General features: G+C 43.8%; 1 protein-coding gene across 1 annotated transcript; it reads left to right on the top strand.

Annotated features, from left to right (window-relative positions):
- The first annotated feature begins 6,398 nt into the window (after positions 1–6,398).
- Positions 6,399–76,379, top strand: LOC311104475 (E3 ubiquitin-protein ligase rnf213-alpha-like). The gene is made up of 67 exons (XM_084146324.1): positions 6,399–6,499; positions 7,831–7,980; positions 8,404–8,564; positions 8,876–9,949; positions 15,545–15,756; positions 17,596–17,766; positions 17,955–18,157; positions 18,391–18,680; positions 19,105–19,364; positions 19,639–19,848; positions 23,725–23,917; positions 28,266–28,321; positions 28,417–28,594; positions 30,806–30,973; positions 31,097–31,195; positions 31,285–31,407; positions 33,245–33,428; positions 33,755–33,928; positions 34,199–34,351; positions 34,499–35,121; positions 37,465–37,624; positions 37,854–38,071; positions 38,190–38,327; positions 38,569–38,733; positions 38,931–40,215; positions 40,340–40,521; positions 40,661–40,816; positions 40,918–44,526; positions 44,685–44,809; positions 44,912–45,025; positions 45,113–45,237; positions 45,375–45,497; positions 45,613–45,677; positions 47,653–47,806; positions 48,155–48,296; positions 52,845–53,036; positions 53,335–53,465; positions 54,110–54,267; positions 54,472–54,684; positions 55,521–55,708; positions 56,014–56,134; positions 57,586–57,686; positions 60,009–60,191; positions 60,522–60,691; positions 60,821–60,923; positions 61,034–61,148; positions 62,417–62,627; positions 63,162–63,358; positions 63,656–63,778; positions 64,349–64,459; positions 64,835–65,077; positions 65,665–65,740; positions 65,823–65,857; positions 65,982–66,082; positions 66,355–66,511; positions 67,212–67,386; positions 67,591–67,685; positions 68,017–68,268; positions 70,134–70,266; positions 70,567–70,650; positions 70,828–71,008; positions 71,900–72,101; positions 72,643–72,720; positions 72,907–73,104; positions 74,058–74,147; positions 74,489–74,667; positions 74,917–76,379. The coding sequence occupies exons 2-67, from the start codon at positions 7,878–7,880 to the stop codon at positions 75,068–75,070; spliced, it is 16,146 nt and encodes a 5,381-aa protein (XP_084002450.1). The 5' UTR covers positions 6,399–6,499; positions 7,831–7,877; the 3' UTR covers positions 75,071–76,379.
- Positions 76,380–108,284: the final 31,905 nt, after the last annotated feature.

The following is a 108,284-nucleotide window of genomic DNA, read 5'->3' as shown; positions in this document are numbered from 1 at the left end:
ATTATGGCGTCTGTGACAGCATGGGCAGCGCAAATTGAGGCTATTTTCTTCTTCAGGTTGGCTGATCCCTACTGATGACCCGGTTGGACCTGACTCCAACAGGGTTACCAGGAGGGATCAGCCAATAAGTGTAGGAAGTCCCACCCAGTTGATTACATTAAAATGGTGGAAGCCCTCAATGACACTGCCCATGCTAATACGGCCTTTATCATTCTCTATGGTAAAGCACCGTTTTGAAAATTCTTCATTGGCTTTGATACTCTGATTGGTTAGAGATTATCCAATCGCTGATGACCTCATTTTGACGTCACCACAAACGACTTAAATGGTGGCAGTCTGACTGAAATATGTAGCAAACATAGAACGGCAGAAGATTGCAGTTACTTTGAGTCGTCAGGCAAGTTGAGATGGTGAACCTCACACAATGGACCCTAAGGATCTATTGGACTCCACTAGAGGTCAGAACAGAGCATCTGCATGATGCATGAATTCGCAGCTGTGTACAGAGGAAGAGATTATGATATCGGCAATACACCTGAGACAATGCAAATTGCCACCTTGGATATCTGCAGTCCACTCATTTAAATATTCCATAAGAATAAAGACCCCAATATTTTGAGACATTGTTGCTTTTTGTGTGACTTTTTCCAATGTATTTCACCTAGTCATGCAGATGGCAATGCATTTTACTTAATTTAATATTAAAACCCTTTCCTGCAGTCAAATGACCAAAAGCAACCTCTAGTGGCCTCAAGGGTGGAATGTTAATATTTTTCAAAATTAATAAATATAACTTTTTTTTTTAAACTGTAAATCCTGGGTTTCTATTTAAAAACATTTTTTTTCTATATGTCAGTCTTCTGTGATGTATATAAAGTGTAATATTGAGATGCAAACTCAAAATGGAATACATTTCAAAATGTTCAACTCTATATCTGACATGGTACAGGTGTCTTCTTTTATTAAGCCCATAACCATGTGTGTGAGGTGTATACTTTTGTTTCAAAGTAGATGTATTTAAGACTACCAAGAAACACTGTGTGACCCTGATTTAGCCCACTGCAGTAAAAAGTTAAAGTACTTAAATTTCATTGTATGTACTTTATAGCTATCCTTAACCACTATACTTTACTGTCTTCAGTAAACATGTAAATAAAAACATGAAGTGTATCAGTCTAATTATTATTATTTAATTGTTTACGCAAATTCATAGTCCATCACCTCTCCATGTGCACTCCCTCTGTGACCTACAATGGATGACATAGAAGCCCCCCTCTGAAACCCTCTTTAATGACAGATTTTCTTATAGAAATAGATCTAGATCCATCACAGAACATAGACTTGAATGGGAATGTTCATTCTGGTAATTATATTTCTAGGACTACTCTCCATTTTCTGAGCTGAAGCATCACCATGGCATAGCCCCTTGACCCATGACCCCATCATCTGAAGGTCATCCTGATCTCCGGCTCCCTGAGCCAGACGGCCGGGTGCGATGGATCGGACGACACCTTCTCAAACCTGTGGAAGAGCTTCACCCTGGCTCCGGACACAGAGAAAGAGGACAGGCGACCCCGGTCACAGTCCACGTACAGCCCTATCTTACCAGGGTGCTTCTGAGAGAGGCAGGGAGGCATCTTCCCATCGTGGCAGAATCCCGAGTTCACTTTCTTCAGCCTCTCAGTAGTGTTCTCCTGAGTGTCTGGGTTTTTCACACTCTCCTCCCCCTTTTCTTGTTCTACCGCCCCCTTTACTTTTGAAACCGCTTTTCTTTCTCTACGTCTCTCTTTTCTGGACCTACTCCTGTCTTTTCCACCTCTCTCTTTTCTGGAAATACCTTGATCTCTTCCTTCTTGGGTCCAGAGAGCCCATTACCCACTTCCTGCTGTTCCATCTCTTCCTTCTGAGGGCCTGAATTTACCTCTTACAGTCCACCTATTTGCTCTTGGCGAACTCTGCTGCAAAAGCCTTTCCAATCCCTGCTCTTGCACTATCTTTTACCCTTCCCTCCTCCTCTTCTTCCCCACCGGTCCCTCATTCCACCGGACGCATCGCAGTGTTGAGCTGGTAGTCCTTCCAGGCCTGCACACTCGTTTTACAGCACATTTCCTGCAATTCCACCAATTCGACACAGGTGGAGAGAAATGTTAGCAGTTTTTAGAGTGAGACTGACTAACAAATCAATGGGGGCCCCCCAGCAGGTAATTTGACCATGATAACAAGTTTAGATAGCTAGCCGCTAAACTAACTTAGCAATCTAAAAAGTGTTAGCTGACATGGGCTAATCGACTGACTATCAGTGACTGACATAACAAGAGTAAAACTGCTGATGCACAACCACATTTCAAAATTGAGCCTTGTGTAGTCTACTATTCTAACTCGCAGAAAGTTGTCAGTCTCACATTCTGAAAAAAATATAAAATGCAAAGGTTCATGACATCATGCTGAAGCAAGGACAGAGGATATTTTCAACTGGGTACAAGACACTACTGTCTGTCACATTCTGAATGTCGTGCCTTGTTGGTTGTGCCCCTGTTTTCCCTTGCATACATGAGTAATGGAGGTGGTTTGGTGAACTACGCTCTCGTGATGACCTCGCTTAAGAACAGGACCTGTATTCATAAAGTGTCTCAGAGGAGTGCTGATCTAGAATCAGGTCCCTCCCTGTCCATACAGTCTTACTCATTATGATCCAAGACCAGCACTAACACTCTGACGTGCTTTATAAATACAGGCCCTGAAGACGAATGCCTAGGATTTAGTTCGAACCCCAGTCAATAACTCATGCTTACCTGTGTCCTCGTGACACTGCAGGATGGCGTCTAGCTGGACCACCAAGCCTCCATTCAAGACGAGCAGTCCAGCTGAATGTCAGGGCAAAGAACCTGGTCCACCTCATGTTTCGATAACTCATCAAGTGGTTATGACGGGAACATAAAGCTAGGTTAGTTCTCCCTTGTCGCCGTCCCCTCCCCCTCCCTGTCATTCTGGTACCAGAATGATGGTAAAAGAATGACATCACAAACAGCACAAACCATCATTATGTTTCCAAACTTTGCATCTCCACTGTTCTTAAAGGGAATGTGTTTTTGTAAAATGTTCAGTGGGAATTGTTAAAAGTAGTCCTTGTGCATAGAGTTGTATGGTTTGTTTAACTTTTCAATCATTGGTTTCTGTTCGACAAACATTTTAAAGTGAATAATCTGAGTGTCAGCATCACTCTGTTACTGTGGAATTGCCCACAATTAAGATGCAATGTGGGTTTGTTTCCCAAGGGGGGCCAGTATGAAAAATTTATGCACTCACTAACTGTAAATCGCTCTGGATAAGAGCGTCTGCTAAATGACTAAAATGTAAATGTAAAACAATGTCTATTTGTTGCAAATATTCCTCTTCACTTCCCATCATTGCCAACCCTCAGTCGATGAGCAGCCAAGCTGTATTCTAGACTTCCTGTAATATGATGCCAGTATTGTGCAACTTTCTCACTTTAGAGCCTGCTCTTGCCACTTGGCAGGAGGTACAGCAGTAGTAGTAGCCTACTAGGGTGGTGTACAGACAGCTGAGTCACAGTGATTGTAGAGAAAACGTCTTGGGGAGCTGTACACATTGTACACCCCATCCACTCTGGGTGTATGGGGAAATCCCTGGGCTAGAAACCTGAGCTGTGAGGCCTTGAGCTGTGAGGCCAGGAAACATCCGCACTGAGCTAAAGGGTAGAGCTGCCGCTTTCAAGGAACGGGACTCTAACCCGGACGCTTATAAGAAATCCCGCTATGACCTCCGACAAACCATCAAACAGGCAAAGAGTCAATACAGGTCTAAGATTGAATCATACTACACTGGCTCTGACGCTCGTCGGATGTGGCAGGGCTTGAAAACTATTACAGACTACAAAGGGAAGCACAGCCGCGAGCTGCCCAGTGACACAAGCCTACCAGACGAGCTAAACCACTTCTATGCTCGCTTCGAGGCAAGCAACACTGAAGCATGCATGAGAGCACCAGCTGTTCCGGACGACTATGTGATCACGCTCTCCGTAGCCGATGTGAGTAAGACTTTTAAGCAGGTCAACATTCACAAGGCCGCAGGGCCAGACGGATTACCAGGACGTGTACTCCGAGCATGTGCTGACCAACTGGCAAGTGTCTTCACTGACATTTTCAACATGTCCCTGACTGAGTCTGTAATACCAACATGTTTCAAGCAGACCACCATAGTCCCCGTGCCCAAGAACTCTAAGATAACCTGCCTAAATGACTACCGACCCGTGGCACTGACGTCTGTAGCCATGAAGTGCTTTGAAAGACTGGTCATGGCTCACATCAACAGCATAATCCCAGAAACCCTAGACCCACTCCAATTTGCATACCGCCCCAACAGATCCACAGATGATGCAATCTCTATCGCACTCCACACTGCCCTTTCCCACCTGGACAAGAGGAACACCTACGTGAGAATGCTATTCATTGACTACAGCTCAGCATTCAACACCATAGTGCCCTCAAAGCTCATCACTAAGCTAAGGATCCTGGGACTAAACACCTCCCTCTGCAACTGGATCCTGGACTTCCTGACGGGCCGCCCCCAGGTGGTAAGGGTAGGTAACAACACATCTGCCACACTGATCCTCAACACGGGGGCCCCTCAGGGGTGCGTGCTCAGTCCCCTCCTGTACTCTCTGTTCACCCATGACTGCATGGCCAGGCACGACTCCAACACCATCATTAAGTTTGCCGACGACACAACAGTGGTAGGCCTGATCACCGACAACGATGAGACAGCCTATAGGGAGGAGGTCAGAGATCTGGCCGTGTGGTGCCAGGACAACAACCTCTCCCTCAACGTGACCAAGACAAAGGAGATGATTGTGGACTACAGGAAAAAAAAGAGGACTGAGCACGCCCCCATTCTCATCGACGGGGCTGTAGTGGAACAGGTTGAGAGCTTCAAGTTCCTTGGTGTCCACATCACCAACGAACTATCATGGTCCAAACACACCAAGACAGTCGTGAAGAGGGCACGACAAAGCCTATTCCCCCTCAGGAGACTAAAAAGATTTGGCATGGGTCCTCAGATCCTCAAAAAATTCTACAGCTGCACCATCGAGAGCATCCTGACTGGTTGCATCACCGCCTGGTATGGCAACTGCTTGGCCTCTGACCGCAAGGCACTACAGAGGGTAGTGCGTACGGCCCAGTACATCACAGGGGCAAAGCTCCCTGCCATCCAGGACCTCTATACCAGGCGGTGTCAGAGGAAGGCCCTCAAAATTGTCAAAGACTCCAGTCACCCTAGTCATAGACTGTTCTCTCTGCTACCGCACGGCAAGCGGTACCGGAGTGCCAAGTCTAGGTCCAAAAGACTTCTCAACAGCTTCTACCCCCAAGCCATAAGACTCCTGAACAGCTAATCATGGCTACCCGGACTATTTGCACTGCCCCCCCACCCCATACTTTTTACGCTGCTGCTACTCTGTTAAGTATTTATGCATAGTCACTTTAACTCTACCCACATGTACATATTACCTCAACTACCTCAACTAGCCGGTGCCCCCGCACATTGACTATGCAACGGTACCCCCCTGTATATATAGCCTCCCTACTGTCACTTTATTCTATTGTATATATAGCCTCCCTACTGTCACTTTATTTTTACTTCTGCTCTTTTTTTCTCAACACTTTTTTTGTTGTTGTTTTATTCTTACTTTTTTTGTTTAAAATAAATGCACTGTTGGTTAAGGGCTGTAAGTAAGCATTTCACTGTAATGTCTGCACCTGTTGTATTCGGCGCATGTGACCAATAAAATTTGATTTGATTTGTGGAGGAGATCTGCAGGCATAAATGGACGGTGCTCAGTGCTCACCATTTCAGTAGAGGAGGGCTTGTGCCTCAAAAATATTGAAAACATTGTTATTATAATGTTCATGCAATTAAGTCAGATCTCATATTACCTTGAATCTCATTCATGTTGACTCAATTGAACATTAGGGGGAAATGGTGTTGCTTCAGTCCAAACATTTGCAATGGTTCAATTAACACTGCCAAATTCTATCATTAAATAATAATTTTTAAAGGTGGTCAAAGCATTGCACATTTAACTTGGCATGCAAGTTCATGCCAAATAATCAGAAAAGTTTGCTGTAATGGGCATTGGGGCCCAAATAAACAGCAGCTGTTATCAGTTCTTGATTAATCAATGAACCTTTATTAATTCACTTGGGGAAAACACAATGGTAAAAAAATGTTTTGACCTTCACAGTTGGACAGTTTAAGGGCAAGAACCTACCATGTCATTCGGAAATCCCCCACCATGTAGCTGCCTTCGCTTGCAATGCATGTGATACATTGGGAACTCACTGAAAGAAATAGTTGGATAGCTAAGGCATGCGGACACTGATGAGCTTGTTGACAACCATTTCTCACAAAACGAAAGTGTAATTCGACATCGTGGTCATCATTTTATTCCTGATCACAGACAATCGTGCGATTAACACAGGTAAATGTACACAGTAGCAAAGCTATTTTCAATTAGCTTCCTTTGGCACTGGGGTAGCCTATTCGCTCTGGGAGACCTGTACACATTCCCGGAGCGAAGAGGCTAGCACTGAGGTGAAGAGGTCTGATGGTGTGGGAGGCTAACGGCAACTCAAAGTGGCCATTTAGCTAGCTCACGTAGTAGTTAGCAATTGTGTAGGCTATTTACCAAGCTGGTTAGATGGCAACTGCTTGAATTATAGTCATGTAACTATTGGTTTTTGGTGTCACAGATGAATTACCTAGCTAGCTAACTTAGTGAAGTTGTGCACGAAGTTAGCGTGCTAGCGAGGCAGTGCAATGTTGTTGCGCAGGGGTTGGTGTCATAATTAGTTAGCTAGCTACATTACATGTCAGCTAGCAATACAGAGGAGACAACTTTTTTACGTTGGCATGCCGGTGACGGGGTTTTGACATTAATTTGCAACAGTTTATATGGGAGTTAACTAGCTATATGTTAACTTTAATCTGTGGTTGGGCTTTTTTTAGTTAGTAGCTATCCACTGGTCTGGGAACCAGTCGTTTTAGCTAACATTACACTCCTTGTCGAGTGGAATGTAGCTATACTAGCTGAACCGAGACGCGCTAGCTAACGACCACCAGGCAGTAACACATCTACTAGCTAGAACGCTTACTATTGATAATATCAGTGCATTTCTTTGTCATTTCCGATGAGTTTTTGCATTCGTCAATTGTAATATAGCTAGCTAGTTAATTATCCAGGCACTAGGCTGTTGTGTAGTTCTCTAGAAACGAAAGCGGAAGTGGCTATCATGAGTGTTGCAGAGGATTCGTTTGCCATTGGATAATTTCTCAATCGCTGGGTGGACGTGGTCAGATTTTGCGCCTCGGGGAACAACCACACATCAGGATCTAGCTAGCTACTGTTAGGTAGTTGATTTAAAAAAAAAACTTGTCTACTTGGTCTGTAATAAGTTATATATTAGGATGACTTTGATACAAATATTTAGGAAGGAAAAGCTATTTCTAGTTCAATCATGCAGATGGCATTAGCTAACTAGCTACATTACAAAAATATGTTTGGTTGTAGAGCCATAACGTTAACAGTAGCTATAGCCTGGACTGAAGATACTGTATGTATGTATGTATTTGGTTTGGGGTAGATATTATACAGTCTGCCACTAAACGGATCCTAGAATATATTTGACTGGTTTTAGATTAGCGAAGTGGCTATAACGTTAGCTGGCTAGTTGTTTCTCACATTTCATTGAAATGGAAGCACCTTTAAGTGAAATGAAAGTGAAAGAGATTTGCTCCCGGGCTCTGTCATAGATACTCAACTGTTCCGTCTGAAATACAGTCGCCATTGAAACTTCAAGATGAAGTGCACCGGTTGTGGCCGTGTTGGGTTTGAGAAAACTGCAAGATACTGCAGCCAGTGTGGCCATCGGCTATCTACACAATCGCTCACCAATGAGACGGGTCAGTATTGCCCTCTAATGTTATATTATATAAATACATGCTTTTTTACTTGAAGAAACTTGATTTGTTTTTGTAAAATGTTCAGTGGAAATTGTTAAAAGTAGGCCTTGTGCATAGAGTTGTATGGTTTGTTTTACTTTGCAATCATTCTTTTTTGTTTGACATACATTTTAAATTGAAATATTGTGTTATTGTGGAATTGCCCCTATATAAAGTACTTTTCAGAAGGGGTGCTGTCAGCACACTGCAAAAAGATCTGACTCAAACCCTCCATCAAAAGAGTATTGATTTTACAACAGTAATGGTGACTGAAGGAAGAGGGGGATATAGCCTACACCAGACAATTGAGGGAATTATGATCAGCTTGACAATGTAATTCACAACCACTAATGCAACTGATGATGATTTGTTTTTCAAATGCAGACAACACTTCTGGAAGTTCACCTAAACTGTTACAGCCATCATTGGAGAGTATGACAGAGAAGACAGAAACGCAGAGCGATGGGTCATCCCTGAACAACCGGGAAAAGAATACTTCTCCAAAACGGCCCAATGAAGAGCCTAACAGCAACCCTAAGAAAAAGGTGGATATTAAAACCAACATGTTTTTCAGAACTTCCTCATTCTAATTTCACAGATTTTATTATGTTGTGTTTGAAAAGGTTTTTATGTCAAAAGTTTTTTTTTTATCGGTCACTAAACTGTATCAATAATACTGTTCAGGTATAAAAAACGGATTATAATTGTTCACCTAGCTTGTAGCCCCCAGGAATAGTAGGTGCTGCTGCAACAGCGAATAGGGATCCTAATAAAATACCAAATTAAGTCATGTTGGTTGAGGGAAGAGTGGATATGCTAAGGTTTGTTCTCTTGTTTCAACCTTTGGCTCAATCAGAGAAAAAAGAGGAAGAGGACCAAGAAGAAGAAAGACGGCCCTGCGTCATTGGACTCTGACCAGGTGACCTCTGACCTGTCCGACATCTCTCTTATGGACAGCCAGGGGAAGAACAGGAAACAGGAAGTTGCAGAGTCCTCCGACAGCGACAGCGATGCCAGCGCCATGGACGAGACACCCAACTCACTTCATGACACGTCTGCCTCAGTGGAGAAACCAGCCAGTGCATCAGCAACATCAGCAGCTCCCAGTACAATCAGTCCAACTGGGAACACGTCTGACAATCAAGGTCCTCCAAGCACTGCCTCGTCACAGCCTGAGGCCGGCGCAGAGAGCCAGCCTGCCGCAGGGAAAGATAAACAGAGCAGTGAAGAGAATGACGTATCTCAGTCACCTTCAAAACAGACCTCAGAGTCGGCTCCGAATGACACTCCTGCGTCCCTCACCACCACCATCCCCCCTCTTCAGTCAGCCTCAGCGGTAGCGGTGAAGACCGCTGACCAGAAAGCTCCAAAGGCTGCTGACGCAAAGACCACTGACCAGAAAGCTCCAAAGGCTGCTGACGCAAAGACCGCTGACCAGAAAGCTCCAAAGGCTGCTGACGCAAAGACCGCTGACCAGAAAGCTCCAAAGGCTGCTGACGCAAAGACCGCTGACCAGAAAGCTCCAAAGGCTGCTGATGCAAAGACCGCTGACCAGAAAGCTCCAAAGGCTGCTGACGCAAAGACCGCTGACCAGAAAGCTCCAAAGGCTGCTGACGCAAAGACCGCTGACCAGAAAGCTCCAAAGGCTGCTGACGCAAAGACCGCTGACCAGAAAGCTCCAAAGGCTGCTGACGCAAAGACCGCTGACCAGAAAGCTCCAAAGGCTGCTGAAGCGAAGAGCACCAAGAACAAGAAAGACATGGCCAACTCAAAGCAGACGAACCTGGACCAGAATGCAAACCAGAATGCTAAGCAGAACCAGACCAGGCAAGACAAACAGGAAGGGAAAGACGGTCAGCAGAACCACGACTCGAAGCCACCCACCACTGTTAATAAGGACATGGTGTTTGGCTCTCAGAAGAAATCAGAGGTAATGTAGCTGCTTGACATTACAAAATACACTGAGGGTACAAAACATGCTCTTTCTATGACATAGACTGACTAGGTGAATCCAGGTGAAAGCTATTTGTATTTATTATGGATCCCCATTAGCTGCTGCAAAGGCAGCAGCTACGCTTCCTTGGGTCCAGCAAAATTAAGGCAGTTTGTACAATTTTAAAAACATTACAATACATTCACAGATTTCACAACACACTGTGTGCCCTCAGGCTCCTACTCCACCACTACCACATATCTACAGTACAAAATCCATGTGTACGTGTGTGTATAATGCATATGTTATCGTGTGTGTATGCATGTGTCTGTACCTTTGTGTGTGTCTCTTCACAGTCCCCATTGTTCCATAAGGTGTATTTTTACCAGTTTTTTTAAAAATCTGATTCTACTGCTTGCATCAGTTACCTGATGTGTAATAGAGTTCCATGGAGTCATGGCTCTATGTAGTACTGTGCGCCTCCCATAGTCTGTTCTGGACTTGGGGACTGTGAAGAGACCTCTGGTGGCATGTCTTGTGGGGTATGCATGGGTGTCCGAGCTGTGTGCAAGTATTTTAAACAGACAGCTCGGTACATTCAGCTTGTCAACACCTCTTAAAAAAAACAAGCAGTGATGAAGTCAATCTCTCTACCACTTTGAGCCATGAGAGATTGGCATGCATGTTATTTTTGTTAGCTCTCCATGTACTTTTAAGGGCCAGCCGTGCTGCCCTGTTCTAAGCCAACTACAATTGTCCCAAGTCCCTCTTTGTGGCACCTGACCACACTACTGATCAGTAGTCTAGGTGCGACAAAACTAGGGCCTGTAGGACCTGCCTTGTTGATAGTGTTGTTAAGAATGCAGAACAACGCTTTATTATGGACATACTTCTCCCCATGTTTCGACCATGATAGTTTACAATCCAGGGTTACTCCAAGCAGTTTAGTCACCTCAACTTGCTAAATTTCCACATTATTGATTACGAGATGTAGTTGAGGTTTAGGGTTTAGTGAATGATTTGTCCCAAATACAATGCTTTTAGTTTAGGAAATATTTAGGAGTAACTTATTCCTTGCTACCCATTCCGAAAAACTAACTGCAGCTCTTTAAGTGTTGCAGTTATTTCAGTTGTTGTAGTAGCTGACATGTATAGTGTTGTGTCATCCGCATAAATAGACACTGGCTTTACTCAAAGCCAGTGGCATGTCGTTAGTAAAGATGGAAAAAAAGGAAGGGGCCTAAACAGCTACCCTGGGGAATTCCTTATTCTACCTGGATTATGTTTGAGAGGCTTCCATTAAAGAATACCCTCTGTGTTCTGTTAGACAAGTAACTCTTTATCCATCTTTATCCACTGTAAAGCCATAACTCAAGTTTTTCCAGCAGCAGACTATGATCGATAATGTCAAAAGCTGCACTGAAGTCTAACAAGACAGCTTCCACAATCATTTTATCATCAATTTCTCTCAGCCAATCATCAGTCATTTGTGTAAGTGCTGTGCTTGTTGAGTGTCCTACCCTATAAGCGTGCTGAAAGTCTGTTGTCAGTTTGTTTACTGTGACATAGCATTGTATTTGGTCAAACACCATTTTTTCCAGAAGTTTACTAAGTGTTGGTAACAGGCTGATTGGTCTGCTATTTGAGCCAGTAAAGAGGGCTTTACTTTTCTTGGTTAGCGGAATGACTTTAGCTTCCCCCCAGACCTGAGGGCACACACTTTCTAGTAGGCTTAAATTTAAGATGTGGCACTATCGTCCGCTATTATCCTCAGTAATTTTCCATCCAGATTGTCAGACCCCGGTGGCTTGTCATTGTTGATAGACAACAATAATGTTTTCACCTTTTCCAAACTGACTTTACGGAATTAAAAAGTACAATTCTTGTCTTTCATAATTTGGTCAGATATACTTGGATGTGTAGTGTCAGCATTTGTTGCTGGCATGTCATACCTAAGTTTGCTTATCTTGCCAATGAAGAAGTCATTAAAGTAGTTGGCAATATCAGTGGGTTTTGTGACGAATGAGCCATCTGATTCAATGAATGATGGAGCCGAGTTTGCCTTTTTTCCCAAAATGTAATTTAAGGTGCTCCAAAGCTTTTTACTATCATTCTTTATATCATTTATTTTTGTTTCATAGTATAGTTTCTTTTTATTTAGTTTAGTCACATGATTTCTTAATTTGCAGTACATTTGCCAATCACTTGGGCTGCCAGACTTATTTGCCATACCTTTTGCCTCATCCCTCTCAACCATACCATTTTTCAATTCCTCATCAATCGAAGGGGATTTAACAGTTTTACAGTCATTTTCTTAATGGGTGGGTGCTTATTAGTAACTGGAATAAGCAATTTCATAAATGTGTCAAGTGCAGCATCTGGTTGCTCCTCATTACCCACCACAGACCAGCAAATATTATTTACATCAACATAGGAATCATTACAAAACTTATTGTATGACCTCTTATACACTATATTAGGCCCAGCCTTTGAAACTTTGGTTTTCCTATTGTGATCATTACATCCTATGGATTTGGATACTGCTTTAAATTAGTAAAGATGTGATCAATACATGTTGATGATTTCTTTCCTGTCCTGTTTGTAAATACCCTGGTAGGTTGACTGACTACCTGAACCAGGTTGCAGGCACTAGTTACAGTTAGAATTTCTTTCTTGATGAGAGCCAGAAAATATTTAAATCACCCAGAAAATATACTTCTCTGTTGATATCACATACAGTTGAAGTCGGAAGTTTACGTACACCTTAGCCAAATACATTTAAACTCAGTTTTTCACAATTCCTGACATTTAATCCTAGTAAAAATTCCCTGTCTTAGGTAAGTTAGGATCACCACTTTATTTTAAGAATGTGAAATGGCAGAATAATAGTAGAGTGAATGATTTATTTCAGCTTTTATTTATTTCATCACATTCCCAGTGGGTCAGAAATTTACATACATTCAATTAGTATTTGGTAGCATTGTCTTTAAATTGTTTAACTTGGGTCAAACGTTTCGGGTAGCCTTCCACAAGCTTCCCACAATAAGTTGGGTGAATTTTGGCCCATTCCTCCTGACAGAGCTGGTGTAACTGAGTCAGGTTTGTCGGCCACCCATTTTCTATAGGATTGAGGTCAGGGCTTTGTGATGGCCACTCCAATACCTTGACTTTGTTGTCCTTAAGCCATTTTGCCACAACTTTGGAAGTATGCTTGGGGTCATTGTCCATTTGAAAGACCCATTTGCGACCAAGCTTTAACTTCCTGACTGATGTCTTGAGATGCTGCTTCAATATATCGACATAATTTTCCTTCCTCATGATGCCATCTATTTTGTGAAGTGCACCAGTCCCTCCTGCAGCAAAGCACCCCCACAGAATGATGCTGCCACCCCGTGCTTCACGGTGGGATGGTGTTCTTCGGCTTGCAAGCATCCCCCTTTTTCCTCCAAACATAACGATGGTTATTATGGTCAAACAGTTCTATTTTTGTTTAATCAGACCAGAGGACATTTCTCCAAAAAGTACGATCTTTGTCCCCATGTGCAGTTGCAAACTGTGGTCTGGCTTTTTTATGGCGTTTTTGGAGCAGTGGCTTCTTTCTTGCTGAGCGGCCTTTCAGGTTATGTCGATATAGATACGTTTGTACCTGTTTCCTCCAGCATCTTCACAAGGTCCTTTACTGTTGTTCTGGGATTGATTTGCACTTTTCACACCAAAGTACGTTCATCTCTAGGAGACAGAACGCGTCTCCTTCCTGAGCTGTATGATGGCTGCGTGGTCCCATGGTGTTTATACTTGCGTACTATTGTTTGTACAGATGAATGTGGTACCTTCAGGTGTTTGGAAATTGCTCCCAAGGATGAACCAGACTTGTGGAGGTCTACATTTTTTTTTTGAGGTCTTGGCTGATTTCTTTTGATTTTCCCATGATGTCAAGCAAAGAGACACTTAGTTTGAAGGTAGGCCTTGAAATACATCCACAGGTACACCTCCAATTGACTCAAATGATGTCAATTAGCCTATCAGAAGCTTCTAAAGCCATGACATCATTTTCTGGAATTTTCCAAGCTGTTTAAAGGCACAGTCAACTTAGTGTATGTAAACTTCTGACCCACTGGAATTGTGATACAGTGAATTATAAGTTAAATAATCTGTCTGTAAACAATTGTTGGAAAAATTCCTTATCATGCACAAAGTAGATGTCCTAACCGACTTGCCAAAACTATAGTTTGTTAACAAGAAATTTGTGGAGTGGTTGAAAAACACGTTTTTTAATGACTCCAACCTAAGTGTATGTAAACTTCCGACTTCAACTGTACATTATCAAACATTTCACACATATTATCCAGATACTGACTGTTTGCACTTGGTGGTCTATAGCAGCTTCCCACAAGAATGGGCTTTTGGTGAGGAAGGTAAACTTGTAGCCATATTACTTCAACAGTATTTAACATGATATCGTCTCTAAGCTTTACATGAATGATCCCTTATTAATTCACTTGTTAAATCCACTTCAATTAGTTTAGGGTATTTTTAAGCCTTGAGACAATTGAGACATGGATTGTGTGTGTGCCATTCAGAGGGTGAATGGGCAAGACAAAAGATTGAAGTGCCTTTGAACGGGGTATGGTAGTAGGTGCCAGGCGCATCGGTTTTGAGTGTGTCAAGAACTGCAACGCGACTGGACACCCAGCCAACTTGACACAACTGTGGGAAGCATTGAAGTCAACATTGAAGTGGAACGCTTTTAACACCTTGTAGAGTCCATGCCCCAACGAATTGAGGCTGTTCTAAGGGCAGAAGGGGGTGCACAATATAAGGAAGGTATTCCTAATGTTTTGTACACTCAGTTTATATCTCTTCATATCTGAATAGTATTGATCTAACACCATGGGGTTCTCTTTTATCAATCCAATGTATTTGTATGTTGCTATGATACGGGCTAGTATTTATTTCCATAAGGTAACCCTAACTTAATATAGCCCGTATTCTAAACCTGAATTAGGGCAACATTTGCCACCATGTGCGCTAATTAACTAGATTAGTCAAAAAAATGCTTAGACTAGGTTATTATGGGTGATGTAGTTTGTTTTGTCTAAGGGTGCGGGGGGAGCTTGTTACCTTCCCTGACTTGGTGTGTGTTTGAGATCAACTACATTGTAGTCGGACTGCGCAGAACCACTGATCTACAAATCACCTTTAATTATAGTCTTGAGTGATTCTATTCTGCGCTTCGCCCTGCTGAAACTCATCCCTTCAAACACACTATTTACATTTTAACATTTGACTTACAATCAGCGCATTCAATTAAGGTTGGTAAAACAAGCACATATCCGAGTCATTTCAAGTGAAACCTTCCTCATAAAAGCAGCTATCAGCGAAATCCATGCTAGTAAGAAAATATAAGTTCCGGTATTCGCACAAGAAAGATGAGTAGAACAGTAAGGTGTTCTGTTTTTTCTTCCTAGGTGTAGTGCGCTAGGGAGGTCAACCAAGCTGCTATTTGAAGAGATGTTCTCACTGTATCTGTTTGTCCTCTGGCCAGGCGGAGAGCAGACTGATCCTCAAACTCTCTGTTTGTCCTCTGGCAAGGTGGAGAGCAGAGGCTCCAGTGTGGACCCACAGGTGAAGGTGGAGAACATGGAGGTCCAGCAGCAGCCTGCCCATGGGGGAGGAGACGCCTCCACGACCACCTCCTCCTCCTCCCCTACACCACAGAGCCCAGGTGTAAATAAAGAGAAACGGAAAGACAACAAAAGCGACGACTCTGAAACCAAGGGTCAGGATGTTCCACCGCCAAAAAGGTATTTACAAATCGTCTGTTGTTCATAACAGAAGTCACACAATGATAGCATGAAGAACCTGAAAGGCATATTTTTGTGCACAAAAGCACTTTCAAAAACACCCACAGACCCTCAATGATATGCTTATTTCAAAACATGTTTTTGAGAGTGGAAATCCACTTTAACCATAGCTACAGAAGCAAAGAAAGTATTCATACTCCTTTACTTATTACACATTTTGTTGTCTTACAGCCTGAATTCAAAATTGATTAAATATATTTATTTTCTCAACCATCTACACACAATACCCCATAATGACAGTGAAAACATGTTTTTTAATTTATTGAAAATGAAATGCAGAAATATTATTATAAGTATTCACACTCCTGAGTTCACAACTCCAGTGTATATTTGGCCTTGTGTTTTAGGTTATTGTCTTGCTGAAAGGTGAATTTGTCTCTGAAAGGTTTTCCTCTTGGATTTTGCCTGCTCTTATTCCGTTTATTTTTATCCCCAAAAACTCCTTTGCTGATGACAAGCATACCCATAACATGATGCAGCCACCACCGTGCTTGAAAATATGAAGTGGTACTCAGTGATGTTGTGTTGGATTTGCCCCCAACATAACACTTTGTATTCAGGATACAAAGTTCAGTTCTTTGCCACATTTCTTTGCAGTATTACTTAAGTGTCTTGTTGCAAACAGGATGCATGTTTTGGAATATTTGTGTTCTGTACAGGCTTCCTTCTTTTCACTCTGTCATTTAGGTTAGTATTGTGGAGTAACTATAATGTTGTTGATCCATCATCAGTTTTCCCATATCACAACCATTAAACAACCTCTAACAGTTTTAAAATCACCCTTGGCCTCATGGTTGAAGTCCCTGAGCAGTTTCTTTCCTCTCCATCAACTGAGTTCGAAAGGACGCCTGTATCTTTGTAGTTACTGGGTGTATTGATACACCATCCAAAGTGTAATTAATAACTTCACCATGCTCAAAGAGATATTCAGCGTCTGCTTATTTATTTTTCACACTTCTACCAATCTGTGCCTTTTTTTGCAAGGCATTGAAAAACCTCCCTAGTCTTTGTTGTTGAATCTGTTTGAAATTCACTACTCGATTGAGGGACCTTACAAATAATTGTATGTGTGGGGTACAAAAATCATGTTCACCACTATTATTGAACACGGAATGAGTCCAAGCAACTTATTATGCGATTTGTTAAGCACATTTTTACTCCTGAATTTATTTAGGCTTGCCATAACAAAAGGGTTGAATACTTACTGACTCAAGACATTTCTGCTTAACATTTTTGTATTAATTTTCTACAATTTCCTTTGACATAATAATAATAATAATAATATGCCATTTAGCAGACGCTTTTATCCAAAGCGACTTACAGTCATGCGTGCATACATTTTTGTGTATGGGTGGTCCCGGGGATCGAACCCACTACCTTGGCTATACAAGCGCCGTGCTCTACCAGCTGAGCTACAGAGGACCACTATGGGGTAGTGTGTGTGTGTGTGTTCTACTCATTCAAGGGTTTTTCTGTGTGTGTGTGTGGATCAGTGAGACAGTCTCAATTTAATCCATTCTAAATTCGGGCTATAACAACCAAATGTGGAAAAAGTAAAGGTGTATGAATACTTTCTGAAGGCACTGTAGGAGGAAGGGTGGAGATGGGGATTGAACCCCAGTCTCCGGTGGGGGATGTGCTTGTGCCAGGAGTGTTACACATTCGACCTCGGCTCTGCACATTTCAAATCACTTTTATCAGTATATCAGTATCAATCATGCACACCTCCACTTAGCTAATACAATACTCATCGAATTCATTTGTTTGGTCCAATTTCAGGATACCTCCAGGGAATAAACAGGTCTCTGCAAATGAGAGACTCACAATCTATTTCCACGCTGTCCTCTCGAAGGACTTCAAGCTAAACCCAGACGAGGACCGCATCTTCATCAGGGCTGGGGGGAACATTGGGACCTGGAAAACCAATTCAGTTGAGCTCACTGTGTCTAGGTAGGTTTTTATATACATGTATCAGCCATCAAGACAGTTTTGCCAAATATGTTGAATATGTATTCAATAGGAAGCTGCTTATAATGTTCAACATTGTTCCCATCTATCTCACATAGAAAACAACAGACTCGTTGTGTTGGTTATTGTATGTGATGTGCAGCAGATGATAAACCAATGCATCTCTACAGGGATCTTGGAGATCATGGGTTCCTAGTCCAAGGGAGCTTGATCACAAGCAAATCTAATGCAACCGTGTCCATACCATACAAGTACCTCGTCTACAAGCATAAAAAGCAAAAGTACGAGTATGAGTACATATACAAACTGGATTCTACCCACCCCACCACCAACAGATGTCTTTTTGTCAAATCCCATCTGCTTAATGAAGAAGGTGGGTGCAGTTGCTATAACAATTTCTATAGCAGGTCTTGATTGTAAGTCACTGATTTTAAAATGTTCTGTTTACTTCATATAAACATGAAGTTCAAAACCTTATTGGTGATTTCTATTATACATCTATTTGGTTCTGCTAGTCTATTTTGTTCAAACACTTTCTTACATGTGAGGAAATTGTCTAAAATGTATGCAGATATCATATTAAACAATTATGTTGGTTGGTTTCAGGGGACTGGCATCAGTATGATGACATCATCTGTGTGGAGCCATCCAAGAACGTGCTCAAGCGACTAAAAGACGCTTTTTGGCCCGACCAAAGAAAAAGTGTCATCGAAGGCCGAGAAATCGCAGGGAAGGTTATGCTAGAGAGTATCTTTGACCTCCTCAGGAGCTGGACTGACATTAACTTCAAGAGTTTCCTCAATCAGCTGAATCAGTTTTACCAGATCTACGGGAACCCGTTTGTCTATGAGGAGACACACAAGAAATGGTTCTCCTTAGACTACGACGAAAAAGATGTAAGTGAAGTTCTAAATGTCACACAGGCTCAGGAACTCCCTCCTTCCACCTATCTGAAACTCAGAATCCATCTCCATCTTCCAGTCCCTTCTAAAGACCCACCTCTTCACCCTGGCCTAGCCGTTTCCCCCCCTGTTTGGCTTTTGCTTGTTTTGCCTTCTCCTGCCCTGCCTCCCCTTTTCTAATGTATTGCTGTTAGAAGTTAAATGAGAGCAAGCATTTCACTGCGTCTATTTGCTTGACTTGTAGAAAAGATGACACCCAATAAATGTGCAGACTCTGCACAATGCTGTAAATGTAGAGGTAATATTGTGTGTGGGAGTTATCATTTCTGTAATGATTGCTGTTTAGTTTTTTTCCACATGTATTTTCTGTCCCCAAAACAAATCTGTTAACATTCACTGTTTGTTCTGCCTCCCCAAGGTCAGGAAGCTGCTGAAGCAGTTCATGCTGGACAACGTTGTTCCTCAGCTGCAGAAGGAGGGTGAGGGGAAGAGTTGCTTCATCCAGGACCCCATGAGGGCAGCCGTGGTCATGCTGTACGTGTGGAAGCAGTTCAGCCTCAAGCTGGACCACGGAGAGTCCACCCGGCTCTGCACTGCCCTGTGCCTGCCCAAGCTGCCCAAAGACTCCTTCCTGCAGTACTGGACCGACTTCTCCCAAGCCGTCTCAGGTCTCAAAAAGTGGGTTTTGGCGTCGGGATTTCTGCTTATTTTTTGCCTATTGCAGACACTGATTATTGTTTGTTTTTATACAAGATGTAATCATTTGTATTAGTCTGAAACAACTGAGTAAAATTTTATACACATTTTCTCAAAACAGTTTCTAACAGAAAGTGTTTGACAGCAGTACATGTTAGTGGATGAGTTCTCATTAATTGTTTGTGGACAAAGAAATGCTGATTGATGTCTTTCTTTTTGTGTGAAAAACAACCTGCTGTATTTTTCTCCTGACCAGCTTGCCAGACATGTTGGTGGCTCTGATCAACAGTGTTAAGACTGAAGGGCCCCGGTGGATTTTGGTGCTCCCCCTGCTCCACCTCCTCAAGGGATCCTCCAAACCGTTCGCACCCATATCTACCACTGTCACCCCCAAGTACGAGCTGTCCTGGGCGGGCCTCCAAGGCCTCAAAGCGGGCAACATGACACTCAACAGCCAGGACAGGAGGTACAGGACTTCCATTCTCCTCGTCGTAATAGAAAATCATTCTTATTGTCTCACTAGATTACGCTAAAGGTTTGGCCTTTCACAATTATGTTCTGTTCCTTTTTTGGTAAACGAACAAAGAAACAAAATTCCCTCTAGAAATGAATATTTTAAACCAAAAAATTATATATATTATAGATAGCGTATTTTCCGCACTATAAGGCGCACCGGAGTATAAGCCGCAGCAGCTAAATTGAATGATATTGAATGATGCGTACATATATAAGCCGCACTGGACTATAAGCCGCAGGTGTTTTAATGTTTAATTACCATATGTAAGGGTTCGTGCACAGAGGGGATTGTCGGGAAAGAGATGGCTGCTTGAGGAAGCTCCCATTTATTAACTTTTCAACAAACAAGTTGCATATTTGCATAACGTATTCAAGTGTTACCATTTAGTGCAATAGTAGCTACAGAACATATACTGTGCTGTGTAAACTGTACTGTATCACATAGCGTTTCAGACACACAAACTTTTCAACTTTCAAACTTAAACGGTGCGCTCCCAGCGCACATACCGGCAGTGATCTACAGCAGTGGTTTTCAACCAGTGGTCCTTGAGGGAGTGCTAGGGGTTCCCCAGCAAAATGTGTTAATAGCGTCACAATCATTTAACCACTTAACTTTGGTTATTTTTGAAAAACCTAGAAAAAGTGTGCACATCTTTGAATATTTATCTACATTATAGCCTACAGTAGTACCATAACAAAAAACAAAGCTTACAGCGCTTGACGAGGCAATATCAATGGCTAAATTAAATGTGTTTTTTTTTAAAGTGCAAAATAAAGTGCCTGTAACACGACAGTAAGCCTAAAGTTGCAGCAACACGGCTGCTTAAAATACACGGTAATCAGTCTACCAGAAAAGTCATTAATCCTCGTCTTCATCTTTTAGGCTAAGGTGCAGTACACGGCTGTAACCAGAAAAGTCAAGTCATTAATCCTCATCTCCGTCTTCTTCCTGCGTACTAAAACCACCAAAGTCCTCATCTTCAGTGTCGGAAACGAACAGGCTCAGGGTGGCTTCGTCAGCCACTATCCTCTCTCCTTCGTTGTCGCTCTCAAAACCAACGAACTCCTCTTCGTCACTGTCGGAATCGAACAGCCTCTGAAGGGCCTCAGCTGTGGCGGCGTCCTCCTCTTCATCACGCAGCAGTCCAGCCTTTCGGAACCCGTTAATGATCGTGGATGTTTTGACACTCCTCCACGCTATCAGGATCCACTCGCAAACTTGAGCGAAAGTTGCTTTTCGCATGCGACCAGTTTTGGTGAATGATTTATCGCCGCTAGTCATCCACGCCTCCCACTGAACGCGTAGTGCCACTTTGAACGCACGATTGACACTGATGTCGAGTGGCTGCAGATGCTTCATTGTGCCCCCAGGAATCACAGCTGGAATCGAGTTTGTGCTCTTGATGGCTGCTTTCACATAATCCGTTATATGGGCCCTCATGCTGTCCAAAACGAGCAAAGCTTTTTTTTGGCGAAAGAATCCTCCAGGGCGCTTGACGTACCACTCATTCAGCCACTCATTCATTACGCTTTCCATCATCCGCCCTTTCTTGTTGACTTTAAAGGAGATGCCGTTCAGGATCTTTTCTTTTGGCATTGTAATCCGCTTAAAAGTCACCATTGGCGGAAGCTTTAATCCAGATGCTGTGCAGCCAAGAACACAAGTGAAATTCGTTCTCTCGTGGCCAGTGGTTCTCAACGTGATGGACGATTCACCTTTCTTGTTAACAGTCCTAGTGAGAGGCAGGTCAAACGTCAAAGGCACTTCATCCATATTTATGATCTGGTCCGATGGAATATTCCTCTATCTTTCTTTGTGTGAATTCGCCGAAGTTTGTTATTTTTTCCTGGTAGTCGGGAGGGAGTTGCTGACACACAGTCGTCCGCGCCCTGATGGACAGTCCCTTTCGTCTCATAAATCTGAAACACCAGGATGGTCCACCTCTAAAATTTTCAATTTTCATTTCGGTGGCGACTGTTTCAGCTTTCAGTCGGATCTGCACGGTGGAAACACCTCGGCCGTCTGCTCTCTGTGTGTTCACCCAATCTTCAAGAAAGTCTTCAAGTTCGGGCCATCTGCTTTTATTACCTCTGAAAGCTTTTTTTGACTTTTTGCATTTAGACAGTTCTTCCCGCTGGCGTCTCCAACGTCTCACCATTGACTCATTGATGCCAAGGCTACGTGCAGCAGCTCTATTTCCTTCTTTTACAGCCAGATTGACTGCCTTTAACTTAAAAGCTGCATCATATGCATTTCTACGTTTGTTTTCCATAATGAGGGTTTGTGCATGAAAACTTCCTTTGCACAAACTGTCTTGCTCTCGTTCTGTCTCTCGTTCTGTCTCTCGTTCCACTTTTACTTTTGCGCGCTACCTGTCTCACTCTTTTCCGGCCTCCAGCTTTTCCTGCTGGAGCCCGCCGCTTAAAGGTGGGGGGCGCGGACCGGTCATAGAGCCCATAGAGTTAAAGTTGGTGGACTGTAACCTGTAAAATCCATAGATTTAGGAGGTCTTCGAGTGGCCGTTAGCTGTAAAAATCCATAGATTAGCCGCTGTTACGAACCCCGTGGCTTTAAACGTCTAGGGTGGATGGACATCAGACCCGTAACATAATTCATGCGAATTAGAAGCGTGACATGGAACAGTGAGAACAAAAACTACATGACAACCATAAACTACCGTCAAACATAAAAGGTTTATTTTTGAACACACGGTAAAGGTTTGGGAAAAAGGGCTGAGCAGGACCCAAGAAATGAAACAATAGTGTAAAAAAAAACCTAAACTGATCTTGCCTGCCTCAAGAACCGCGAAGCTACTGTTAATCATACAAAAATACAGTGGGTGGTCCGCTCAGGTCTAACTAGTGTTTTTAGACTGTTTTCTTCCTACGGGTAATGTACGCCCAAGGGCAACTTGCTTAAATTCCCCTTTTCCCAGAAACACACGAAGTTACCAAACAGAGTAACCAGCAACTTAGTGAGTACACAAAACACAGGACACCACAGTATCCATACTCACATACGGAAATAGTCTCTAACAAAATTACCAAACAGAGTAACCAGCAACTTAGTGAGTACACAAAACACAGGACACCACAGTATCCATACTCACATACGGAAATAGTCTCTAACAAAATTACCAAACAGAGTAACCAGCAACTTAGTGAGTACACAGGCCACCACAGTATCCATACTCACATACAGAAATAGTCTCTACTAACAAACACAACTGACCGGCTTTTAAACAATGGGATGTGTGATTGAAAAACCAGAAACAGGTGGTGCAATGCAGAGGAATGTCCACTGATTGGTCCACCTTAGCAATCAGCAGACACCCCAACGACCACCAATCAGGAACATAAAGGACACCTGTGATTAGGGCAGAAGGAGAGGAAAAACACAAAAAGACACAGGATACCTGTATCCGTAACAGCCGCACCGTTATATAAGCCGCAGGGTCGAAAAATGGGGAAAAAGGCGCGGCTTATAGTCCGAAAAATTACGGTACATACATACAGTGCCGTCGGAAAGTATTCAGACCTCTTGACTTTTTCCACATTTTGTTACGTTACAGCCTTACTCTAAAATGGATTTTAAAAATCTTCCGCAATCTACACACAATACCCCATAATGACAAAGCAAAAACTGGTTTTTAGAAATGTTTGCAAACTATGGGGTATTTTTTATTTATTTAATCCATTTTAGAATAAGGCTGTAACGTAACAAAATGTGGAAAAAGTCAAGGGGTCTGAATACTTACCGAAGGCACTGTTTTTTATATATGAATTGGTGATCTCTGATATCCCTCCTTTTTCCCTCTGTTTTTAGAGCGATGTTGAATCTCATGAAAAACAATGGCCATCTGGTGGAGATGGACAGACTAGTGTCTCGGTCCTGGATGTGTCTGCTGCCCATAGAGGACTTGATGGAATGCAGCGTCCTCATCAACGTGGAACTGCTGGACCTGCTCCATGTCTTCACTCTGAGGGCCCCTCAGGATGTCACCTATAGCAACAACCAGGTGAGCTGGACCCTAGTCTCCCCTCTGACTACAGTGCCTACAGAAAGTATTCACACCGCTTGACTTACTCCACATTTTGTTGTGTTACAAAGTGGGATTAAAATTGATTTACTTGTCATTTTTTGTTAAAGATCTACACAAAATTCTAACATTTGTACAATTAAATAAATTAAACACTGTCTTGATTGATAAGTATTAAACCCTCTGAGTCAATACATGTTAGAATCACTTTTGGCAGAGATTACAGCTGTGAGTCTTTCTGGGTAAGTCTCTAAGAGCTTTCCACACCTGGTTTGTGCAACATTAACCCATTTATTATTTTCAAGATTCTTCAAGCTCTGTCAAATCTGTTGTTGATCATTGCTAGACAACCATTTTCAGGTTCAGCCATGGATTTTCAAGTAGATTTAAGTCAGAACTGTGACTCGGCCACTTTCATTCACTGTCTTCTTGGTAAGCAACTCCAGTGTAGATTTGGCCTTGTGTTTTAGGTTATTGTCCTGCTGAAAGGTGAATTCATCTCCCAGTGTCTGGTGGAAAGCAGACTGAACCAGGTTTTCATCTAGGATTTTGCCTGTGCTCAGCTCCATTCCAATTCAGATGATTATTTCAACTGATTGATTATGTGACTTGTTAAGCAAATTATTACTCCTTAACTTATTTAGGCTTGCCATAACAAAAAGGTTGAGTACTTATTGACTCAAGACATTTCAGCTTTTAATTTTTAATAAATTAGTCAAACATTTGGAAAACAGAATTCCACTTTGATATTAAGGGGTATTCTGTGTAGGCCAGTGACAATCTGAATCCACTTTAAATTCAAGCTGTAACACAACAAAATGTGGAAAAAGTCAAGAGGTATGTACTTTCTGAAGGCACAGTATGTAAAGCGCATTGAGCTGCTGGTAAACGTGCTATATAGCTAAATCCAATCAGTTGTTATTATACAGTGGGAAAAAAGTATTTAGTCAGCCACCAATTGTGCAAGTTCTCCCACTTAAAAAGATGAGAGGCCTGTAATTTTCATCATAGGTACACGTCAACTATGATAGACAAATCGAGAATTTTTTTTCCAGAAAATCACATTGTAGGATTTTTAATGAATTTATTTGCAAATGATGGTGGAAAATAAGTATTTGGTCACCTACAAACAAGCAAGATTTCTGGCTCTCACAGACCTGTAACTTCTTCTTTAAGAGGCTCCTCTGTCCTCCACTCGTTACCTGTATTAATGGCACCTGTTTGAACTTGTTATCAGTATAAAAGACACCTGTCCACAACCTCAAACAGTCACACTCCAAACTCCACTATGGCCAAGACCAAAGAGCTGTCAAAGGACACCAGAAACAAAATTGTAGACCTGCACCAGGCTGGGAAGACTGAATCTGCAATAGGTAAGCAACTTGGTTTGAAGAAATCAACTGTGGGAGCAATTATTAGGAAATGGAAGACATACAAGACCACTGATAATCTCCCTCGATCTGGGGCTCCACGCAAGATCTCACCCCGTGGGGTCAAAATGATCACAAGAACGGTGAGCAAAAATCCCAGAACCACACGGGGGGACCTAGTGAATGACTTGCAGAGAGCTGGGACCAAAGTAACAAAGCCTACCATCAGTAACACACTACGCCGCCAGGGACTCAAATCCTGCAGTGCAAGACGTGTCCCCCTGCTTAAGCCAGTACATGTCCAGGCCCGTCTGAAGTTTGCTAGAGTGCATGTGGATGATCCAGAAGAGGATTGGGAGAATGTCATATGGTCAGATGAAACCAAAATCTAACTTTTTGGTAAAAACTCAACTCGTCGTGTTTGGAGGACAAAGAATGCTGAGTTGCATCCAAAGAACACCATACCTACTGTGAAGCATGGGGGTGGAAACATCATGCTTTGGGGCTGTTTTTCTGCAAAGGGACCAGGACGACTGATCCATGTAAAGGAAAGAATGAATGGGGCCATGTATCGTGAGATTTTGAGTGAAAACCTCCTTCCATCAGCAAGGGCATTGAAGATGAAATGTGGCTGGGTCTTTCAGCATGACAATGATCCCAAACACACCGCCCGGGCAACAAAGGAGTGGCTTCGTAAGAAGCATTTCAAGGTCCTGGAGTGGCCTAGCCAGTCTCCAGATCTCAACCCCATAGAAAATCTTTGGAGGGAGTTGAAAGTCCGTGTTGCCCAGCGACAGCCCCAAAACATCACTGCTCTAGAGGAGATCTGCATGGAGGAATGGGCCAAAATAACAGCAACAGTGTGTGAAAACCTTGTGAAGACTTACAGAAAACGTTTGACCTGTGTCATTGCCAACAAAGCGTATATAACAAAGTATTGAGAAACTTTTGTTATTGACCAAATACTTATTTTCCACCATCATTTGAAAATAAATTCGTAAAAAATCCTACAATGTGATTTTCTGGATTTTTTTTTCTCATTTTATCTGTCATAGTTGACGTGTACCTATGATGAAAATTACAGGCCTCTCTCATCTTTTTAAGTGGGAGAACTTGCACAATTGGTGGCTGACTAAATACTTTTTTCCCCCACTGTAACTAGTTGAAGAACTAATACACTGTAGGAGTGGGCTATGGTAGGTTAGTGGTCTTAGTTGCTTACTCCAGAACGTGTGTGTACAGTACCAGTCAAAGGTTTGGACACACCTACACATTCAAGGGTTTTTCTATATTTTTACTATTTTCTACATTGTGGAATAATAGTGAAGACGTCAAAACTATGAAATAACAAATATGGAATGATGTAGTAAGCAAAAAAAGTGTTAAACAAAGAAAGAAAATTCCTGAAAAACGCATGTCAGAAATGTTATAAATTGAGCTCTCCAAGGATGTCAGGGACAAGATTGTAGACCTACACAAGGCTGGAATGGGCTACAAGACCATCGCCAAGCAGCTTGGTGAGAAGGTGACAACAGTTGGTGCGATTATTCGCAAATGGAAGAAACACAAAATAACTGTCAATCTTCCTCTGCCTGGGGCTCCATGCAAGATCTCACCTCATGGAGTTGCAATGATCATGAGAATGGTGAGGAATCAGCCCAGAACTACACGGGAGGATCTTGTCAATGATCTCAAGGCAGCTGGGACCATAGTCACCAAGAAAACAATTGGTAACACACTACGCCGTGAAGGACTGAAATCCTGCAGCGCCCGCAAGGTCCCCCTGCTCAAGAAAGCACATATACAGGGCCATCTGAAGTTTGCCAATGAACATCTGAATGATTCAGAGGAGAACTGTGTGAAAGTGTTGTGGTCAGATGAGACCAAAATGGAGCTCTTTGGCATCAACTCAACTCGCCGTGTTTGGAGGAGGACGAATGCTGCCTATGACCCCAAGAACACCATCCCCACCGTCAAACATGGAGGAGGAAACATTATGCTTTGGGGGTGTTTTTCTGCTAAGGGGACAGGACAACTTCACCGCATCAAAGGGACGATGGACGGGGCCATGTACCGTCAAATCTTGGGTGAGAACCTCCTTCCCTCAGCCAGGGCATTGAAAATGGGTCGTGGATGGGTATTCCAGCATGACAATGACCCAAAACACACGGCCAAGGCAACAAAGGAGTGGCTCAAGAAGAAGCACATTAAGGTCCTGGAGTGGCCTAGCCAGTCTCCAGACTTAATCCCATAGAAAATCTGTGGAGGGAGCTGAAGGTTTGAGTTGCCAAACGCCAGCCTCAAAACCTTAATGACTTGGAGAAGATCTGCAAAGAGGAGTGGAACAAAATCCCTCCTGAGATGTGTGTAAACCTGGTGGCCAACTACAAGAAACGTCTGACCTCTGTGATTGCCAACAAGGGTTTTGCCACCAAGTACTAAGTCATGTTTTGCAGAGGGGTCAAATACTTATTTCCCTCATTAAAATGCAAATCAATTTATCACATTTTTGACATGCGTTTTTCTGGATTTTTTGTTGTTGTTATTCTGTCTCTCACTGTTCAAATAAACCTACCATTAAAATGATAGACTGATCATGTCTTTGTCAGTGGGCAAACGTAAAAAATCAGCAGGGGATCAAATACTTTTTTTTCCCTCACTGTGTGTGTGTGTGTATATATGTGTGTATATATATATATATATATATATATATATATATATATATATATATATATATATATATATATATATATATATATATATATATATATATGGAGTACATATTATATACTCCTGCAGCATGGGTTTGAATCCGGCCCACAGCCTTTTCAGCACACTCTTTCATATCTCTGTATCCTAGCCAATAAACCCAGAATGTTTTTAAAAGTATTATAGAGCATTCATTTTCAAATCAACTGTTTTTAACTTTAACAATGTTTTTTTTTTCTGTCCTGCAGTATGTGTCGGACACTCTCTCATACATTCAAAGCAATCTCATCGAGGAGAAATACAGGTGATTGACTTACTGAACCTAATTTGGTTCACTTGTTTCCTTTTGATCTTTGATGATAGTTATCGTAAAACATCCACTGTTTCTTGTGGTTGCAGTTGTTTTAGTGAGGCGTATGGCAGAGAGTGCTTGGCAACTGCAGTGAAACTACTTGAGAAGATCTGCAGAGGAGTACGATCGACTTCTACCTACACTCAGAACTTCACAGACATCCCTGTGGCATGCATGAACATGGTTGTCTCCGTATCCGAGTTTGCCCGGACCTTTGAGTCACAGGTATGTGGAGTTCAAGTAGCAAATGTCTGACTCATTTAGACTTTGCCCTAGAAAAGCGGTTGGCCATCAGTATGTATGGACTGACTCTCTAGATAACAAGGTTTTTTGATCAGCTAAAAATGCATCAAGAACATGTCTTTGAATCTGTCCACCGTCTTGTATTTCTTGGAATTTTCAGGGACGTTACAATACTACTGTATATTATCATGATACATAGGTGCTGATACCATATGTATTGGGATTCTATATGTACTGTGCATTCGGAAAGTATTCAGACCCCTTCACTTTTTCCACATTTTGTTACGTTACAGCCTTATTCTAAAATTGATTAAATACACATTTTTCCTCATCAATCTCCACACAATACGCCATAATGAGAACGCAAAAACTTGGTTTTTTAGAAATGTTTGCAAATTAATAAAAAAAATTAAAACAGAAATACATTATTTACAAATGTATTCAGACACTTTGCAATGAGACTCGAAATTGAGCTCAGGTGCATCCTGTTTCCATTGATCATCCTTGAGATGTTTCTACAACTTGATTGGAGTCCACCTGTGGTAAATTCAATTGATTGGACATGATTTGGAAAGTCACACACCTGTCTATATAAGGTACCACAGTTGACAGTGCATGTCAGTGCAAAAACCAAGCCATGAGGTCGAAGGAATTGTCCGTAGAGCTCTGAGACAGGATTGTGTCGAGGCACAGATCTGGGGAAGGGTACCAAAAAATGTCTGCAGCATTGAAGGTCCCCAAGAACACAGTGGCCTCCATCATTCTTAAATGGAAGAAGTTTGGAACCACCAAGACCTTTCCTAGAGCTGGCCGCCCAGCCAAACTGAGCGATCGGGGGATAAGGGCCTTGGTCAGAGAGGTGACCAAGAACCCAATGGTCACTCTGACAGAGCTCCAGAGTTCCTCTGTTGAAATGGGAGAATCTTCCAGAAGGACAACCATCTCTGCAGCATTCTACCAATCAGGCCTTTATGGTAGAGTGGCCAGTCGGAAGCCACTCCTCAGTAAAAGGCACATGATGCCAAAAGGCACCTAAAGGACTCTGACCATGAGAAACAAGATTCTCTGGTCTGATGAAACCAAGATTGAACTCTTTAGCCTGAATGCCAAGCGTCACGTCTGGAGGAAACCTGGCACCATCCCTTTGGTGAAGCATGTTGGTGGCAGCATCATGCTGTGGGGATGTTTTTCAGCGGCAGGGACTGGGAGACTAGTCAGAATCGAGGGAAAGATGAACGGAGCAAAGTACAGAGAGATTCTTGATGAAAACCTGCTCCAGAGTGCTCAGGACCTCAGACTGGGGCCAAGGTTCACCTTCCAACAGGACAGCGACCCTAAGCATACAGCCAAGACAACTCAGGAGTGACTTCGGGACAAGTCTCTGAATGTCCAGCCAGAGCCCGGACTTAAAGCCGATCAAACATCTCTGGAGAGACCTGAAAATAGCTGTGCTGCGACGCTCCACATCCAACCTGACAGAGTTTGAGAGGATCTGCAGAGAAGAATGCAAGAAACTCCCCAAATACAGGTGTGCCAATCTTGTAGCGTCATACCCAAGAAGACGCAAGGCTGTAATCGCTGCTAAAGGTGCTTCAACAAAGTACTGAGTAAAGGGTCTTTCCGTTTTTTATTATTAATACATTTGCAAGCAATTTTAAAAACCTATTTTTGCTTTGTCATTATGGGGTATTGTGTGTAGATTGATGATGGGAAAACAACAATTTAATCCATTTTAGAATAGGGCTGTAACGTAACAAAATGTGGAAAAAGTGAAGGGGTCTGAATACTTTCCGAATGCACTGTATCATGATTCTTTATTGCGATTCAATGTTCCAAACATATTGCTCTCTATATGTCTGCTTCAGAGAGACGAGAGAGCATTGAAAATTAAAAGTGCTGAAAACATGTTGGTTCACTATTTTAAAAGAAGATAGAGAACATGCTATAGAAGGAGAAATATCAGCGTTTTGGCGTAGGTACAGCCGACTAGTTCAGACCATAGAAAAATAATTACTAGAAGGGACATTCCCCTTTAAGTCAATTTTCTGTGATGGGTGGACTGGCGGCCATATTGAGTGCACCCATGAGTGTTCCTGTCAAATTGCTGTGGTCTGAGGGGCTTTCTAGTAATCGGATTGCTATGGTTGAGACATTTTCCAAAAATGATTAAAATAACTTACCATTCCTTTCAAGGCAACTAAGGACGTGGTAAGGGAGCATATGCATGCCAAAGAGCTGGAGCTGCTGTCTGAGGCGATGGTGATCGTCAGATCCTGGATCGGCCAAACCTTCAGAGATCGGTTGCTGGGCAGGGGTGTGTCCACCTTGTACCTCAGCGTCCATGTTACCACAGAGATTGAGGTGAGGAGAACATTTTATATTTTGTTGTGCAAATCATAACGTTGAATTTTTCATTTTTTTAGTTGTAGTGCTGTGTCTGTTTTTTGACTAATTATGTTCTTTATTTTTTGCCACGACTCACAGATGTGGAACAACATAATCTCTCTCAAGTTTGCCAATGACGATTTCACAAAGGAATGGAGACAAACGTTCACTAGGGACTTGGAGGGCAAACTGAAACGGGTAAGAAACTACCACACATACAGTAGAATTGAGAACTGACTGAAATATCCATTGGTGAAATGGCTGACATACCTTTTCCACATTTCTAGGAGTCTCCCCTGGATCAGATAGATATCTACTGTTCCCAGATGGAGGTCCTGAATGAATCTCACCCTCACGTGGCCAGGAGTTTCGAGAAATGTGCCTTGGAAGCTGTCACCTCACTGTGCCAGGTCAGTAGACTCGTGGTAACACTTTACTTAAATATAGATTTAATACACTGCTCAAAAAAATTAAGGGAACACTTAAACAACACATCTTAGATCTGAATGAATGAAATAATCTTATTAAATACTTTTTTCTTTACATAGTTGAATGTGCTGACAACAAAATCACACAAAAATTATCAATGGAAATCAAATTGATCAACCCATCGAGGTCTGGATTTGGAGTCACCCTCAAAATTAAAGTGGAAAACCACACTACAGGCTGATCCAACTTTGATGTAATGTCCTTAATACAAGTCAAAATGAGGCTCAGTAGTGTGTGTGTGTGTGTGTGTGTGGCCTCCACGTGCCTGTATGACCTCCCTACAACGCCTGGGCATGCTCCTGATGAGGTGGCAGATGGTCTCCTGAGGGATCTCCTCCCAGACCTGGACTAAAGCATCCACCAACTCCTGGACAGTCTGTGGTGCAACGTGGCGTTGGTGGATGGAGCGAGACATGATGTCCCAGATGTGCTCAATTGTATTCAGGTCTGGGGAACGGGCGGGCCAGTCCATAGCATCAATGCCTTCCTCTTGCAGGAACTGCTGACACACTCCAGCCACATGAGGTCTAGCATTGTCTTGCATTAGGAGGAACCCAGGGCCAACCGCACCAGCATATGGTCTCACAAGGGGTCTGAGGATCTCCTCTCTGTACCTAATGGCAGTCAGGCTATCTCTGGCGAGCACATGGAGGGCTGTGCGGCCCCCCAAAGAAATGCCACCCCACACCATGACTGACCCAACGCCAAACCGGTCATGCTGGAGGATGTTGCAGGCAGCAGAACGTTCTCCACGGCGTCTCCAGACTCTGTCACATGTGCTCAGTGTGAACCTGCTTTCATCTGTGAAGAGCACAGGGCGCCAGTGGCGAATTTGCCAATCTTGGTGTTCTCTGGCAAATGCCAAACGTCTTGCACGGTGTTGGGCTGTAAGCACAACCCCCACCTATGGACGTCGGGCCCTCATACCACCCTCATGGAGTCTGTTTCTGACCGTTTGAGCAGACACATGCACATTTGTGGCCTGCTGGAGGTCATTTTGCAGGGCTCTGGCAGTGCTCCTCCTGCTCCTCCTTGCACAAAGGCGGAGGTAGCAGTCCTGCTGCTGGGTTGTTGCCCTCCTACGGCCTCCTCCACGTCTCCTGATGTACTACTGGCCTGTCTCCTGGTAGCGCCTCCATGCTCTGGACACTACGCTGACATACACAGCAAACCTTCTTGCCACAGCTCACATTGATGTGCCATCCTGGATGAGCTGCACTACCTGAGCCACTTGTGTGGGTTGTAGACTCCGTCTCATGCTACCACTAGAGCATTCAAAAGTGACCAAAACATCAGCCAGGAAGCATAGGATCTGAGAAGTGGTCTGTGGTCACCACCTGCAGAACCACTTCTTTATTGGGGGTGTCTTGCTAATTGCCTATAATTTCCACCTGTTGTCTATTCCATTTGCACAACAGCATGTGAAATGTATTGTCAATCAGTGTTGCTTCCTAAGTGGACAGTTTGATTTCACAGAAGTGTGATTGACTTGGAGTTACATTGTGTTGTTTAAGTGTTCCCTTTATTTTTTTGAGCAGTGTATATAATTACCTTTTTATAAGTAGGTATGAACCCATATAACATTTTATACATCTACTTATAAAATGTTATGCCTTTATGAAACTCAACCGCTTCTGAATTAAATGGAAAATAAACCTTGATGAAGAAGTTGGCTAAGACATATGCCTAATCTCTTATTTTAGTAATTCATATACTGTATAAATCTCAATCTCTTCAATGTTTTTTCTTCTCACACAGAGCAAGTCCGAGGGTAAACTCTTTGACCGGTTCAGGATCAACTGGAAGTTTGGCAAACTCATCTCCGCTATCATCCAGAAGTCCTGGCCGAGAAACGAGCGTGGGGATTACCACGAAGAAGACGAGGTGGTCTTTCAACATCTGCTCTCCTGGACAGCCGCCAAGAACATCTTCCAGCTACATGGTACTTCCATCAGTCTATTTACTGTTCTTCAATCAGTCTATTTAATGGACCTGTTTTAGTGTATGTTCCGATTGCATGATGTTTTTGGCTGCCGTATGGTGCCGCAAACATAGACTCTCCTCTTCTGGCGGTCTTTGGCCATCACTGTGTCCCAGACCTGGTGAAGTTTTTGGAGCTCAAATGTATGTTGTGTTATAAGAGTTTTTGTGATCTCAGTGGTTTAAAATTGAGTCCTGTAACTGTCTCAAGCATTTAACCTATCTTGTTTCAGTATTCAGTGTGCTGCTTTTACCCCATATTGTAATGTAAATCGTATGTGGTTTTAGTTGCAGATGAAAAGCTGATTGACCAGCTCTCTGAAGAAGCCAGGGAAAGGATGACTGTAGCGATCTCGTCCTTCACTGCCATCTCCAACCAGCTGGTCCACGGAAACATCCGGATCAAACTGCTCAACTCCGTCTTGGAGAAGAGGGATACTTTCACAGAGCTGCTGAAAATAGGTAATGTAAGGTTGTGCTTTGTTGGGTTGAAAACGTTCCTTACGTTTCCAGCTTCTTCAGAAATCCTGGTTGGAAGATTATTTCAACTGGGAATTCCCCAACCGGGTTTATAAAAAAATATGGAGCACTTTTGGAACGTTTCCATAATTTTGCAACCCAAGTTCTTTGTTCATATGAAAGGATTTCATAATATTGATAAAGGCTTTCTTTTTTAAATTATCTTAGTGCTTGCTGTTTGCTTATGAAATGTGTATTTTGATCTCGATGCAGACTGTCTTTCGGAGAATGAGCGCTACAAGGACAGCGCCCCCATGAAAAGGCTGCTACTGTGTAGGCAGGAGGAGGTGAAAGCTGTCTACCATGAGAAGGAGCTGGTGGAAGTCCTGCTTACCATGAGCCGCAAACTACAGGAACATGTCATAGGTAGGTGTGTGTGCTGCTAAGCAAATCTGTGAATGTGTTTGAAAAGTAATGGGTGAATGAAAGTCAAATCTTTCCAGGGAAGGTTGTGTTTGGTTGGTCTGAACAGTGGTCCTAATAATTTTCATACTTTATCCCTCTATGTTGCAGTTGACTTTGAAGGCTTGGAAGAGAGACTACAGACCAACATCGAGGCCATGACCCTGGACCAATTCATGGAGGTCCATCCGTTTGACCAGCTTTCCTCTCCGATGGCCGGTGTGGTCACCTTCTTCGAACTCGATGACGACGTGAGAGAGATGGCAGGGGTTCTGCACACATTCAAAGACAGCTACATCTTCAAGTTGTGCTGGGAGAAACAGGCCCAAGACCTTGCCAGGAGAGATGGATATGACGAAGACCATGAAGAACCGGCGGAATCGGTCGACTACTTCGTAGGACCAGACGAAATACACAGCGATATTTTTCTGCCTTGCTATGCTAAGTACGTTGAGATCTACAAATGCCTGAAGAACGGCAGCCTTCTGCTCGAAGAGGTCGATACTCTCTTCAAGGCCTACAGAGGCAAGTACGAAGAGCTGGCTCAGGACTTGGATATCATGTGCAGAAATGACAAGTCAGATAACAAACAGTGGATCCAGAGAAGGGTGCAGCAGATTGAGCAGTACCACGAGCTTCACCTGGCTGTGGAGTCGGCTCAGGTCATCATGCTGGTCAAGCAGACTCTGAACCTTCAAGGCAACTTCCAAGTCCTGCAGACACTGCTTGAAGTTGTGAGTTGGTGTGAATTGCTGTTTCATTTATTTGTTGTCACTGGTTTAAAACAAATGTCTACCTCTTTTCTGCACATTCACTGACGTAGCTAGGCAGCTAGTGTCGTTACGTGACTTACTTTAATGTATGACTGTTATTTATCGAATCACCTATCTATGTTTAATTGTCACTTGATTAAATTAATAATGTAACAATTAACTCATTAGGAATTTGGGGCACCACGGAAGAAGTTGTTTAACGAGTTACCATCTCCCGAATTAAACTCTTAGAAGATAAATATGTTATATCGATAACAGTCACTTATTAAATAATGACCTCTTATCAGTCTCATTCTGAATGTCGCATAATCCTGGAACCTGCAAGAACCCTAACCTTATTGATGAATCAGCAATACACAAATTGGCTTAATTATTTATTTACTAACTAAATAATAACACAATACAAACACAGGTTATTGATTACTAACGTAATACAATGAAAACAGGTGCCTAGTGGACTGGACTAACAATCACATGACTGCTTGGGTAGAAGGAGGGTCAGAGTGGAAGGGAGAGACAGATTCAAACTATCGTGGTTACTTTGGAGACTATGCTCACAGTAGTCATAAATCTTATGCACCCTATTAACGCTCTTTCAGATTAGAAATGCAACATGTATTTACGTGTAGCTGTCCTCGATAGTTGAGTTGATGATGTAGGACTCTGGTTTGCCCACCAGAGATCCCAATGTAATTGGTAGAGTTTCTGGTCGTAGTACTGGTTAGAATGGATACTTCAGATGTACCAGCGGTTGTCGGAGAGGGATTGTCCTTCCCACTTCGTGTCTTTAGTGAAAGTTCTCTAGACGACTATACATGCCAGCTGCAGACTGAAATGATAAGGTCTAGTGCATTGTCGTCTTCTTCACCTCGTGTAGAGGTTGAGAGTTTCAGAGTTTCTCCATTTCAAACGTGTGGACAATGTCTCACGTTTTCTGGTCTTTCTAGTCTAACCATTTTGTAACGTGTAGCTTCAGCTTCACGCTTCTTGGTCTTGTAGAGTGTCAACTATTTTAAGCCGTGGGGCTTACTGGTCTGGTAGAAATTCAACCATTTGCAATGTTTGGCTCACACTTCACATCTGCTGGCCTAAAGGTTGATTTGTTTTTCAAGGCTTTTTATGCACTCGGGGTAAAAGGGGCTTCCATCATGTTTACACGATCTCTGATGTCACTCGGGGCGTGAGTAGTCACTGTGCGTAGTTTATATGAAAAACGATTATCTCGTTAGAAGACTAAAATCACATTCCTATCTTCACCAAAATACTCTCATACTTAATCATATATTTTATACAACATTTAGATGTAAACTTGATAGATAGAATATGTACACTTTCTGAGTTACAGTTATTACTTGATACCATCCTTAATGACATCACAAAATAATCAACAATATGACATGATTATTCTTTAGATCCCCACTGACCATTTCCCACATTCTTTTAAGTAGGAATATTGTTTCATTATCCACTTTTGGATGTTGGAGTCTTAGCGGGAAGACTTCCTTTGTCTCACAGGGAAATTCTTTCTTCCCATACTAGAGACCAAAAGGAGTCCTTTTCTGCAAACTATTTATGACTGGCTGTTAAGTCATAAAACTGGCCCCAAGGAAAGGGGGTGTTCAAACCTTTGCCTAGCAGGAATGTTTGATCCTCAACCTATGAGGGCAAGTCATGATACATACATATCCAATTTGTAAGTCGCTCTGGATAAGAGCGTCTGCTAAATGATGTAAATGTAAATGACACTAGTTACCTTGGTAATAAACTTATTCTAGCCAGCCAACTGTCCTAAGCTACCTCTCAAACATAGAAAATGTTAGCAAGTTTGCTTTTGCCAATAGGCAACATTGTATCAGCTTTCTAGCTAGTTTACAATATATACCAAAAATGTACGTATGTCCTGGCCACCACTGCCGAAAATGACAGCGCTCGTCAAAAGTTGATTTAACAAATTAATGCTAGCTAGCTAACAAACTGCATTGCGCCGACATTGCACTGCACTTTAATTAAAAAAGGTAATTTATGTTTGAGCTGACACCCGTGGCGTTTACCATTAAATATTATCTTGCAGAATGTCAAGGACATTGTCAGGTGCGTTGTCGGTGCAGTGTGATTTGTTTGAATCCCAACCAAAGTTATCTGAAGCTAACATTGCCAGGATGTGTGTTCGGTTTTCTGTATGATATGGAACGTTAATAAGGCATTTTGGCTAGAACTACACTGTGTTAAACCTTCAGCCAATCAGAACCAAGTAGTGGTATAACAAACAATACTCAAACAAATTCGGTGTTTCTCTGTTGTCAGACGCATGAGGACTTTAAGAGGGAGCACCTAGATCGTATTGACAACGACCTGATGCAGACAAAGCTGGTTCTGGTGGACATCACAGAGCCCCGCAGACTGTGCCTCCAGGAGCTCGGCCTCAGGAAAAACTTTGTCATCTGGGTTAAAGAGGCTCTTGAAGGTAAATTGGCTGATGGAGTATCATCTGGGTTAAATAAGCTTTGTTTGAATAATCAGTCACTAACTGTATCTATTGAAAATAGATAGTCACATGTTTCATGTGATTATCATGAGGTCTCATCATGTTATTTGTTATTCTGTATCCAAACTGCCTGTCTACAAATTACCCATTGTGGGATAAATGTAGTGCTATTGAATTGGATTAATCAGTCTGTTGTGCATTATTCCAGATATAAACGAGCTTAAAGTGTTTGTTGACCTGGCCTCCATCTCTGCTGGGGAGAATGACCTCGACGTGGACCGTGTGGCCTGTTTCCACGACGCCGTCCTGGGTTACTCCCCGATGCTGTACGAACTGAAGCCAGACTCCGGTTTTCAGGCCTTCAAGGAGGTGCTGAAGAAGCTGTGGAGGGCATTGGACAATGACAACAACATCCCAAAGAAGCTGGTGAGAGTTTGATATCTAACTTATTTTCAACCTACCTTTTAAATAAGCCAAAACTTCAAAAAGTGAACTATCCCTTTAAAAGTGGAAAACTACCTGACTGTGAATGTCCTTATTGCAGCGTGACACAGCGCGCCACCTTGAGTGGTTGAAGACTGTGAAGGACAGCCATGGATCTGTGGAACTATCCTCTCTCTCCTTAGCATCAGCCATCAACAGTAAAGGAATCTACATAATCAGTGCCCAGAACCAAAAGAAGGTAGGCCTGAACAATAAGCCATAGAATATACAGTTGTGTAACTTTGAGTTTATTTTCAAGATGGTTGAAACTATCAGCTGTTACTCATGTTCATTTTAGCCAGGACTTTGTTCCAACTGCTTACCTATGCTTTGAAGTTCGGTTAAAACTTTTAGAATAAAACTTCAGTGGAGTAGAATAATGACATCCTAGTTCTACAGTGCCATGCTTCGACAGTATTTTTGTCTGTTTGTCCTTCCAGTTGAGCCTGGACACGGCCCTGAAACTGCAGATCCCAGAGGAGCACGACGAGGGCCATGAGATGCGCCGTTACTCCCTGGAGGACCTGCGGGAACTGCAGAACAAACTCATGCTCATGTCCGGGAAAGGGGACCAGGGCCAGTGTGAGGTGGACCAGTTTGCAGAGGTACTGTAGTCTTTCTGTATCTTTGTCTTTAATTTAACATTTATTTAACCAGGCAAGTCAGTTGAGGTTGAAGCCTCTTCTCTAAGGTGAGCTTGGTAAATATACTGCTATGTTGTTTTAGTCATATAGTTATAGCAGAGAGGAGCATTTGGTATGGGCTGTTATAAAACAAGGATTCACTTTGTACTTTTCCTCAGGTTTTTGCCAGTGTCCAGAGGCTAGCTGTGGCATTCATTGCCCTGTTCACAGCTGGGAACCCCCTTTTCAGACACTGGGAGGCCAACATCAACTGTAGTTCCCTCAGCCAAGACGCCGGGATCATCATGGACTTCAACCTTGGCAGCATTGTAAGTGTGATTATGGTGGAGGGCAGCATCGTGGAACAGCTTCCCGAGCTGTGCAGGAAGATGGAGAAGTGTCTGAAGTACTGGAATGACTTCATGGACAAACAAAGATCCCACAATTACTACCTGAACTACTACACCGCTGAGCAGATCGTATACCTGTGCAGTAAGCTCACTCAGCAGAATGTGTCGAATTTGGAGGACCAAGTTCTCATGATGCTTTCCTTCGTCAAACCCAACTGCACGGCTTCTGATCTTAGGCAAACCTGGCACACACTCCAATACGAGATCCTCACTAACCCACCTGAGCAAAATGAGGACATTGACTTCCAGACTTTTGTTGAGGTGCCGAGCAGTGCACAGGGAGGTCCAGATTTCATTAGAGAGTTTAATCTCTCTTCAGACGATCTTCCAAGTCTTGTGGAGCACATTAGCGGCTCAGGAAAGTTGGACTTGATGTGGAACGCCTACATGAGAGACATGAAGAGTTTCCTCCCAGACACTCTCGATGTCCGAAGCTTTGGAAGACTGTTAGAAATTCTGACCAACATAGGTGATGAGAATGAAGGAGACATGACTGATGAGAATAAAGTCAAAAGCATTGAAAGACTGATGCCCAAGGGCCTGGCTATCGGAAGTCCAAACCTCATAGTTTCCCCACACGACGAGATCCTGACGGCTTGCATCTCCATTTACATGAGCAGCAAACACGAGCCGCTGCCCACATACGATGAGGTCCTACTGTGCAGCTCCTTCATGCCTTACGAGCAGGTGGAGCTGTTCCTCAGACGTTGCCTCACTGCCGGGTACAGAGGACAGAAGATCTACACCATGCTCTACGGAGATCAGCTGAGCTACGACGTCAGCTCCAAAGTGGAGAGCTTTTTCCAGCGAATCAAAATGCAGAGCAGGAAGGACTACAGGCTCGTGATCATCTGCAGCTCGGACCGAGAGCATGCCTACCTTCCCTCGGCCTTCAGCCAGTACAGGTTGCACATGGTGCCCCAGGAACCCCTGAGCGGTATCCAGAGATACCTCAACAAACACTACACTGTCCCGTCAGATCAGAGCAGTGCTGCTGCTGTGTTCAAGGACAGACTGTTTGTTGGAGTTGTGTTGTCCAGTAGAGCTGGAGTTGGTGAGTATATTTGGCCTTCAGTTTATGTATACTCTTTTGTTGATCATTGAATTGGTGGTTTGATATATCCTACTTCTCTGCTGGATTTATGCTCAAAATAATGACATGTTCTTCACACTTTCAGGTAAGTCCCTTTACATCAAGAGGCTGTATGAAAAACTGAAACACTCCACCAAGAAGCCTTCACTGCTGAAATGCATCCGCTTGATCGAGCCAAGGGTTGATGAGAATGTCATTCTTCAGTCTCTGCTGAATACCCCCAAGTTGAAAGAGCTCACCATCTTCCACTTCGATGTCACATCTTCAGTAAATATTCTGTAGCCTATTGGTCATTATGACTTGCTTAGTGATACTTTAACTATTTTTGATAGAATGTTTATCCATGCTAATTCGTTCTGTGATATTTTGATGAAATTCTTCTTCTTTTTTTTGTATTTATCAACAGGTGCAGAAAGGCCTCTATGAGTTTCTCTTCAAACTGTTGGTCTTGGGATATTTGATGGATTCTGAGGGAAGGATGTGGAAATGCAGCAACAAGCAGCTTTACGTCATTGAGATCCTACAGTCAACAGGGAACTTGCCCAGAAATGGCCCAAGAACAGTAAATATTTAGTTCCTTGGTGTTAAATCCCATACATTTTGATTGTGATAAGAGAAAAAGCACACTCTCACTTTCGTTCTTCACACTTTATTTCTTTACAGAATGCAAGTGCCAACTCCACATTCCTGGATGTGTTCCCAAATGTCTTCTGCCGCCCACCAAAAGAGGTTCTAGATCTGGAAATGAGGATGCTAGAAGACCCCTCCTTTGTAAAGCTTGAAGACCCATTAATGGATGACGAAGAGTTCAGGAGTGAAGCGTACCAACGACCCTACCAGTATCTGACGCGTTTCCATAATCATATCGACCTGGACACCTTCATGTACAATGGAGTGGAAGGCACCTATGTAGAATGTCTACAGATGCTCTTTATGTTCTGTGGCATAATAGACCCATCGTGGGCCGAGTTAAGGAATTTCGCATGGTTCCTAAACCTTCAACTACAAGACTGTGAGACGTCAGTCTTTTGTGATGCCTCTTTCACCGGGGACACCCTCCAGGGTTTCAAGAACTTTGTGGTGGACTTCATGATTCTGATGGCCAAGGACTTTGCCACTCCGTCCCTCAGCATCTCTGACCAGAGCCCCGGGAGGCAGCAAATGGACCTGACTGGGGTCAGCGATGAAGACTTGGCTCCCTTCCGGATCAGGAAGAGATGGGAGTCAGAACCACATCCGTACATCTTCTTCAACGATGACCATGTGTCCATGACCTTCATTGGCTTCCATCTTCAGCCCAATGAACAGAACTCTGTTGACGCCATCGATCCATCCACAAGAAGGGTGATCAAAAGAGACATCATGACCAGAGAGCTGTACGAGGGTCTGACGCTACAGAGAGTCCCTTTCAACATCGACTTTGACCAACTGCCCAGAGGGGAGAAGATTGAACGCCTTTGCAACGTCTTGGGAATCCAGTGGCCTCTTGATCCTGACGAAACGTATGAGCTCACCACCGACAACATACTGAAGATGCTGGCCATCCACATGCGGTTCAGGTGTGGCATCCCAGTCATAATCATGGGGGAGACAGGCTGTGGGAAGACAAGGCTCATTAAATTCCTCTGTGAGCTTAGGAGGAGCGGAGTGGCCACGGAGAACATGAAGCTAGTCAAAGTTCACGGTGGAACCAGCTCAGACATGATCTACACCAAAGTCCGGGAAGCAGAAGCCATTGCGTTCACCAACAAACAAGACTACGGCTTTGACTCTGTACTCTTCTTTGACGAAGCCAACACCACTGAAGCCATTAGCAGTATCAAGGAAGTCCTCTGTGATAATACAGTGGAGGGAGAGTGTTTGGTGCCCCATTGCGGCTTGCAGATCATCGCCGCGTGCAACCCTTACAGAAAACACACTGACGAGATGATTCAGAGGTTGGAGTCTGCTGGACTGGGATATCGAGTCAGAGCTGAAGAGACTGATGAGAAGCTGGGCTCTATCCCTCTCCGCCAGTTGGTGTACAGAGTCCAGGCCTTGCCCCCCAGCATGATACCTCTGGTGTGGGACTTTGGACAGCTCAACGATCACACTGAAAAAATGTACATCCAGCAGATTGTCCAGAGGGTGGTTGAGACCAACACGATCGATATAGCGTACACCAGGTTGATCGCGGATGTCCTGTCTGCTTCGCAGAGGTACATGCGGACAAGGAAAGACGAATGTAGCTTTGTAAGTCTGAGGGACGTGGAACGTTGCATGCAAGCCTTTGTGTGGTTCTACAAAAACCATGCGATGCTGCTTGCTGAGCTAAATCAGTATCAGAGAAATCAAAACGCTGAGAGGAACAAGAGGGAGCCAGAAGCAAGAGACCCAGTCTTGTGGTCTGTAGTGATGGCTCTGGGAGTATGCTACCACGCCTGCTTGGAAAACAAGGACAAGTACAGACAGAGAATCTGCAAATACCTCACTGAATCCTACACCCCATTCAAAGTGATGCAGGAGATCTCCCTCATGCAGGATCTCCTTCTGAGCGGAGTGCCCCTGGGTGAAACTATTGCACGAAACAACGCTCTGAAAGAGAATGTCTTCATGATGGTGGTCTGTATAGAGCTGAGAATCCCCCTGTTCTTGGTGGGGAAACCTGGGAGTTCAAAATCTCTGTCTAAAACCTTGGTGGCAGATGCCATGCAGGGCCAAGCCGCACACTCTGACCTCTACAAAAGGCTGAAGCAGATTCACCTGGTGTCCTTCCAGTGCAGCCCTCACTCCACACCAGAGGGCATCATCAACACGTTCAAGCAATGTGGTCGCTTCCAAGAGGGGAAGAACCTGAAGGAGTATATATCTGTGGTGGTGCTGGATGAGATTGGCTTGGCCGAGGATTCTCCCAAAATGCCCCTGAAAACCCTCCATCCTCTGCTAGAAGAGGGATGCATCGATGATGAGCCGCTACCGCACAAAAAGGTTGGATTCATCGGCATCTCCAACTGGGCTTTGGATCCTGCGAAGATGAATAGAGGCATTTTCGTCTCACGTGGCGACCCCGACGAGAAAGAGCTGATTGAGAGCGCTAAAGGCATATGCTCGTCTGACACAATGATTTTGGAGAAGGTCAGGGATTTCTTCCAACCCTTTGCCAGGGCCTACCTAAACATCTGCCATAAACAGGGGAAAGGTTTCTTTGGTTTGCGTGACTACTACAGCTTGATCAAGATGATTTTCGCGGTGACCAAGGCCTCCGAACAGAGGCCTAGTGCAGAGAAGATTGTGGAGGCGGTCCTCAGGAACTTCAGTGGCAGGGACGACGTGGATGCAGTCACGGTCTTCACCAAAAGGCTCCAGAAAATACAGATCAACCTGAATCTGGAGAGCACCAGCGCCATCGATCTTGTGAGACAAAACATTTCAGCGATTGGCCAGGAGGAAGAATGCCGCTACTTGCTAGTTCTGACCAAGAACTATGCAGCCCTACAGATCCTGCAGCAGACCTTCTTCTCCGAGAGCTGCCAGCCAGAGATTATCTTCGGGTCTAGCTTCCCCAAGGACCAAGAGTACACCCAGATCTGCCGCAACATCAACCGAGTCAAGATCTGCATGGAAACCGGTCAAACCGTTGTGCTCCTGAACTTGCAGAACCTCTACGAAAGTCTCTACGATGCTCTGAACCAGTACTACGTCTGCTTGGGAGGACAGAAGTACGTTGACCTGGGACTGGGGACACATCGTGTCAAATGTAGAGTGCACAAAGACTTCAGGCTGATTGTCATTGAGGAGAAAGAGGTGGTCTACAAACAGTTTCCAATCCCTCTCATCAACAGGCTTGAGAAGCACTATCTGGACATCCATACAGTTCTCAAGGAGGAACAAAGAGCAGTTGTTGTAGAGTTGGAGAAATGGGTTGGGCAGTTTGTGGCCCTTAATAACCAACACTCCATGGCCCCCCAGACATACAAGTACCTACCTCCTGACGTTTTCATTGGCTTCCATTACGACACATGTGCTTCGGTGGTCCTCCAAATGACAGAGAAACAGAGGGGCGAGACAGACATTTCTGACCCCCAAAGAAGAGTCCTGGATGAGGCCAAACTGATCCTTCTGAATTGTGCCACTCCAGACTCGGTGGTTCGGTTGGACTGCACTGGTCTCCCCCGGGTGGAGAGTGAACATCTGGCCAGGGTCTACTTTGAGGACCAGAAGAACAGCTCTTTGGCCGACTTCATCTTCTCTCACACTCAACAAGACGAGCAATGCCATTCCTCCTTCACAGAGGTAACCATTTTTTTCATCACAATCAAAAGTAGGCTTTAAAAATTCAAGAAACGTTCCAGAAATTTCTGAAAACCCTGGGAACTTTGGGATATTACATTTTGCAACTCTTATTAAACGTTTGTTTATATAGTGCTAATTTCTTATTTGAACTTTCCCAGGTGACCACCTTTTCCAGACTTTTAACAGCATCAGATATTGGACCACTGGAAGAGGTTGTGCACAATGTCGAGCTTCTCTCTCTTCAGCAGTTTGACACTGAGCACTCCTTCCTCAAGAAGATCAGGTTTGACACGTTTTAGTTCATCCTCATAATGCTTTATTGATTATCCATTAGCCGTTGAGTTGAAAGCTTTTGGTCAGGTTAAAAACATTGCTCTCTTCTTAGGCATTTCCTCAAGTCTGGAAATGGGAGAGAGAATACATCTGGCAACAAAATACTGATCATTCAGTCAGATTTTGATGAAGCGTCGCACAGTGCAAATCTCATTGCCTCCGCCAAGTAAGTGAAGTCTGGAATACATTTAATTTGATAAATACATACAACTAAATCGGATTCTATCTTAATAATTTATCTAATTCATTTCAGATATTCTGCCATCAATGAAATCAACAAATCAAGACAAGAGGAGATGGGAGGCAAGGTCTTCGTCTACTTCATTACTAAACTGCCAAGAATGGAAGGAGGGACATCCTATGTTGGATTTCATGGAGGTGAGGTTATCGTTGGTTCCAACATTTTACAGCTTTAGAACATGTTGAAATGGTATACGTGTACAAAAGATAATCTGAGATTGAAATATATGTATATATTTTTTTCATTAAGTTATACATTTTTTAAAATCCCATAGACCCCTGGAGGTCAGTTCATATAGATGACCTCAGAAGATCTAAAGATATTGTGTCAGATATCAAAGCCTTGAGAAACCTTACCATCAGTCAACTGTTTGAGGAGAAGAAGGATGAGCCTGAAGGTGAATTACCTTTTACACTTGTTTTGATAATAATGACAATGTCTTCATACTGATACACTTCTTCAGAATGAAGTACCTGTCAACATAGTTAAGAGCCTTCTATGTTTGTGCACAGCTATGGAAGTAGATGACATGTACACTGAGACAGAGCAGCAGGAATTGGAACACGAAGACCAAACAGTGAGTTTTACAGTATTACTTACCCACCAGTGTTGTGATTGGCTGTGATATTCGCCTATTGATTTCTCCTGCCAGAGGGGCATCCGTTGTCAAAATGGGATTGCCATTCTGACTTTGTGGTTGTGTTATATAGTGCGAATGTCATTTCCTGGTTGCTACAATTCTACACAGTTCGCTCAATTTCAGTTTATGTAAGAAAACAAGCACTGAGTAGTGTAGGGCAGGGCTGCCCAACCCTCTTCCTGGAGATCTACCGTCCTGTGGGTTTTCAGTCCAATCATAATTTAACACACCTGATTCTACTTATTAGCTGCTCAACAAGACCTTAACTAGCTGAATCAGATTTGCTAGATTCCCTACACTAGTCATCTCACATAAACTGAAATTGTGCAAACGGTGTAGAAACAATCCTATTTTTGGTTGAAAGGTCCTATATGACAGGTCTACAGTATATAGCATTAGAAACAGATATAATGTCATTGTTTAAATGTGGATGGACTTTGATGTTAGACTAACATTTAGGTGTTTAATAGTTGCTACAATATTGTTTTGGCATTCTGTATGTTGGACTTCCTCTGGTAGGGTTTGACTGTAAAACACTATCATTCCGCTATTAGCGGCAGATAAATTATCAACATTTTCTGAAATTACAATGCAAAAATTTAAAACAATCCTGTGTGTAGCACCATTTTAAATATCGTACATATGTACATAACCCATGTTGTTTTAGTGTACATACAGTGCATTTGGAAAGTATTCAGCCCCTTGACTTTTTTCACATTTTGTTACGTTACAGCCTTGTTCTAAAATGGATTACCCTCTATACCCCATAATGACAAAGCAAAAACAGGTTTTTAGAAATGTTTGCAAATGTATAAAATACAAAAACTGGAAATCACATTTACATAAGTATTCAGACCCTTTACTCAGTACTTTGTTGAAGCACCTTTGGCAGCGATTACAGCCTTGAGTCTTCTTGGGTATGACGCTACGAGCTTGGCACACCTGTATTTGGGGAGTTTCTCCAATTCTTCTCTGCAGATCCTCTCAAGCTCGGTCAGGTTGGATGGGGAGCATTGCTGCACAGCTATTTTCAGGTCTCTTCAGAGATGTTTGATCGTGTTCAAGTCCGGGCTCTGGCTGGGCCCCTCAAAGACATTCAGAGACTTGTCCTGAAGCCACTTCTGCGTTGTCTTAGCTGTGTGCTTAGGGTCGTTGTCCTGTTGGAAGGTGAACCTTCATCCCAGTCTGAGGTCCTGAGCGCTCTGGAGCAGGTTTTCATCAAGGATCTCTCTGTACTTTGCTCCGTTCATCTTTCCCTTGATCCTGACTAGTCTCCCAGTCCCTGCTGCTGAAAAACATCCCCATAGCATGATGCTGCCACTACCATGATTCACCGTAGGGATGATGCCAGGTTTTCTTGGGGACCTTCAATGCTGCAGAAATGTTTTGGTACCCTTCCCCAGATCTGTGCCTCGACACAATCCTGTCTCGGAGCTCTACGGACAATTCCTTCGACCTCAAGGCTTGGTTTTTGCTCTGACATGCACTGTCAACTGTGGGACCTTATATAGACAGGTGTGTGCCTTTCCAAATCATGTCCAATCAATTGAATTTACCACAGGTGGACTTCAAGTTGTAGAAACATCTCAAGGATGATCAATGGAAACAGGATGCACCTGAGCTCAAATGTCGAGTCTCATAGCAAAGGGTCTGAATACTTACTGTATGTAAATAAGGTTTTTCATTATTTTATTTTTTTAATACATTTGCTAAAATTTCTATACCTGTTTTTGCTTTGTCATTATGGGGTATTGTGATTATAAAAAAAAAAAATCAATTTTAGAATAAGGCTGTAACGTAACAAAGTGGAAAAGTCAAGGGGTCTGAATACTTTCCGAATGCACTGTAACCCATGTTGTTTTAGAACACCTTCGTCGTGTTTCATGTGTCTTTGACCATGTTCCTACTGCAGAGCTGGGGGAGAGTTGTGGACACCACTGCTCTGGTACGTAGCTGTGTGCAGAGCGCAGTGGGCATGCTCCGAGACCAGCTGGAGGGAGGAGTCCGTAGCACCAGGAGAGTGGAGATCCTGCTCACACTCCTGACTGACAACCAGGAAATAAGAGGTAAGAGCAATACTCCTATAGTACTCATTGTTTTTTTTAAATTTATTTTTTTAAGCGACTTGAAAGATTTTTCTTGCGGTAATAAGCGCTATATAAAATACATCTATTGTTATTATTGCTGTTTAGACCTATTCTCAGTAACTGCTTACCCATTGGCGCGCTATATTTAAGCAGTAGTGCGTGCTAGCACCGGAGAAGTTTGAAAATTGAGACGCTCAACAAGCAATCTCCATACTTCTCTGGCATTACCATGCCCGGGCTTGCATGGATACAGCACAACAATGGGTGATCATTGACATGCATTCCATTCACAATGATTATACTCAGACTATGAATGTTTATGAACAGCTGAATTTCTGAGCACCGTGAAGAGACGTCTTCACTCGTTGCTGTCGACCCATGATGACAACACGTTCAAACTGTCCTCAAATAACTGGGTCATCAAGGAGGCGTCCAACATTGACGCACTGCAGGAAGGGGGGACATTCAGGTTAGTGACATTTACATTTACATTTTAGTCATTTAGCAGACGCTCTTATCCAGAGCGACTTACAGGAGCAATTAGGGTTAAGTGCCTTGCTCAGGGGCACATTTACGTCATTTAGCAGACGCTCTTATCCAGAGCGACTCACCAATTGGTGCGTTCACCCTATAGCCAGTGGGATAACCACTTTACAATTTTTTTGGGGGGGGGGGGGGGGGGGGGTAGAAGGATTACTTTATCCTATCCCAGGTATTCCTTAAAGAGGTGGGGTTTCAAATGTCTCCGGAAGGTGGTGAGTGACTCCGCTGTCCTGGCGTCGTGAGGGAGCTTGTTCCACCATTGGGGTGCCAGAGCAGCGAACAGTTTTGACTGGGCTGAGCGGGAACTATGCTTCCGCAGAGGAAGGGGAGCCAGCAGGCCAGAGGTGGATGAACGCAATGCCCTCGTTTGGGTGTAGGGACTGATCAGAGCCCGAAGGTACGGAGGTGCCGTTCCCCTCACTGCTCCATAGGCAAGCACCATGGTCTTGTAGCGGATGCGAGCTTCAACTGGAAGCCAGTGGAGTGTGCGGAGGAGGGGGGTGACGTGAGAGAACTTGGGAAGGTTGAACACCAGACGGGCTGCGGCATTCTGGATGAGTTGTAGGGGTTTAATGGCACAGGCAGGGAGGCCAGCCAACAGCGAGTTGCAGTAGTCCAGACGGGAGATGACAAGTGCCTGGATTAGGACCTGTGCCGCTTCCTGTGTAAGGCAGGGTCGTACTCTCCGAATGTTGTAGAGCATGAACCTGCAGGAGCGGGTCACCGCCTTGATGTTGGCGGAGAACGACAGGGTGTTGTCCAGGGTCACGCCTAGGCTCTTCGCACTCTGGGAGGAGGACACAGCGGAGTTGTCAACCGTGATGGCGAGATCATGGAACGGGCAGTCCTTCCCCGGGAGGAAGAGGAGCTCCGTCTTGCCAGGGTTCAGCTTGAGGTGGTGATCCATCATCCATACTGATATGTCTGCCAGACATGCAGAGATGCGATTCGCCACCTGGTTATCAGAAGGGGGAAAGGAGAAGATTAGTTGTGTATCGTCAGCGTAGCAATGATAGGAGAGGCCATGTGAGGATATGACAGAGCCAAGTGACTTGGTGTATAGGGAGAAAAGGAGAGGGCCTAGAACTGAGCCCTGGGGGACACCAGTGGTGAGAGCACGTGGTGCGGAGACAGCTTCTCGCCACGCCACTTGGTAGGAGCGACCGGTCAGGTAGGACGCAATCCAGGAGTGAGCCGCGCCGGAGATGCCCAGCTCGGAGAGGGTGGAGAGGAGGATCTGATGGTTCACAGTATCAAAGGCAGCAGACAGGTCTAGAAGGACAAGAGCAGAGGAGAGAGAGTTAGCTTTAGCAGTGCGGAGAGCCTCCGTGACACAGAGAAGAGCAGTCTCAGTTGAATGACCAGTCCTGAAACCTGACTGGTTTGGATCAAGAAGGTCATTCTGAGAGAGATAGCAAGAGAGTTGGCTAAAGACGGCACGCTCAATAGTTTTGGAAAGAAAAGAAAGAAGGGATACTGGTCTGTAGTTGTTGACATCAGTGGGATCGAGTGTTGGTTTCTTGAGAAGGGGAGCAACTCTCGCTCTCTTGAAGACTGAAGGGACATGGCCAGCGGTCAAGGATGAGTTGATCAGCGAGGTGAGGTAGGGGAGAAGGTCACCGGAGATGGTCTGGAGAAGAGAGGAGGGGATGGGGTCAAGCGGGCAGGTTGTTGGGCGGCCTGCAGTCACAAGTCGCAGGATTTTATCTGGAGAGAGAGGGGAGAAAGAAGTCAAAGCATAGGGTAGGGCAGTGTGAGTAGGACCAGCAGTGTCATTAGACTTAACAAACGAGGATCGAAAGTCGTCAACCTTCTTTTCAAAGTGGAGAGAGAGGAGGGGGGGGGCGGGGGGGGGGAGGATTCAGGAGGGAGGAAAATGTGGCAAAGAGCTTCCTAGGGTTAGAGGCAGATGCTTGGAATTTAGAGTGGTAGAAAGTGGCCTTAGCAGCAGAAACAGATGAAGAAAATGTAGAGAGGAGGGAGTGAAAAGATGCCAGGTCGGCAGGGAGTTTAGTTTTCTTCCATTTCCGCTCCGCTGCCCGGAGCTCTGTTCTGTGAGCTCGCAATGAGTCATCAAGCCACGGAGCTGGAGGGGAGGACCGAGCCGGCCGGGAGGATAGGGGACACAGAGAGTCAAAGGATGCAGAAAGGGAGGAGAGGAGGGTTGAGGAGGCAGAATCAGGAGATTGGAGGGAGAAGGATTGAGCAGAGGGAAGAGATGATAGGATGGAAGAGGAGAGAGTAGTGGGAGAGAGAGAGCGAAGGTTGCGGCGGCGCATTACCATCTGTGTAGGGGCAGAGTGAGTAGTGTGGGAGGAGAGCGAGAGAGAAAAGGAAACAAAGTAGTGGTCGGAGACATGGAGGGGAGTTGCAGTGAGATTAGTAGAAGAGCAGCATCTAGTAAAGATGAGGTCAAGCGTATTGCCTGCCTTGTGAGTAGGGGGGGACGGTGAGAGGGTGAGGTCAAAAGAGGAGAGAAGTGGAAAGAAGGAGGCAGAGAGAAATGAGTCAAATGTGGACATAGGGAGGTTGAAATCCCCCAAAACTGTGAGGGGTGAGCCATCCTCAGGAAAGGAACTTATCAAGGCGTCAAGCTCATTGATGAACTCTCCAAGGGAACCTGGAGGGCGATAGATGACAAGGATATTAAGCTTAAATGGGCTAGTGACTGTGACAGCATGGAATTCAAATGAGGAGATAGACAGATGGGTTAGGGGAAAAATTGAGAATGTCCACTTGTGAGAGATGAGGATTCCTGTGCCACCACCCCTCTGACCAGATGCTCTCGGGGTATGCGAGAACACATGGTCAGACGAGGAGAGAGCAGTAGGAGTAGCAGTGTTTTCAGTGGTAATCCATGTTTCCGTCAGCGCCAGGAAGTCGAGGGACTGGAGATTAGCATAGGCTGGGATGAAGTCAGCTTTGTTGGCAGCAGAACGGCAGTTCCAGAGGCTGCCTGAGACCTGGAACTCCAGGTGTGGGGTGCGTGCAGGGACCACCAGGTTAGAGAGGCAGCAGCCACGCGGTGTGGGGCGTTTGTGTAGCCTGTGCAGAGAGGAGAGAACAGGGATAGGCAGAGTCATAGTTGACAGGCTGTAGCAAATGGCTACAATAATGCAGAGGAGATCGGAATGAAATGAACTAAACATCTGGGACAGTAGAGAGCAGGGCCTCCCTCACCAAAAACTTCTACTTCTAACAACTATAATTGTTTCACTGAACCACCCGAACAAAAACTCTACCAACTTCCACCTTTAGAAATCAGAATTGTTGTGAACCACAGCGGTTCAATGTTTAAAGGAATAGACTCAACCCACTTTATTCAGCTAGCTAACTATGACACCATAGCTAACTAGCATGCTAGCATCCAAAAACACACAGTTTAGCACCAACACTTGCATCCAAAAACACACAGTTTAGCGCCAACACTTGGTCACAACAAACCACCAATAGTGTGTTAACACACTAAGCAGATAATTCGTGTCCGTGTCTGTTGGCTAGCTAGCAATGGCCACTGTGTTGACCTTGTTTGAAGAACGGCTAGCTAGCTAGCTTCGTGCTACCCCCGGCACCGCCGAACAACAATGCCAACCCACAGTAACTAACCACAACAGCCCACGATGCCTAGCTATGACGCCATAGCTAACTAGCATGCTAGCATCCAATAACACACAGTTTAGCACCAATACTTGGTTACAACAAACCACCAAGAGTGTGTTAACACACTAAACAGATAATTCATGTCCGTGTCTAGTTTCTTTCGTAACACAGCAAAAAATTAAGCGTTGGTTAGCTAGCACATTAACATTGGAAACAACTCTCCACCGTTGCACTAAACAGATAAGTACCAATAAACGTTACCAGTAGCTACCCGCTAGCTAGCTAGCATACCAAGAGTGTGTTAACACACAAAACAGATCATTCATGTCCGTGTCAAGTTCCTTTCATAACGCAGCAAAAAAAATTAAACGTTGGCTAGCTAGCTAGCACATTAGCTAGCACATTAACATTGGAAACCACTCTCCACCATTGCACTAAACAGATAATAACCAATAAACGTTACCAGTAGCTACCCGCTAGCTAGATAGCCTCGTGCTTCGCCGGGCTCCGCCGTAACAATACTTAAACAATACGTAAACAATAGACAGGGTGGTAGTAGTTCTACCCATCAGTCAGTAGACAGGGTAGTAGTAGTTCTACCCATCAGTCAGTAGACAGGGTAGTAGTAGTAGTTCTACCCATCAGTAGACAGGGTGGTAGTAGTAGTGACCACTATGATTTCAAAACGTCTTATACCAATACAAATCCTCATCTGTTTGCTAAATTCAAAGGGACCTTAAATAGTTAGTTTAAAAAAGTGATCTCTTTATGGGACATAAGATATTATTGATTGGCCAAATAACCATACATTTTGACTTGTACCATATTGTCAATAAACGGCTGTACTAAACTGTTTTCTACCTTTTTGTACCAGACACACCCTATGGAAGAGGGTGCAGGCTGTGGTCATTCCCTTCTTGGCCCAGCTGGTCTCTGTCATCGACCGCGACCGCAACCTGGACATTCTGCTGGACTCCAACTCTGGAGAGGCGGTCAAGAAACTCTGGTTGGACATCTTTGGGAACGACAAACTACTCGAGGTTCCCTACACAAGACTGGACCGCAAGTAAGTACTATACTGGCACAGCAATGGTTATGTTGTTGGTCTAGAGAGCATAGAAATAGAATGACTAGAACGGCCATTTCTAATCAAGTTGTTGTTCTGCGATGGGTGGACCTGCGGCCATATTGAGTATTCCAGTCAAATTGCCGTGGTCTGAGGGGCTTTGTCCCTTCTAGTAATTATATTTATGTGTTCTAGACTAGAGAAGCTGTCTTCTGTCAGGTCTGATTCTAGAATGTCAGTGAATCAACAACTCCCTCTCTCTTTCCACTCTACATTAACCCCTCCCTCCCTGTCCCAGTTCAGAGTCAAAGACCATCCTGGTCCAGAACTACATTGGGCTGGACAAGAACATCGGCTGCATGATGCCCTTCAGCTGGAGGATCAGGGACTACCTGGATGAACTCTGGGTCCATGCTCTCCAGCGTGAAGGTAGTAGGTTATGACAATACCTCATATGTCTAACTTAAATATCAGGGATCATCAACTAGATTCAGCCAAGGGCCGTTTGTTATTAAAAAAATAAATACATTTAGTGGATGGTGGGGGGCAGGAACATAATTACAAATAATTTGTAGACTGCAAATTGACTGCAAGAAGCCCAAACAGATATATAATGTTTGACTAAAACATAATAATTTCAAATCTTGCTTACATTTGCATATGATCACGTGTCTCTCTATTTAGCGTGGGAATACTTGGGAACAGATTTCTTAAATTAAAATCACTTGGAGCTGATTTCCTGGTGTTTTTACAGTCTTATGTCCAACAATGGAAATAAAAAAAGTATTTTATTTATTTTTATCAGAAAACCCTGTTATATGTTGTAACCAGGGGTTGTATTGGAGAATAATTCATTTACACACCTTGTTATTTTGTGAATAGGCATTACGTAGCCATTACGCCAATTTAGTGTTCATCATTTCGACTAACGTTCAGCATTAACCCACCTTATGTTTTACTGCTACATCCCTGGTTGTAGTCTATATGTTGTGTTCCATAATTATTCAGTACTAGGTCTCTTATCTAAGAATAATCTGATTTTCTCTTCATTTAACCTAGTTATGTTGTTTCAGGTCACACTCAGAGCCAGTTTGAGGAGTTCTTTAGGAAGACCCCACTGGGCCGCTACATCACCAAGGCAGACCCGGAGATGCAGGCTGAGTTCTTCCACAGATACCTGCAGGATTTCATCTCCATGACCATGAGTGTGACCTGTCAGGAGGATCTGCAGGTAGGAGTTTCATTTTTTTCCTTTCAACATTTATATCATGATGCCATTAGTGTGTTTTTTTATGGATCCCAGCAATCCCTGGAAAATGGCGATGTCTGTTTCTGACTGGACTGTTAAAGATGAATTTAATTGTTATTTCAAGGTGTTAATTATTAGTGTGTGTGTGTGGTTGTACGCATCCATACATCCTAACCAACCATCCAGCTCCTTTGCGGTGCCTTGACCTGTTGTGTGAACGAGCTGCGGCTGCGTCACGATGACGTCATGGAGAAGGAAGTGACCTCGCTGCCCTGGGTCCACGCTGCCTACCATGAGTTTAAGAACCGCCTGCAGAACCTGTTCAGGATGATCAGTATCGAGCCCCAGTTGGCCCAGGTCCTCCGGGGGAACACGCACGCCAGAGAGGGGGATGAACTGGTCAGTATTACTGGGGAGCTACACTGGGCCGTTGTGGTTTTATACCTGCTGCACTGGATTCCTAACTTTTGGCCAGCGCGAGCAGACCGCGATCCACCTCCATCAAGGGTTCTCGGTGTGAAAATCTTGAAATTAGAACCAGGAGCAGCACTGCTTACGTCCATGTTTCATTGAAGAAAAAGCATCTCACGCTTGGCAAAAGGTATAAGTCTAGTATAGCAGGCCAGTTCAGTGTTAAAGGTCTAGTATAGCAGGCCAGTTCAGTGTTAAAGGTCTAGTATAGCAGGCCAGTTCAGTGTTAAAGGTCTAGTATAGCAGGCCAGTTCAGTGTTAAAGGTCTAGTATAGCAGGCCAGTTCAGTGTTAAAGGTCTAGTATAGCAGGCCAGTTCAGTGTTAAAGGTCTAGTATAGCAGGCCAGTTCAGTGTTAAAGGTCTAGTATAGCAGGCCAGTTCAGTGTTAAAGGTCTAGTATAGCAGGCCAGTTCAGTGTTAAAGGGATTCATTTTACTTCAAGCAGTGATACTTTTGTTTTCTTCCAGTCTTTTGAATGCTGGTAGAGATTAAATGGAAGGTCAATATTTGTGTTTTAGCTCAAGCATAGGGGAGATCAGTGCTTGCTGGAATAACACTTGTTTATGCTGTGTGGGTTCTGTTGTATTGGCACAAATACTTGTGTTAATATAATTTTACTTCAGGAACAAGGACATCTTAAGTATATTCCTCTGCATTGTGTCATTTTGCATTGACCATAGCCTTGTGTGCCAAGCATCTATGTTCTCCTCTGCCTGGCTACACCAGACTGCATGAACCCTGAAACCATGTGTTAACTCCCCAGGTGCTGGACGTGTATGCGGCCGTGGCCTGTGTAGAGTTCCTGGAGCCCCAGGCTCTGGACACAGACGGCCAGCGGCTGGTCTGGCTCAGGCAGGTCAAGAGGCTCCAGGTTCCCATCGAGCTGGTCTGCTCCGAGGAGAGTCTGAGACACTATGAGGAGAGGAGCATGGTCATGGTCCACAGAGTTCAGTGAGTTAACAGGGATTCTATTCAATCTCAATGACAGGAACATGAATGGCAAGGTTGACACAGTGACACTGACATGGCCAGTACATAAACTGACACTATTTATCAACTGTCGTTAGGTTTTGTTGCCTTGTCCCTTCAAAAGTCTGTTATTTAATTTTGATTTGATTTTGATTTAAAAGAAGTGTAAAGCTATCCAGTCATCTGAAGGGCAGTTTTGTATGATTTGGTAGCTGCTAAAACTTTAGAATAACAGAATGCCAGTTTATTTTTTTGAGTGAGTTGTGTTTGTTCTGTGGTCCCTGTAGGACCGGATGGAACCGCATTTTCACCCTGTCTCTGTTTGTGGAGCACATGTTACTGGGCATCGAGGCAGTGGAGAAGAAGCTGAAGCCTCTGGTCTTGGAGCACACCAGAGGGTTGTGCAAGGTCAGTGTGGTCTGGGGTCATATCTATAGGAGTGCTGATGTCAATGGAGAATCTCCATCAAAAATTGGGCTTTATCTGTGTCTGGGGAAACTGCCTTTTAGGGTATGGAAAGTACTGGATAGTGCAGAAGCGTCAATCAGTACTGAGCCAATGGTGCCCTCCAGTGGTCTATTTTAATAAATGTAACCGGTAACCACACCACTCCTCTGATTTGCTGGGGCTAATATCAGAATAATATACTCAACAAAAATATAAACGCAACAATTTCAAATATTTTATTGAGTTACAGTTCATATAAAGAAATCAGTCAATTGAAATAAATTCATTAGGCCCTAATCTATGGATTTCACAAGACTGGGAATACAGATATGCATCTGTTGGTCACAGATAGGTAGGGGCGTGGATCAGAAAACCAGTCAGTATCTGGTGTGACCAGCATTTGCCTCATGCAGCGCGACACATCTCCTTCACATAGAGTTGATCAGGCTGTTGATTGTGGCCTGTGGAATGTTGTCACACTACTCTTCAATGGCTGTGTGAAGTTGCTGGATATTGGCCGGAACTGGAACACGCTGTCGTACACGTCGATCCAGAGCATCCCTAACATGCTCAATGGGTGACATGTCTGGTGAGTATGCAGGCCATGGAAGAACTAGGACATTTTCAGCTTCCAGGAATTGTGGACAGATCCTTATGACATGGAGCCATGCATTATCATGCTGAAACATGAGGTGTTGGCAGCGGATGAATGGCACGACAGTGGGCCTGAGGATCTCGTCACGGTATCTCTGTACATTCAAATTGCCATCGATAAAATGCAATTGTTCGTTGTCCGTAGCTTATGCCTGCCCATTTCATAACCCCACCGCCACCATTGGGCACTCTATTCACAACGTTGACATCAGTAAACCGCTCGCCCACACGATGCCATACACGTGGTCTGCAGTTTTGAGGCCGGTTGGACGTATTGCCAAATTCTCTAAAACAAAGTTGGAGGCGGCTTATGGTAGAGAAATTAACATTAAATTGTCTGGCAACAGCTCTGGTGGACATTCCTGCAGTCAGCATGCCAATTGCACGCTCCCTCAACTTCTGACATCTGTGGCATTGTGTTGTGTGACACAACTGCACATTTTAGAGTGGCCTTTTATTGTCCCCAGCACAAGGTGCACCTGTGTAATGATCATGCTGTTTAATCAGCTTCTTGATATGCTACACCTGTCAGGTGGATGGATTATCTTGGCAAAGGAGAAATGCTCACCAACAGGGATGTAAACAAATGTGTACACAAAATTTGAGACATACACAGTGCATATGGAACATTTCGGGGATCTTTTATTTCAGCTCATGAAACCTTGGACCAACACTTTACATGTTGCGTTTTATATTTTTGTTCAGTGTACATTTTATTTACCTTTCAAAATGGCATTTGTTGTCTTTGTTCCGTCAAGGTCCTTGAGAAGAACTCTGACCTAAAAAGTGAGAAGCCGTTTGAGGCGGTGATCGGTATACTGAAAGCCTGCAAAGACGGAGCAATGGAGTGCATTTTAAGGTACAGATTCCTTTTCCTTTTCCTGTCTGGAGTATATTTCTGTCTGGATATATTATAGTATAGTGTGTGTGTGTGTGTGTGTGTGTGTGTGTGTGTGTGTGTGTGTGTGTGTGTGTGTGTGTGTGTGTGTGTATGTGTATATATATATATACACACACACACACACACACACACATACAGTTGAAGTCGGATGTTTACATATACTTAGGTTGGAGTCATTAAAACTCGTTTTTCAACCACTCCACAAATTTCTTGTTAACAAACTATAGTTTTGGCAAGTCGGTTAGGACATCTACTTTGTGCATGACACAAGTAATTTTTCCAACAATTGTTTACAGACCGATGATTTCATTTATAATTCACTGTATCACAATTCCAGTGGGTCAGAAGTTTACATACACTAAGTTGACTGTGCCTTTAAACAGCTTGGAAAATTCCAGAAAATGATGTCATGGATTTAGAAGCTTCTGATAGGCTAATTGACATCATTTGAGTCAAATGAAGGTGTACCTGTGGATGTATTTCAAGGCCTACCTTCAAACTCAGTGCCTCTTTGCTTGACATCATGGGAAAATCAAAAGAAATCAGCCAAGACCTCAGGGAAAAAAATTGTAGACCTCCACAAGTCTGGTTCATCCTTGGGAGCAATTTCCAAACGCCTGAAGGTACATTACATTACATTTTAGTCATTTAGCAGACGCTCTTATCCAGAGCGACTTACAGTTAGTGAATACATATTTTTTTATACTGGCCCCCCGTGGGAATCGAACCCACAACCCTGGCGTTGCAAACGCCATGCTCTATCAACTGAGCTACATCCCTGCCGGCCATTCCCTCCCCTACCCTGGACGACGCTGGGCCAATTGTGCGCCGCCCATGAGTCTCCCGGTCGCGGCCGGCTGCGACAGAGCCTGGATTCGAACCAGGATCTAGTGGCACAGTTAGCACTGTGATGCAGTGCCTTAGACCACTGCGCCACTCAGGAGTACAGGTACCACGTTCATCTGTACAAACAATAGTACGCAAGTATAAACACCATGGGACCATGCAGCTGTAATACCGCTCAGGAAGGAGACGTGTTCTGTCTCCTAGAGATTAATGTACTTTGGTGCGAAAAGTGCAAATCAATCCCAGAACAACAACAAAGGACCTTGTGAAGATGCTGGAGGAAACAGGTACAAAGTATCTATATCCACAGTAAAATGAGTCCTAGACTACGGTTTGCAACTGCACATGGGGACGAAGATCGTACTTTTTGTAGGAATGTCCTCTGGTCTGATGAAACAAAAATAGAACTGTTTGGCCATAATAACCATTGTTATGTTCGGAGGAAAAAGGGGAGGGCTTGCAAGCCGAAGAACACCTTCCCAACCGTGAAGCACAGGGGTGGCAGCATCATGCTGTGGGGGTGCTTTGCTGCAGGAGGGACTGGTGCACTTCACAAAATAGATGGCATCATGAGGAAGGAAAATTATGTGGATACATCGAAGCAACATCTCAAGACATCAGTCAGGAAGTTAAAGCTTGGTGGCAAATGGGTCTTCCAAATGGACAATGACCCCAAGCATACTTCCAAAGTTGTGGCAAAATGTCTTAAGGACAACAAAGTCAAGTTATTGGAGTGGCCATCACAAAACCCAGACCTCAATCCTATAGAAAATGTGTTGGCAGAACTGAAAAAGTGTGTGCGAGCAAGGAGGCCTACAAACCTGACTCAGTTACACCAGCTCTGTCAGGAGGAATGGGCCAAAATTCATCCAACTTATTGTGGGAAGCTTGTGGAAGGCTACCCGAAACGTTTGACCTAAGTTAAACAATTTAAAGGCAATGCTACCAAATACTAATTGAGTGTATGTAAACTTCTGACCCACTGGGAATGTGATGAAAGAAATAAAAGCTGAAATAAATCATTCTCTCTACTATTGTTCTGACATTTCACATTCTTAAAATAAAGTGGTGATCCTAACTGACCTAAGACAGGGAATTTTTACTAGGATTAAATGTCAGGAATTGTGAAAAACTGAGTTTAAATGTATTTGGCTAAGGTGTATGTAAACTTCCGACTTCAACTGTATGTGTGTATGTGTATATGTGTTATATATATATATATATATATATATATATATATATATATATATATATATATATATATATATATATATATATATATATATATATATATATATATATATATATATATATATATATATATATATATATATATATATATATATATATATGAATATATATATATATGAATGAAACTCATTACCCTTCATGCTGTATGCTTAACTTGCATACTACTATCCTGTCCGTGTCAAGGTTTGGCATCCAGCCATGCCCTGTGTGTATGGGCGACCCCCACGACCCCCTGAGCTTGCCGTGTGACCACATCTACTGCCTGGCCTGCATCAGACAGTGGCTGGTCCCAGGTCAGATGTACTGTCCTCTCTGCATGCTGGTGGTGCCAGACGACTTCGCCCTCAGGCCCTCTGAAGACATACGGTGAGGGCGGACCCTCGTTGATTAGGACATGACTAAGGTTGTTAGACATACTGATGGGTCTGTTTGTTATCTGGAGATGATAACCTTATGGAAATAACTCTGACTTTATTGTGATTTAATCCTATTTTAATGTTTATTGTTGATTTAAGCTTCAATTCATTCATTCATTTCAATGCAATTCATTAATTACGCAATACTGTTCTTGTGTATGCTTTTTAGGCTCACCAGTTAACTGCTTTCATACTGTAACGGAATTTCATTAGTGACATACAGTATGTGTGGTTTCATTGCATTGTTAGTCACGGTTGTGTCAATCATGTTATTATACAGGGTTCTCATCAACCAGAACGCCCGCTTCAGGAAGCAGTGCAACACCTTCTTCATAGACCTGGTCTCAACCGTGTGCTTCAAGGACAACTCTCCCCCTTGCAGGGCCATCATCCTCCACCTGCTGTCCTTCCTCATGGTGGAGGTCCACTCTGTGCCCATCATCAGAGGTGGTGAGTGGGAGTGGGTGGGTGGCGATGGGGGTGTGGGCTGTGTGTGTGCCGCTGTGTGTTTGTATTTCTTGTGGTGTGTTTGTCTTGTGTGTGTGTGGTTGTCCTCACAATCCTCTTCCTCTTTGCCAGGTCATCGTCAGATTCTGACCAAGGCCCTCTCTCCCTTTGATGACTCTGTTGACAAAAACCCAGTCGTTCGGTCGGTTGTACTCAAACTCCTGCTCAAATACAGGTGATTATGTGACTAGTACTGCTAGACTACTCTTTAATTCATGATTTTAAGTAGATGAAGGTTTTTCAAATGCCCCTCACTGTTTTATTAAATTCATGTTTGTTTTGAAGCTTTGATGATGTCAAAGGCTACCTGCAGCAGCACCTGACGGCAGTTGAACAGAGCAACATCTTGGAGGAATCAGACAAGACGGAACTGTATTCTCTGTATATCAACTGTCTGGAGGTAGGTGTACATATGGCCCATTGAATCAACTGTCTGGAGGTAGGTGTACATATGGCCCATTGAATCAACTGTCTGGAGGTAGGTGTACAGATGGCCCATTGAATCAACTGTCTGGAGGTAGGTGTACAGATGGCCCATTGAATCAACTGTCTGGAGGTAGGTGTACATATGGCCCATTGAATCAACTGTCTGGAGGTAGGTGTACATATGGCCCATTGAATCAACTGTCTGGAGGTAGGTGTACATATGGCCCATTGAATCAACAGTAGCATTTATGTGGTTGGTGTATGTAAAGAGTTATGCAGCAGTAATTGTTGGTTTGAAGAGATATCGGCTAAGTACATTGACTTGACTGTTTGGATTTAATGCAAAATCCTAGCCTTAAAATTAAAACATAGTGGCTTGCTTTAAACTCATTCTTTACTGCTGTGGATTTAGTGACGTCAATGGCTACATATGCTATTTCAGTGACGCGTGCTATTTCAGTGAATAGTGCCATTTCAGTGAATAATGCTGTTTCAAGGAGCTACATGTAGAGTTTTTGCATTGTAATTTCAGAAAATATAAAATCGCATTCTAAAATGCAGACTTTCTATTTGACAACACAAGCCAGATGGGAAAACTGCATCCTCTTACACTGACGTCACTAAAAGGCGTGGCCATCTCTTCCTCGAGCACAGCAAACAATGGCAGACTGGGGAAAGAGGCTGATGTAGAAATCGCTCTGTCATTTCCTGGTTGCTAAAATTCCACACTCAATTTCAGTTTATGTAAGAAAACAAGCACTGAGTAGTGTAGGGCAGGGCTGCCCAACCCTCTTCCTGGAGATCTACCGTCCTGTGGGTTTTCAGTCCAATCATAATTTAACACACCTGATTCTACTTATTAGCTGCTCAACAAGACCTTAACTAGCTGAATCAGATATGCTAAATAGGGTTGGGCTGAAAACCTACAGGACAGTAGATATCCAGGAAGAGGGTTGGGCAGCCCTGGTGTAGGGAATCATTGTACCATCTAAATCACTGTGAAATATGTTTTCAATTACAAAAAATATTGTTTTTAAGGCTGTTTTGATGTTGATGGACGAAACTAAAATTAAAATAGTCTTTGCTATCCAGAATCCTTGGGACGTCAGATAGCACTAACCTCTTCACTGTGTTGCGGGGAAATTGGATGTGGGGGAGAGGGGAGAGTTGTTTATATTGAGGCTAAGTGTTCACCTAGCTTCTACATGTGACATCATCATCACACCTTCTTCTCCATCCCAGGACTCCATGTTTGAGTGGATGCAGTGTCACACGGCGGCGGAGCAGCAGGCCTGCCTGCAGGACGAGAGTGTCTTCCTGGGGGACTTCCTGCAGTTGGACGCTGGCCACGCAGCCACCGTAGAGTACCTGCAGCAGGTGGCCAGGGTGCGCATGGGGCTGGACAGGGCTGCAGACCTGCTGGTCCACATGCTGTCTGCTGCTGCTGCCACAGGTATGTACATCATCCTCAATCCTTTTCACTAGGGTTTCTTATTGGACCATTTCAAGTAGTCTCCCAGTATCACTCATGTTTTTTTCTTCCATTTTGTTCCTGTTGAACACGACACTTATAATAAAAAATGATACTTACTGATGTAGGCCAACTGTCGTACAATTTATATAATTTATTTGATAGACTATTCAATTATTTGAATGTATTTATGGGCGGCAGGTAGCCTAGCGGTTAAATTGTTGGGTCAGTAACCGAAAGGTCGCTGGTTTGAATACCCGAGCCGACAAGGTGGAAAATCTGTCTGTGCTCTTGAGCAAGGTACTTAACCCTAATTTGCTACAGGGATACCGTACTGCTATGGATGACCCTGTAAAACAGCTCATTTAACTTCACCTACCCGGTGTATGTGACAATAAACCATATACTGTATATATTTTGTATTTTTTCTATACGTTTGCCTAATTATCCTCGTCCCCCTCTCGATCAATCGTATGTGTTCATGTGACGCTTCCCTCTCCCATTATGGTCCAATAGGATCGCAGGAGGAGTCTCCTAACGGCGTTGCAGCCTTCCTGACCAGCGTGGTGGACCTGTGTAGACGCAGCGGAAACGACTGGTATCGGGTTTACCTCATCCGTAAGATCTGCAGCCAGCGCGGTGTGGAGTTTGTTCAGAAACTCCTGAAGGTGGCTGACGTCCGGTGGTTGTTCCCTGCTGAAGTTCTGCAGCATGTAATGGTGGCCATTTTGTCTTTCTTTATAGGAGAGTAATGTAGGGTGCAATAATATGTCAATACAAAGCTGGAAGTGGTACAGGGATAGTCAACCTTTTAGTTTAGGGTGTTCTTATTTATTCCAAAATGTTTTTAAGTTTGTTAGATGGGTATTTAATATCTAGAATTTCATGGCTAGCATTTTTGGAGTATGTAGCAAAAACATTTTTTACTAAGTAGTCCTGTATTCATGTGATGATATAAAATATCTTTCATACCCTTTTAACCACTCTTGCGCTCTTCTAATGTCCTTCAGAATGAAGATGGCAGCCAGATAGACCAATATCTTGTGTGTGGAGAGGATTACAAGACGATCCGAGATGCTGTTGCCAAGGCAATGATGGAAGGCAAAATCGAGGGATTGGACAAGGCTTGTGAGGTATTGGTGTATTTCTACTTTACTCCATAATTGAAACACCTGCAGAGCATTTTGCATAAGCTTGTGATTTGATTTTGCTTGTTAATTTTTGTTCTTTCTATCAGATATTATGTTTAAACTGTTAAAGGCCCAGTGCTGTCAAAACTATAACACTATAAGGTTGGAAAAATACTGTGAAATTGTGAAAATGATGATAATGCCCTATTAGTGTGAGAGCTGTTTGAAAAGACTGCCCAAAATTTCAGCCTGTTTTGGTGGGATCGAGTTTTGGCCTTCCGTGGTGACATCACCATGCAGTAAATGAGTTAATAGACCAATAAGAAAAAGTTCCAAACCTCTGCCAATAACAGCAAGTTTTCAGTTTTCCCCTCCCCACTCAGACCACTCCCAGACAATCCTAGCAAAATTCTTGCATGAGAAATTGCTCTTTGTTAAGAAGCTATTGTTGTTTCTTTTTGACCATTTTAATTGAAAACAATCACAGTAAGGTACTTAATTGCTACCAAGAAATGATTAGATATTGAGAGAAAAACAGCTGCATTGGATGTGTGTGTGTGTGTGTGTGTGCAGGGCTGTACATGTCCGCCACAGAAGAAGGCGGTCTACCTGCTCCTGGCCCTGTTCAGAGAAGTCACCTCTCTCTACAGATCAGCCAATGACAGCTTCCATCCTAAACCTGTGGTAAGAGTCCTTATACGAAGACAAAATACTGTGACGTAGTCCCAATTATCTCTCCTTCCTCCCAAAGTGTAAATGATCTCTCCTTCCTTCACTGATTTGAAAAGAAATGACTGATATAAGACATATGGTGGAAACTCCTACTAGCCCATGCCTCCACCAATCAAATGCTTTTAGATTTGCGGGAAGTATTGAACGAGTGCACACTTCAAGAGAAAGGAATATTATTGTCTGTCACCTCAGCTTCCATACTTCACCTGTCTCAACACAGTGTCTTTACACCTAAAGATAACACTGTATCAACTGTCTCCTCACTTCCCATATAAGACTTGTTTCTCTACATCTCTCTGTTTAACCAAATATATTTTACTCCCCCAGCAATGCCAGGACCTGTTGGTATTCATCCAGGCCTCCAGGGTGCTGGTCAGCCCAGAGGTGAGGGCCTTCGCCCAGGCCCTGGTGGCCAACCGGCTGGGGCCCCTGGAGGTCCGTCCCGGGGCCTCTGGGGCCCAGTGTGTGGTGGTGGAGCTGAGCGTCCACCTGGCTGCAGTGCTGCTCTGTGGGAACCAGGGTCTACTGACGCCCCTCCAGCAGCTGGCCCTGCTGCCTGCCAACATGCAGGTGGGAACACTGTGACTGGGTGCCAAATGGCACACTGTTCCCTATGTAGTGCACTACTTTAGTTTTGACCATGGCCCATAGGGTTAGGACTAGTTAGGAACTCCCCTCACCTGGTTGCCTAGGTCTTCATTTGACACGAATAGAAAGGAAATAACAAAAACCAGCATACACACGGTCCTCCAGGAATTTAGTTTGACACCCCTGGTCTGGAAGGAATCCAGGCTAAACCCCTTTCACACTACAGAGCCGAGCCAAACTGTACTGGGCTGGCCTGATATTCATTCAACATTTGATAGAATCGTGTTGAAAAGGTAACCTGTGAAAATAAATATCAATGCTATCACAGCATGGTTTGGCTTTGCCCTATAGTCTGAAAAGGGTTGGTTGATTTAATTATTTAAATATTTTAAAACGCATATCCACCACATCAATGAAATAGCAGTCAATACAGTCCATGAAAACAACAGCTTTCAACACATTAAAGCCAGTGACTTATCTCCAGGGTGGTCCTAGTACCCCGTTCTGTTCCGTTCTGTTCGTCATGTAAAGGCCAGCTAACGTTGCTGTTTGTTCCTGTGTGTCTATAGAGAGCCTTCCTCCCCACCATGCCAGAGGACATGCTAGCAGTGGCTCACAAAGCTATGGGGCAGCTGCAGTGGTACTGTAAGTATAGTAACAGACAGATTTAGCAGATTTAATTGTCTAAAATGTGAAGTCGTCAAGCTTTTCTTCTGCTCTTACACAGTTTGTCCCAACAATCACCCGTGCACCATCGGTGAGGTACATAACATTTTAGTTTTTAGTTTATTCTGAATGATCTTCTCTTTTGGCCCTAACTTTCAGTTTAAGTACGGTTTCTCAGAATCTCTCTCTCTCCTACCCCTCTGTCTGACCATTACCACAGTGTGGCCAGCCCATGGAGAGGAGTCGATGCCTGGATTGTGGCCATGAGATCGGAGGGGACAACCACAAAGCTGTCCCTGGCTTCCAAGCCTTTCAGATCCAGTGAGTGGGACTTTTATGGAATTTATAAAAGACAGTTGATAATGGCTTGAGCAGGTGCTGCACTGTGCAGAATTGGGTTCAAACAGTATTTTATTTTCTTTCAAATTGTTTAGCTGTGCTTGATTGAGCTGACCTGGCACAAAGGAACCAATGGAATAGCCCCCAAAAGTACAAACCCCACCCATCTGGCCATCCAATCCAAGCAGGCTCATACTATTTGAACCCAGGTCTGGTATCGTGACAGTACTGGATAATGTTTTCCCTCTTCACAGGGGTGACCGCACCCAGACTGGCCACATCCTGGGAGATCCCAGACGGAGAGACAACCTGGACATGCAGGACACCAAGAACATGTCCCCAGTGCCCTTTAACCTTCTGCGCCTGATCACACACATGGCCATGCTGCTAGGGGCCAGCAGTCACCCCCAGGTAGGTACACTAGAACAGATTTTCAAAACTCTCATCGGGGACACAAAGCCGTTCCATTGGTAACTATTCCAGAGCTAACACACCTGATTCAACTTATCAACTAATCATCAAGCATTTGATAAGGTGAATTGGTGTTAGTTCAACTAAATTGTGAAATGTCTGGGGAGGTTTTAAAACCACTGTACTAGAGGTAACTCTGGTCCTCTGTAGCTCAGCTGGTAGAGCACGGCGCTTGTAACGCCAAGGTAGTGGGTTCGATCCCCGGGACCACCCATACACGAAAAAAATTTTATGCACGCATGACTGTAAGTCGCTTTGGATAAAACCGTCTGCTAAATGGCATATTATTATGTAACTGTTGTAGATGGATGGATGTGGTTATTGGTTTGGCTGTTGTCCAGTGCTGACAGTTACATCTATTGAAGGACACTTGCCTCAACTGAGTCTCTTCATCTCTCTCTCTCCCTCTCTGGCTCTCTCTCCCTCTCTGGCTCTCTCTCTCTCTCTCTGGCTCTCTCTCTCTGTGTCTCGCTCTCTCTCTCTCTCTGGCTCTTTCTACCCTCTCTGGCTCTCTCTCCCTCTCTGGCTCTCTCTCTCTCTCTGGCTCTCTCTCTCTCTCTCTCTCTCTCTGGCTCTCTCTACCCTCCCCCCTCTCTCTCTCTCCGGCTCTCTCTACCCTCCCCCCTCGCTCTCTCTGTAGGTCATCGGTGCCATCATCAAGCCTCCAGTGCCCGACCCCGGTACATTCCTGTGGGACCACCTGTTGAAGGACATGGAGCAGGTGACCAGGTCTCTGGGGAAGGGGTCAGACGACACGGTCAACACCGTCCACCTGGTCATCAGCAGCCTTCTGGAGCCCCACCAGCCTGGTCAGTGTAAGGGACCAGAAACACAGCGATGTCCTCAATAGGTTTACAATCACTAAAAACAAGTAAAAGGTCTTAGAATGTGCTTTAAGGTGAAGGTAGTTTAAAGTGAAAGAATGTATAAAAATGTACTATTATTATTTTTGAATCATTGTCTGTAATTGATGTCAGATGCTGAAAGTTTCCCTCACTCTACTCTGCTTCTCTCTCCAGGGCCTGTTCCCTATGACAACCTGCTCTCCACCAAGGAGGCTCGAAACGGCTGGGAGACCACCGTCAGCAATGACATCATCACCCCTCAGCTGAAGGTACCTACTATTGACATCACAAAGTCACCATTTTACTCAGTTTGCCATCTCTAGATGAAGGAATTTCTTTAGCATCTTCAATACAGTCAACGATATTTGTTTTCTTTCATTGGTCCATCTATAACCGTCGTTCATTAGAGCACGCAACGGAAAACTTTTTTAAATGTTTGCATTTCTTATTGGACAAGTCTAGGTAGTCCCTCTCTGTTTGAATCTGTTTTATTCTGTTTAGTGTCTAATGAACACTGCCCTGAATAACAGAGAACCATTGATATCTAAATGAGACCCTCTCTTCTCTCTCTCTTTCTCTCCCCTCCCATCCCATCTCCAGCACCTGGACAGGCGGCTGAAGGAGGTGAACGCCTTCGTCCGGGCCGACTCGCGGGTCTCCTCCAACCCCGTGATGAGGCTGGTGTTCGGGGACCCGCGCCTCTTCCTGACCTCTCTGCCCCGGGGGTCTCTGATCCACAGCTCAGCCGTGTGGAGCTGCAGGGAGCGTGTGTCTCTGCTCAGCCTCACCCACATTGTGGAGCAGCACGACGGCAAGGACACCCTGCCCATGCTCTGGCGCTTCCTACAGAGGGTAAGAGCTGAGGCACCGCTGAACGGAAACCTGGGTCTTCTTTTTTTTGCAATGGAAGCAAGTGTTCCTCATTGGATAGGTTCATGTATTCCCTCCTTGTTTCGGTAATCATGGTAGCCTCCACGTTAATGTAGAAGTGTTTAGAAGCATATTCTATTCTTATTTACAATAAAAGTGACTCCAAAATGACACTACATTATTTACCATTCATTTGTATTAGCACAAAATAATCTGAAACAACCAAAACATTCAGTATAATGTACAGTGCATTCGGAAAGTATTCAGACCCCTTGACTTTTTCAAAAAAAATTTACATTACAGCCTTATTCTAAAATTGATGACCAAAAAAAAAATCCCTCATCAATCTACACACAATAACCCATAACGACAAAGCATAAACGTTAAAAATATATATTTTTGCAAATGTATTAAAAATAAGAAACGGAAATATCACATTTACATAAGTATTCAGACCCTTTACTCAGTACTTTGTTGAAGCACCTTTGGCAGCGATTACAGCCTTGAGTCTTCTTGAGTATGACGCTACAAGTTTGGCACACCTGTATTTGGGGAGTGTCTCCCATTCTTCTCTGCAGATCCTCTCAAGCTCTGTCAGGTTGGATGGGGAGCGCCGCTGCACAGCTATTTTCAGGTCTCTCCAGAGATGTCTGATTGGGTTCAAGTCCAGGCTCTGGCTGGACCACTCAAGGACATTGAGACTTGTCCCGAACCCACTCCTGCTTTGTCTTGGCTGTGTGCTTAGGGTCGTTGTCCCGTTGGAAGGTAAACCTTCGCCACAGTCGGAGGTCCTGAGCGCTCCGGAGCAGGTTTTCATCAAGGATCTCTGTACTTTGCTCCGTTCATCTTTCCCTGCCGCTGAAAAATATCTCCACAGATGCTGCCACCACCATGCTTCACCGTAGGGATGGTGCTAGGTTTCCTCCAGACTTGACGCTTGGCATTCAGGCCAAATAGTTCAATCTTGGTTTCATCAGACCAAAGAATCTTGTTTCTCATGGTCTGAGAGGCCTTTTGGCAAATTCCAAGCGGGCTGTCATGTGCCTTATACTGAGGAATGGCTTCAGTCTGGCCACTTTACCATAAAGGCCTTATTGGTGGAGTGCTGCTGAGATGGTTGTCCTTCTGGAAGGTTCTCCCATCTCCACAGAGGAACTCTGGAGCTCATTCAGAGTGACCATTTGGTTCTTGGTCACCTCCCTGACCAAGGCCCTTCTCCCCCGATTGATCGGTTTGGCCGGGCGGCCAGCTCTAGGAAGAGTCTTGGTGGTTCCAAACTACTTCCATTTAAGAATGATGGAGGCCACTGTGTTCTTGGGGACCTTCAATGCTGCAGAAATGTGTTGGTACCCTTCCCCAGATCTGTGCTTCGACACAATCCTGTTTCGGAGTTCTATGGACAATTCCTTCGACCTCATGGCTTGGTTTTTGCTCTGACATGCACATAGACAGGTGTGTGCCTTTCCAAATCAAGTAAAATCAGTTGAATTTATTTTTAATACATTTGCAAAAATGTCTAAAAATCTGTGTTCGCTTTATCATTAAGGGGTATTGTGTGTAGATTGATGACAAAAATGTTTTAGTTAATCCATTTTAGAATAAGGCTGTAATGTAAAAAATTGTTGGAAAAAGGGACGTGGTCTGAATACTTTCCGAATGCACTGTATGTATTCAGTGGCTAAACACTCCAAGACCATAAACGTGTTTACAGTCTCATTTACAGTCATAATGTTGGTCAGACCTTCATTCAATGCAGTGTGATTGGCAGTTTGTTTTACCATACCCTGTGATTGGTTGCCGTAATATACGACCGTAACATCACCCGCCTGTGATTGGTCTTGTGACAGGAGGCAGAGCTGCGGTTGGTGAAGTTCCTTCCTGACATCCTGGCACTGCAGAGAGATCTGGTGAAGAGGTTCCAGAACGTGACCGACCTCAACTGCGGAACCATCGCAGAGTTCCTTCACAGCCAGAAAGCAGGTACTAGTTTAAACTATACTTCTGGGTTAGTCACAGTACTGTATGTCCAACTGAAAACCATCAGTGGTATTGTTTGTATTATTGGCATCATACAGCGAGCAGATATATCATTTATTTCACTATTGAGGCCAGCCGAGCTAAGCTGTAGTGTAGTAGCCAGTTATGCCTCCACCATAGAGGCTGGAAAATAACATCTAAGTGTCAGCTCTACAGTTCAGGCCAGAACACTAGTATCAAAAGAGGAGTAAAGTTTGTTTACAATATAGGCTTATAGATTGATTATTATGTTTGTTCTCACAGCCTCCCTCTCGGCCTGGTACGAGAAACGGATCAAAATCTTCCTGACAACGTGGAATCAGCTTCGGGTCTCCCTGGCAACCAACGGTATGAGCAAAGATAAACATTGCACAAGTCTAGGGCTCTCTTAATAATGAAATAAATAAATAATATTCAGTAAATATATACAATATTTTAAAATATGCTCTTTGGAGGGGCATTCATGCATGATTTCTTAATCTGCAATTTTGTGATTATAATCTGTGTGTTTTGGCTCTGCTCCAGGTGAGATTAAAATCCCTGGCGAGTTCTGCCAAGAGGACCTGGACCTGACCAGTGACTTCTTGGTTCTGTTGCCACGGCGACAGGGTCCCGGCCTGTGTTCCACGGCGCTGGTCAGCTACCTCATCGCCCTGCACAACGAACTGGTCTACTGCGTTGACAAGCATACTGGAGAGGAGACCAGGTGAGGGTGCTGTTGTCCTATTTCATTTTCACTCATCTGGGGCCGAAGTAACCAAGCATCTCGGAGTAGGAGTGCTGATTCAGGATCAGTTTTTCCTTTAGGATCACAATAAGATCACATGGATGGGGGGACCTGATCTGGGATCGGCTCTCCTACTGAGACGTTTGATACATATCTCAGACTACATCGATCTGAGATGTAGTCAGTTGTACAACTGAATGCATTCAACTGAAATGTGTCTCCCGCATTTAACCCAGAGAGGTGCGGGGTGCTGCCTTAATCGACATCATCGGCGCACGGGGAGCAGTTGTTGTTGCAGGTTAACTGCCTTGCTCAAGGGCAGAACGTCAGAATTTTCCACCTTGCCGACTCGGGGATTCAAACCAGCGACATTTTGATTACTGGCCCAACACTCTTAACTGCTAGGCCTGTGGTTCCCAACCTCTTTTGGTTACTCTACCACCAACTGAATTTTGCTCTGCCCAGAGTACCCCTGAAGTACCCCCTCATGTGCATTTTACCAGTAGGCCTATGGTCTCATGAGTCTTCTCAAGTACCCCCTGTGGATAGGTCAAGTACCCCCAGTGGTCCTAGTACCCTTGGTTGGGAACCACTGCGCTATGCTGCCAGCCAAACTGATAGAAAGCAGAAGCAGACATGGTTGATATCACCCGCTTACACACATTCTTACACCAACAATATGGTCATTTAGCAGACCCTGTTATCCAAAGAAACTTCCAGAACTGTCAACATTGACACATGCAGTATATCGGTATATGTGGCCATGCAGGACTCAAACCCACAACCCTGGTGTACTGGCAGCACCATGATCCCTACCTCACCCAGCCATTGGAACCACATTAGTTCACTCTTCTCCTTTCCCTCCCCCAGCTACACAGTGAGCCCGGCGGACCTGAGCGACCTGCACATGATCCGCTACGAGCCGGAGAGAGATCTGCTGCCCTTGGTTCTGTCCAACTGCCAGTACAGCGTGGAGCGTGGCCAGGAGGCCCTGCACGAGTACGACCTGCCCAAGATCCAGCAGCAGATCCTGGCCCGCTTCCTGCAGGGCAAGCCCCTCGTCACCCTCAACGTGAGTCAGTCTGTCTCTCAGCTGTCGGTCAGTCAAATGTACAGTTCTAGGCATCAACAAAGTTACTAAATGCCTGTGCTGCAGCAAGGTACATTGTTAATGTGACAAACTCTCTCGTAGGGTGACGCCAAGTTCATTAGCAATCGTCTAACAATAACAAATGTTATGAAATAAATTTTTTAAATATGCTCTTAAAGGGTAAAACTACATCCACTTATAAACATATTTTTTACTAAAGTTAGTGTGCGGTAGAGGTTAAACCAGAACTGTATAGATTTCCCTTTTTACAGAAACACTTAGCTGTCACAAGCTGCGTTACACATTCTGATATTTTTTTCACTAATTGGTCTTTTGACCAATCATATCAGCTCTGAAAAAGATCTGATGTGATTGGTCAAAAGACCAATTAGAGTAAAAAAGATCAGAATGTGTCTGCCTGTGTAAAAGCAGCAACAGTGAGGTAAAGACAACAGCGTTACTATATGACCATGTAGTAAACAGGAAGAGGTTTTGATTTGTTACTAACTGCCGTCTCATACAGGGAATCCCAACCCTGGTGAACAGACATGACCGCAATTATGAAAATATCCTCAAGGACGTAAAAGGAAAGGTTCAACAGGTAAGTCACAATAACTCTGGTGACATGTTGTCACATGGTATGATATGAACGGGGAAATCTTTGATTGGTACTCTACATCCAGTTTTGGAACACAACCCTGGCATGAGGTTGAGTTGACCCTGTTCTATGCCTGGTCCACGTCGCTGTCATTTCCCTGTTTGTGACCTTTTCCCTTTGTGTCCCTAGGAGCCCCTGCCCATCCTGACCCTGTCAGCGCTAGCTGGGGAGCTGCAGTCATACAGCGAGGTGTGTGAGGCGCTCTCCACCGTGGAGGTGGCACTGGGCTTCCTGGCCATGACAGGCGGCGAACCCCAGCTGCAGCTAGAACGCTACCTGGAGGAGGTTCTGCAGATGGGAGACCAGACAGCCCCACACATCCTCAAGGTCAGCTCCCTTCCTCCGTCTGCAGTCTGGAGCCCACAGACTGTCCGGGTGCAGCAGTAACATATCTCTGTCCTACACTCTGTTTATGACAGAGATAACTCTGTCCACTCTGTCGAATGGTTTAGTTGGTAGCTGAGAGCCTAAAGCCAGATTTTTGTTTCACCACTCCATCTAGCTGGCTCTCCATTGGCTTCCTTACAGGAACCAGTAAACAGATGGATACCCTTAACAGAAATTAGTGTCTTAATTTAATCTTGTTGTCGTAAGCTTTTTGGGGTATATAGCTAGCATATTATCAATCACTATCTAGCCTAATTGGTATTAATTGTACCCTAAAGTTAATACAACACATCTCTCGGTAAGGTGAGCTCTTTCAAGAGAGAACCCGTTAGCAGTGATGTCATGTTTTCTGACCATGTGATTGGAGGTTATATTAAACTAAGGGATAGTTCACCCAAATTACAAAATTACATGTTGGTTTCCTGACCCTGTAAGCAGTCTATGGATGTAAGACAGCAATGCATTATTTGGTTTTGTTTACCTGGCCACTGTTTCAAATGCTAACCTTTTTTGCACAAATCCAGTGCAATGTTGCCCTGAGCAGGTGTAGTCTGAGTCACTGTGTTGTCCTCATGCAGGCCCTGAGCAGGTGTAGTCTGAGTCACTGTGTTGTCCTCATGCAGGCCCTGAGCAGGTGTAGTCTGAGTCACTGTGTTGTCCTCATGCAGGCCCTGAGCAGGTGTAGTCTGAAACACTGTGTTGTCCTCATGCAGGCCCTGAGCAGGTGTAGTCTGAAACACTGTGTTGTCCTCATGCAGGCCCTGAGCAGGTGTAGTCTGAAACACTGTGTTGTCCTCATGCAGGCCCTGAGTAGGTGTAGTCTGAAACACTGTGTTGTCCTCATGCAGGCCCTGAGCAGGTGTAGTCTGAAACACTGTGTTGTCCTCATGCAGGCCCTGAGCAGGTGTAGTCTGAAACACTGTGTGGCCCTGTGGCAGCTCCTCACCTCACTCAAGTCGGAGAACATGCTGCGCCTCAAGAGGGTAAGACGACGAGACACCACACATTCACCCAGACAACAGTCTTCACATTAAACTGTTAATGGTTTTGTTAGGGTCATGTTTTTACACTGGTTATGAAGTTGTTTGTCTGGATTACTGTTTGTGTGGGTGAGATGTGTTTTAATAACTTACAACATAAGTTGTAACATTGTAACTTAAGTTCTACTAACTTACAAAATTCAGTTACACTAACTTTAGTTATACTAACTTACAAAATCTGATAAATAGCAAATGATCGTAATGTCATGTTTCACCCTAGTGTGTGTCTATTAGTAGAAGTTTCACTAAACCCCCCCTCTCCATCCCTCCCTCCCCATCCTCAGGACCCGTTTGTGGGGGTCTCAGAGAAGTACAGGAATCCCCTGGGCGATGAAGAGCGGAGGCTGCTCACTACGTTCTTCACCAAGAGCAGCGCTGACTCGTTCCTGCTGGAGATGCACGAGTTCCTGCTGCTGGTCCTGAAGAACCCCCGTGCCCTCGACACATACAGGCCTGACTGGGGGTAAGCCAAGGGGATAACAGCTAGCTGGCATGGTGTAGTCTCTCTTGACACTCTTAGCTACCTAGTGCCCATAGATTTGGTTCTGGGTTCCGGGATTAGCAAAATTGTAGTGTTCAATTTTGTAGTATTGTTTACGTCAAATGAACATCACGTATGTGTTTCACAAGGCCCACAAACATCTCTGGGTGAGGCATGTTTGATGAAAGTAAAAATCACATGTCCATTATCCTTTCCTCCATCGTCCTGCAGCCTGAAAGACACCCTGCTGTCCTACATGGAGCGTAAGGACCTTGACGTTCCCCACGACGTGGACGAGTTGTTCCCCGGAGAGATCAGCCTGGCTCAGTACATCGAAGCCTGGAAGTTCACTGTGGCCTTCAAACAGGAGCGCAGCCAGAGATAGCTCCACCACCTCCTCATTGACTTTACTCTGCCTTTGGCTGTGTCCCAAATAGCACCCTATTCCCTACATAGTGCACTACTTTTCCCCCCCTGCAGAGTCTAACATCATTTCATACTTTTATTGGTTTTTAGACAGGACAGTATGAAGTCAGTGGGACAGACGATGTTGGAGGATTGACAAGTCGGAAGGGAACAGAGCCAAAGCTCCAACCCCAGACTCCAGCAATGTAGTGCACTACTTTTGACCCACCAGGTTGGGGTACAGGTTAGGGTGCCATTTCAGATGCACACTTTGTATAGACTTTATAGTACCTGTATACTGTATGTAAGGGCCAAATATATGTTTACAGTCATGTTTAAGAATACACTTATATGATATAGATTAATATGTTTTACACAGTGGAACGTGCAATGAGTGCCTTTTCGGAAATGCTTTCAAAGTGCCAGCAGGCATATTCTACTCATGTGCAATACACAATACCTATATACTATATAATTCTGGTATCTAAAAAGTGAAATGTGATTTGTACTAGGAGTACAATGAATGAACGCTCTTTTGAGACGTTCCTAAAAGTTAGAGGAAATTACGAAAGTTGTAATTAGCAAATATTTGTCCATTTAATTTATATTAGTTGATAAATATGCACGTACAGTGGAGGCTGCTGAGGGGAGGACAGCTCATAATAATGGCTGGAACGGAGCGGATGGAATGACATCAAACACATGGAAACCATGGAAACCATGTTTGAAGTATTTGATACCATTCCACTTATTCTGCTCCAGCCAATACCACGAGCCCGTCCTCCCCAATTCAGGTGCCACCAACCTCCTGTGATGCACAAAATGTTTATTGACTGCTGATGGTCTTGTGTGCACTTTTTAAATGTGAATTTCTCCTTCACATAGTGGTGGTAGTGAAGACTGAATGATCTTAGACTCAGGGACGCAACTAGATGAGATGTTGGACTATAACTCTGCAAATTTTCTGAAGCTGCCTTGTTATTGATATCTATGGTGTCCCCAAAGGCCACCGTAGATATCTATTTACATGGCTTTGCCTCAAGTGATACGTTTAGTTTTTTCATAACGGACTCATCTACAATCAACACTGAAAAATGGCATGACAGTTTCCACTTTCAGAATCACTGCCTTACAGAATAATCCATGCTCATTGTATTTGGCACTTTGCTTGACGTTCCTCTTGTTGAACTTAAAGTTGGACCAAATGTTGTTTCTGTATTCCATTTCATTGCTGAAGAGTGTGACATGCAGTGATTATTATGTTAAAACAAAATAAATTGTTTGCCTCAGCTCATTTTTCTTTGTTGGTGATTTCTTGAAATCTGTCTTGGCGCCACAAGACTTAAGTGACAGTCATTCAATCAAAGAACAGCGTTAGGCTCAGGACTGTGGGTGTAGCAAATTAACATTTAAAGTGACCGTCCCATTTTTGAGAGTCATAATCAAATGTATTTGTTTGTGATGTGTAACACATAAGTGAAAAGAAGATGATACCAGCAGAATGTATTTTTTTTATACTGACCAGGTGGTCTCCATCAGCCCAAAGTCAAGATGCAGGCAACAAACTCTGTTCTATTTCTTTATTTTGCACACAAAGCAGTCACACATTTTGACAAATATAACTTATGAAATTATATTTCGATTATATTTATTATATTAGTTGAAGTAAAATCTCAAATCAAAGTGTATTTGTCATATGCGCAGGAAACATGTATAAACAGTACATTGAAATGCTTACTTGCAAGTTCACATCTCAACATTGCAACTAAAATAAAAGAAAAGTAGAATATCATGGAAAACGAAGAAACGGGAAACACAAAAAAGTACTAAATACATAAGACTCATGAACCCGAAGACAGTTTACCTCTGATTATACATTAGATCAGTGTATTCAAACGTTTTTAGTAGAAACCAAACTTCAAAAATAATGATAATAATCTGGAAATCAACCAATAATGTTAAATACATTACATTTTAATTTCGTATAAAAACTAAGATAACCAATAAATACTAGAACTTTTACGATTAATTTTTTAAAAAACGTTCGAAAACACAAACTCAATTTTATCAACAAAATAAACTGACAAAAACATTTCTGTCAGGTCTGGCAATGTTAGGCCTCTGGTTTAGGAACTGTTCTGCTACTGCACTAGAATTGGGATTGTTTGCTTAAATGTTTTGTCCTGAGAACTACAACAAAAAGAGTAAATGGAATGGGGGAAATGAGTGTGTTGAAACTGCATTCAGCTATGGCATGCAAACTAAACATTCTCGTTTGGCTAGCTACTGATTTCAAAAGTTTTAAAAGTTAACTTTAACAAAAAACATCTTGCGGTACTGTGAGTAGGCTATTATGAGATTGGGTATGCAAAATGTTGTTTTTCATACAATAATCTGTATTCTTGTTTTGCATTTCCCCCGCGACCTTGACTTTGAATACCACTGAATTAGATGATACATTATGGGCTGGTTTCACAACGCCGAAAAATATGCTTGCAAAGATGTTGAGAAAGGTGAGTGGTCCGTTGACTATTGTGAACGACAAGTTGTCCATCATGATACGTGTCATTTTTTAAAGAGGTTTTTGTGTGCAGGGATAGCCTAACTTCTCTGTCAGCGTCTGGTGTTTAAATGCTGGACACCCAATCCCAGCCAGGTGTCTGAGACACCGGGAAAACCAACTCAAACGTAGCATAACCTATTTACATCGCCGATACATGCAAATGATTGAGGTGTAACGTCAACCCAAAAAGGGAATATTGCATAAGTCACCTGCATCATTACCATAAACTATGCTATCATTAGTGGCAGAGAGGGATTCAAATTACCCGGACTATAACAACAATTCTTAAATTCTTTGTCACCTACACGTATTTTGCAGATGTTATCGCAAGTGCAGCGAAATGCTTATGTTTCTAGCTCCAACAGTGCAGTGATACCTAACAATACAAAACAATACACACAAATCCCCAAAAAATGTAAAGAAAGAAATTAAGAAATATCAGAACGAGTCAGAGTCAGGAATTTTAATATACACTGAGTGTACAAAACATTAAGAACACCTGCTCTTTCCAAGATAGACTGACCAGGTGAATCCAGGTGAAAGCTAAGATCCCTCATTGATGTCACTTGCTAAATCCACTTCAGTCAGTGTAGATGAAGGCTACATGTTAAATAATTATTTTTATGCCTTTAGACAATTGAGACATCAAATCAAATGTCACTTACACGTGTTTAGCAGATGTTATTGCGGGCGTAGCGAAATGCTTGTGCTTCTATCTCCGACAGTGCAGTAATATCTAACAAGTAATATCTAACAATTTCACAACATATACCCAGTACACACAAATCTAAGTAATGAACTGAGAACCCATCTGGCTGGACCGATTTCGACAGAATATCCCCAGGGAGCCATGTTTCCATGAAACAAAGTATGTTACAGGCCCTGGTGTGTCTCTGGAAAAAAATCCTTGCCCTGAGCTTGTCGACTTTGTTATCCAAAGACTGAACATTAGCGAGTAGTATACTTGGAAGCGGTGGGTGGTGTGCGCGCCTCCTAAGTCGAACCAGCAGGCCGCTCTGAGTGCCTCGCCTCCGCCGGCGATGTTTTGGGTCAGCCGCTGGAATCAGTTCAATTGCCCTGGGGAGGGCAAACAAAGGGTCTGCTTCGGGAAAGTCGTATTCCTGGTCGTATTGCTGGTGAGTTACTGCCGCTCTGATATCCAATAGTTTTTCCCGGCTGTATGTAATGATACAAAACACTTTCTGAGCTAATAATGTAAAACAAAATACCACAAAGTTTCCTAAGAGCTAGTCGCGAGGCCGCCATCTTCGCCGGCGCCAGGTATGTGTGCCATTCAGAGGGTGAATGGGCAAGACAAAATAATTAAGTGCCTTTGAACAGGGTATGGTAGTAGGTGCCAGGCGCACCATTTTTTGTTAAGAACTGCAACGCTGCTGGGTTTTTCAAGCTCAACAGTTTCCCGTGTGTATCAAGAATTATACAACAGATGGGTCTAATCCTGGATGCTGATTGGTTAAAACCACATTCCAGCCGGTGTCTATTCCACAAGTTACCACTGGCTAAATCTATGACGTTACAATGCCTATTTACTCTGTTCCATCTGACTGCGCAATCCACTGTCTCATCAGCCCAGCCAGGCAATTTATCAACTTGATCGCCACTATAAAAAGCATCTAGACATTATCTCAACATTTTTTTAGACTAACGTTTAGTTTTCAACAGCGGTGATTTGTATAAACCTTGCTGTCTTTCTCTCCGGCATTTGCAACATTGTTTCAATATTAAAATTTGATCTCCAGCTGTCACATAGTAATGAATTAGCTCATTGTTTTGGATGTATCCAAATAAATGTCACTAGAAAACAGCTTATGCAAATGAAGCTACTTTGTTGTTATTCTGGCTGCACTGTTTGACGTGACTGTCAATTAGCCGTAGTTTGCTAGCTAGCAAGCAAGGGATAAGAACGTTGCCAGCCAGTATGGCAATAGAACATTTAGAACGATCAACTGGGTCGCGTCCATAGATACAGAACAAAAAGACTTAACGACTGGGTCGCGTCTCTAGCAACCGAACCGATAGAACGAACGACCAGCCGGCTTGGGTAGCAACCCTAGATTTGTGTTGGGACTATATCTTGTGGAAGGATGAAATAGTATGAATAAATTCATAAAAATAACGTTTTTAATGAAAATATGTAAATCATTATTTGAATATGTTGGTAACCTGTTGTATAAAAGTGATACATTTATGTAGTTCTGTTCTTGAGCTGTTCTTGTCTATTAATGTTCTGTATTATGTCATGTTTCATGTTTTGTGTGGACCCCAAGAAGAGTAGCTGCTGCTTTTGCAACAGCTAATGGGGATACTAATAAAATACCAAATACAAATAATGCCCTCGACCCCGGTGTTTGGAGGATATAGTGGTACGGTTTGCCGGCCCTCGACTTTGTCTTGGGCCTAAAAACACCCGTGCCAATATATCCTCCAAACACCGGCTTCTCGGGCATTATCATTTAATGGTCCATCACCAAAAAGGACGTCCAGAAACCTTGACACAACTCTGGGAAGCATTGTAGTCCACATGCCCCAACGAATTGAGGCTGTTCAGAGGGACAAAATTGCAACTCAATATTATGAAGGTGTTCTTAATGTGTTGTACACTCAGTGTATATATACATTATATGTATTTGATGGTGTGTATAGACAGAATGGACAGTATATGAACAGAAAAGGTGTGTACAGCAGTAATTATATAGGATGAGCCTTGATTAGAATACAGTGTATACATATGAAGTGGGTAAAACTGTATGTAAACAGTAAATCAAATCAAATCAAATCAAATCAAATTTTATTGGTCACATGCGCCGAATACAACAGGTGCAGACATTACAGTGAAATGCTTACTTACAGCCCTTAACCAACAGTGCATTTATTTTAAACAAAAAAGTAAGAATAAAACAACAAAAAAGTGTTGAGAAAAAAAGAGCAGAAGTAAAAAATAAAGTGACAGTAGGGAGGCTATATATACAATAGAATAAAGTGACAGTAGGGAGGCTATATATACAGGGGGGTACCGTTGCATAGTCAATGTGCGGGGGCACCGGCTAGTTGAGGTAATATGTACATGTGGGTAGAGTTAAAGTGACTATGCATAAATACTTAACAGAGTAGCAGCAGCGTAAAAAGGATGGGGTGGGGGGGCAGTGCAAATAGTCCGGGTAGCCATGATTAGCTGTTCAGGAGTCTTATGGCTTGGGGGTAGAAGCTGTTGAGAAGTCTTTTGGACCTAGACTTGGCACTCCGGTACCGCTTGCCGTGCGGTAGCAGAGAGAACAGTCTATGACTAGGGTGACTGGAGTCTTTGACAATTTTGAGGGCCTTCCTCTGACACCGCCTGGTATAGAGGTCCTGGATGGCAGGGAGCTTTGCCCCAGTGATGTACTGGGCCGTACGCACTACCCTCTGTAGTGCCTTGCGGTCAGAGGCCAAGCAGTTGCCATACCAGGCGGTGATGCAACCAGTCAGGATGCTCTCGATGGTGCAGCTGTAGAATTTTTTGAGGATCTGAGGACCCATGCCAAATCTTTTTAGTCTCCTGAGGGGGAATAGGCTTTGTCGTGCCCTCTTCACGACTGTCTTGGTGTGTTTGGACCATGATAGTTCGTTGGTGATGTGGACACCAAGGAACTTGAAGCTCTCAACCTGTTCCACTACAGCCCCGTCGATGAGAATGGGGGCGTGCTCAGTCCTCTTTTTTTTCCTGTAGTCCACAATCATCTCCTTTGTCTTGGTCACGTTGAGGGAGAGGTTGTTGTCCTGGCACCACACGGCCAGATCTCTGACCTCCTCCCTATAGGCTGTCTCATCGTTGTCGGTGATCAGGCCTACCACTGTTGTGTCGTCGGCAAACTTAATGATGGTGTTGGAGTCGTGCCTGGCCATGCAGTCATGGGTGAACAGAGAGTACAGGAGGGGACTGAGCACGCACCCCTGAGGGGCCCCCGTGTTGAGGATCAGTGTGGCAGATGTGTTGTTACCTACCCTTACCACCTGGGGGCGGCCCGTCAGGAAGTCCAGGATCCAGTTGCAGAGGGAGGTGTTTAGTCCCAGGATCCTTAGCTTAGTGATGAGCTTTGAGGGCACTATGGTGTTGAATGCTGAGCTGTAGTCAATGAATAGCATTCTCACGTAGGTGTTCCTCTTGTCCAGGTGGGAAAGGGCAGTGTGGAGTGCGATAGAGATTGCATCATCTGTGGATCTGTTGGGGCGGTATGCAAATTGGAGTGGGTCTAGGGTTTCTGGGATTATGCTGTTGATGTGAGCCATGACCAGTCTTTCAAAGCACTTCATGGCTACAGACGTCAGTGCCACGGGTCGGTAGTCATTTAGGCAGGTTATCTTAGAGTTCTTGGGCACGGGGACTATGGTGGTCTGCTTGAAACATGTTGGTATTACAGACTCAGTCAGGGACATGTTGAAAATGTCAGTGAAGACACTTGCCAGTTGGTCAGCACATGCTCGGAGTACACGTCCTGGTAATCCGTCTGGCCCTGCGGCCTTGTGAATGTTGACCTGCTTAAAAGTCTTACTCACATCGGCTACGGAGAGCGTGATCACATAGTCGTCCGGAACAGCTGGTGCTCTCATGCATGCTTCAGTGTTGCTTGCCTCGAAGCGAGCATAGAAGTGGTTTAGCTCGTCTGGTAGGCTTGTGTCACTGGGCAGCTCGTGGCTGTGCTTCCCTTTGTAGTCTGTAATAGTTTTCAAGCCCTGCCACATCCGACGAGCGTCAGAGCCAGTGTAGTATGATTCAATCTTAGACCTGTATTGACTCTTTGCCTGTTTGATGGTTCGTCGGAGGTCATAGCGGGATTTCTTATAAGCGTCCGGGTTAGAGTCCCGTTCCTTGAAAGCGGCAGCTCTACCCTTTAGCTCAGTGCGGATGTTTCCTGTATTCCAGTATTAAAGTGACCAGTGTTCAATGACTATGGACATAGGGCAGCAGTCTTTAAGGTGCAGGGTATAGTACCAGGTGGTAGCAGGCTAGTTACAGTGAGTAAGTTCAGGGCAGGGTACTGGACGAAGGCTGGCTAGTGGTGACTATTTAACAGTCTGATGGCCTGGAGATAGAAGCTGATTTTCAGTCTCTCTGTCCCAACTTTGATGCACCTGTACTGTCTCCGCCTTCTAGATGGTAATGGGGTAAACAGGCCATGGCTCAGGTGGATGAGGTCCTTGACACTGGGTGCTGTAGATGTCCTGGAGGGCAGGCAGTGTGCCCCCGGTGATGCGTTGGGCTGATCGCACAACCCTCTGGAGAGCCCTGCAGTTGCGGATGGTGCAATTGCCGTACCAGGCGGTGATACAGCCCGGCAGGATGCTCTCAATGGTGCATTTGTAGAAGTTCGTAAGGGTCTTAGGGGCCAAGCAAAATGTTTTCAGCTTCATGAGGTTGAGGAGGCGCTGTTGCGCCTTCTTTACCACACTGTCTGTGTGGATCGACCATTTCAGGTTGTCAGTGATGTACATGCTGAGGAACTTGAAGCTTTTCACCCTCTCCACTGCGCACCCGTCAATGTGGATGGGGGCATGCTCTCTCTGCTGTCTCTGCTGTTTTGTTGACGTTGAGGGAGAGGTTATTTTCCTGGCAACACTCCACCATGGCCCTCACCTCCTCCCTGTGGGCTGTCTAGTTGTTCTTGGTAATCAGGCCTACCACTGTTGTGTCGTCTGCAAACTTCATGATTGAGTTGGAGACGTGCATGGCCACGAAGTCATGGGTGAACAGGGAGTACAGCAGGGGGCTGAGCACGCACCCTTGTGGGGCCCCCGTGTTGAGGATCTGTTGGGGCGGTATGCACATTTTAGTGGCTCTAGGGTGTCGGGTAAGGTGGAGGTGATATGGTCCTGAACTAGCCTCTCAAAGCACTTCATGATGACAGAAGTCATTTAGTTCAGTTACCTTTGTTTTCTCGGGTACAGAAACAATGGTGGACATCTTGAAGCAAGTGGGGACTACAGACTGGTATAGGGAGATATTGAATATGTCATTAAACACCCTAGCCAGCTGGTCTGCACATGCTCTGAGCCGTCAGCCTTGCGAGAGTTAACACGCTTAAATGTCTTACTCAAGTCAGCCATGGAGAACGAGAGCTCACAGTCCTCGTGAATGGTGGTGGCCCACGTCGGCGGCATTGTGTTTTCTTTGAAGCAGGCGAAGAAGGTGTTTAGCTTGTCCGGGTGCAAGGGGTCGGCGGCATGGCCGGCTTTCCCTTTATAATCTGTGATTGTCTGGATTCCCTGCCACATATTCCTTGTGTCTGAGCCGTTGAATTGCGACTCCACTTTGTCCCTGTTCTGTCATTTTGCTTGTTTGATTGCCTTACGGAGGTCATAGCTGGTCTGTTTGTACACGTCCATGTTCCCAGTCACCTTGCCATGGTTAAATGTGTTGGTTCGCGCTTTCAGTTTTACGTGAATGCTGCAATCTATCCACAGTTTTTGGTTTGGATAAGTTCTAATCGTCACTGTGGGAACAACATCTTCTATGAATGGGATGTTGTTCCCACAAGGCTAAGTTCATCGTTAGAACCATAGGATCCTATGGTTCTAAGTAGTTCCCATTCACTGCCCTGGGGCATTGGGATTTTCGAACAGTGCCCCCTACTGGCCCTCCAACACCACTTCCAGAAGCATTTGACCAGGGTCATTATGAAAACAGTTTATCGCTTAATAACCAAATGGAAGCAAACCGAGCAAAACAAGTTTCTATTGGATAAATTCAGGTAGGTCCCGCTCCGTTTCGTTACGTTTGCTTCCATTTAAGAAACCTTTTTGCAACAGAATTGGTGGAATGAATACACCCCTGGATTGACCTGGCCCAACCCTGCATAGCTTCAGAGGCACGCCAGCAATTGGAAGCTGGTTGGTATTTCCATGTGATTTTGATATGCAAACAGGTTATGGTACATTTGAACCCATTTTCATACTGGCATACAAACTATTTCCATTTGAGAAGAGAGATGCCTCCGTAAAAGCAATCAACCTGAGATTTCAAGAGCCTTTCAGAAATGTTGTTATAGTCCCTCTGTAATAGCATATTAGCTAATTTTACTCATGCAGGAATATTATGCAATGTTCGGTAACACTTTCTATGCCTTATAAGTGTATTTATTACATTTTACATTTTAGTCATTTAGCAGACGCTCTTATCCAGAGCGACTTACAGTTAGTGAGTATGTGTTGAGGTGTGAATGACGGAGTCAGGCGCAGGAGGTAAAACACAGAAATCAAGAGTTGTGTACAATAATGTAGACAGAACGAAACTAGCACAAGGGAAAATCAACCTTAACCGAGCTACTCAATCTCACAACGAACAATCACTCACAAAGGACAAGGGGGCAGAGGGAACACTTATACACAGACTAATGAGGGAATGAGTACCAGGTGTGTGTGATTGACAAGACAAGACAAGACAAGACAAATAGAGTGATGATAAATGGAGCGGTAGTGGCTGGTAAGCCGGTGACGACGAACGCCGAAACCTGCCCGAGCAAGGAGGAGGGGCAGCCTCAGCTGAATTCGTGACAGTACACCCCCCTTGACGCGCAGCTCCAGCAGCGCGCCGACACCGGCCTCGGGGACGCGGAGCAGGGCGAGTCGGATGGCGACGATGGAAGTCCCTCAGCAGAGAGGGATCGAGGATATCCCTCACCGAGACCCAGCACCGTTCCTCCGGACCGTACCCTTCCCACTCCACGAGGTACTGAAGGCCCCCCACCCGGCGCCTCGAATTCAGGATGGACAGGACAGAGTACGCCGGAGCCCCCTCGATGTCCAAAGGAGGTGGAGGGACCTCCCGCACCTCAGACTCCTGGAGCGGACCAGCCACCACCGGCCTGAGGAGAGACACATAATTTAATACGGTAATCAGGGGGGAGTAATAACCTATATGTGACCTCGTTGATTCTCCTCAGGACTTTGAACGGCCCTACAAACCGCAAGCTCAGCTTCCGGCAGGGCAGGCGGAGGGGCAGATTCTGGGTCGAGAGCCAGACCCGATCCCCCGGTACAAAGACGGGGGCCTCACTGCGGTGACGGTCAGCGTTGGCCTTCTGACGACGCACGGCGCGATGGAGGTGAACATGGGCAGCATTCCACGTCTCCTCCACGCGCCGAAACCAGTCATCCACCGCAGGATCTTCGGTCTGGCTCTGTTGCCACGGTGCCAGAACCGTTTGATAACCTAAAACACACTGAAATGGCGTTAGGTTCGTAGAGGAGTGGCGGAGAGAGTTCTGGGCATATTCTGACCAAGGCAGGAACACCGACCACTCCCCCGGCCGGTCCTGGCAATAGGACCTCAGGAACCTACCCACATCCTGATTAACCTGTTCCACCTGCCCATTACTCTCAGGGTGGAACCCAGAGGTCAGGCTGACCGAGACTCCCAGATGTTCCATGAACGCCTTCCAGACTTTTGACGTGAACTGGGGACCTCGTAGTACCCCGTAGTGCCGGAATACGTGTGTAAACAGGGCCTCCACAGTTTGCAGAGCCGTGGGGAGACCAGGCAGAGGAAGGAGGCGGCAGGCCTTCGAAAAGCTGTACACAACGACCAGGATAGTGGTGTTCCCTTGAGAGAGAGGCAGATCAGTTAAAAAATCAACACTCAAATGAGACCATGGTCGTTGTTGAACTGGTAAAGGTTTTAACTTACCCGCTGGGAGGTGCCTAGGTGCCTTACTCTGGGCGCACACTGAGCAGGAGGAAACATACACCCTCACGTCCATAGCCAAGGTAGGCCACCAGTAGTTTTCGGTCAGGCAGCTCACTGTACGACCGATACCTGGGTGACCAGAGGAGGGTGACGTGTGTGCCCAGTAGATCAGATGATCACGGATAAGCGCAGGCAAGTACTGCAGCCCAGCTGGACACTGTGGTGGAGATGGATCTGTGCGTAATGCTTGCGCTATATCTGCGTCCATCGCCCATACAACCGGCGCCACAATGCAGGAGTCTGGCAGTATGGGGGTATTGTCTCTGGGCCTCTCCTCTGTATCATACAGCTGGGACAGTGCGTCTGCCTTCACGTTCTTCGTACCCGGAATGTATGACAGTGTGAAATCAAACCGGGTGAAGAAGAGGGCCCACCTGGCCTGGCGAGGGTTCAGCCTCCTCGCTGCCCGGATGTACTCCAGGTTACGGTGGTCCATCCAGATGAGGAATGGGTGTTTCGCCCCCTCGAGCTAATGTCTCCACACTGTCAGAGCTCAGACAACAGCCAACAGCTCCCGATCACCAATGTCGTAGTTCTGCTCCGCTGGGCTGAGCTTCTTTGAGAAGAACACACAGGGGCGGAGCTTGGGTGGCGTGCCCGATCGTTGAGACAGGACTGCTCCCATCCCAACCTCGGACGCATCCACCTCCACTACGAACGGTAGTGATGGATCGGGGTGGGCCAGTACCGGGGCCGAGGTGAACAGTTCCCTCAGGTTACTGAAGGCCCTGTCAGCCACAGCAGACCAGCGGAGCTGGGACAGCCCACCCTTCAACAGAGATGTAATGGGAGCTGCGACCTTGCCAAAGCCCCGGATAAACCTCTGATAATAGTTGGCAAAGCCAATGAAGTGCTGCACCTCCTTTACCGTGGTTGGAGTCTGCCAATTACGCACGGCTGCAATGCGGTCGCCCTCCATCTCCACACCTGTGGTAGAAATGCGGTATCTGAGGAAGGAGACGGACTGCTAGAAAAAAAGTACACTTTTCTGCCTTAGCATAAAGGTCATTTTCCAACAGTTGAGCCAGTACTTTGCGAACCAGGGACACATGCTCGGCGCGCGTAGCGGAATACACCAAGATGTCGTCGATGTAGACCACTACACCGCGACCAAGCATGTCTCGAAACACCTCATTCACAAAGGACTGGAAGACTGAGGGAGCATTCATCAAACCATAGGGCATCACCAGGTATTCATAATGCCCGTGGTTGCGCTGAATGCTGTCTTCCACTCATCTCCCTCTCGGATACGCACCAGGTTGTACGCACTCCTGAGATCTAATTTAGTGAAGAAGCGCGCTCCATGCAATGACTCAACCACTGATGGAATGAGGGGGAGAGGATAACTAAATCTAATCGTCTCCTTGTTCAGTGGTCGATAGTCAATGCACGGGCGCAGACCGCCGTCTTTCTTCTTCACAAAAAATTAACTTGTGGAGGCGGGTGAAGTGGAGGGACGTATGTACCCCTGGTGCAGGGACTCGGTGACGTATGTCTCCATAGCCTCCGTCTCCACCTGCGACAGGGGTTCAAGTCCGGGCTCTGCCTGGGCCACTCAAGGACATTCAGAGACTTGTCCCGAAGCCACTCCTGCGTTGTCTTGGCTGTGTGCTTAGGGTCGTTGTCCTGTTGGAAGGTGAACTTTCACCCCAGTCTGAGGTCCTGAGAACTCTGGATCAGGTTTTCATCAAGGATCTCTCTGTAATTTGCTCTGTTCATATTTCCCTCGATCCTGAGAAGTCTCCCAGTCCCTGCCGCTGAAAAACATCCTCACAGAATGATGCTGCCACCACCATGCTTCACCAAAGGGATGGTGCCAGGTTTTATCCAGATGTGACGCTTGGCATTCAGGCCAATGAGTTCAATCTTGGTTTCATCAGACCAGAGAATCTTGTTTGTCATGGTCTGAGAGACATTTAGAAGCCTTTTGGAAAACTCCAAGTGTGCTGTCATGTGCCTTTTACTGAGGAGTGGCTTCCGTCTGGCCATTCTACCATAAAGGACTGATTGGTGGAGTGCTGCAGAGATGGTTGTCCTTCTGGAAGGTTCTCCCATCTCCACAGAGGAGGAACTCTGAAGCTCTGTCAGAGTGACCAAGGCCCTTCTTCCCCAATTGCTCAGTTTGGCCGGGCGGTCAGCTGTAGGAAGAGTCTTGGTGGTTCCAAACTTCTTCCATTTAAGAATGATGGAGACCACTGTGTTCTTGGGGACCTTCAATGCTGCAGACATTTTTTGGTACCCTTCCCCAGATCTGTACCTCGACACAATCCTGCCTCTGAGCTCTACGGACAATTCCTTCAACCTCATGGCTTGGTTTTTGCTCTTACATGCACTGTCAACTATGCGAACTTATATAGACAGGTGTGTGCCTTTCTAAATCATGTCCAATCAATTGAATTTACCACAGGTGGACTCCAATCAAGTTGTAGAAACATCTCAAGGATGATCAATGGAAACAGGATGCACCTGAGCTCAACTTCGAGCCTCATAGCAAAGGGTCTTAATACTTATGTAAATATAGTGAAATTTTTCATAAATTTGCTAACATTTCTAAAAACCTGTTTTCCCTTTGTTATTATGGGGTATGGTTTGTAGATTGATTAGGGAAAAAATCAATTTTAGAATAAGGCTGTAACGTAGCAAAATGTGGAAAACGGGAAGGGGTCTGAGTCCTTTCCGTCTGCACTGTATATCTAAATGCTCAAGTCTAGATACATAGCTAGATAACTCACTAGCTAGTCATCGGTGGGGCTGCTCGTGCTCAGACTTTGCCTCTCTAAACAGTTAAATCAAAGGTTTTTATAACTAACACAAGAAAGAGTCAGGTCTACAAAACTTAATGCACTGTTTGTAACATATTCTAGTTTTGGGAATAGAAAACTGTATAAAGATCTAATGTTTCCTTGATGAGAAAATGTGCAGAATGTCGTCCAAGTTTCATCTAGCTCCATCTTCTCTCACTTCCTGCCACGGGACTTCCTCTCATCACCATATTTGGTGGTAAGAAGAGGCTCTAAATGGATAGAGATCTGGCTTCTTGTTCTGTCTGTGGTTAAACTGCCTGTCTACAGGAAGACGTTTGATAGAGTTGAGAGCTAGCTAGTAGACCAGCTATGGACTTGATAGAGCTGGAAGCTAGCTAGCAGACCAGCTACAGACTTGAAAGAGCTGGAAGCTAGCTAGCAGACGGGCTACAGACTTGATAGAGTTGTGAGCTAGCTAGCAGACCGGCTACAGACTTGATAGAGCTGGAAGATAGCTAGTAGACCAGCTACAGAATTGATAGAGCTGGGAGCTAGCTAGCAGACCGGCTACATACTTGATAGAGTTGGGAGCTAGCTAGCAGAACGGCTACAGACTTGATAGAGTTGGGAGCAAGCTAGCAGAATGGCTACAGACTTGATAGAGCTAGGAGCTAGCTATCAGACTGGCTACAGACTTGATAGAGCTGGAAACTAGCTAGCAGACCGGCTACAGACTTGATAGAGCTGGGATCTAGCTAGCGGACAGGCTTCAGACCTGATAGAGCTGGGAGCTAGCTAGCAGACCGGCTACAGACTTGTGGATGGGGAGGTGGAAGGGAATGTTATGGATGCATGTGACCACCTAGTTTGCCAAACAGGCACTTTCCATGTACTTGACACTGTCAAATAAAATGTTACCAGGGTATCTAACTCTGTGTTGTTGCGTTTTGATATCCATTGTAGAAATGATCACACTTTACTTCAGGGCTGCCAACTTTTGAAGAAAGCTTGGAGTGAGATTTGCTATGTGAATTTCATCGCCCCCTGGCACAACCCCTAGACAGGGGTCTGAGTGTCCTCCCCCAGTAAACGTTTACTGTTTTAAAGCTAATTTCCTGCAAGTCTACATATTTTGACACAAACCACAGGTCAGGTGTATTCAGGATGCTTTGAACATTAACTGAACACTGAAAAATTGACAATTTTGTTACTTTGAGATTTTGGGGGGATGAAGTTTGAAGTATGCTAATATTTTTATTGTTTTACCAATTTTTTTGGTGGTTTGACACTTTATTCAGACAGTAATAAAATGGGGAGACAGGCAAATGGGAAGGTTAGAATCAGGGCTTGAACCCTGGTCTCAGGGGTAAATTTGAATGCGACATGTGCCAGGGAGCGTTACCCCTACACCAAGGCTCTGCACAGGAAATACTAATATTAATGGTTGATGGTAGTGGGTAACCAAATCATAGATAGTGGTCTCCTTGTCCATAGACTGCTTTCAAGGTAAGGACACAAACATTTTGTATTTTGTAATTTGGGTGAACTATCTCTTTAAAATAGGTATGGAAGAAAATCCTGCTTGCTCTCCAGGAGGGTTGGCCACCCCTGATCTATTTTTCCCAAGTGCTGTGTGTTTGAAAATGTCATTGTTATAACAATTACTTTCTCAAAATCACCCAACCTTCAAGAAAAATCTGATGAATGCGGTCCTCTGTAGCTCAATTGGTATATCATGGCGCTTGTAACGCCAGGGTAGGGGGTTCGATCCCCGGGACCACCCATACGTAGAAATGTATGCACACATGACTGTAAGTCGCTTTGGATAAAAGCGTCTGCTAAATGGCATATTATTATAATATCAATATTCAGGAGATTTAGTTGAAGATCCTTGCCATCATCTTACTCCACATAGACATAATATGATGTGTTTATGAGTAGTGAGTTCACCTACCATCTCGTCCTACCATTTGAACAATACTAAAATGTCAAATATTGTATTTGAGGCCTGTGACAGACCATTTTCTGATCAGGAACGCTACAAAGCATGATGTTCTCCGGTTATATAATGCATTGAGAGAATGACCCCGGAGGAGATGGCTGCCGTTTTACGATCTCCTAACCAATTGTGCTATTGTGCGTGTTTTTTCGCATTATTTGTAACTTATTTGACAGAAAAGAGCTTCAGGATAACAGGAAAGCGATTACTCACCTCGTACTGGACAACGTTTTTTTCTTTAATGAGTCGGACGTGAAGGATTTTCTTCAGACACCCGACAAGGCCCAAATCCCCATCATTGCATGAGAAAGAGACGTCGATATCGGGGACGTAGGTCGGGGTGCCTTGTAAGGATCTGGCGGCGAGTGGGTCTGCCTCTACCATCAGTCCTATCAGCCAATCATTGGATAACAAAATAGACTAACTAAGATCATGGATATCCTACCAACGGGACATTATAAACTGTAATATCTTATGTTTCACCGAGTCGTGGCTGAACGACGACATGGATAACATACAGCTGGTGGGATATACGCTGCATCAGCAAGATAGAACAGCTGCCTCCGATAAGACAAGGGGTGGCGGTCTGTGTATATTTGTAAACAACAGCTGGTGCACGAAATCTAATATTAAGGAAGTCTCAAGGTTTTACTCGCCTGAGGTAGAGTATCTCATGATAAGCTGTAGACCACACTATTTACCAAGAGAGTTATAATCTATATTTTTCGTAGCTGTCTATTTACCACCACAAACCGATGCTGGCACTAAGAACGCACTCAATGAGCTGTAAAAGGCCATAAGCAAACAGGAAAACGCTCATCCAGAGGCGGTGCTCCTAGTGGCCGGGGACTTTAATGCAGGGAAACTTAAATCCATTTTACCTAATTTATACCAGCATGTTAAATGTGCAACCAGAGGGAAAAAAAACTCTAGACCACATTTACTCCACACACAGAGACGCGAACAAAGCTGTCCCTCGCCCTCCATTTGGCAAATCTGACCATAACTCTATCCTCCTGATTTCTGCTTATAAGCAAAAACTAAATCAGGAAGCACCAGTGACTCGGTCAATAAAGAAGTGGTAAGATGACGCAGATGCTAAGCTACAGGACTGTTTTGCTAGCAGACTGGAATATGTTCCGTGATTCTTCCGATGGCATTGAGGAGTACACCACATCAGTCACTGGCTTCATCAATAAGTGCATCGATGACGTCGTCCCCACAGTGACCGTACGTACATACCCCAACCAGAAGCTATGGATTACAGGCAACATCTGCACTGAGCTAAAGGGTAGAGCTGCCGGGACTCTAACCTGGACGCTTATAAGAAATCCCGCTATGCCCTCCGACGAACCATCAAACAGGCAAAGTGTCAATACAGGATTAAGATTGAATCGTACTACACCGGCTCGAACGCTCGTTGGATGTGGCAGGGCTTGCAAACTATTACTTACTACAAAGGGAAGCACAGCCGCGAGCTGCCCAGTGACACTAGCCTACCAGACAAACTAAATTACTTCTATGCTCACTTCGAGGCAAGCAACACTGAAGCATGCATGAGAGCATCAGCTGTTCCGGACCAGGACGTGTACTCCGAGCATGCACTGACCAACTGGCAATTGTCTTCACTGACATTTTCAACCTGTCCCTGACTGAGTCTGTAATACCAACACGTTTCAAGCAGACCACTATAGTCCCTGTGCCAAAGAACACTAAGTTAACCTGCCTAAATGACTACCGACCTGTAGCACTGACGTCTGTAGCCATGAAGTACTTTGAGAGGCTGGTCATAGCTCACATCAACACTATTCTCCCAGAAACCCTAGACCCACTCCAATTTGCATACCGCCCCAACAGATCCACAGATGATGCAATCTTTATTGCACTCCACACTGCATTTTCACACCTGGACAAAAGGAACACCTATGTGAGAATGCTATTCATTGACTACAGCTCAGCGTTCAGCACCATAGTGCCCTCAAAGCTCATCACTAAGCTAAGGCTTGATCACCGACAACGATGAGACAGCCTATAGGGAGGAGGCAAGAGACCTGGCCGTGTGGTGCCAGGATAACAATCTCTCCCTCAACGTAATCAAGACAAAGGAGATGATTGTGGACTACAGGAAAAAGAGGACCTGTTGTATTCGGCGCATGTGACAAATACAAATTGATTTGATTTGATTATAGCGATGTATTATAAGGATGCTGTAACTACTTATGAGCATTTATGATATCTTATACAGGGTATTATAAGGCACTATATGTGTATTATAAGGAATAATACATGCACTTATAAGGCATTTATTGTATATCATTGCTTCATAAAAAGTTTCACCCAATGTTTTCCTTTTGGGTTGATGTACACCTCAATCATTGACATATGGGTATGTGCAATGTAAATAGGTTGTGCTATGTTTGAGTTTGTTTTCCTGGTGTCTCAGACAACTGGCTGGGATGGGGTGTCCAGCATTTGAACACTAGACGCTGAGAGAGAAGATAGGCTGTCCCTGCACATATACACTCTACAGAAATGACACGTATAACGATGGACGACATGTCGGTGATAATAGTCAACGGACCACTCACCTTACTAAACATCTTTGCAAACCTATTTTTCGCTTCCTGCATGCTCTGTCCACCGCACGGCAGAGAGGGACTCAAACAGCCTGTGAAGTTACTCCTGGGATCTATGGTATTCTGTACCACTGTCTACCTGGTCTCTCTCATTGCAGCACAATGCTTGTGAATGGTCTCTGCCAGTTCTGAGTTTTTCTGTTTTGCTTATCTAATAATGGTGTACATGGCATCAACCAGCATGTCAACCTCTGTCTGGCTGAATTTCTTCTACTACACCCAGATCATCCCTGCCCAGCGAGCTCTCTTCACCTGGGTGAAGAGGAACATCAAAAGCATAATCTACTGGGGCCTATTTGGCGACAGGATGTTCTTTATGTTTCAATTTGCTGTTAGGGCTGCAGGAGAATTGTATTCCTCAGAAGAATGGCCTACTAATAGCACAGGTTTCACATCAATGAATGGCACTTCTAATGTCTCTCCCAAAAAGGTGCTGCTTAATAACACAACCACATCAACTAATGCCACTCCAAAAGATGATGCTGCCTCTCCAAAAGTCGTCCTGCTTGACACATCGACAGCAAGTCTGTTTTTGGAAATGATCTACGTCTTATTTTGCCTTTGTGTGATGGTGCGTCACCTGAACAGACACATGAAGAGCATGAAAGAGAGCGGCAGCCCCTTCTCCTCTCCCCGACTGCACAGTCAAATGAGGGTCACCATCGCCGGTATCCTGCAGGGGATGATCTACTTCTTTACAGCAGTGTGGATTTTCATTCATTACTTAAGCAATGTTCTTTCCTCTACATACTTTGACGATAAAACCTTGTACACAGTTATCTCTCTCTACATGTTCGGCACCACTTTAAACCTGGGCATCAGTCAGGTTGTTTTCCGACAGAGGGCAGCTGATATTTGGCTCAAAGCCCAACAATCTGTAAAATCATTGAGGCCATGAGGATGATACTAGGTTAACACAATATGAAACATAGTCATTAAGATATATTAAAGGGATAGTTACCCAAAAATAGTTCACCCAAATTACAAAATTGCATATTATTTTCTCTACCCTGTAAGCAGTCTATTGTCAAGGTAAGACAGTAATCCATAATAAGTATATAAGTTATAGGTTGAGAGCTTTTGTGAAAGAGCACAGTTAGAAAAATATGGCATATAGAAGCAAACCGGATGGACATCATGAAAATGATCGGAGAGGTTGAGGGTAGAGGAAGTTCAGGAGTAAAAACAATCAAAATATAATTATTGTAAAATTGGCTGTGTCCATAAAATGTATATAGTATGTATATATATATATATATATATATATATATATATATATATATATATATATATATATATATATATATGTATATAGTATAAGCTGGAAGTAGAGGCCTAAGCATTGTTGTTCCTTAGTTTACTCCAATTAGGGAAGGGGTGGTGGGGTTGGAAAGTAATAAAGGGAAATATATTTAAAAAAAAAGATATGTATATATATGTATGTATATGTATTTATATGTGTGTATGTGTATATGTATGCGTATGTATGTATATGTATTTATATGTATGTATGTATATGTATGTATGTATACGTATATATATATATATATATATTTGCGAGAATGAAAAAAAGACAGTAATCCATGCTGTAGCTTATTTACAATGCCATTTGTTTGTTTTTTTATCTGTCCATCTGTCCAAAAACCAATGCAAGTTAATATCCTGGATGTTAGCATTTTTCACAGTTTATGTCCAAATCATCTTAAAGTAACATTATTGGACTACACACAATACATTTTAGACACTTGGGAAGATTTGGACTCAAAATGTGTAACTATCTCTGCTATGGACTGGCATTGGTTTTTGGACAAAAAAACAAGAAAGTAAGCATTTAAAGACAGTGGCCAGGTCTTGTCTTGTTCAGGGTAATGAAACCAAAAAAATTTTTATACGAGTGAACTATCCCTTTAACGTTTATATTTTTGAAACATAGGGCATGTCATGCTAAGATGAATTTTGAGGGAAGGGGCCTGTTCCACTATCACAGGTTTATTTAAACATCCTGACACCCAGACAGTCCTAGCAGAATTCTTGCTTGAGAAGTTACTCTTTGCTAAGAAGCTATTTTTGTTTCTTTTTGACCATTTAAATTGAAAACAATCACAGTAATGTACTTAATTATTAGCCAGAAATGATTTGATATTGAGATAAAAAACAGCTGCATTGGACCTTTAATGTATAATATTTTATTTTATTTAGGCAGGGGAGTCCCATTGGGAAGAAGGTCTATTTTTCAAGGGAGCCCTACATGACAAGACCAAGTAATTACACAGTCAAGGCAGGACCATAGGAAACACAATGAAAAATACAAAACTCATACTCTTAGATAAACTGCCTTCTCTTGTACTCAAGATGAGTCATAAGGTACAAGTCTCTTTTTTCCTTTTTTTGGTTCCTGTTTGTTCCCTTTGTTTACTCACTGTCTGAGATGCAAACAGGTTGTGGTACATTTGACCATGTTTACATATCCATTTGTGTTTTCCATATTTAAAATCCTTCAGTTAGACTTATGAGCACAGATATTTTACTTCAACAAATATATATATATATATATATATATACAGTGGGGAAAAAAAGTATTTAGTCAGCCACCAATTGTGCAAGTTCTCCCACTTAAAAAGATGAGAGAGGCCTGTAATTTTCATCATAGGTACACGTCAACTATGACAGACAAAATGAGAAAAAAAATTCCAGAAAATCACATTGTAGGATTTTTAATGAATTTATTTGCAAATTATGGTGGAAAATAAGTATTTGGTCAATAACAAAAGTTTCTCAATACTTTGTTATATACCCTTTGTTGGCAATGACACATGTCAAACGTTTTCTGTAAGTCTTCACAAGGTTTTCACACACTGTTGCTGGTATTTTGGCCCATTCCTCCATGCAGATTTCCTCTAGAGCAGTGATGTTTTGGGGCTGTCGCTGGGCAACACAGACTTTCAACTCCCTCCAAAGATTTTCTATGGGGTTGAGATCTGGAGACTGGCTAGGCCACTCCAGGACCTTGAAATGCTTCTTACGAAGCCACTCCTTCGTTGGCCGGGTGGTGTGTTTGGGATCATTGTCATGCTGAAAGACCCAGCCATGTTTCATCTTCAATGCCCTTGCTGATGGAAGGAGGTTTTCACTCAAAATCTCACGATACATGGCCCCATTCATTCTTTCCTTTACACGGATCAGTCGTCCTGGTCCCTTTGCAGAAAAACAGCCCCAAAGCATGATGTTTCCACCCCCATGCTTCACAGTAGGTATGGTGTTCTTTGGATGCAACTCAGCATTCTTTGTCCTCCAAACACGACGAGTTGAGTTTTTACCAAAAAGTTATATTTTGGTTTCATCTGACCATATGACATTCTCCCAATCCTCTTCTGGATCATCCAAATGCACTCTAGCAAAAATCAGACGGGCCTGGACATGTACTGGCTTAAGCAGGGGGACACGTCTGGCACTGCAGGATTTGAGTCCCTGCCTGCGTAGTGTGTTACTGATGGTAGGCTTTGTTACTTTGGTCCCAGCTCTCTGCAGGTCATTCATTAGGTCCCCCCGTGTGGTTCTGGGATTTTTGCTCACCGTTCTTGTGATCATTTTGACCCCGCGGGGTGAGATCTTGCTAGGAGCCCCAGATCGAGGGAGATTATCAGTGGTCTTGTATGTCTTCCATTTCCTAATAATTGCTCCCACAGTTGATTTCTTCAAACCAAGCTGCTTACCTATTGCAGATTCAGTCTTCCCAGCCTGGTGCAGGTCTACAATTTTGTTTCTGGTGTCCTTTGACAGCTCTTTGGTCTTGGCCATAGTGGAGTTTGGAGTGTGACTGTTTGAGGTTGTGGACAGGTGTCTTTTATACTGATAACAAGTTCAAACAGGTGCCATTAATACAGGTAACGAGTGGAGGACAGAGGAGCCTCTTAAAGAAGAAGTTACAGGTGTGTGAGAGCCAGAAATCTTGCTTGTTTGTAGGTGACCAAATACTTATTTTCCACCATAATTTGCAAATAAATTCATTAAAAATCCTACAATGTGATTTTCTGGAATTTTTTTCTCAATTTGTCTTTCATAGTTGACGTGTACCTATGATGAAAATTACAGGCCTCTCTCATCTTTTTAAGTGGGAGAACTTGCACAATTGGTGGCTGACTAAATACTTTTTTTCCCCACTGTATAACATATTTATTTGTGAAAATGTGTGACAGTGTTCAAAATATAGAAATAGAGAGTATGTTGCCTGTGTTTTGACTTTGGGCAGATGGAAAATGTATGCTTATGAGAAGCAATTTGAAATGGAGGACACACTGAGTGTATAAAACATATTTCCATGACCTAGACTGACCAGGTGAATCCAGGTGAAAGCTATGATCCTTTATTGATGTCACTTGTTAAATCCACTTCAATCCGTGTAGATGAAGGGGAGGAGACAGGTTAAAGAAGGATTTTTAAGCCTTGAGACAATTGTGACATGGATTGTGTACAGTATGTGTGCCATTCAGTACCGGGTGTGGTAGTAGGTGCCAGGCACACCAGTTGGAGTGTGTCAAGAACTGCAACACTGTTTTTCACGCTCAACAGTTTCCTGTGTGTATCAAGCATAAATTAATTGGATAATGATACTCAAAGTTAACATCACTAAAGAGGTTTGGCTGTCTATATCATGGTAACAGTGGGAGTTAACATCACTAAAGAGGTTTGGCTGTCTATATCATGGCCCCCCAAAACAAATAGGGTCAGGACTTTCCATGCCAGGCAGTCTATAGTCTGCCTACTACATTAAGTAGCCTTTATGAATATTCAGCAGTAAGGTTTTCTATATGACCTGTGGAATGACAGACAGTGCAAGATGTCCATGATGCCCCATGCAATGGCATGCAGCATTGGCCCATTCAGTTCTTGTCAGTGTGCCAAACCTGTCAGGGAGTTCGGCAGACATCTTTCCCCCGCCACCCTTGCCCCGCTGCCCCGTGCTCATTAGCAAGCCCTGCTGAGGGAACACATGGGACAAACATACCCCCACAATGGGGTATGAGGCGTGATCTACAGCGCTCAGGCCTGGAGGACCAAGGCTCAGTGAACAAGCTCAATTGCTCTCCCTTCCACTTCTGTGGTCTTTAGAGCAGAGCGGCCGTGTGGATCCTCACAAAAGGCCTGAAACAATTTGTAAACAAAGGAGCCAAAATGGATGCCCTGCCCCTAATTGTCTTTGTCCCCTTGATGAGAATAAATGAGGGCCGAAAATGCGACACGGAATCGGGGACGCCTAATGATATTCATGGAGCGGTTGTGTGTAACCGGTGGGTAAAGATCGATGCTTTGGTAAAAAATGGACTGGCATCATTGAGATACAGCTGGCATGGGTAAAGGGACTCTGTCTCTGTCTTGCCACAGCCAGGACAGAACATTGAGCTGCCCACCATCACCAGCTCTCCTTTCAGGGAAAAAGAACAACCCTCAATGAGTGTGTGGCAGTCATTCTTACATCAATCCACAGATACGTTGGCACTCTCATGATATCACGTTCCTCACAAACCTCCCATGATGACATAATATTTTCTATATCAAAAGGAAGAGTGTTGTCCCTGTGAACTAACTGCAGGGTGAGTTGGGACCACTAGATGGCACTATTAGCCTTCTCTGAAAAAAACAACCAGCGTTGTGTCCTTCAGCTTTGTCAGCTGAGATGGGTTTGGCTTGGTTTATTGGGGTCACATCAGCCGATCATCACAAGCATCAAACGCTCAGAGAAAACAGACAGAAGCCAAGGACAATGACAACCCATCCCATTGACATTGTTTGTGAATAGAGATTTAACAGCTCCAAAAACAGCTTTAACAGCCGGGTGTAACAGCCATCTTGTTAAATATCAAAGCACACTCAGCTGACAGTACCCTCACCCAACAATAAGGATTGGCCAACATATGGACCTTAAAGTGACAGTTCACACAAATTACAAAATTACACATTGATTTTATTACCCTGTAAGCAGCCTATGGACAAGGTATGACAGCAATTCATGCTTTGATTTAGTTTCCCTACTACTTTTTCCACATGCTAACGTTTTATCATTAGTGGCACAAATCCCATTCAAGTCATAGGAACGATATTGGCATTACAGTTTTGCGCATCATGTCCAAATCATCCAAAAGTATCTCAAATTGATTGTGAAGCTCAACAAAGTATCTTATACTGTAGATGATTTGAACATGATGCGTGAAAAACCTAATATCGGTCCCATGGCTTGAATGGGATTTGTGCTACAAATGCTAAAACGTTAGCGTGTGGAAACAGTGCCAGGGAAACTAAAGCAGATCATAGATTGCTGCTATACCTTGTCCATAGACAGGGTAATGAAACCAATGTGTCATTTTGTAATTTGGGTGAACTATCCCTTTAAGTAGTGTCCATGTAGTTCTATCTGCTGCTTTTTGTGTTCCAGGGCAAATAAGAAATGACTAAAGTTGGTTACAAGCTAGGTCATCAGCCTGCCTTTAACATTGCTCCACTTTCAAATCTATTAGAGGGTTATATGCCCTTTAACCAGAGCCATCTCCTACCTGAAGCTAGTGGAGCTGCCCTTAGCTCACCCCTCGACAATGAAAACAAAAGACCACTTCTAAATCTTCTAAACAACGGCCTGTAAATGAAAAAATGTCATTCAACATTACAAACATCAACCCATATAGCCTACTTCAGGCCTGAGTACAGTGATCTTGGAAGTGCTTCCAACTTAACCCTTCGAATCACAATGTCCTTAGGGATCCAATATCATCCACTGGGTGGTCGACGCCAGCCCTGCCAATAGGGAGTGAAAATTTCAATGATTACCGTATGAAATCCGTCCCCTGAAAAGGTCCGGAGCCCCCCAAAAACACACCGACATAAGCTACTGTATTCTCTATGGGGAATTACACGTGCTTTACTGTCGGTCTGGGTAAGTGTTTTCTTTAAAAAAGCCTTCCAGGGTGCTGCTGTTATTGCATTATTATCAAATTAGTGTTTTAATTACGACGTCATCAGAAATGTATGTGTATCTAGGTCAGGGTGGGGTGAGGTAGGGAGAGAGTGAGTGGAGAGGCTGCTTTTAGCCAATCTGTGAATTATATCAAATCAAATCCAATCAAATTGTATTTGTCAAATGCTTACTTACAAGCCCTTAACTTTATATTAGCTTAATTGTATGCACTCCTCCTTAGCGCTCAACACTTGGGTTGCCCTCTAAGCATAATGAAGAAATTAAGAGCCGCACTGCCATATTGTTCTATTAGATATAGGACGAGAAAATACATTTACTAGTTAAGTGGGAACATACCACAATGGATTATGGGAGGCACAGCATTTCAGAGTGAGTACATTCTTCAGGGTAAGGAAAAAATATGACAAAATTCCAGCCTTGCATGGATTGCTTTAATTAATATTGCTTTGTAGATAGTCTTGTCTTTGCCATTGTACTCTAAATAAGTTGACATTCTTGGGATGTCCTGATTGTTGTCACAAAGGCCTGTATTACAAATAGAAACATGTTCTGATGCATTGTTCTCTGTTGTCTCATCACGTTATTGTCAACAGGACTTTAAAAAAATACATTCTCCCAATTACCACTTTGCTCGCTGCTTTCTGCAGTGTTGCGTAATCACAAAACAGGCCAAGTGGAGGAGCCTGCTGCCTAAAACCCGGGCAGCCCAGCCCTGGCCATGAAACCTTAACCCCCACTTCACACCAGTTTCATTATGAAGGCATGAATTTCAATACCAAACCCTGCAACCGGCAGACAGCTCTTCCCTGCACTCCACACAGCAATAATAGCACCATATTGAATTGGCCTTGTTATGGTAAGAGGAGAGGGTGTTTGAGAAGCCGTAGAAATATGTCTAGCATTTCCCAAATAACAATAAGAAGAATCTGAGCAGCGCAGGGTTGCATTGTCAGGTGGTGTTACATTTCACGAAGTTTGAGAAGCCACCGCCTCTCTCGCTCTGTTTTGTTTTATCCAGTCACTGGATATAATTATTGGGGCCAAAATTCTTCCTCTTCTTCTCCCCCCATTGCACATTCATCAGGATTGTATTTTGTTTGAGAGGGGAAAAAGTTTGGAACATTGTGTTTCAAGGCCGATGACTCAAAGAGTAATATTTTTTACAAGGTGCTGAAACAGAAGTGCTTTCTGCTGGTCTCCCAAGCCACAGAATATAACCAGGGAACATTAAGAATCTGCTCTCTGCAACCCAATTAACCCTGTGACAGAAATGAAGGTTTTAATGGGTTTAGATACATCAACCTCTGTCCAGCATACATCACTATTCTGTTAGATTCTATTCTATTCTATTATTAGTATTCTATTCTCACTGCACATACATTGTCTTATCTGCTATCACACAAAATGTATATGTTCCCCTCCTGAGTCCATCCTGATCCCCTGACCCTGTATTGTGTTATTACATCTAGATCCAGTCCTCTGTCTGCTCTACCTCAACACTCCCATCTCCATGACAGTGAGGCAGATAGGCAGACAGGGAGGTAGAGAGAGAGACAGGGAAGGAGACAGGCAGAGACGTGACGATGCAGTCATTGAGGTAAGCATAGAGGCGGTGATGCTGTGAGGCAGTGAGAGAGGTAGTGAGGCACAGCAGCTGCTCCTCATTCCCCAGCCCTCCACTAGATCCTCAGCTGTTCCCACTTTCCCTTGAATTCCTGTATGAGGGATTAGCACTTTGGTTCTGCTGGATCTGGGCTCTTAAAACGGCAATCAGCAGTTGAAACAATAACAAAGCGTACTCCCCGCCCCTTGTTGCGATAGAAAGCTATGGGATGAGGCTGGAGAAATGTAACCACTCTCAAATTCATAGACAGAGCTATTCTATAATATTCTACTTCTATTCTATAATATTCTACTGTATCTTAGTCCATGCCGCTCTGTCATTGCTTGTCCACATATGTATATATTCATAAATTTCATTCCTTACTAGATTTGGGTATATGTTGTGAAATTGTTAGATATTACTTGTTAGATATTACTGCACTGTCGGAGCTAGAAGCACAAGCATTTCGCTACACCTGCAATAACATCTGCTAAACACGTGTATGTGAAAAATAAAATTTGATTTGATTTAATTTGATGATATCAATATTCTAGTTTTAACCATGTTTTGAGGATGTATAGTGTTTGTTCACATTTACTTTGTTTAAAAACAGCTTATATTTTGGGTTCTGATGGGGTTATTTATAAGTTATATTCTTCAAGAATCAATTTGTACAGATCATTAATTTATAAGTCCAAAAATTGATGCATCAATAGCAGATTGCCCTTTAATGGGTCCTAGCACCACAGGCCACACAGAGCACTGGGAAGAGGGAGGAAGGGTTAAAGAGCTGCAGAAAGTCACACCGGTCTGGTGTCCATACTTCCATATAAGTGTGACTGTCCTAATATGGACGCCGTACACCAGCCACATCTACCTCCTAACAACCTCTCTAAAATAGTTGACGAAAGTTGACTGAAGAGGAGCAAGAAGACATCTCATAATCGTCGTAGGCGGTTCTCTTTGGATAGGCACTAAGGGTAACCTTTAAGGGTAAAATAATCTATAAATAATATTTTAAAGGTCACTTTATTAAAAAGGATCAGATTAGAGTCACTGAAATGGTATTCATCTGTGAAATGCTTACAGGTAGTCATAAACAGTGGCCAAAGATCTCTTAGTTGTGTGGCATTTTACAGAAAGTAGGCAACAAGCTATAGAGTTTTCATTTTGGAGTTCTATGATTAACTTGAAAAATAAATAAAATAACAGAATAATATGAGTATCAATGTTTATAGGTATGAGAAATGTCAGAGGCGAAATGGGACTTTACATTCACAAGAGAAAGATCTCGCTGCCTAAAGAGAAACAGCCAGGCAAATAGAAAATAATGTTATATAATGCAATTACAGTCTCGAAAAAGGTCCCACTTCTCTCTCTCTCCTCTTCCTCACTCTTCCTCTCACATTTTTCATTCCTCTTTCTTTTCTCCCTATTCATTCTCTCCTTCCTGAGATGCGTTGTTACCTGACAGCCTTGTAGCGATGACTATATAATGGCTACGGATGTGAGACAGTTTCTGTTTACATGGCCGGTACCAGAGGATTAGAATTATTACCTTGGTGCCATTGTCATAATAAGCCTGGAGAGCCTGTCACACAGTCAATGGAGGTGGCGAAAGACATCTTGTACCAGATTAGAGAGTGTGGATTATGGGGTTATGTTTTCCCTACCTCTCCGATGAAAGGCTAATTAGAAGGGGAAAAAGGAGATGAGTGAGAGAGAGAGAGAGAGAGAGAGAGAGAGAGAGAGAGAGAGAGAGAGAGAGAGAGAGAGAGAGAGAGAGAGAGAGAGAGAGAGAGAGAGAGAGAGAGAGAGATTACCTCATCATCCACACAGAGACATTGGCTGGTCTGTTTGGTAACACTTTACTTAACTGCCATTATAATGCATTGTAAAACTTGCCATGAGCATGTATGAACTATGAACCCTTACACTGTCTTATAATCATCTAATAATGACCCTGACTAAATACAAGCCTTTTGGAATCAGTTGAAATAGTGATACCTGAGAAACATAACGCATTATAAGCCTTATTACAATACATTATAATGCATTTAGATTTTACCTGCAGGCACTACAGGGGAATTTCACACTGGGGGAATCTGGGCTTGTTTTCATCATGTCCGAGGCATTTTTAGGTCATTGAGATGTGTTTCACACATAATAGCCCTGGAGGAAGGCAGGTCTGGGATTCATGCACTGAATGATACACCCTATGACGGCTTCCAGTGTATTGATGGTGGGCGGCGAGATCTGAAAATAAATGTAGTTCTGCTTTGTGGCATTTCGCGAAGGCTCTATGTGATACTGATCGCACTATACAGTATGTCTTTGTGCGTGTAGATATGGTGGTCCTTGTTTCGATAGAGCCATTGGACGTCTTTCAGCGATGTTCCTATCGGCGGATTCATTACTAAATTTACCAGCTGACACATTTTTTCCAATCTCTGAAAAACTACAACTCGTGTGTTTGTCCTTTGTGCTCTGGCCCCATCCCTCCCCCAAGGCAGGCTTTTATGAAAGGGAGGTGGACACTAACAACACAATCCGTTGAGCAAAACTGAAAGAACTGACCAGACCGCAATGGCTTCAAGTGATTCCTCTCATCAACATGAATTAGACAATGGAGAATTTTTTGATGTTCTATTAGCTACATGATGACATTCAACCATACACGTTTCAACCAGAATATAGCGAAGAGGATTCGAAACAGAGAGTTGGATTTAGCTGTAAGATCAGCTACAGCTGATGCCAGCACCAAGAGGGCAGATGACAAATACAGTGGCTGTCTAAGTAAGTTATTTTTACTGCAAGCCACCTAGCTAGGTAGCTAACTTTAGTTTATCTACTGAAGCCAATATTGTGTATTGCTGGCTAACATACTACTGTGTTACAGTGGGGGGCAATCAAATATTTTTTCTGTTTGCTAACTTAGGTAGCTAGCTAGGTAGGTAGCTATCTAGTCTAGCTAGTTATCTAAGTTAGCTTATCAATTACAGGTAGCCAAATCTTTAACTAAAAATCGAAGAGGTTTTACAATCTGAGATATATTGTATCTCGATTGTAAAACTTCTTCTCTTTTTAGTTGTAAATATGGCTACTAAACAACAAGCTACAACATTACAACCAGCTAGGTTTACCAGCAAATGTTAGCACATGACTGGAGATGGCTAGCTAGTTAACCTAGCTCCTGCTAACTTGTTATGTGCCACGCCTCACATTTTTAAATCATTAGCAAATGAGTAACATCAGCAACTGTAAATAATTTTACTAGCTAGCTATGTAACATAATTGATGAGGGTTGACATTGGTTATGATTATGGCCATGGACGCATTTCAATCTCACAAAATTATAGGCATGACGCAAGATAGGATTTCAAACAGATGTAAATAACAATGATTGGCTATCCATCTACCTAGCTAAATTTACTCGCTAACAGTGAGAAACAATAATACAACAATTTACTGTTGTAATTCTCAAACTGATGAGCTGGTTTTACTATACAAATATTTGCCTAAGCATGCCTGATAGACATGGCTGTAGCTAAATACTGTCTGCCTACCTACCTAGATACATTTGTACAGTCTGGTCACCGTGCCAAGGTTGAGGGTTATGCCATATTTATTTATGTTAGGCTGGATATTGTTCTACATGTAATCTCTGTGCCTGTGCACATGTATCAACTATTCTACCCTAATGTTGAAACTGTACAATAGAGTATAATTTATTATATTTTTCAGTCTTACAGACAATATCGTGTGATGCCTGGGCTTCTTCCTGGAGTGGATTCCAGATGGAGAGGAACAGAATTCCTTTGCCTGCGTGTGTTATTGTAACAGAACTGTATCCCGTGAACTGTATCCCTCTCGATGGATTGGACATTATGCTGGATTTCAAGCTGAAGATGTCTCAAGAGGAGCTGAATGGCAGTTTGATCATGACAACACTCCTCCCACAGCTGTACAACTATTCCCTTTACTACACTGATCATACTGTATCTTCTTACTGTATGTTTCTTTGTTAATGACAATTTCCTCATGACCACCTCTCCCATCATCTGCTGATCACCAGTTCTCTTAGCTACACATTGTTAAACCCAATAATGTGATTTAACCAATGATTTTTGGTATCCATTACTGGGAGTTACAGGATAGGTACTGTCTGTCTTCGTCCTCGATTTGTGGAAACAAGAGTCTCATAAAATGTCTGTGTCCAGTTGCAGGGGGTCAGTTTGAATTTAGAAAATACTCCGTTATTAAAATAAATACTTACTGTCATCATGACATGCGGCACTTTGGGGTGGACACCCACCTGTCTCAATCAATGAGAGAAGACTTGAAATAGACAAGATGATGGTGTACACTTTGTTAGATTACTTCATGGTAATGTGTACACTTTGTTAGATTACTTATTTATTTTAATAACGGAGCATTTTCTAAATTCCAACTCACCCCGACATTTTATGAGACTCCTGTTTCCACAAATTGAGGGTGAAGACAGTATCGTCAAGCTAAGGTTGGTCAAAAGTTCTCTGTGCTACACCAAACAGTACCTATCCTGTAACTCCCAGTAATGGACACCAAAAATATTTGGTTAAATCACATTATCTGGTGTAACAATCTGTAGCTACAGTTCTCTGCACTTTACTACACCTGAGAAACAATCAGACACACTGAACTGTACTACACTGTTCATACTGTATATTTTTTGCTACTTTTACCATATAACATTCTTATTGAATTGCCAGTTTGCTTTTTTAGTTAACATTAAATAGTGTAAACTCCTCTGTATTTTAGATTTGGACAAATAAACATTCCTTGGATATATCCGGATGTCTAACATCTGTTTGATGCTACAGAGCCCTGTACAGCTTACATAAATATATTCAGTGAATCCATAAAGGCAGACAACATTCAAAATTTGATAGAACAGATCCATATTTATTTTACAAGGTCTTATGCTGAGCCACACTAGCTGTGTTTACACAGACAGTCCAATTCTGATATTTTTCCACTAATTGGTCTTTTGACCAAACACATCAGATATTTTTCAGAACTGATCTGAAAGGGTCCAAAAAACAATTTGTGAAAAAAAGATCTAAATTGGGTTGCCTGTGTACACTGGCAGTAGTGTTTGCATGGTGGGCTGTGGAAGCTTTGACTCTTTGTGCTTGTGGCGAATGGTCTTGTCCTGTCTGCGGTGTACGGCCAGCTGGATAAGACTCTGCTGGAAGTGGTGTAGGGCTTGTGGACCTTAACCACCAACTGTTTGGACCTCTTGCAGAAGATTTGCTGGTACTGCACGTCACCTGGAAAGACATGGTTGTGGTGTTACCATTTTACACTTTTTGTGGAAGGGACGTAGTGCAACACGCCTTTGTTGGTAAAGGTGTCAACCGATTGGGATCTAACTGTTTAGAGACAGACTAGTTTATTGTTTAGGGACAATGAGGGACATTGGGAGTTGCTTTTGAGAGGAAAGATCAGTCAACCAAGTGAATGAGCTTGGGGGCTGCAGAAGGTGTGAAAAGTCTTAGGAGGGCAGTTCTTACAGCGCATGTATTGTTGTGTATGGGAGATTGAGGAGAAATGGAACCTTTCAATCATTCTCATACAAAACAATACATTTACTGTCTATAAACTCAACCCTGCACAACCAAACCCCCCTTCCTTATCTCAAAGACCTATCTAGAAACCTCCCCCAGGTCATTGACTTTGACAGATCATTCTTGTCAATAGTAGCCCTTCGCATGTCTTTGTATTGTCTTTGTATTGTGTTTACAGAGAGAATAATGAGGTGGTTGTGTCATTACTGTTGTAGTCTTGATTTTATACCTTTCAGTGTCCCTTACTGGTTTTGTCCCACAATCTTGTTGTGTTCCATAACTGCAAGGTGTGTCCCTTCCCTCATGCTTGTGTACCCAAAATTCCACCGCTTT

Source organism: Coregonus lavaretus (genome assembly GCF_964263955.1).
Source record: "Coregonus lavaretus genome assembly, chromosome: 28".
In the NCBI taxonomy this organism is placed as follows: Eukaryota; Metazoa; Chordata; class Actinopteri; order Salmoniformes; family Salmonidae; genus Coregonus; species Coregonus lavaretus.
Note: the sequence above shows the minus strand (reverse complement) of the source record. Positions and strands in the feature narration are given on the sequence as shown.

What these genes read in the sequence shown, in the direction of transcription:
- LOC311104475 (XM_084146324.1), top strand. Translation starts at nt 7,878, where the DNA reads ATGAAGTGCACCGGTTGTGGCCGTGTTGGGTTTGAGAAAACTGCAAGA. An exon ending in AATCTCATTGCCTCCGCCAA is followed by an intron (nt 45,026 to 45,112) that starts GTAAGTGAAGTC and finishes AATTCATTTCAG; the next exon opens with ATATTCTGCCATCAATGAAA. An exon ending in GCAATGGAGTGCATTTTAAG is followed by an intron (nt 57,687 to 60,008) that starts GTACAGATTCCT and finishes GTCCGTGTCAAG; the next exon opens with GTTTGGCATCCAGCCATGCC.